At 49.4% G+C, this 136,414-nt stretch overlaps 12 protein-coding genes and 1 non-coding gene across 14 annotated transcripts in view; 4 read left to right on the top strand and 9 right to left on the bottom strand.

Moving 5' to 3' along the window:
* The window catches only part of khsrp (KH-type splicing regulatory protein), a 6,270-nt gene extending 778 nt beyond the window's left edge, over nt 1-5,492 (bottom strand). The window contains exons 1-17 of the mRNA XM_068750620.1: nt 5,403-5,492; nt 4,593-4,695; nt 4,463-4,516; nt 4,344-4,380; nt 4,209-4,261; nt 4,042-4,113; nt 3,900-3,957; nt 3,494-3,641; nt 3,311-3,409; nt 3,129-3,228; nt 2,296-2,403; nt 2,003-2,127; nt 1,602-1,898; nt 1,435-1,523; nt 1,241-1,329; nt 919-1,125; nt 1-773 (exon numbers count right to left, since the gene is read on the bottom strand). The exon at nt 1-773 is cut by the window's left edge and continues 778 nt beyond it. Of these exons, the coding sequence (XP_068606721.1) occupies nt 568-773; nt 919-1,125; nt 1,241-1,329; nt 1,435-1,523; nt 1,602-1,898; nt 2,003-2,127; nt 2,296-2,403; nt 3,129-3,228; nt 3,311-3,409; nt 3,494-3,641; nt 3,900-3,957; nt 4,042-4,113; nt 4,209-4,261; nt 4,344-4,380; nt 4,463-4,516; nt 4,593-4,695; nt 5,403-5,492 (1,935 nt within the window). The 3' untranslated portion in view covers nt 1-567. The remainder of the gene's footprint in view (nt 774-918; nt 1,126-1,240; nt 1,330-1,434; nt 1,524-1,601; nt 1,899-2,002; nt 2,128-2,295; nt 2,404-3,128; nt 3,229-3,310; nt 3,410-3,493; nt 3,642-3,899; nt 3,958-4,041; nt 4,114-4,208; nt 4,262-4,343; nt 4,381-4,462; nt 4,517-4,592; nt 4,696-5,402) is intronic.
* Nucleotides 5,493-6,340: 848 nt separating this feature from the next.
* On the bottom strand, nt 6,341-12,141 carry LOC137906439 (mitochondrial adenyl nucleotide antiporter SLC25A24-A-like). Its single transcript, XM_068750702.1, has 10 exons — nt 11,947-12,141; nt 10,821-10,944; nt 10,581-10,668; nt 10,093-10,204; nt 9,723-9,881; nt 9,486-9,638; nt 7,192-7,305; nt 6,924-7,091; nt 6,702-6,849; nt 6,341-6,552 (listed from the first exon to the last, which is right to left on the bottom strand). Exons 1-10 carry the CDS (start codon nt 12,139-12,141, stop codon nt 6,341-6,343), a joined length of 1,473 nt encoding a protein of 490 aa, XP_068606803.1.
* A 3,734-nt stretch (nt 12,142-15,875) lies between these two features.
* Nucleotides 15,876-17,007, top strand: si:ch211-196h16.12 (regulator of G-protein signaling 5). Its single transcript, XM_068750502.1, has 5 exons — nt 15,876-15,919; nt 16,242-16,310; nt 16,397-16,449; nt 16,633-16,787; nt 16,858-17,007. The coding sequence occupies exons 1-5, from the start codon at nt 15,876-15,878 to the stop codon at nt 17,005-17,007; spliced, it is 471 nt and encodes a 156-aa protein (XP_068606603.1).
* A 3,098-nt stretch (nt 17,008-20,105) lies between these two features.
* On the bottom strand, nt 20,106-23,836 carry mri1 (methylthioribose-1-phosphate isomerase 1). Its single transcript, XM_068750500.1, has 6 exons — nt 23,703-23,836; nt 23,007-23,228; nt 22,541-22,710; nt 22,279-22,455; nt 21,977-22,201; nt 20,106-20,239 (listed from the first exon to the last, which is right to left on the bottom strand). The coding sequence occupies exons 1-6, from the start codon at nt 23,834-23,836 to the stop codon at nt 20,106-20,108; spliced, it is 1,062 nt and encodes a 353-aa protein (XP_068606601.1).
* Nucleotides 23,837-25,718: 1,882 nt separating this feature from the next.
* On the bottom strand, nt 25,719-33,115 carry cc2d1a (coiled-coil and C2 domain containing 1A). Its single transcript, XM_068750499.1, has 29 exons — nt 33,088-33,115; nt 32,420-32,520; nt 32,186-32,327; nt 32,001-32,104; nt 31,621-31,857; nt 31,257-31,533; nt 30,976-31,106; nt 30,819-30,891; nt 30,508-30,609; nt 30,280-30,407; nt 29,933-30,005; nt 29,747-29,856; nt 29,545-29,650; nt 29,389-29,465; nt 29,211-29,306; nt 28,831-28,953; nt 28,662-28,720; nt 27,952-28,068; nt 27,489-27,562; nt 27,346-27,404; nt 27,109-27,260; nt 26,940-27,030; nt 26,694-26,858; nt 26,537-26,605; nt 26,326-26,436; nt 26,129-26,252; nt 25,960-26,036; nt 25,839-25,886; nt 25,719-25,760 (listed from the first exon to the last, which is right to left on the bottom strand). Exons 2-29 carry the CDS (start codon nt 32,474-32,476, stop codon nt 25,728-25,730), a joined length of 3,015 nt encoding a protein of 1,004 aa, XP_068606600.1. The 5' UTR covers nt 32,477-32,520; nt 33,088-33,115; the 3' UTR covers nt 25,719-25,727.
* Nucleotides 33,116-37,081: 3,966 nt separating this feature from the next.
* Nucleotides 37,082-37,654, bottom strand: nanos3 (nanos homolog 3). Its single transcript, XM_068750931.1, has one exon. The coding sequence runs from the start codon at nt 37,652-37,654 to the stop codon at nt 37,082-37,084; it is 573 nt and encodes a 190-aa protein (XP_068607032.1).
* Nucleotides 37,655-38,592: 938 nt separating this feature from the next.
* On the bottom strand, nt 38,593-42,104 carry si:ch211-286b5.4 (afadin- and alpha-actinin-binding protein). The gene is made up of 11 exons (XM_068750930.1): nt 42,055-42,104; nt 40,531-40,662; nt 40,394-40,481; nt 40,203-40,326; nt 40,043-40,121; nt 39,834-39,963; nt 39,330-39,486; nt 39,149-39,252; nt 38,914-39,075; nt 38,697-38,752; nt 38,593-38,629 (listed from the first exon to the last, which is right to left on the bottom strand). Exons 1-11 carry the CDS (start codon nt 42,102-42,104, stop codon nt 38,593-38,595), a joined length of 1,119 nt encoding a protein of 372 aa, XP_068607031.1.
* On the bottom strand, nt 41,695-44,189 carry si:ch211-286b5.5 (uncharacterized protein LOC100003596 homolog). Of its 2 annotated transcripts, none has more exons than XM_068750696.1 (3): nt 44,013-44,189; nt 43,629-43,755; nt 41,695-42,311 (listed from the first exon to the last, which is right to left on the bottom strand). In XM_068750696.1, the coding sequence occupies exons 1-2, from the start codon at nt 44,100-44,102 to the stop codon at nt 43,630-43,632; spliced, it is 216 nt and encodes a 71-aa protein (XP_068606797.1). In that variant the 5' UTR covers nt 44,103-44,189; the 3' UTR covers nt 41,695-42,311; nt 43,629. The 2 variants fall into 2 exon arrangements, with proteins under 2 accessions (XP_068606797.1, XP_068606798.1); XM_068750697.1 differs by having other exon boundaries at nt 41,695-42,308.
* Nucleotides 44,190-46,990: 2,801 nt separating this feature from the next.
* On the top strand, nt 46,991-49,051 carry ddt (D-dopachrome tautomerase). The gene is made up of 3 exons (XM_068751312.1): nt 46,991-47,250; nt 48,379-48,554; nt 48,861-49,051. The coding sequence occupies exons 1-3, from the start codon at nt 47,143-47,145 to the stop codon at nt 48,931-48,933; spliced, it is 357 nt and encodes a 118-aa protein (XP_068607413.1). The 5' UTR covers nt 46,991-47,142; the 3' UTR covers nt 48,934-49,051.
* A 475-nt stretch (nt 49,052-49,526) lies between these two features.
* trnar-ucu (transfer RNA arginine (anticodon UCU)) lies at nt 49,527-49,618 on the top strand. Its single transcript is given in 2 exon segments — nt 49,527-49,563; nt 49,583-49,618. It is a non-coding gene; the product is annotated as a tRNA-Arg (tRNA).
* Nucleotides 49,619-57,602: 7,984 nt separating this feature from the next.
* LOC137906640 (microtubule-associated tumor suppressor 1 homolog A-like) lies at nt 57,603-70,747 on the bottom strand. Its single transcript, XM_068750928.1, has 14 exons — nt 70,522-70,747; nt 67,351-67,392; nt 66,073-66,188; nt 65,581-65,760; nt 65,425-65,547; nt 63,158-63,224; nt 60,381-60,504; nt 60,007-60,097; nt 59,792-59,897; nt 59,627-59,700; nt 59,368-59,466; nt 58,969-59,085; nt 58,766-58,863; nt 57,603-58,488 (listed from the first exon to the last, which is right to left on the bottom strand). Exons 1-14 carry the CDS (start codon nt 70,745-70,747, stop codon nt 58,275-58,277), a joined length of 1,677 nt encoding a protein of 558 aa, XP_068607029.1. The 3' UTR covers nt 57,603-58,274.
* An 11,294-nt stretch (nt 70,748-82,041) lies between these two features.
* sclt1 (sodium channel and clathrin linker 1) lies at nt 82,042-87,534 on the bottom strand. The gene is made up of 18 exons (XM_068751260.1): nt 87,466-87,534; nt 87,230-87,285; nt 86,429-86,564; nt 86,200-86,322; nt 85,964-86,029; nt 85,440-85,510; nt 84,966-85,056; nt 84,710-84,801; nt 84,443-84,620; nt 84,256-84,354; nt 83,841-83,912; nt 83,687-83,761; nt 83,328-83,470; nt 83,063-83,255; nt 82,700-82,896; nt 82,529-82,607; nt 82,289-82,384; nt 82,042-82,193 (listed from the first exon to the last, which is right to left on the bottom strand). The coding sequence occupies exons 1-18, from the start codon at nt 87,532-87,534 to the stop codon at nt 82,134-82,136; spliced, it is 1,896 nt and encodes a 631-aa protein (XP_068607361.1). The 3' UTR covers nt 82,042-82,133.
* A 940-nt stretch (nt 87,535-88,474) lies between these two features.
* c17h4orf33 (chromosome 17 C4orf33 homolog) lies at nt 88,475-91,856 on the top strand. Its single transcript, XM_068751263.1, has 6 exons — nt 88,475-88,497; nt 88,998-89,200; nt 90,737-90,797; nt 90,862-90,913; nt 90,996-91,195; nt 91,416-91,856. Exons 2-6 carry the CDS (start codon nt 89,020-89,022, stop codon nt 91,510-91,512), a joined length of 591 nt encoding a protein of 196 aa, XP_068607364.1. The 5' UTR covers nt 88,475-88,497; nt 88,998-89,019; the 3' UTR covers nt 91,513-91,856.
* The last annotated feature ends 44,558 nt before the right edge of the window (nt 91,857-136,414 follow it).

Here is a 136,414-nt window from a genome sequence, read left to right as displayed (position 1 = left end):
TCCGAATAAAGTCCAATGAAGGACGGATGACCAGCTGCTCTGGGTTGTTTCAGATGATCAATCGCACAGTTGCAAAGTGAATAAAATGTTTGCCTTTACAGCCGTGATAACAGGAATCAAATGATTTGCATCCTCTATGCAGGCTGCTCCCGTCAGTGAGGTGAGCTAACGTTAGCATGTAGGCTGAAATGAGCTGTTCACAGGGAGATACGACTGAATGCAGATGGTGCAGTAATGACAGTAATACAAGTGGCAGCTCATCATCAATCCTGGGGGGGGCAATCACCGGTGCTTCCCCTGAGGCACGGGGCAGCGACCCCTCCAGGCTGGAGGAGGTCGGAAGGGTTGAGGGAGACTAGTAGGGAAGGGTGTTTTGTGTGGCATGTAAAATTTCCTAAATATAAAAAAAAAAAACACACAAAAAAACCCCCATCTAAATAAATAATGCAAGAATTTGAGATGAATGTATTTTACAACTGAAAAAAAATCTATTTGACATTACGGAGAGTAAAGTACCAAAAAGGTGGTGGCTGTGGTTCAGACGAGAACGGTACCCGACCCTGCTGGTCAGGGGTAGTCCACCTGCTGCTGTCCCTGCTGCGGGGCAGCCCCCTGTCCAGGCACCTGCCCCCCCTGTCCATAATAGGCAGCTTGCTGTCTGTAGTACTCAGCCCAGGCTGCACTGTAGTCCTGCTGGCCTCCTGCCGGAGCTCCTGCTGCTGCTGTGGAAGCCGGTACTCCTGGCGCAGGAGCGGCTCCTCCAGCTGGCTGGGCTGCAAAAAAACCACACAATCGCTGTGTTTGAAATGCAAGCACCATCAGGTACACACACAGAACACACCCGACACCAGCACGACTCCAGAATACTCGAGTGTATCCTCCATTCGTGGAGGATGCGGTTTAAAGCGACCCACTCACTCATGCCCATCTTCTTGTAGTACTCCTCCCAGGCTTTAGTGTAGTCTGGCTGGCCCTCAGAGGTCTGGGCTGCCTGGTTCTGTTCTCCTGGCGCTGCTGCAGGGGCTCCTTGATTTTGGGCTGGCATGGCGCCCCCTGGCTGCTGACCGCAGTACTGTCCGTAGTAGGCGGCCCATGCAGCATTTGGGTCTGCTGCTGCTGCCTTACCTGATCAGGTGAGGAAAAAGATCTTTTCTGACATTGTATATCACAACATAATCAACATCTGAGGGAAGTTCAGAAGCCAAAATCATCTGGAAGGGAGTGCGCAACATTCACTCACTGGGGTCATGTGGGCCTGGAGCCTGCCATTGCTGATAGGTATTGCCCCACCCCTGAGAGCAGTACTGGGCGCCGCCAGGTGCGCCCCCACTGCAGGGAACAGGGGCAGTTAATCACACACTGACCATTCAAGTCATCTTCCACAGATCAACTTCCAACATTCCTGCATTGAGGTTGTTTGTGTGCTGTACTTACTGAGGAGACCCCCCAGGAGGTCCTGCATTGTAAGGGCTGTTATAGGGACCCATTGGATCAGGACCGCCATCCATAGGACACAGTGGAGCCTGGGGAACACCACGAATCATTTTAGACAGCGGTTGTAAACGGCTTCGGGGTTGGGTGGCGTTAACCCCCGACTGTACCTCGATCTTCTCCTCTATCAGCTGCTTCGCGTGGTCAATCTGTTCTGGGGAGCCTCGGATGGTGAACAGTTTGAAGTTTGGGTCACCGTTTGGTGGAGGCTGGCGTGATATCTCCACAAACGCTCCGGTCTGCTGGTTGATGGACTTGACATTCTCTCCTCCTCTACCAATGACCAGACCGCATTTGTGAGCAGGAATAGAGAAGGTCATTTCTCCTCCTGGAGGACCCCAGCTGCCCTGGGCTCTTCCCCGTCCTCGCCCCCCAGGTGGCATCCCACCACCGTGACCTGGGGGGCCCTGAGAAGATAACACACCACAAGTTCGATTTAACTGTTGGACAGCAAAGCCAGAAAATCATGATCAACCCTGGAAAAAAAATAAAAAATAAAAAGGCCACGCACCCCCTGCCCAACCTCCTCCCGGACACGGATGTTCTGGAGCAGGTCAGTGATGATTGAAGCAGCATGCTGACACTGATCTGGGGGGCCCATAATGTGGGCCATTTTGTCAGGACCTGTACCATCGTCTGTGAGCGACAACAAAAGGAGGGACAGGATCAACTACAGCTAATTAATCTGGATCCGCAATTCACAAAAACAATCCGACATGGAAGCAAGAAAATCAATTAAACTGCAACTTTCCTACCAGCGAAAGACAAAGTAGTTTCATCTCAGGTGAGTGACCGACAGCTCACCTGGCTTGAACTGTATCTTCACTCCAGCATCGCTCTGGATCTTCTTGATCATCTCTCCATTTCGGCCAATCACAACCCCGACAGACTGGCGAGGCACAGCTATCTGTAGAACAATAAAAAAACACACCACCGCTTTAAATACAGGCGGTCGTCACGTAATGAGTTACGTTCCCAAGACCCCGGCGTTAAACTGAAGCCCTATTGGTCGACATTTTGAGTGGTCAAAAAAACAAAAACAAATTGTATTCGTAGACCTGTGCATTGGTCGCTCGTCATGCGCGCACAAACACACACACACGGGAACCTCTGTTGCCAAACAGAATTCGTTCAATAATACTATTCAAAACCCGATTCTCCTACGGCAGGTCGACTCAAACCGACTCCGCCTTCGTTCTCATGTTTTCGCTTCGCCTCCACTCGCGTGTTCGAACTCCGAAAATCTCTTCGACTTCTGAGGCAATTTAAAATCCAGTTTTTTGGTCGAACCCCGAGTCGTTCGACGACCGAGGTTCCACCGTAGAACCTCGGTCCGTATCGTGTTGGCTATGCCAAACGATCTGTTTCTTATTTTTTCCTGTCAACCCTTGCGCGGACGACACTGAGCCACTCCACACCCAATATCTGATAGTTGATTTATTTATTTTTCTTGATTTCTGAGGGGGAGAAATATTTATTGTTTTTTTTTGGGGGGGGGGGGGGGCAAAGACCGCAGGGGTGGAGCGCCAAAAATAACCGCCACAGCAGATATTTAAAATACATTCTTACATCAATGCCTCCGCCGCCGCCGCCGCCGCCGCCCCCGCCGCCTCCTCCTCCTCCTCCTCCTCCTCCTCCTCCTCCTCCGCCCATCCTCGGTCCTCCATAGTCATTCCGATCTCCGAAGCCTGCATGCTCCCGCTCCCGAAGAATCTCATTCACCATGTCTTTCGCTTGCTGTAATAAGAAGCACCCGTTTGAATGATGAAACCAAAACTCACTCTGAAGGATTCGTCCTCATCACACTGAGAAACGCTACCTGCACTTTGTAGGGGTCTCCAATGATGCGCAAAGGTTTATCAATGTTTGGTGGCTGGGATCCGTCTTGAATAAGAATCATCTTAACTCCAGCCCGCTCCTAATAGTGCACAGGAGAAGGTTGTTAGACACACACACACACACACACACACACACACACACACACACACCTTTTACTTCTCACCTGCAGCTGTTTGATGGTCTCTCCTCCTTTGCCAATGATGAGGCCGGCTTTGCCTGCAGGGATGATCATCTCCTGCATCGACCCCGTCTGCTCATTGGTTGTTTCATGGCCCCTTGACACAATGTCATCAATAAACGCCTTGGCTCTCCTGGAAGACAGTTGAGAAGAAATGCATACGAAAGGCCCGATCAGAAGACGAAGGTGGAGTCCAGTGGATGACATTCTTCATTAGTGTTGAGCATCTGCAGAGGCTTGCTTTGGGGTCCTCCTGTGAATTTACCCAGCGTGGCTCTTGTCATACCAGAATCAAAGCTTTAACCATAAGGACATTCCATTTTGGTATTGTGTGCTCAGCTTAGCGAAGAGTCTCCATTAAAATGTCACAAACATGTGGCGGCCGACTTACTGAATGGCATCGGGTGGACCGGTCAGAGAAACGTTTCTTTCTGAAAGTCCAGTGCTGTCTGTGAATTAAGGTAAACATATGCACCGGTCTAAGAGAAACTCTTTTGTTGACTGAGGAAAAATAGGGCTAGCAAATAACTCACCGTGTGCAATCTGAACCTTGCAGCCAGAATCCTGCTGTATTTTGTTTATCTGCTCACCTCCTCGCCCAATGACTGCAGGGAACAAAGCCAAGACGTTTCGGCAGTGCAAACGGAAGTAACACGGGCATCGTGTCCCAGGAATCGGAAACATCTGTGCATGTACTCACTCAGACCAACCATGCTGTCAGGTACCCTGAACTCTACTAAAATTGTGGAGGACCTAGCACAACAAAACAAAGGTTATCTAAAAAGCATCTCCTCTCTGTTGTAATCACGAGCATAAAAAAGCCTCAATAACAAACCTTTGTTGGGACAGAGCAGCCAGCTGAGCTTCAATAGCTGTAAGAGAAGAAAGTAGAGGTCAGAGGTCGGAAGCAGCTGAGCACCAGTCAAAGAGGATCAATATGCAGACTCAACGTACACAATGCGGAATCTATTTCACTCTGTGATGCTACCTTCTTGGCATCTGGTTCATCTAGAAAAGATAAAATAGTGAGTACTGTAATATCCATTAACAAATATCATTAGTCCCCTTGGAGCTGATCTTTAACCTGCTTCTTCCAGGGATCTCTTCTGTGCTGAGAACGGGTAGCTCTCAGTACCTTTGTTATTGCTCACTGAGGGAACGCCATCTCCACCGATCTTTGCTGCAATCTACAAAGACATATTGGACAGCATCGGCAAAACATGGAAATTATTAGCATCAAAAGTAAATGCCCTTCCTAAAGCTCAGTTTAGTCGTGGGGAGCCCAACACTCAATTAATTTGGTTATCTTGGCCTGGAGACTATAAAATCAAAACAGAGGACCTTTGTTAATGCGAGGTGCATCATGGGTAAAGCAGAGTATTTTCTGATACCAATGGTCGAAAAGTCACAATATCGGTTTCTATTGATCTAAAGTTCACGTCCATCATGCATTCAATCGTCGAACGTTAGCCACTAATTTCCAACAAACATCGTTAATTGTTTAGCTTTATGAAAAATACCGGATCCTGATATTATCTCTGCCAGGTTTGTGAGCCACATTCAAGTTCACACTTCCAATGATAAACGCACCGCCAAGCAGTGACAAACGAGGGGAAGCTACCTGAAGTAGCTTATCCACGTAAATAAGCGTAGAGTCCTCGCTACAGACAGGGCCTCACACTTACGGGCTGCTTCACATCGCTACCGGAACTAAATCCATCGAGGAATCATTTCATAATGTCCTCCAACCCCCGTGCTAGACAAACAAACATCGCTGCTACTCGCGCCTGTTTTGTTCGTTCGAGCTCAAGCTAACGGTACTGGCGGTTCAGCTAGCTGCAGCGGCTAACTAGCTCTCCAGCTACCGCCTCTTGAAGTCGAGCTCTTGCGTTACCTCTCTGGCTCGTTGAACGGCATCAGCAAACGCGTCTTTTTTCACTGCTGGGCCGACTCCATTGGTCGACATGGCGCCGTAATCGGACATGCTGCTCGCTCGGGGAAACAGACACAGGGAGAAGGCTGGATTGCTGTGGCCGGGAGGAGCTGCGCAGAAGCGGGAAGGCTAGACGGGACCGTACGGGAGAAACCAACGTGCTCGAAGCTATCTGCTAGCCGGCAAAGTTCCCTGCTTAAAACGACCAATCAACGAACCTCCGACCAGGCCTCCTTCTTAGTTATAGCATGCTCTTCAGCGTTAGCGCCTATTGGCAGAATGAAAACAGCGCCCCCTCCTGGACTGGAGGGAGATAGCTAGATAGAATTATCAACACAATTTAACCAAGCTACCTGATCACTGAGTGTCTGTGTTAATTGTTTCTTAGATGAAACAGATGATGGTGGGATATTGATTGATGTTAGATATGGACAATGTGTTTTACCTCATTTTTGTTATTACTAAATTACTAAACGTTTTGTTATTACTATACTAAAGTACTATAATCAAGTTAGCCAAGTGTAAGTCAAGAACAGCGTTGATAAGAACAAACTGGTGTTAAAGAGCACCATGCCTTTATTTATTTATTTATACATTTATTTATACATTTGAAAATAAACACTAACACATCAAAAATATGTACAAGAGGCTCATTTATTATCTTTCACACAACTGCCATGCACTGTGTTGCAGTTTATCATTGAACCTACAGAAGAGGCTACAGGTACAGGTGAGGTTCTCCACAGGGTGGGTTGTTGTTTTTGTCTTTCCCTTTCATGTTTTATTCTCTAGCCTACCATCACCATGCAGAAAACACACAACTCGTAAGTCGAGGATGTGAATTCAACTACATAACTTCATTCACTGCAAACACATTTCACCAGAAGCCATCAAATATTCTATGCTTTCTCTTTTCCTGCCGTCCAACCCTCAGGCTTCATTCCCAGGAGTATCTTCATGTATTCGTAGACCACGTAGGACACGCTCATAGCGGGGATGACTTTCAGCAGGTTGGATGAAATTCCCCCATAAAGTCCGGCCACCCCTTCCTGGGATAAGATGCTGTGAATCAAGGTCAGCATGGAGGGTTTAGGGGCTCCCTTTACCGAAACTGTGGGTTGATAGAAAGGCTAGCGTCAGGAACAGATTGTGTCATATTTGGGTGGTTTATTTGTACCAAAATGTTCAGCATTTTTCAGCCCGTTGACGACATTGTGTCCCACCAGCGATCTATACTGGCTGGACAGCAGCCATCCTGACCTTGAGCCTGCATTCGAGTGCGAACCATCACCAATGGGTAACTTGCCAACAGCCCACAAGTGCTGGAGGAGGCACCGCTTCCGACCAGCACTATGACCCCCGGGTCGGCCAAGCCTTTGTTCCTGTTCAGCCAGAAATTCTTCAGGGTCTGTTGAACAAAGGCAGGTAAGAGAAGGGCAACACGAAGGGACGATGGAGACTGTGTGATGTCATGTCTCTGACCTCATAGACGGCCAGGTCGATGCCAGCATAAGGAATAATGCTCAGCATGTTGGGTAAATAGCCCCTGTAGAAGGCTGCGATGCCCTCTCTCTGCAGGATCAGTTTGGTACAGTCTGCTAGTCCTGAGATCTGGCCCGTTTTCCTCAGGGTGAGGCGAGTTTTCAGCACCTGTGGAAGACAGGAACAGAAAAAGACAAGACATGAGTCCTTTTCCTGACCGTGCATCAGTCCTGTGGCTGTTCAGATGAGTTCATTACTCTGGTATTACCTCCATCGGGTAGATGACTGTCTGGGCTGTGGCTCCGGCCAAAGAGCCGGCCACAAACTTCTCATGAACTCTCAGGTTTCTTTGATCACTATTGCAATGCATCACTTTCTTGATCTATGCATAAACGACAGGAACAAGGCAGAATATTAGACCTGATGTCAAAGGTAACAGAGAGCTAGCTTAGCTTATCCTAACACAAGAGGCGAGGCTGCGGGTTTAGCCGGAGACTTTAGCTGGACCGCATCAGGTCTTACCTCACAGTTTCATGGATTTTCTTTGAATTAACACAGATTTAGTCTTTTTACTTAAACGGTTGGAAATTCATGGTTTTATCTTTTCTGAAACTAGAAAAGACCTCACACTACTACTGTACTTTCAGCTTGTCCCGTGAGGGGTCGCCACAGCAACCCAACCCTCTCCACTTCACCCTGTCCTTTGCATCGTCCTCCCCGACACCAGCCACTCTCATGTCCTCCCTCACTACGTCCATGTATCTTCTCCTGGGTCGTCCTCTAGCCCTGTCCTTTGCATTGTCCTCCCTCTCTACGTCCATGTCTCTTCTCCTGGGTCGACCTCTAGCCCTGTTCCCTGGCAGTTCCATCCCAACATCCTTCTACTCATATAGTCCCTGTCTCTCCTCTGGACATGTCCAAACCATCAAAGTCTGGTCTCTCTGACCTTGTCTCCAAAACGTCTAACCTACACTGTCCATCTTATTGTCTCATTTCTAATCCTGTCCAACCTGGTCACTCCCAAGGAGAACCTCAGCATCTTCATCTCCTCCACTTCTAGCTCCGCCTCCTGTCTTTTCCTCAGAGACACTGTCTCTGAGCCGTCCATCATGGCTGTCCTCACCACTGTCTCTAAGCCGTCCATCATGGCTGTCCTCACCACTGTCTCTGAGCCGTCCATCATGGCTGTCCTCACCACTGTCTCTAAGCCGTCCATCATGGCTGTCCTCACCACTGTCTCTAAGCCGTCCATCATGGCTGTCCTCACCACTGTCTCCAAGCCGTCCATCATGTCTGTCCTCACCACTGTCTCTGAGCCGTTCATCATGGCTGTCCTCACCACTGTCTCTAAGCCGTCCATCATGGCTGTCCTCACCACTGTCTCTGAGCCGTCCATCATGGCTGTCCTCACCACTGTCTCTAAGCCGTCCATCATGGCTGTCCTCACCACTGTCTCTAAGCCGTCCATCATGGCTGTCCTCACCACTGTCTCTGAGCCGTCCATCATGGCTGTCCTCACCACTGTCTCTAAGCCGTCCATCATGGCTGTCCTCACCACTGTCTCTAAGCCGTCCATCATGGCTGTCCTCACCACTGTCTCTGAGCCGTCCATCATGGCTGTCCTCACCACTGTCTCTAAGCCGTCCATCATGGCTGTCCTCACCACTGTCTCTGAGCCGTCCATCATGGCTGTCCTCACCACTGTCTCTGAGCCATCCATCATGGCTGTCCTCACCACTGTCTTGTAGACCTGTCCCTTCGTCCTATCACAGAGCACACCTGATACTTTCCTCCCCCCGTTCCAGCCTGCCTGCACACGATTCTTCACCTCCTTTCCACATTCTCTCCATCACTCTGCTCTGTTGACCCGAGGTACATGAAGTCCTCGACCTTCTTTACGTCTAGTCCTTGTAACTGGAAGCCGAGCGGTTGTGCGTTTTCATCATAATGTTGAGTGAGTGCTAGAAGTGTGTGTTTAAATAGTGACTGCAGGGATTGGAGCGCTCCCTAGTTCATGTAACCCTTCCTGCTGGTCCAGATTAAGTCTGCTGGAAAGACACGATCAGAACAGAGATGTCCTCCCCCAGGCCTCGTGGACAGCCTGTTCTACATGGGGCTACTGAGCACAAACATTAGAGAAGCGTAATGGGCGCTGTTATATTCTGCCCCCAAGCTTCTAACAATCTAGCAGACAGGATGGGGGTGGGGTGATTCTACAAATGTAATACGTCTGACTCTGTGATGCCTCAAAGGCCTACAGATGGGTGTTTGTTGTGTGACCTCCATGTGAAGAGGGTCACAGTGATTTTAGAAGTGACTCCCGCCACGACACAGTCTTCATGCCACGCTAATCTGAGTCGGCGTCAGGCCGGTTTATGTTGGCTGCGATCTGTCTGCAACAAGTGTTTTTATTCCCACTTCTTTAACATTTGACCGGGCTTTGCATCGGAAAGAAAACGGAACAAATATAAATCGAGAAAAGAGTAAGAATTTATATATTATTTAATAATTAATTACGTACAAATCAAACCACAAGAGAAAGAGCTCTGAGCTCTGCCCCACCTGATCGTAGGCTGTGAACTTGATGACAGTCTCTGGGGCAATTTTAAGAACGTTGACTCCGTTGCCCCTCCATAACGCCAGCAGCCCTCCTTCTTTCACCATGTGCTGGAGCGTCTTCCAGATGCCGCCTTGATATCCGCTGGAACCGTAGACCTGGACTCAAATGCACGGAATCAGTGGCACATGCAACATCATTGGCTTCGCACTGAGATGATGATGTCATAACCATCCACAGACCTGGCGGAAAACTTTGACGCGATCTATGGGGGCGGTTACGGTCCGAGCTGCACACCCCGCCACGGCTCCGGCCATCAGCTGTCGCCACACAAAACCAGACTTTCTCTCCTCTTCAGAAAACTCATCTGGGACCGTCAGCTGCTCACCGATATCCAGCATCTACCGGACCGCGAGGAGAGGAATGTGATGATGATGAGGAAGAGATGCACTGTCAGCCAGTCAGAGGACAATCACTCTTTTTTATTATTGAACATCATAAATGAGGAATCTATCGTCTTGTGTTTCCCTCTTTACTTAAGGACTAATGGTCTAAAGCTGAAGCTTCACTTCTCAGTGACTAAACCCAACAGTGTGGTTCTTTAGACATCACCAGGGATCGCTTCCAGTAGTGCGCCACATCCTCCAAGTTACTGAGAGGGTTAAACAGGAAGTAGTCCCGCCACTCGTTCCAGTCAATGGTCATGTTGCCGTCTTTGTCCATCCTGAGTAGCAAACATATGGAGAACATCAGAGGGCAACAGAAGCAGAAAGCAGAAAGATTCATGCGGTCTATCGGCACGTTTCAGATCAATAACCTCCAGACGAGCTGGAAGTGTCATGGTTATAACGTTGAGCGTGAAAAATAAGCTGAGGGTTTCATGTCTTCAAGTAATAATTCATCAAAAGATGTTTACATGCTGTATGTTAACTCCTTAATACGAGAGATGAATGGACGGTGGTTCATTGTCCTGAGTGAGAAATGTTCAAATGGTCATCGATCATTCGTTCTGTGTTTAACTGCTTTTTCTTTGCAGGTATAGGAACAACAACAGAAATAGTCCAGGCTCAGAACCCCCCCCTCCAGCAGTGTGAGCAGACCTTTGTAATATCTTGGCTGCATCCTGAAGGCTGATGTTCACCCCGATGGAACGCAGAGAGTGTTGGATCTCGGATGCGTCGACCTTTCCTGCAGAGCCACAGATTTGGGTTAAAACCGTCCGTGTGAAGGATTTCCTGTCTGATTAGCAGCACATGAACAGAAAAACTGCCTGACAGAGTTCCTGAGACTGCTGGGTGGGGGAATGAGCTCGACTGACTGCAGAGAGTGAAGCTACTGACCATCTTCGTTCTTGTCTACACTAGCAAACGCACTCTTCAGCTGTTTCTCGTTGGTGTGAAGATATTGCATAAACTCTTCAAAGTCCAGAATGCCATCCTGGTTCGTGTCACCGGCCTCCATGATCTGCAAATACAAGCAAACACGTCGGCTGTCATTAGACAGGCCCTGTTCAAATCAGGAGCATCAGGTTGTTGGGTTAAATAGGATGAACTCGACATAAGAGCATCAGAAATCTATGAACCACCACAAGACTGGCTTTTATTAACATTTTGTAAGACAGTCCTGAAAAGTGGCTCCAGACTAAATGGAAGACCGGCAGGAATTCCCAACACAACCGGGAAGACATGGCCAATGAGCGGAGGCCGAGGGATCCACGAGGGACAAGAGGTCAAGCGCTAGTGTGAGGTTGGCCTGGAGAGCGCCCCGGAGGAACTCACAGACTAACGGAGGAAGACGTCCTGCAGACCCAAGTGGCTGTTTATGGACAAAAATGACGAAAAAAGAAAACTTTGCGGAAGCCACTCGTCCTGCGGCACCACCCTTAAAACAGCTGGACAAACCCAGAACATCCAAGAGGTAAGTACAAGCAAATACTGCAATTATTTCATTTTATACTTAATCCTTAGCAACATAATACTAGAATATATTTCTTTATTAAGTCAACAGTAAATTCCTTCCTAAAAAGCAAAAATTTTCCAACAATCAAAATGACAGGGAGCCAATTTTCAATCCTAAGAGTGGACTGCCCCGGAACCTTCTGTAGGCGCTCCGGTGGCCCGGGGGACTCTTTTGGCCAGAACGCCTACTGAGGCAGCAGTGGTAAGTAAGGTAAGTACATACGTCAACATCTTTATTAATATACTTTGATATTAGGTCTTCACGATTTCAATGAAACAATTTAATAATTGTTAAAGCGCCTGCGTGTTTATTTTCTAATACATCCAAGTCTATGTAATGGCCCCCGCCCCTTCAAGGTAAGGGTTCTATGAGGGTTCAACCTTGTAGAGACCAGATCCTGTTATCTTAAACGTACACACTCAGACCGGGTTCCGGCCCAGATCCCTCCACATTCCTCTGATTCATGGTTAGAGAAGGGAACCTCATACAACAGGTGTCCCGTCTTACCCTCTCAATGGAGTCTCTGGAAAGCCCCCGTCCTGCCAGCCACTCCCTCAGTTCATTGCTGTCGATGCATCCATCTTTGTTGAGGTCCAACTGGTCAAACAGCTGGGCCCAGCGCTTCTCCGTATCCTGGTCCGCATCGGCAGCTCTGCTGTCCTGGCAGTGAGTCACAGGGAACCAGGGCCAGGGGGGTCCCATGACTGGAGCCAATCAGAGTCAGCTGATGGGATGCAGGGGTGTCAGATCAACCACTGCCACCAGTCCTTAATCAGCGTTGAACTGTTCTGGTCCAGGTTCTGGACCTGAAGTAGGGTTACATTTCATTTACTCACACTATTACTGCTATAATTACTGCAAGGCTCACGCTGAGGTGGGCGGAGCAACAGATGAGTCATAAGTGTTGGAAACCTGCCCTGAATAGAAGGTTATATTTATGCCAGGTTTTGGAGAAGGTGCAATTGCACCTTTCCCTCCATGAGTACGGTAATGCATATGGATCTATAGTTATTATAAAAACTGGCTCATCTGGTTGGGTCAACGCTCAGGGAAGGGAGGGACATCCCTTCCTTCGCAGGAAACCCTTAGTGTCTGGGAACTGCATTAACTTGTGGAAAAAGAGTATGCGTGACCTTTAAATCTTTGCAGTCTGACTACAACAGGTCTTGGTTTCTCTGCCTTGGATTTTCCTACCTATGTGCCCCCTGTGGTGCGGTCATGATGAAAATGCTGACTCATGTTATGGAGTGCAGGTAGCCTTCGACGTGCAGCAGTGAACATAACTCATAGTAGCATATCTCCTCTCTGTGGCCTTCCCATGTCTCTTTCTGAAGAACACGTTCACAGCATGCATCGTAAACTATCATGGCTACCAGTTGAGGAAAGACTTGCCATAAGCACAGTCACGTTCTTCAGCAGCAGCCATTATTCTGGTAAACCTGAGTTTTTACGTAGGCAAGTTATCAAATGTCGTGACGTTCAGTCGTTGTACTGGAACAGCAGGAGACGGCCGACTGTTACCGCATCCAAAATCTAACGCGCTAAAAAAGACAGTTATGTATCGTGTTATCGCTCAGTGGAGCCGCTGCCCTCTGCACATCCGTCAATCCTTCAACAAATCCTCATTCAAATACAATTTAAGAAAGTATTACTTAACAGCTGATCAGTAGTCCGTAATGATCATTTAAATGTTGTCCTGTTTGGGAGATGCTTTTTGACGTGCGTATGAATGTAATATTATTGAAGTAGACTGATATGATGTTCTGTGTATATGTAGATGGATATGTAGTGTGTGTATGTAGATGGATATGTAGTGTGTGTATGTAGATGGATATGTAGTGTGTGTATGTAGATGGATATGTAGTGTGTGTATGTAGATGGGTATGTAGTGTGTCTATGTAGATGGATATGTAGTGTGTGTATGTAGATGGATATGTAGTGTGTGTATGTAGATGGATATGTAGTGTGTGTATGTAGATGGATATGTAGTGTGTGTATGTAGATGGGTATGTAGTGTGTGTATGTAGATGGATATGTAGTGTGTGTATGTAGATGGGTATGTAGTGTGTGTATGTAGATGGATATGTAGTGTGTGTATGTAGATGGATATGTAGTGTGTGTATGTAGATGGATATGTAGTGTGTGTATGTAGATGGATATGTAGTGTGTGTATGTAGATGGGTATGTAGTGTGTGTATGTAGATGGATATGTAGTGTGTGTATGTAGATGGATATGTAGTGTGTGTATGTAGATGGATATGTAGTGTGTGTATGTAGATGGATATGTAGTGTGTGTATGTAGATGGGTATGTAGTGTGTGTATGTAGATGGATATGTAGTGTGTGTATGTAGATGGTTATGTAGTGTGTGTATGTAGATGGGTATGTAGTGTGTGTATGTAGATGGGTATGTAGTGTGTGTATGTAGATGGATATGTAGTGTGTGTATGTAGATGGATATGTAGTGTGTGTATGTAGATGGGTATGTAGTGTGTGTATGTAGATGGGTATGTAGTGTGTGTATGTAGATGGATATGTAGTGTGTGTATGTAGATGGATATGTAGTGTGTGTATGTAGATGGATATGTAGTGTGTGTATGTAGATGGATATGTAGTGTGTGTATGTAGATGGATATGTAGTGTGTGTATGTAGATGGATATGTAGTGTGTGTATGTAGATGGTTATGTAGTGTGTGTATGTAGATGGATATGTAGTGTGTGTATGTAGATGGATATGTAGTGTGTGTATGTAGATGGATATGTAGTGTGTGTATGTAGATGGGTATGTAGTGTGTGTATGTAGATGGTTATGTAGTGTGTGTATGTAGATGGATATGTAGTGTGTGTATGTAGATGGATATGTAGTGTGTGTATGTAGATGGATATGTAGTGTGTGTATGTAGATGGGTATGTAGTGTGTGTATGTAGATGGTTATGTAGTGTGTGTATGTAGATGTATTTGTAGTGTGGATATGTATTGTGTATATTTACGGTATAACGTGTTTATGATGAATGTAATCTCGGACCCCAGGAAGACTATCTGGTGTCACGGTATCAGCTAATGGGGATCCCTTTCAAAGAACGAAATAAAACACGGACCGGTCTGTGTTCTGCTCAAGTGTTCGTTCACACGCAGCATCCAAACACGCTAAACACACGCTACGTTTTGTTTCCTATGAACTGAATGTTCCTGCTCCAAAATGACCCGTCATTACAAATGAATGGATCCAACTGTCGTCAGTGTTCAACAGTATGTAGTAAACTGTGTCCATGATTATTAGTGACGGCTCAAGCACATCCACGCACACACACGCACACACACACGCACACACACACGCACACACATTGGAGTTCCCCATTCAAGTTTATGCTGCCTTGTTTTGTATATCCTGTTGACAGAGCTGCTTCTCATCAACGCCGCCTCCCTTAAAGACATTTTCAGGAAATGTTGGGAATGTTACCAGGAACAGAGGATTACATTCTGGGGCCAGTTGTTCAAAGGTAATCCGATTGGCTTTTGGATAATGGATTTGATCAAATCTTTAAAATGGATTGTTCAAAAGTGAAAGAAGGATTCTGAAACCGGATTGGATCATGTAATCCAATCCTAGTTTTAATCTGGATCAAACCTTCCGTTTGTGTTATTCAAACCTTTTCAGTAGGATCTGGATAACTTTGATCCCCAAAACCAGGATTATTCTGATCCCATCAGGGGGTAGGATGTCACACACGAGTCCCAGATTAAATACGTGACCACCTCCGGAAGGTCGTACTTTCACCTGTTTCTTTTTGACTGTCATCAGGATAGAAATGACTGAACAGAGTTCCCATAAAACTGTTGGAGGGTAATAAATTCAGTAAATAAAATAACTCGCTGTTTTCTCAGAGCAAATGTGAATATCTTGGTCCGTCTTTCAGGAGGGGCTGAAAAATGCAGATTTTAATTACAGGTGATTAAAGGGGACGCTCTCCCCTGTGGGGTCAGTCACTCCTCATGTTTCCACAGGTAACAAAAGGTAACCTATTTCTGATTGCAGCAGGTGTTTTATTGTCCATCCTCTTTAAACTCATCTCTCCATCAGCGGCTCTCTGACTCCAGAGGCGAGTGATCCTCCCTCCACCTGCTCCTCCCTCATCACCTCATTCTCCTGGGTCAATGGTCCAATCACACACACACACACACACACACACACACTGGAGTCCCCCCATTAGGTTTGTGCTGACTTGACAGAGCTACATCTCATGCCTGCTTCAGCTGTCCACACCTCCATTCAGCGCTCCCCTCACCCGCTGCTGCTCTGGGAGCAGACTGATAGAGCAGACAGCAGACAGGCTTTATAAGATCAGCTGGCAGAGGTCTGGACGGACCCGTCTGCAGCAGTCGACCAATCAGTCGGTTCATTTTCCTCTGGAGGTTTCCCGAAACTCCTCAGCTCAATGTGCAAGGGGCTCTCCTCGCTGCCCTCCTCCTGCCTGGAGAGGTAAGTATCCAACCAGGTTACCCTATTCTCTTCTTCATGTATTCCCTGATCACGGAGTTTGTGTCATGTTGACATGTGATTTTGTGTTTCAGGGCAAAGGGGATGCGCGTGAAGTTAAGCCATCTAGCGGAGACACATCAAAGGAACAAGCAAAGCTTCACGTTAATAATTAAAATCAATAATACCGATTCATCGATACGACACCGGTGTGACCCAGTAGAACTGAACTGAGCTGTTTCCAACCAGGTTACCCTATTCTCTTCTTCATGTATTCCCTGATCACGGAGTTTGTGTCATGTTGACATGTGATTTTGTGTTTCAGGGCAAAGGGGATGCGCGTGAAGTTAAGCCATCTAGCGGAGACACATCAAAGGAACAAGCAAAGCTTCAAGTTAATAATTAAAATCAATAATACTGATTCATCGATACGACACCGGTGTGACCCAGTAGAACTGAACTGAGCTGTTCTCTCCTCAGGGCTCAGGATGGAAAAAGCTTTCAGGACCTGGAAGCTTTGCTGAACAACAAAAGTAAGAATTGAATCCGTATCTGTTCATGTGAGAGTCAACCCACCCCGATGTCTGGATGCAGACGGGAGCGATGAGCCGATAGAGCAGGTCCAGTCTGCTGGTACAGGATGTGATTCCCAGACATGTTCAGGACACTGCAGTGCAGCTGTTTTCCACAGCTGTCTCACTCGCTGTCTCTTACAGGTGGTCTGCAGGCGTTTCATGGGTTCCTGCTTTCAGAGTTCAGCTGTGAGAACCTGAGGTTCTGGCTTGCCTGTGAGGACTACAGGGTTTCCCCCTCAAAGACTAGAGCCTGCAGCATCTATGAACGCTTCATCCACCCTGATGCCCCGCAGGAGGTGGGTGGAGACCGTGTCACGCAGCATAGATCTGTGCAGGGCTATTAATAGCAATCCGTTTCCCCTTCAGGTGAATCTGGATGCAGAGACCCGGGAGGAGCTGCTGAGTGAGATGGACTTCGACCGGGCACAGCAGAGGATCTACAGTCTGATGGCCAAGGACTCCTTCCCCCGGTTCCTGCGCTCCTGCCTCTGCATGGAGGCCGCCGGGGCTTTCTAAACCCTCCCTGGTTCTGCTTGTACTTCACCAGAGAACACGTGCTTACCTGCTCATCTCTGTGCATGATGCGTGTTCATCGTCATATAAATAGTTATAAAGCTCACATAGCAGCTCTGGACTACATGTGGTAATAAGGACTTAAATAAATAAATAGGAAACAGCAGAGGGGTTATTCTTCGGTGAATTGTGGGTTCCGTCCCCCTGGCGCCCCCTACAGGAGAACCAGTGAAAGGCCGGTATAACGCAGTGAGGTTGAGACACACGCAAACAACTCCAGTTTCACTGTGGTTTTATTCTTCACTGCTTTCATTTGAAAGAGAACTCTTGCACTTCAAAGTATTATATTCGTACATATCAATATTTTAGAATTCCAGTTTGAAACTATTTCCACGTTACAAAATAAACCCAGATCAAGTGAGCATCGACAACAATAACATACGTGCACTTAGAGGCCCTCTGAAAACCACCCCATGGAAATGGTGACACAAGCTCCTGCTGTAGTTAGTTAAATTAATGAGAACAACACTGACATTTTGGTATCCGATTATTTGGCATACGTTGGGGGAACTATTTTTCTATCCCTAACCCTAACCCTTTTTGCTTAAAAGCTTTGCCAAAAACAGCATAATGTAGAAACAAATCAGTTCCACCCAACACACCTTCCCACATGTAGGGTACTCTGGGGAACTAAAAGCACTGCCCAAACGATTTTATACCGAGGGACCGAGATACAAAGTGTGACGTGGAGAATGTGTCCAGATCTTTTCCTGCAGTCTGCTCTGCCCGTTGAGTCCTCGTGCTCGAGTCCATGTCGGCAGACCTAGAGGTAGTATGCATGGTTGAAGAGGCCTCCCCATGTGGTGCACTACTGACCTAGTCACACGGAATCACAGTGTCGTGAAATAAAACAGGCCGCAGCCAAACGGCTATAAAGACGACGTCCAGACAAACAAAACCTCTTTAAAGATGTACAATGAAATCATACATGGCAGATCTGACAACAACAAAGTGGACTCAAACGTCCAACTGTACAAAAGAAAAATAAATTACAAATACACAATCGTCTTTTCAACTTGCGGCAGCATCTTTGAGAGAAGAGGTTCGATGGGTGGAAGAAGTGAGCTGCTATTCTAGGAGGACAAGGACAGACTGGAACCCCGCTAGCATTATCTCTGGGGTTTCCATCGGACCCACCAGCGGTCCTTTAGAGAAGTCTGTGTGTGTTTACGAACAGCTCATGTGAATGAAGGGGGGTGGGGGGGGGGGGTCAGTTAAGCTGTCAGAGAGACACTCAAACACAAACGTGCGTGAGGATGCTAACACGATGCTAACACGGACAGGCGCTCAGGTTCGAGCCGCAGACTGGGCGAGGCAACACCAAATCAAACGGCTGCATTCTCTACGCCAGTCTGACTACAAAGCCTGGGGGGTTGCCGTCTCCGACCACCATCGCTCAGCTATACCTGCAAGGCAGTGAGCGTTTTCATTTTGTCAATCAGAGAACATTAAAGCTGACCTAAATCTGGAGGGGCGACAGCCCAAAACCCCGTCTGCAGTGATCGTACGAAGAAAACAGCAAAGAGTTACAGGAAGTTATTAGTCGGAGTAAATAAAGAATATTAGCTAAAGATTCTAGTCATTTAATCACTAGAGGAATAAGATTGTGTTAGTTCCTTCTCCCTCTTCAGGTCAAAGGTCAAACCAGTTCACAAGTTTTAAAGCTCCACCAGTATCTATGAAGCATTTTAGTGCTGAGGACTGATTTAACCCTTTTTGTTCTCGGACGCCGTTTCAGAACCTTAAAGGGCAAGTTCACCCTAAAATAAAGAGGTGAAGTGATCTGCTGCTCGCCAGTAACTCAACACAGGAGGCGCTTTGACCTGCAGCTCCTGAGCTCAGCAGACTTTTATTGAGCTGTGTGACGTGAAGAGAACAAACGGCCGCATGTTCTACAAACCTGCAGTCACACCTTTCTACCGGTCAAACCGGCTGGACGCGTCAGCAAACGGCTGATTGTTCACACACCATGAAGTCGCAGCCGGTTCAACAGAGCTGAGGCACGCGGCGCCGACAGGAAGGAAGCGCTTTATTCTTTCAACTTTGCATCCTACACTCAGTTTTCCTCGCACAAACACAAGTCTTAAAAGATGCAAGCAGATGAAAAACCTTCATTTCGGGGTAAACTATGCCTTTAATGGTTACAGAGTAGAGACCAGACAGACAGACCCCCCCCCCCGGAGTCCCGGCAAAAGCCACACAAAGAAGGTTTTCCTGTCCTGTGCAGTACAGAGTGTATTTATAGCGTGGATTAGCATGTTACATTAATAGATAAGTACATTATGAGCGTACAGGTGTGGGATGGATACAGCATGAGCTAATAACGAGACGCTAACAAGGACCGACAGCCACGGCCTGTCATAGGCTTCAGCTGCCCCCCCCCCATTCCATCGGCTCAAAATTTTGCCGACAGTCGGTAATTTTTCACGAAAACAATTTTCATTGTGAAAATCCAGTAGATATAAATTTGGATCCCCCCTTTCTACACAGAATCAAAGAAATTAAATGTTAATATAACATTTCTGATGTCGGCGTTAATTTTAAATAACCGCATGTTTGGTTAAAATAGCCGTACCTTTAACTAGCAGGGTTAGTTTTCTACATATGTACACACTACCAGCAAGGACGAGGATATTTACACGTGGCTAGCAGCGCTTTAAACCAGGAAATGCTGCAGAGACTAAACACGACCTTCGTAACGACACAATCGTTTTTGCCAGATAGAATTTATGGGGTTACGTCCAGCTGAGGACGATTCATCGATGGAAGCCATTGAGAGGGAAAAACAGAGGCGACGGCAGAATGAATGAGAACCTGGATGGAACCCGGGGGGGGGGGGGGGGGGGGGGGACGGACACACACACACAACATGACAGTAAGACACGAGAGACACACGCGTGCCGGTCGGCGGCGCCCAACAGAGTGCGCTTACCAAAGTGAAATGAAAGCACATTGTGAGCGGTGATGTGTTCAGTAGGAGACGAGCGTCTCGGTGACATTAAGGTGCAGCGCCGCACCCCGACCACTGGGGGGGGGGGGCTCTAGAGGGCAGTGAGGCGCCCGGTGAGGGCCGCCTGGAGCTCGGACGGGAGGAAGACCCCCAGCTCTGTGATGATGCCTCCTGTGATGAGCTGGTGGGGAGTCACGTCAAACGCCGGGTTCCACACCTCGATACCTGCAGCGGCGGAGACAAGACGCTCGATGATGTCATCAACGCTGCGACAGAAACAAGACGCTCGATGATGTCATCAACGCTGCGGCAGAGAGAAGACGCTCGATGATGTCATCAACGCTGCGACAGAAACAAGACGCTCGATGATGTCATCAACGCTGCGACAGAAACAAGACGCTCGATGATGTCATCAACGCTGCGGCAGAGAGAAGACGCTCGATGATGTCATCAACGCTGCGACAGAAACAAGACGCTCGATGATGTCATCAACGCTGCGGCAGAGACAAGACGCTCGATGATGTCATCAACGCTGCGACAGAAACACGACGCTCGATGATGTCATCAACGCTGCGGCAGAGACAAGACGCTCGATGATGTCATCAACGCTGCGGCAGAGACATGACGCTCGATGATGTCATCAACGCTGCGACAGAAACATGACGCTCGATGATGTCATCAACGCTGCGACAGAGACAAGACGCTCGATGATGTCATCAACGCTGCGACAGAAATATGACGCTCGATGATGTCATCAACGCTGCGACAGAGACAAGACGCTCGATGATGTCATCAACGCTGCGGCAGAGACAAGACGCTCGATGATGTCATCAACGCTGCGACAGAAACATGACGCTCGATGATGTCATCAACGCTGCGACAGAGACAAGACGCTCGATGATGTCATCAACGCTGCGGCAGAGACAAGACGCTCGATGATGTCATCAACGCTGCGACAGAGACAAGACGCTCGATGATGTCATCAACGCTGCGACAGAGACAAGACGCTCGATGATGTCATCAACGCTGCGGCAGAGACAAGACGCTCGATGATGTCACCAACGCTGCGACAGAAACATGACGCTCGATGATGTCATCAACGCTGCGGCAGAGACAAGACGCTCGATGATGTCATCAACGCTGCGACAGAAACATGACGCTCGATGATGTCATCAACGCTCGATGATGTCATCAACGCTGCGACAGAGACAAGACGCTCGATGATGTCATCAACGCTGCGGCAGAGACAAGACGCTCGATGATGTCATCAACGCTGCGACAGAAACATGACGCTCGATGATGTCATCAACGCTGCGGCAGAGACAAGACGCTCGATGATGTCATCAACGCTGCGACGGAGACAAGACGCTCGATGATGTCATCAACGCTGCGGCAGAGACAAGACGCTCGATGATGTCATCAACGCTGCGACAGAAACATGACGCTCGATGATGTCATCAACGCTGCGGCAGAGACAAGACGCTCGATGATGTCATCAACGCTGCGACGGAGACAAGACGCTCGATGATGTCATCAACGCTGCGGCAGAGACAAGACGCTCGATGATGTCATCAACGCTGCGGCAGAAACATGACGCTCGATGATGTCATCGACGCTGCGGCAGAGACCCGTAGAGCGCCGCTGGAGCAAACATCTGGCCTGGGACCGGTCCTAACTCGGTCCAAAACCCAAACCAGCAGACAAAGCTCTGCAGAACCGGACTAGAACCCGGGGGCAGCCCCCGCTTCACGCCTTCCCTTGAACCGTGTGGTACCGGCTCAACAGGTTCAAGCACCCGATAGCTTTCCGTCTTGCCCTCCGGCGCCAGGCATGCGTGGAATGTCCCGCACCCTACCGCAGGCCGCCATCTTTAAACAGCCCGGCTACCACAGAACCACGGTTCCGTTGCCGCAGCCCCTGGAGGCTGTTCCCCGTCGGACCGCCATCTTTGAACCGTCTCACCTGGCGCTGCGATGGGGACTCCGTTTATCTTGGTGAGTTCCTCCGGGGGGCGCACCTCGATGACGATGTCCCGACCGCTCTCCAGGCTCAGGTCGCACGACGTACTGGGCGCAGCCACGTAGAAAGGAATCCCATGATGCTTTGCAGCGATGGCCAGCTGGTAGGTGCCCACCTTGTTGGCTGTGTCGCCATTGGCAACCACCCGGTCGGCACCCACCACCACGGCTGAGGGGAAGAAGAGGAGGGCAAGGTGAAGGCCTGACGAGGGAAGGACAGGAAGTGGAGCGCACGCCAACGCGCACCTGTGATGCTCATCTCCCTCATGGCGAGGGCGGCCATGCTGTCGGCGATGAGCGTGGCGGGGATGCCCTCGGCCACCGCCTCGTACGCCGTCAGCCGGGAGCCCTGGTTGTACGGCCTCGTCTCCGTGCAGTAAACGCGCTTCAGCCGGCCCAGCCCGTGGAGGCTTCGCACCACACCTGCACGCGTTCATCATCATCATCATCATCATCGTTAGAGCGCCACGGCGTTTAGCACCCCCCCCGCCCCGCGGCTGCTGCTCACCGAGCGCCGTCCCGTACCCGGCGGTGGCCAGCGAGCCCGTGTTGCAGTGCGTGAGGATGGTCACCGCGTCCCTGGGGACACCAGACAGGATGTGCTGGGCGCCATAGTTACCGATCTTCCTGTTATCATTGACGTCACGCTCAAGCATGTCTTCGATCCAGGTGATGACGCTGCGGGGGGGGGGGGGGGGGGGGGGCACAGCAGTGAGGAGTCCTACTCTCTCATTCATCAACTTTGTTTTCTGTTGCATCACAACAGAAGGGGGCGGGGCCTGACAGACATTAACCCTATGATGACTGATAAACTACAGATCCGACCCGCCGCTACGGACGCCCTGCCTGCGGCGCTATGTGTGTGTGTGTGTGTGTTAGCAACCTGCGGCTAATGTTTGAAATGAACCGTTGGATCAGAGTTTAGCTCCTGTTCACCAGATGCTAAGCTAACGCTAACCCCCCCCCCCCCCCACCTTTCTCTGAGCGGCTCAGAGTTCTTCTCCATGCTCTCGTTCTCGGCGAACTCCATCAGCTCGCGGGCGGCGCGGCCCATGTTGACAGCGGTGGGCCGGGCCGAGGTCAGGTGACACAGAGACTCCCTGATGAAGGTCACGGGGTCATCGCCCCCGGTGCCCGCTCGCAGCTCCACGGCCAGGCTGAGGCAGCCGACGATGGCGATGGCCGGGGCGCCCCCGCACCTGGGGAGGACAAGTTAGTCACACCTGGTCCTCCTCTGCATGCAAACATGGGCTGGAGGGGGCTATTAACCCCCCCCCCAGCGGAGGAGTCAGGGGGGGGACCCCCCCACCGACAACCCTGTAGCTGAACTGAACACCTCCGTGTCAGGGGGGCAAGCGGGGGGGCGGGGGGGGGGGGGGGGGGGGGGGGGTTAGGGTTAGGGGGGGCGATGTGCAAGAACCAGGATGCGAACAAAAAACAGTAAAAGTCATTAATAATGTATCGATAATCTCCCACAGATGGGGGGGGGGGGGGCTGCGCGCAGATTCAATGTGAGCACTACAAATAAAAGATGGGGGGGGGCGCTGCAGGTGAACCCACAACAATAATACAGGCCGACAACCGGAGACGCGACACAAAGGACCGGAGACAGACGCGTGCACGACGGGAGCGACGCGCGCTGCACCCGGCGCGGGGGGGGGGTGCTCCCTACCTTCATGGACTTGATGGCCGCGTACGCGTCGTGCACGGAGCGGATCTCCTCGTAAACGGTCTGGTGCGGCAGCAGCAGCTGGTTGAGGATCTGCAGAGACCCGGCCCGGTAACGGATCGCTTCCAGCGTCATGACCGAACAGCGAGGCGGGCTGGGGGGGCGAGGAGCACCGAAGCACCGGGTGCGCGCGCACACGTTCGCTTTCTCCGCGACTCAGTGCGCGCTGAAGTGACCGCGGCCTGGCTGTCGGAAGTCCCGGGAACCGTCAAAGAAAAACAGAAAGTGTAGAGGGAGGTGGGAAGGAGCAGGAGGAGCAGGAGGAGGAGGAGCAGCAGCAGGAGGAGGAGCAGCAGCAGGAGGTCTGCTGTGCTGTATGGGAGGATGAAGAGGGACGAGGAATGAGAGGACTGGAAACGTTCTCTGACACGGAACCACGTGTCCACCGACCAGGAAGCGCTCGCCTCCGTGGCCACGCCCACTAAGCAGCTGTACCCTCCCCCTTCTCCCTTTGTCAGGAGATACTTCATTAACATAAAGGAGAGACCCGGACCCCCCCCCCCCTATTATAAAAACAGACATTTCACCGTAAAATTCTTCCGCTCGTCACGTGACGTGACCTCTCATAGCTGATTGGAGGATTCATTGATCCGATCAGCCCATCACTCTCACCCGGGTCCGGATCCACTCAGAACCTCAGTGGGTTCTTCCTCTCATCAGGCAGTTTCTGCTCCTTGGACAAATCTACTGAAGTAAAACACGCCCCCCTCTCTGTTCGCCCCGCCCCCCTGCTCTGTATTCATGAAGCCCATTCACTGGTTTTTGGGTCATCCAGACCCACAAAGGTGCTGGGGTCAGATCCTGCCCAAAGGCGGCTGGGATAGGCTCCTCCCCTTATCAGGTGACAGAAGAAGAACACAAACTCCCTGCTGTTACACAACTTTATTCAGAATAAAAGCTTCCAACATTCCCCACACAAAATAAAATGCGCTTTATGTCCTGAACGTGAATACATTAATACTTTTCCCGTAAATGATTGAATGATCGGCACCATAGATTCATCATCAAATGTATTTAGCATAGCTAATCCCAAAAGAAACCAACAGAACCAAAGGTTCTCCTTAAACAGCGAGGAGGATAGAACCCGGCACCAGCAGGTCCTGCTCATTCAGCTACCACGCCCAATGCTGATGAGCTTGTTGCCATGACAACAGGACAGCCACAGAGGCCAAAAGGTTGCTTGAGCAGTGGGGTGATGTGGCAGGAGTGTGTGTGTGTGTGTGTGTGTGTGGGGGGGGGGGGGGTGATATGGGACTAAAGGGGTGCGCTCTAGTCCTGATTGTTCACGCCATCGCTCTGCACCACGGCCGACCCCACAAGGAAAGGTCACATGGATCCAGCAGGAAGCGCTTGGGACAGAAAACGCTCTCTGCAGGGGGGGGGGGGGGCATTATGGTGGGGGGGCTAACGCAAAAATCAAGGCAGACTTTAAACTACCAGATCAGATGGAACAGGATGATCTGCTAATGGATGGGAGACCAGACACAAATCTGCTCCCACTGCGTGAGGAAGAGGAGCGCTTCATTACTTCAGGTCACCGCGTCCCTCCCGAGTCGTCTGACCGGAGCGGAGGGACGAGGACAAGCGAGGATGAAGACGAGGACAATGAGGAAGCAGCAGCAGCCCGTTGTCGAGGTAATCTCCTCACACATTCAGAGCCCCAAAGGCGACGCTACGTCTGATCTGCCCGTCTCCTTGGTGACCACAAACACTAATCCCTCATTATGGGATGTAGGCTTTTTTTATGGCCATATCACAGCGCTCCAAACGGGGCAGATTACTGTAATCTGGGAACGCTGAAGCAGACAGATTAGATTAAGATCATCAAGGGTTCAAATCCCACTGCAGTGACACATTTCTTTGGTCGTCTACGGACACCCAAATGCTCTCTGATCTGGTGTCAGAATGATGTCACATCGGTTTTACCGTTGCCGTGGCGTGGGGGGGGGGGGGGGGGCGTCGCCTCTCATTGCGTGCGCTTCCTCCTCAGCGACTCCAGCTGGAGCAGAGATCAGAACACGTTAGCGTCAGAGGAAGCTAAACGCCTTACCGACGGACAGACGGCGGCGAGCCTCACCTCGGTCTCCACCATCTTCAGCCGACCCAGCGCATCCTTGGCGCCGTCCTGAACGAGGACAGAGTCGGCGTGTAAACGAAGGGGGAGGAGCCAGCGCCCCCCCAGACCGTCCTGAACTCACCCTGTTGCCTTGGCCGGAGTGCTTCTTCACGCCGTCCGCCAGGCCTTGGGCTAAGCGCCGCAGCACGTTCTCGTACTCTGGGGGCAGCGAGGGTTTCATTCATGCTTGAGACGCCCACGCGGAGACGTGCACGTGTGCTGTTGCACGTGTGCGGTTCTGTGTGACGTACCCGTCAGACCAGCAGCGCCTCGCTCCAGCTGCGCTTTCTGCCACTGCAGCCTGTGCGTGAGCTCCTTGTGCTGATGGACGAGCTCAGGGGGGGGGTCCCGTCTCGCCTTGTGATACTCTGCAATCTGAGAGACAACAGCGCGAGACGTCAGGACACGTCCGGGCCCGGGACGACGCCGTGGCTTCATCAGCACGCACCTTCCTCTCCAGCTGCTCCCTGTCGTAGTTGAGGAGGCTGAAGCTGTGGAGCTTGTGCTGAGGGGGGGGGGCGCTGGCGTCATGTCTGGGTTTGGACCGAGGAGACGGAGCCTGGTTGAGACACACAGAGATGATGTCTCAGGGCGTCCTCACTCAAGCAGGACGCACCGGCGGTGGGCGTTAAGGGAAGACCAGTAAAACCTTTACTCACGCGTTCCCTCTGTCTCTGAGGGGGGGGGCCGCTGGCGTCATGTCTGGGTTTGGACCGAGGAGATGGAGCCTGGTTCAGACACACACACATAACGATCACATCTCATCCTCAGACTCAGCATGCGTTTGGTTCTGATCGGCCCAGCAGCTGCACTCACTCGGTCCTTCTGTCTCTCTGGGGGGGCCGGGGGGGACAGGGGGGACACGGGGTCGAGGACCAGCCACTTCTCCGTCGTCGGCTGGACCTCCACTCCCGACAGAGGCTCTCTGATCTTCACCCTCACCTCTAACTTTCCGCCGGTGGCTTTCCGTCCGTCCATGACCTGTGAGGCAGGTCAGCATCAGACGCCGGTTCTGTTCTGGGCGAGTGTTTGGGTCAGAGGTCGGGCGTTCTGGGCGCTTACCTCGATGATCTCTCTGATGTCACAGTGGCTGTCTAAGGCCTCCAGCTTCAGCTGAGCAGTGCCCACCGGTCTGTCCGTCTTAAACAGGCCTCTGTAGATACAGCGGAGTCAGACCGTCGCCATGGAGACCGACGGGCAGCCGCTGCCCTGAAGCCTCGCGCCGCCTTACCCCTTGTGGATGATCTCGAACTTGAGGCCTTTGGACTGGACGACCCGTTTGAAGCCTCTGTGGCCGCGGCTGATGCTGAGCCTGAACTTCTCTTTGAACTCTGGGCTGCTGCTGTTCTTCACGGTGCTGGTTTTGTCCCGCTGGGCCTCGTCCTGCACACGGAAACAGGAACGCATTCGACGCCATCTTTACCTCAGCAGAGAGCGAGTTCTGCTCGCAGGGGAGAGACATTCTTACCGTATTAGGAAAAGGAAACTCAAACTTCACGCTGGCATCCAGGTCGTCAGGTGACACACCTGAAAGCAAAGAGGGGGGGGGGGGGGGGTAAACATACATGTAGCATGTTACAACCTGTCCCTTAAGACGCAGAGCGTCGGTACCTGAGGGAGGGGGCAGGTTGATGCCTCTGACGATGTAAAGAATCATCTCATTCGGTGCCAGGCTGGAGTTCACCCTGCAGAGGAGGTAGAGGGATGACGCGGCTAGCCGGCCCGGACCGCGTCTGGTCGTCTGCATGCATTTATAATCCTACAGCCTTCCTCTCCTGACCCACCGATGATCTGTATTCTCACGTCAGAACATCAGCGACTCTCCAGAACAAAATAAGAACCTCTCACACAGCTCAGATTCCACCGCTAACGCAAGCGACCCCATCAGTCACGTGACTTCTCTTCCGATAAAAAGCAGCAGCATTCTGTGTTTAACACGGAAACTCACCGATTTAAAGGTAAAATAAACAGACAATAACAGGATTAAAGACGACCCTTTCTACTGCACCCAACCACCGGCCAAAGGCAGCAGTGAATAACGAAATATAACATCATGTCAGGGTTTGTTGCTGACTTCACGGTGCTGAACGTCCTCTCCTCCGTGCGGCGCCGGGGGACCGGCTGGCCCTTGGCGTGGGCGTTCTTCAGGAGCTCTATGTTCTTCATGCACTCGTCAGCCATCTTATCAAACCTGGGGACAGACAGATTACAATCAGGAAGACTGCCTTCCCCTTATGGGTGCTAATGACGCCAGGGGATCAATAGCATTCATAAAGGAAATGCTAATACTCCAGGGGAGTCTGGTTGCCTTGGTGATTTTTATCCCTTCTTGGTTTCTCTGTTTTCTGCTCCAACAAAGCGGTCTCCCAGTCTCTCAGAACGGGACACAAGTGTCTCGGATGAGAATCGTCTTCCATCACTGAACAAGTCCGGTTGCTTCTGCTTTTCTCCTTTTCTGCTACTTGCAGTTTGTTCACTTTTCCCATTCATTACAGATATATTTTGTTGGTGAGGATCAGTATCACTGCCTGGTTGTTTAGTTTTACTACACACATCTGTGGATCCATTCCTGCTGCTGCTTTGTGTGGTGCGTTCTGTATTCCTATGCTTTTTTAACTTGGTGTATTTTACATTTATCCTACAGCAGAGCACTGTCGTTTGCATTTGATTATTGCCGTTACATTGTGTTACATGTTGCATGATTCCTAGTCTGTGAACCGTCATTGACGGCTATAAAATGATTCTGGTCGTTGGTTCAGATGCCTCAAAATGAAGGTCGCTTACCTCAGAGCCTCGGCCACACTGCCCAGGAGGACAAACTCCTGAGAGCAGCCCAGACATTTCTGTGGACACACAATAGAAGGCGGTAAATAAACCCACGATGAAGCCTTTAAAGCAGCCATCAGTCCGAGGCGTTTAATGCCAGCTGGAACAGCAGAGAACAGGTGAGAACCTCATGCTGCTTTCGCAGGAGATCCATCAGGCTGTGGTACTGCTCACTGGAGCGGGGGGAGACGGGGGAGGCACGGGAGCGAGCCAGGGAGTAGTCCTCCTCACCGACTGGGGTGCTGGGCATCTGTCAGGGGGGACACAAACACACACCAGTGTGAGGAGAAAGGACCGGCGGAAGAGCGTCCACCTGAAAGGTGGAGCATCCGTTCCTCTGCTGGGTCGACAGAAAGACCAACAGAACCAGGACGGAGAGCGTGGGTCCGGGGACGGGTCCGGATCAGACAGGAAGACACACACACACACGCCTCATGTTTGGCTCCTCCTCTGACAGCAGGTCCACCATGTGAACCTTCTTGAACACCCTTACTTGAACATTATTACCTTTCTGATGTCGACAGGGAGGCCGGACTTGGCAGCAGTGATCATGGGGTCCAGTCCCTTTGCGTGCCGGAGGTGTTGCGCTGCAGCAGTCATGTCCTACACACGTCAGCACACGGATCAGTCACAAAGTCACAACACGAAACGGCAAGCGCCAAAACCACAGAGCTCTGCAGCTCACCTTCATCTGTTTGGAGCGCAGCGCTGCACGCATAAAAGCCTGTCGCCGTAGCAACAGGAAGTCAATTTGCTGCTGAGCTACGAGCAGAAATATTAGAAAAGGGGGAAGTTAAACAAAGTCGCTGATGGAATATTGCGTGCGGCTGCTTCGACACACCTTTAGGGCCCAGTTTTAAAGTTGCAGAGCCACCGGGGGCCGGAGGGGCCGGAGGGGCCGGAGGCTTAGGTTTCTGGGATGGTGGATTTCTTGAAATGAGTTGCTGCTTTAGAAATAAACAAACCTGTTTATTAGTCACAACAACAACAACAACAACAACAACAACACACGTTACTAACGGAGCCCATATCAAGGCTTTTACCTTGTCACCATCATCTCCATCTGCGTCCTGATTGGCTATCTGCAGAGCCGTTTCCAGGACATGCATGAAGCTCTGCTGACCGTCCCCGGAGCCCTGGAGTGGGGGGCAGCCTGGAGGGGCAACGCACACAGCTGACTGAATGTTCAGCACAAAGCACGCATGCTGGAGCAGAGCAAAGGACGCTACCTGGTGGCGCCGGGAGGTCCGACAAGGTCACCGGCCGTCCGGCTTTATGAGCTCTGATAGAATCCTGGTATTGCTGCCAAGAAAAGAAGCAAAGTTTGCGTCTGAAAGGACAAATGACGCCTCAGACATTCTGGAATTATTCACACAAAAACAACAACAATGAAAAAGAATCACAAAATCCTGCCGACCACAACGTGCGTCAACAACGAGACACCCACAACCTGTTTGTGGTCATGACTGCGCTGCTGGGATTTGATTGGTGCTTCCCCAAACTGAGGTGAGTCACACACACTCGGAGATACGACGCCAGACAGCGACCTCTTGGAGGAAGTGACTTCTCAGATCACCTTGACGATGCGCTGGTGCATGCGAGCCTTGCGCTCGTCTCCTTTGCTTTTGGCTCCCTCTGCTGCAGACTTGTAGATGTCCATCCTCTGCTGAAGGGCCTCCGCCAGGGAGGTGGGGGCAGGAAGGTCTGTCAGGACGCGCGCGCGCGCACACACACACACACACACAGTTTATCAGTTCCCCTGTGCTGACTAATCAGAAGGAAGCATCATTTACTACGCTCTTACCTGTAGGAGTCACCTGAGTGGGTGCAGGAGGAGCAGCAGAATTAAGGGACGACTGAGGAGGAGGAGGAGGAGGAGGTGCAGAGTGTTCCGTGACTATGTCTCCTGCAGAAAAGGAGCCGACGGTAGAAATGGGTTTTCATTAGAAACAATCAGGATTCAGTTTTTTGTCACGCGCACTGATATCCATGCCAATCAATAAATTGGGCTGGGGGGGCATGGATGGATGCTCCCCATCCTATATTTACTCCTCAACAATTCTGTGCCAGGAGGTGGAGGGAAATAAATGACCCCCCTAAACGGGGACTACCAACCCGGAGGAGGAGGCAGCAGGCTCAGGTCTACTGGTTCTCCTCTGTGCAGCGCCTCCACCAGAACATCCAGCTTCTGCAAACGTGGAGTTCATCTCTCGTGAGGAGCGACTCCCAGAACGAGCGCCCCGACGCCGTGAGGCGGCAGTAATTCCGTTACCTTGGCAGTCACATAGAGCCGCTTGGCCCGGTCCACGTCGCCACCCTGTTTGGCCCCCACAGCGGCCATCTTGTACTCCCTCTGTCTGGACAGCACCGCCTGTTCCAGGCCGGCATGGGGGGACGGCAAATCTGGGTTTGTGTGGGACACAAAGATAAAGACACGCCGGTGAGCGGCCGTCCGTCTGCCGGTTGTTGTCCAATATAAACATAAAAACAACAAACACCCTTGTTGTTATTTATGTCCTCCCAGAGGACAAGTGTGCTCGCCAGTCTGTTCACCTGAGCCTCCTGCGTCACGCTGGCCGGGGGACAGGGGGGACACGACCGGTGTCTCCGGGCTGATGGCAGCGGCAGGCTTCTGGGGCGGGGTCAGATGAAGTGGTCTCGTGTCCCTTAAAGGCTTCTGATTGGTGGGGGGAGGGGGCATCGTGTGCTCCCCGACGGGTTCGGGCTGGGCAGCGACGTTGGCCTTTCCTCCGAGGACGACGGGCGGCGGCACCTCCTCGCTGTTGACCGGTTTTCCTTTCCTGACCGAGGCCAACATGGACTGCAGCGTCTGGAGTTCATGAAGAAGACAATCGCAGAAGGTCTTCATCATCACAGGAGATAACGGCAGATGAGAGACTGCTTCAGAGCTCTTTACCTTTAGCCCACGCTCATACCGCCTCACTTTGCTGGACTCCCCCGCTGCCTTGGAGTTGGAAATGGCTGTTTGATACATGTCGATACGCTCCAGTAGGGAGGACTCCATCCCAGCAGGAGCAGCAGGAGCAGCAGGAGCAGCGGCGCGGGACGGGACGCTCACTCTGGGAGCTGACGGCGTTGACATGGGATCAGGAGTTCGCTCCTCGTCGTCTGCTAGAACTTCTTGCAGTTCTGCCTGGAACAGAGTGATTTTAACAGTTTAGGGGAAACCCAGATTATATATATCTAATCTGCAGCTCCTCCTTTACACAGGGATGAAGACTGGAGCAGGTTGTTCTACGTCATCGATTAATCAGAATCAAAAATGATGCAACTTACCAGCAGATCTTCATCATCCAACTCATCGTCCCCGATGTCCTCGTCGTCCAGGTCTTTCATACAGCTAGCTGCCATGCGCTCTATTTCAGCCATGGCAACAGGAGCTGAACGGGAACAATAATCCAGATTAAACGGGGACAGGGAAATGAGATCTTTGCTGCTCGATGTCTCTGCCCACGTCTCACCTTTGCCTCCACCTTTCTGCCCCCGTGACCTCCCGTTTCCTCCACCATCGCTAACCAAACTGAGCAGCTCTGCCTCCAGGTCTTCATCATTTCCGTCATCGTTCATCACGCCATCTGGGGACAGGTCGAGGAGCAGCCCCATCTGGGACAAGGCGGAACAGAGACAGACAGGGACCTGCTGGATCACACCTTGTTGACACATTAGCAGGAGTTTCATGCATCACTGGGTGTTACCTGTTTGGCTCGGGCTGCCCCATGACCCCGGTGGGGGGGGTTCCGACTGTGACTCATGGGCTCTTACTGCCTACACGTTCGAGCGGATAACCGGACAGGAGCTGCCGCCGGCGGACATAAACAGACGTCCCCCGGTTAGCTTAGCAAACACAACAAACAGTGAATGTCTCTCCGGTTAGCCTAGCAAACACAACAAACAGTGAAAGTCTCTCCGGTTAGCTTAGCAAACACAACAAACAGTGAATGTCTCTCCGGTTAGCTTAGCAAACACAACAAACAGTGAATGTCTCTCCGGTTAGCCTAGCAAACACAACAAACAGTGAATGTCTCTCCGGCTAGCTTAACAAACACAACAAACAGTGAATGTCTCTCCGGTTAGCCTAGCAAACACAACAAACAGTGAAAGTCTCTCCGGTTAGCCTAGCAAACACAACAAACAGTGAATGTCTCTCCGGCTAGCTTAACAAACACAACAAACAGTGAATGTCTCTCCGGTTAGCTTAGCAAACACAACAAACAGTGAAAGTCTCTCCGGTTAGCTTAACAAACACAACAAAGAGTTAATTTTTACTAAACATTTAAACCGAGAGTTTCAAAATCCGCGTTCGAACGAATCTGGGCGATTCGTCGAGTTAGAAAAGATACGAGAGAAGAAGTGTTTATAATACCGAGCTGTGAATCTACTTCCTACATGTCGTTTCCCATGGCAACGCTTTACGGCTGGACGAAAAGCGGCCATTACTACCGTAAAACAGTGACGCCGCCAAGTCGTTAGAAAACACCGGTAAGTAAGAAATGCTACACTTATTTTATCTGTATTAATGTAAGACCATCCTCATTGAGGGTTTGTATTTTCATTGGTTAAATAAATAATAATAATAACAATAATAATAATAATAAGGGCGTTTTAAAACGTCACTATTATTATTATTAATGCGGTTTTGAGATTCGAAAGTATTTCTTTGGCTATATTATATATGATATAATAATATTTTTGAACCTCTGAAGCGTTCGAGCGGGATCTGGTGGGCGTGGCCACCGACGGAACTTCGACTGGAAAGAATAAATTCTGGTTTAGTTTTCTGAAACGTTTCAGTTTTACGGTTAACCACGATTTACGTTTGACTGTATTTTACTCGCGTATTCCGGAAGTAAATCTGCGGTCGGGTTCTACTGTACGTCAGGTTTAACTGATATTAGCTAGTTGCTGTTACCTGCAACGCGATGCTAACGTTACAAATGCTAATAGCTTCTGCTCTTCTGACGTTGCTGCATCTTTCATGAGGTTCTCAGGAAGAGGACATGTCCAAAGCTAAGGCGAAGAGCACCAGGAGTGGTAGAGGAGACGCTTTCTGTGCCAAATGTCTCTCAGAAGTAATACATGTTTAACTGAGCTGCCGTTTCTGTGTGAAGACAGAGGACGTCCACCTCTGCCTACGCTGAGGACACTCGGTTCCTGGAAGAAGAAACATCAAAGTGATGAAGGGTCCCAAACCGCCGATGCTCACAAGGTGACTTTACGTTCACATCCTATCAAACCGGACCGTCGACAGCTCATTGGATTTCATTTCATTCCAGGGCGCTGAAACGAGTAACACAGCGCCACCATGCCTCCAGCCACCGCTGCAGGACGCGGCCGTGACCGCAGTCCAGCCATCCGGCGTCACCGGGACAGATCCTGGGACAGATCCTGGGACAGAAGGCGAAGACGCGGGAGCAGCCGGTCCCTTCAGAAACGCTTCAGAGTTCAGTGATTCTCAGCTGAAAGGCTCGACCGCAGACGAGCAGGAAGTGCCTGCGGAGGACTCGAACGGCGCCGCACCTCAGACATGGGCTGAACGCGGGCCGAAGGAGAACCCTCAGAGCAGTTCTGATGCAGAGCCAGACCAATGCAGCAAGAAGTTCATGGCTGAAGGCCCAGAGGAGGCGGCGATGGGCTTACCCGCCAGAAAGAAGCCGCGCATGGGAGAGTCTGATCTGGCCGAGGAGGGGCGCCGTCTCCAGACACGAGAACAGGAACGTGGTCCAGATGGACCGGAGAGCGCTGAGAAGCGGACCTGCAATGACCCTGCTGACCTCGAAGGCGTCCCCCGGACGTCACCGCCATTACCGTTTTCACCTTTCACCCCAGCAGACAGCGTCCCTGAGCCCGGTGACGAGGGACCGGAGGACAGGTCAGAATAACGTCCTCAGGAATCCAGAACGTGTTTTTAAGCTGTACTGCTCAGATACGTGTGGCTGAAATACTCACAACGAGAGGAATCACAGAAAGATGTATTGTAATCTGATTACTTTCTGCTGCAGGGCATTACGTGAAGTCCGTGCTGCTGTCGACGCCTCAGAAGGAGTCGGAGCCGTAAGTGATCCAGGCTGCCAGGCGGAAGGAGGCGGGGCACCAGAAGTAACAGAGGAGGAGCCTCCAGGGGGGCAGGGGGAGGAGTCTGATGATCCCAGGGATGCTGACCAGCCCCAAGCAGGAGCTTCTTCCATGGACACAGGAGGAGGTGGCGCTGTGGAGCCATGTGAGCCTGCAGTGCCACCTAGTGGCTCTGATAGGAACGGCAGCGTGAGTAGTTTAGTGACATCACATTTATCAGCGTCTGAGCGTCTGTTTCTCAAGCCATGTTGCTCTTTGCCCAGTCTGGTTCTGAGGACAAGTCTGGGGTGTCTCCCGGTTCTGAGGACAAGTCTGGGGTGTCTCCCGGTTCTCTGGACATCGTGCACCATCAGATCCTGGACCCCGTGGCCTCGTCTGGATCTGGATCCCTGGATTATGTGTCAGACTCTCAGCTGAACACCATCGCTCTGCTGTGAGTGGAGAAGGGGTTAAAGCCCAGGAGGCCCTGGGGGGGGGGGGGCTCCTGGTGATTCACCCCGACCCGGATGACTGAGAAGCTGCACAGACCAATCAGATGGCTGTTTACTCCCTCGTGTTCGTCCCCTGCTCCCCCCTCACTAGCAACGAGAGGATCATGGACTTTATTGATTTGAATGATCAGATGTATTTATCTTCATGAAATCATTAATGCGGCCAGCAGAGGGCAGAGGATCATATCTGCTTTGTGTTCTCTTTCTGTGTAACCAGCGAGGAAGAGGAGGAAGGGGAGGAAGTCCTCGCTCTGCCAGCCTGTGAAGATGCTACCGACCTGATCTGTGGCCTCATCGGAGAACTGTCCTCATTAAAGTCAGTCCATCACCCCCTCCTCTATGACTGTACACGTTTGTCTTGTCCCCTGGGGGGGGGTTGCCACAGCAACCCAACCTTCTCCACTTCACCCTGTCCTTTGCATCGTCCTCCCTCACTACGTCCATGTCTCTTCTCCTGGATCGTCCTCCCTCACTACGTCCATGTCTCTTCTTCTGGGTCGTCCTCTAGTCCTGTCCTTTGCATCGTCCTCCCCAGCACCAGCCACTCTCATGTCCCCCCTCACTACGTCCATGTCTCTTCTTCTGGGTCGTCCTCTAGTCCTGTCCTTTGCATCGTCCTCCCCAACACCGGCCACTCTGTCCCCCCTCACTACGTCCATGTCTCTTCTCCTGGGTCGTCTTCTAGTCCTGTTCCCTGGCAGTTCCATCCTCAGCATCCTTCTACCGATATAGTCCCCGTCTCTCCTCTGGACATGTCCAAACTCTTTCTCCTTCCTGTGTTTCTCAGCTTCAAGTTAAACTTTTATGACCTGTGATGTGATTGGTCACTTTCATCCTCTCACCTTGCTCTGCGCCCTGATTGGCTGGAGTGTTATTGGCCATGTCTTCTGTGGGTCCCTCTGACGGGAGCAACCTGCAGCTCCGCGTTGACTTCCTGGGGGCGTCAGGAGGGGCGTGGCCACAGCCACGGCGGCGTCGCTTCGTCTCTTCATCTCTTCTGATTATCCTGAACTCGAATCTTTGACGTTCCGTTTTTCCTGGTTGCGTTCCAGCCGGAAGGTGATGGCGGCACGCCGAGACCTGGAGAACCTGCACCGCCGGAGGAGAACCTCCGTGAGCGGCGCTCCCTCCGGGCTCATCTGAGTCCCGTCCGATGGTTTGAGGTGGAGGAATGAAGGCGGAGCTTAAACGTTCCACTGGAGTCGTGTTCGCTCCGTATCAGTGATGAGGTTCATGTTCTGAAATAAAGCCGTTGTGTTTGCAGAGTGTGGGCAGTGAGTCAGAGAACACACACACACACACGCACACGTCCTTTACACACAAGGTCTTATTAATGTCACACAGGAATATGAATATTTAGGGACGGCACACATTTTCATTACAGCTGAAAAGCCACATGCATATTATGGAAATAAAAATCATGCCTCTCGGTGTTAAAATGCTGCCACGGTCACGTGACGTCGACGCGCTGCGCTAAAATGACCGTCCAATGGACGGGACATCTGAACTGGGCACGGTTTAAAACAGCTTCTCTTCCAAACAGAACTGGAAGTCGTTATTTAAATGAGTCCACAAACCCAAAGGGACGCGGTCCGGCGGCCAGAAGAGAAACACAGCAAACCCAAAGCATGCAGAGAAACACGCAAACAGAACACGCGTGGAAAGAAAAGGTCAAAGAAACACACAAACAAAACACGCGTGGAAAACAAAAGGTCAAAGAAACACAAAACACGCGTGGAAAACAAACACGTCACACTATTATATGATCAGGAGTTCTGGTCGGGTTCTGCGCGCTCAGCGGCTGGACTGCGTGTACACGGAGCTGTACGCGCAGTCCACTTTGGGACAGAACCGTTTGGTGTGGGCTTTGGGACCCGTGGCCCCGCAGATGGGACACACGTACTTCCGCAGGAAGGGACACAGGACGTCCCCGGTCGGGGTCTTCAGCCAGTGGGACCCGTAGACCAACTCGGACTCACCGTTGTGTTTGCAGAAACTGCAGCACACGGGTTCGGGCGGCGGGGGCGCGCACAGCGTGCCCGGGGCTTTAAAACGGGCCATCTTCTGATGCCCCTTCGGTCCTGGGGCGGTCGCCCGGCCTCGACCCAGCTTCGAGCCCTCAGGTGGACGCGGACGCGCCCACGCAGCCGCAGGGTAACCTGGCGCACAGCCACTGGAGCGCACCGCGTCACTGTGCACGGGCACCGCTTCCCGTTCACACTCCCTCTGATCGGAACCAGAACACGGAGCTTTGGGGGTGAGCGGCGGGGGCCCGGGGGCGCTGTTCGTGCGGAGGATCTCCTGGATGGTGTCCGACAGGCCGATGTAGTCTCTCCAGGGCTGGAAACTTCTGTAATACGACTCCATGAAGCGGCCGATCAGAGTCCCGAACCATGCCGGTCCCGTTAACGGAAAAAAGTTCGGTCTGCGGCGCACAGAGAGACGAGAACAGAAACACCGCGCGGCGCGCGCACCGACGGCTGATTGGCAATTGAGTACGCGCGATGAGAGACGGGAGCGGGCGGCCAGGAGCCAATCACGTAGGCGCATGCACAGCACGCGCGAAACACCTGACCCCTCCAATCAACGCACCTGACCTCTCCAATCAACGCACACCAGCTCTCCAATCAGGGCGGAGTGACGTCACACCGGCGCCGGGGGGGTCGCCAGACTAACAGGCAGAAGCCTTTAGTGTAAGGAGAGTTCTGATGTCCAGCAATAACATGATCAATAGTGTTATTAACAGCTTATTACTCTGCTCATCTGGACTCGGGCTTTGAACTCAGACGGTAAAAATCACCTTTCATGCTTTCTGAAGAGCTAAAAGGAGGAACAAAGCACGGAGGAATAAAATGTATTCACTTTATTGATAAAGTTTAGGAGGGTGCCCTGTCCAATCACCACCTGTCCTCATAATGGCCGCTGAAGGTCGGCGTCTGAGGCGGGCGCATCGCTCCGTCTGGGCCGTCCCACGCCTCCGACGGGCCGTCCCACGCCTCCGACCGGTCACCCTCACTGGTTCTGATGCAGCAGAGGGACGAAGACGGCACCAATAAAGCAGCAGGTAGAGCAACGGACAGGCCAGAGTGGACAAACTACACATCGTCTAAATCAATCCGGGCTCCACGGAGCCATGCGTGAGGGGGGGGGGGGGGGCGCGCGACCCGTCGGACCTGCTGAGGTTGAGGGCGGAGTACAGCTCAGGTGTGCTGGGGGTCTGAACGGTTCCCTGAGGGGTTCCAGGAAGCGAAGACGGGGTGGTGGGGGCACCGGGCCCAGAACTGGATGAACCTGCGGCCACATGTTCAGAGCTTGTAGCAGAGTCCTTGAACGCTGCTCCACCTGGAGGTCATACTCACAGAGAGCCGGGCCCCCCCTCCGGCTGCTGGGCTCTCCTTCAGCCGGAGACCCCCTCAGGTACTGCTCCTTCAGGAGGGAGGCCTTCTGGCGCTCAAACTCGCAGCGCTGCGGACACACGAGCGATCATTAGCGCTGAACCGAGCCAACCGGAGGCCGGTGCCTGGCGACACACACACACACACACACACACACACACACACACACACACACACCAGAACAGTGTGTGTGTGAGCGCCAGCCGTTCGGGGGCCGGCAGGTCGTCCCACCTCACGGCTGAGACGGATGGCAGCGTCGGTAAACGACTCTCTCTCCCTTTCGAAGGTCCTCCTCTGGTGGTCGAGCTGCGCCCAGCGGCCCCGAAGACGCTCCCACTCGTCCAAAAAGTAGGAGTCATCCAGTTCAGACGGGACAGGCGAGGCGACGCTGTCCTGCAGAGACACGCCGAGGACGGGAGTCCCGACACCGGTGGGAACGCGAGCGTCTGCGCGGTCAGCGTCGTACCTGCAGCAGCTGCTGCTGCAACCGGACCAGCTGCTGACTCTCCTTCAGGTCCGTCTCCAGTCGGGCCACGAGCTCATCATGGTCGGTACCGGCGCCGGCGTGACCTGTGGGTCAGAGGCTCGGTCTGGTGACCCACAGCTGGAGACCAAGCTAGCAGGGACAGCGTGGAACAGTACCCCACCTGGGTCCTCAGACAGGACCTCATCCAGCCGGTTCTGGACCCGCCTCCAGCTCTGAACCACTCCTCCCGTCACGTGATCACCCAGCGCCGCCTCAGCTTGTTCCAGCACGTCGCCTTCAGCGCCGGCCTCGTCCCCGTCCCCGTCCCCCACCAGCGTCTTCAGAGGTGAGACCGGCCGTTACTCTGGATCCAACGCTCATTCTGAAGAATTACCTTTAATCGCCGTCAGCTGGAGCGACATGAAGTCTGTGACACTTTTGATTCTCACTGGTCTAAACTAAAGAAGGTCTGACGCCACTTCAGAGGCGCGGCTTCGTGAACCTCGTTTCAGGAAGAGGACAACAAGTGTGAAAACCTAGACGAATGGCTGCCTCTGATCGGGCTCCAGAACCGGCTGGCCCAGCTGAGGAAGAGGAATCCACAGGAGATAGCAGGCGCTCGTCTCAGGCCTAGCGCCGTAACCAACGGTAACTCAAACCCGGTCTGAAGAAGCAAGGCCCTCACCCTCCTCACGTGCTCCATGTCGACTCTGAGTGCATGGAGCAAAGTGGTCAGGCTGTGGCGAAGCTTCATCGCCTCCCTTAGCTCCGCCTCCCTGCGCTCCAGCATCAGACGCAAGGCAGCCTCTTCCTGTCTGCAGGGTGGAGGGAGTGAGGATTAGGAAGCGGGGGGGGGGGGGGGTGAACGGTCAGCTCGGTAAACACCCGGCCTACTTTGAGGTGGACCTGATGGGTCTGGTCGGCTGCTGTCTTCTGCCCTGACCTCCGGGGGCAACGTTCAGCACCTCTATGGCTGGACGGGGAAACGCCAGACGATGAACCCGGAGCAGTTCCTGCTGCGAGCTCTGACCCGAGTCTCACCTGGGGCCCTCACCTGGGGCCCTCTCTCTCTGCCGGTCCGTCAGCAGCATCAGACGCTCCTTCAGCCTGCCAACGAGCTGCTCCAGCCTCCTCAACTCTGCCTCCTGGTGGTTGCTCCTCAGCTGCAGGTGTGAACACTGGAAAGGGGGAGCTGGTGATTTAGGAGGTGCAGCGGGATGAACGTTTTGGGACCCAGAGACTCACTTTGGTCCGTTCGGATCTCAGCGCGTCCTGAAGCCTCGCCACGTGTTCACCCATCTGCTTCAGCTGTTCCTGCAGGGTACAGGCGCCCCCCCAGGATCACAGCGACCAGCCTCTTTCATTCTATTCATGTTACTCACCCTGAGAGGGTCCTCTGGGTCTCTGTCAGGGGGCTCACCCGGGGGGTCGGGAAGCGGCTCTCCCGGAGACAAACCTCTGCTACCCGGGCGCTCCAGGCGTCCTGCCCCCCTCCGACCGAACCTGGAAGCCATCTGGAAGCACAAACGCACACCTTAGTGGCGTTAGCCGCAGAGGGGCGGAGTCACTTCTAACGACAAGCATCAGCGAGCTGACTGTTTTCATCAGGTGTGCTCACCTGAGCTGGGCGGCTTCCGCTTTTATGTCCAGGTGGAGCCACTTCTTCTAATTAACGGCCCGGACCAGAACCAGCAGGCCGGGCTTGATCCAAGCTGCACACGGTCCACTTTGACTGTAGTTTTTATACATGCTTGATAAACGACCTGCCGCCTCGATATAATTAACGGATGTGTCTGACGGGAGGGGCACGTGATCATCAATCGAGTAGATCTGAGTACCGATTTTAGTGTTCTTCAAAAACAGCATGGACTATTTCCATCCCAAATTAGGATGCTTCCAGGACCGTATCCAGTCTGGTATGATGTGAACTCATCCAGGTGAGCCTGTCTGCAGGTAGGCGGTTCAGCAGCAGACAAACATCCAGATCAATGTAAAACTGGAAAGACAATCAGAGACTGCAGACCCCGCCTCCAATAGACTATTGGATCTTGTGGGTCAGTAAACAGGGCTTCCAGATCAGAGGGGCCAAACCTGCTCTAGCTTGCTGCTCCGGAACGTACTACAAGACTCCTTCTGGACTCTTTTTCCCATCATGCCATTCGTGTCCCTCCCTCTTAAAGTGGCAGTTTACAGCACAGGCACAATTCCAGATGTAAAAATAATTCTAGAATCTGGATCCAGATCCGGATCAGCGCCATTCTCGGGGAGGACCGAGCCAAGGACAGAACCTTGCTTGTGTAAAACTTTCAAGTCAATTGGGTTACTAGTTTTTGAGTTATGCGCTCGGACAGACAGAAACAAACAAACAGACAGACAGACAAACAAACGCACCCAATTGCAATACCCTCGCCTCCTCTTCGGCGAGGGTAACAACCTTTCATGATTACCGTACTGCCAGGTGTAACCCCCCCCCCCCCCACCCCTGACAAACTTCATTAATAATGGACACAGAGGTGAACATCGACATCTCAAACAGCAGATTGTGTGAAAAAGGGAATTTATTTCAGAAAACGTGCTCACATTTAATAAAGATACAGGCTGAGAGCAGTTTGATTGATCCCAGGGAGGAGAAAGATTAATCCAAGTCATTGATGAACGCGTGTGTGCGTGAAGCGATACCCATTCAGACTGAACATCCAAAGCACTGACCGTTTGATTACAAGACAGGAAGAAAGGTGAACAGAAGCAGCCTGATCGGGCCGTTGCGTATATACAGAAGATGTGATGTCACATCCTGTGGACTGAAAGGGTTAAAGTCTGCACCATGTTGGACCTCCTTCACCATTATCACAAACACTTTAAGACACATCACAAAAAAACGGTGTTTGATTCACACCAAACAGGACCTGTGCAGCAACCAATAGCGGCTGAAGTCCCCCCGCCGGAGCGACGCCATTGGTCAGTGAATTTAGAGTAAACCGAGAGCGGCTTCGTGTGCAGGTTGGTTCGGCCTGAACGTAACAGATGGAGCCATGATAAGAGAGTCCCCTCCCCCAAACCCATCGGACCCGTTACACCGTCCGGGGGGGGGGCAGCTGGCTCGGTCCACGGCAGGGGGCAGACGCCGAGACGCCTTCATGGACAGGGCCCGCCTTTCTCTCTGCTGGCGGCAGAAGAACACGCGAGAAACACTCAAACCAATAAACAGACAGATCACGTTAACAGGTAACAGGAGAAACACAGGTGTGTTTAATTACTGCGGCCGCGTTCCAGTCAGAGTCGGGAGAAACACAGGTGCGTTTAATTACTGCGGCCGCATCCCAGTCAGAGTCGGGAGAAACACAGGTGTGTTTAATTACTGCGGCCGCGTTCCAGTCAGAGTCGGGAGAAACACAGGTGTGTTTAATTACTGCGGCCGCGTTCCAGTCAGAGTCGGGAGAAACACAGGTGTGTTTAATTACTGCGGCCGCGTTCCAGTCAGAGTCGGGAGAAACACAGGTGTGTTTAATTACTGCGGCCGCATTCCATTCAGAGTCGGGAGAAACACGGGTGTGTTTAATTACTGCGGCCGCGTTCCAGTCAGAGTCAGGAGAAACACAGGTGCGTTTAATTACTGCGGCCGCATCCCAGTCAGAGTCGGGAGAAACACAGGTGTGTTTAATTACTGCGGCCGCGTTCCAGTCAGAGTCGGGAGAAACACAGGTGTGTTTAATTACTGCGGCCGCGTTCCAGTCAGAGTCGGGAGAAACACAGGTGTGTTTAATTACTGCGGCCGCGTTCCAGTCAGAGTCGGGAGAAACACAGGTGTGTTTAATTACTGCGGCCGCATTCCATTCAGAGTCGGGAGAAACACGGGTGTGTTTAATTACTGCGGCCGCGTTCCAGTCAGAGTCGGGAGAAACACAGGTGTGTTTAATTACTGCGGCCGCATCCCAGTCAGACGGGAGAAACACGGGTGTGTTTAATTACTGCGGCCGCGTTCCAGTCAGAGTCGGGAGAAACACAGGTGTGTTTAATTACTGCGGCCGCGTTCCATTCAGAGTCGGGAGAAACACAGGTGTGTTTAATTACTGCGGCTGCATTCCATTCAGAGTCGGGAGAAACACAGGTGTGTTTAATTACTGCGGCCGCATTCCATTCAGAGTTGGGAGAAACACAGGTGTGTTTAATTACTGCGGCCGCATTCCATTCGGAGTCGGGAGAAACACGGGTGTGTTTAATTACTGCGGCCGCGTTCCAGTCAGAGTCGGGAGAAACACAGGTGTGTTTAATTACTGCGGCCGCGTTCCAGTCAGAGTCGGGAGAAACACAGGTGTGTTTAATTACTGCTGGCTGCGTTCCATTCAGCATCAGGGCCCTGAACGGTTATTGATAACGCCTGTTATTCTACTACGGCGAGATCATGTGCCTACTATGGAGAAGGCCACTTTCACAGTGCGTTAGAGGCTGTCCCCCCCATGTGAGGAACAGGCAGGCCCACCTCAGAACAGGGAGCAGGACTTCGGGGGCCTGAAGGGGTTGTCGCTGGACGGGACCCCGACCAGCAGCGGGTCCTTGGAGGCGTTCTGCAGGCAGAAGTTCCGGAGATCGGCAGCGGCCTGGGACACCTGTGGACCGGAAACGATGACGTCACTCGTAAACACAAACAGCGTGTCACGCGGCCCTGTTGCTGTCCGGTCCTTTCTAGTTCACTTCACGGAGCTTAAGTGGAACGAACTTTACAAACGCGTCGCCGTTAATCGGTAACGGAAGCAGAAACGCGCGTCGGCCGCGGAGCGAACTCGTTCGGTTGTCGTTCACTGCGTGAAAGTTTGCGCGTCGTCTCCACGACAGTCTTCCGTGTTTGCGCGGCGGCGGCTCGTACCTTGACCCTCCGGATACCGGCCTCGAACCGGAGCTGCTTCACGGCCCGCTGCGCGATGATGACGTTGCTGCTCGCGTTGTTGTTGGACATGGCGACGGGACGTCAGGAGAACGGGTCAGCCGCAGCTCCTCTGAGGCCGCAGCCCGACTGGCGAATGTTGGTCACTCTCCGACCCGCCCCTTCACCCCAGGGGCGGGCTCTATTGGGCGACACACATGTCAGTCAAACGACCAAGCCACGCCCTCGGCTTGTGCAAACTCACCAGTATGAGTTTACCGAGGCCGAATTTGGATTCCTACTACGGCGAAGGCGACCCCACTGTGCTTCTGGTTGGTTGATTGGGTTGAACTTGCGGGCTAACGATTGGCTTGTCCTGGCAGTCTTACCCTAACTCAACCAATCAGAGGCAGAGTAACGCTGCTCAATCCTTCTCCATAGTAGGATTACATCTCTTTCCATTGAAAGGAGGGCAAGAAAAGATGACGTGACCTTCAACCGGAGGGTCAAAATAATTTGTGCAGTATTTTTATCCATTTGAACTCATCTAAATGTTTGGTTTTGCTCATTTTCTATACTTGTTAGTGCTTAAAGGAGACATATTACACCCTTCCTCCACAAGTTATCGCAGTTCTCAGGCACTTATATGAAATATCTGAGCCAGCCTTTGGTCAAAATAGCAAACAGATGCTGCAGGACAGCGTCCCTCATTTCTGTCTCAAACAGATGCTGCAGGACAGCGTCCCTCATTTCTGTCTCAAACAGATGCTGCAGGACAGCGTCCCTCATTTCTGTCTCAAACAGATGCTGCAGGACAGCGTCCCTCATTTCTGTCTCAAGCCGCTCTGCCAGAAACACTCTAAACCCGGAAGCAAAAGTATGTTCATAGCGAGCACGCACACATGCACGCACACATGCTCGCTACCATGGTAACCCGTCTGCCGACATTTTTAGCACAAAATAAAACATTTTTGCGAATTTTCGCCAGAACATTACCACAAAAAATTTACTTTTGCATTTTTGATGCCAGGTGTACCCCCCCCCCCCAGCAAAAATGAAAGCAATGCCAACATTTCTCTAACTTTATACCTAATGTCCGCCTGAACTCCATTCAATGCTTCGTAACGCTTTTTAAGATCTTAATTGTCTAATTTCATTTCATTTCATTTCATTTTCTCACCGCTTATTCCGCTATCGGGTCGCGGGCCAAGCTGGAGCCAATCCCAGCAGCCAATGGGCGAGAGGCAGGGGACACCCTGGACAAGCCGCCAGTTCATCGCAGGGCAACACAGAGACAGACAACCAGCCACACACACACTCACACCTACGGGCAATTTAGTGTAACCAATCAGCCTAGGCTGGATGTCTTTGGAGGTGGGAGGAAGCCGGAGAACCCGGTGAGAACCCACGCGGACACGGGGAGAACATGCAAACTCCTCACAGAATGGCCACAAGCCGGGGACGAACCTGCGACCATCTCGCTGTGAGGCAACAGTGCTTACCACTGCGCCACCGAGCCAGCCCTTGTCTAACTTCATGTAGTGACTTAATGAATGATTCTTTATTTAACAGGGACAGCGCACATTAATAAGCATTTCTGTAAATGTGCCAGAATTAGCCAAAAGGCTATTTTACATCTGTTGTCCCTGGACAGAGATTCCAAGCCCCCAAAATATATACACATATGAAATAAAAGTAATAAAAATACAGATATAAAATAACCACATAAATAAAAACTATATCAAATAAAACAATGTCAAGTACCAGTGAAACATAATGTATATTAATGCAGCGCAGACACCCTCGATCTCATTACTTTCTACAACAAAGCAGTCTAAACTATGACGTTCACAAGTTACCAGCTTTTATACTCGATAGTCGCTGGAAAAGGTTCATTCTGTCTTCGTGGTCTTCACTGTTTTTAACGTTCTTTTATTCAGACCGAAGGATTGTTTAGCTGCTTGACTAGTTCCAATAAATTAGCAGTGTTTACTCTTGGACCTGTTCCGTCAGATATTACATCTCACATTCTCTTCACACATAACAATGTGTACTTGTGTAATTCCTCAAATATAATTATGTTTTTCATGAACCGACTAAACCACACCACAAAAGGTAATACAATTACATTTTTTAGTTACATCATGGAACCCTTTAAGTCCCAAGTTTACTTTTACAAATGATGTTTGAGATCAGAATGAGCATTTCCTTTGTGAATGCTAATGATCCCTGCAGTCATGACCCACCGTTCTGGGCCCGGTGGGTCAGGGTTCTGATGACCCCTAACTTGCGCTGCAGTGGTATTTGATGGTATTTTGTTCAATGTGGCTGAACACATCTTGCTCCCATTGGCGTTCCTCTGACACCAAGCTGCTTTAACTGCAGGTCAAGGTTTCATTATCAAGGGGTTATTTATGTAGTCAACAAATAAGCAAAGTCCCGACACAAACGCAGTTAACCATTTTCTGGAGGCAAATATCCCTGGAGTCAGATTGGCCGCTGAGATAAACTAGTAATAGTTTCGGTTAACCTAAGCCAGTGGTTCTCAAATGGTGGGGCGCGGTGCGATGTCAGGGGGGGCGCCTGTGTCCGCGGAGAAAATGTTTTTTTTGCCTTACGAGAGTAAAGTGTAATTGCACATCCACTCCAGTAGTTGGCAGTGGCGCCCTGATTGTCAGAGTCGCGCAGGGAGGATTAGCAGAAGAAGAGCGGTTGTAAACAATATACAGTGGGGGAAGAAGAAAGACTCGACTTCCTCATTTTCTGTTGCAGACTAAAAAAATGGTAATAAAGTTATTATTTGTTGTAAGTTGACATATATTTCTTTCTTTTTTATATTTCTTTGTATGTTAATAAGGATACAATAGTGTTTTTTTTTTTTCGGGGGGGGCGTGAAATGTTTTTTTCTTCCTAGGGGGGGCGCGACAGAAAATAATTGAGAAGCACTGACCTAAGCTAACCTGGTATAGCCTCAACCAGCCCACGACCTCCCAAGGAGAGGATCAGACGGAATTATCAAATAGTTACAAAGGGGCGTGGTTCCGCCCCGAGAGGCGGAGACAGCGAGACCCACGTGACACGAATAGCGGCCCTATCCTGGCTGGAGTTCCGCTCGGACACGTTTGACGGTAAAATGCCTTTCGTGGAGATCCAGACTAATTTACCGTCCAGCGCGGTGTCGGAGGACTTCATGAAGGCGCTGAGCGCGTGCGTCGCCGCGGCGCTGGGGAAACCTGAGCAGGTAGGCTCCTCCAAAAGCGCGTCCATGCGGGTCAGAGTCCAGCTGGGTCAGCTGATGTCCCTCTGCAGGGTCAGAGTCCAGCTGGGTCAGCTGATGTCCCTCTGTTGGGAATGATCCAGTGTTCCAGCTGAGGCAGGAGCCCCGGAGAACAGCTGACAGCTGTCTGTCCCATGTGACAGCTGTCTGTCCCATCCTGAGCTGCTCAGACAGGAACCACCAGACTGGAGCCAGCTCAAATAGTAAAACTAGACTAACATCAGTTAGTCGGGGTCTTGTTCGCGAGTGAGGGAAGAATGGAGCGAGAGATCGACAGACGGATCGGTGCAGCGTCTGCAGTGATGCGGACTCTGCACAGATCCATCATGGTGAAGAGAGCGCTGAGCCGAAAGGCAAAGCTCTCGATTTACTGGTCGATCTTCGTTCTCCTACCCTCACCTATGGTCACGAGCTTTGGATAGTGACCGAAAGAACAAGGTCGCAGGTACAAGCGGCTGAAATGAGCTTCCTCCGTAGGGTGGCTGGGCTCTCCCTTAGAGATAGGGTGAGAAGCTCAGTCATCCGGGAGGAGCTCGGAGTAGAGCCGCTGCTCCTCCGCGTTGAGAGGAGCCAGATGAGGAGGCTCGGGCATCTATTCAGGATGCCTCCTGAACGCCTCCCTGGTGAGGTGTTCAGGGCACGTCCCACCGGGAGGAGACCACGGGGAAGACCCAGGACACGCTGTAGAGACTATGTCTCTCGGCTGGCCTGGGAACGCCTCGGGATCCCCCCGGAAGAGCTAGAGGAAGTGGCCGGGGAGAGGGAAGTCTGGGTTTCCCTGCTTAGGCTGCTGGCCCCGCGACCCGGCCCCGGATAAGCGGAAGACAATGGATGGATGGATGGATGGACTAACATCAGCTGCGTGTGTTTCCTCTCAGTCTATAGACACACCTGCCTCAGGTGTGTCTCCCGGGATGCTGGGTCATAGTTCTAGTTGCTAACCCTACCTAGCAGTACCGGTGCGGCGCCGGTTCCAGGGTGGATCCATTAATGCTCTGATACCAAAGCGCTGAAAGGTCCAGCCTCCGTCTCCGGGTCTCCGGGTCTCCGGGACGCATTGGTTCTGATCTGAGTTCTGTGCTGGTCTTTCAGAGGATGCACCTGGTGGTGAATACCGGGCTGCAGATGCTGACGGGCGGCTCCTGCTCGCCGTGTGTGATTGTGAGTGTCGGCGCTATCGGTGTAACTGACAGCGCCGACCAGAACAAGCAGCACAGCGCCAAGATCTTTGACTTCCTGACCAAAGAACTGGGTCTGAGCAAAGACAGGTGAGCTCCAGCTGATCTCTGCTTGCTAGCGGGTTTAAAGGTGATCCGGTTGAAACTACTTCCTGTCAGTGGGGAGCGCGTCCCCTCGTAAGGCCGACCCTGCCTCCGCGGTGGTTCTGATGGAGTGTCGGCCCGTCCAGTGACGAGCAGGAGAACCCCACACACCTGTCGGCTCAGGGTTCTGATCCACATGCTGCGTCGTTGTGTGTGTATTGTGTTTGCTAGTTAGGACACGCTTCAGCGGCGGTCCTGAACCCAGAGACGGAACCTGTCTCACCTGATCGACAGCTCTGCTCTCGTCCTCAGGATTGCCATTCGGTTCCTTTCGGTGCAGCCGCACCAGGTCGGGAAGCAGGGAACCGTCCTGAGCTTCTTGTGAAGGACGTTCTGCCTTCAAACGTCTCCGAGAGGAACCAGAAGACAAGATCCAAGCGGTTTGGTGAAGCTGGGAAACCGTTTCTGTCTCCTGAGGCTAATAAAGAGGAGACACGACATTCCTCCTGTGTGGATGTGTTTGAATGAAGTAGTGCTCTCATTCCTGTTCAGAAAATATCTGGCAGCAAATTTATTTTATCAAAAGGTTTGAAAAGAGTGAACAGACACACGCACGCACACACGCACACACAGCACCCGTCTCCAGCTCGATGAAGAACATCGAGAAGGAGAAGGAGCCAGAAGGAGAAGAAGATGATGAAGAAGAAGATGATGCATTTTATAAGGAGAGTTCGGTTTAGTTTGTCAAAAGTTACAAAAAGTTCTAAACTCCTCATAAACCACCGTTAAATTAAAGAATATATAACAAGCAGCTGCGATGGAGAGAAGGAGGAGCTGGCCCACCGGGAGGGCGCACGGCGGCCCACCGGGACTGAGGAGGACGCACGGCGGCTCACCGTGGAGGTTCTCCGGTCGAACAGCTCCCGTGGAAGATGATGTGAACAATCATATCTACTGTACGCTATCGGATCAACAGGTGGCTCCGTGGCGCAATGGATAGCGCATTGGACTTCTAGGCAATCATCTGCGGAGTGATTCAAAGGTTGTGGGTTCGAGTCCCACCGGAGTCGTCTTTTGAAAACCTTACGTATTTTTGTTAGAAAGCGCCGGTTCGTGAAACCGTGTGGAGTTTGCGTGTTCCCACCGCGTTCGCGCGGTTATCCGTGTTTTCTCGTTTCCTTCCACCTCCCAAAACACGTCATTTAGTATTTAGGCGAAGTGATTCCTCCAAATTGTCCGTAACGTTACATCGATGAATTATGTACGAAGGACTTTCAACTGTTGGACTGAATTGTACTGTAGTACATACTACTGTTTGACTGTACTTGTACTGTAGTACATACTACTGTTTGACTGTACTTGTACTGTAATACATGCTACTGTTTGACTGTACTTGTACTGTAGTACATACTACTGTTTGACTGTACTTGTACTGTAATACATGCTACTGTTTGGCTGTACTTGTACTGCTCCAACATACTATCTAATAAAATATTCATCATCATCATTCGTTGTTTCAGCATCTTGCTTTCATCGTCTCGCTAGTTTAAACTTTAAAGAATAAGTCATTCTTATCGACTCACGTCAACCCAGAGCTCAGAGTTGAGTGTCCCCATTATTTAATTGCACCTGAATGCAACAGTCCTGTGATAGGGCGACCCTCGTCACGTGACTTGACTGTGATTGGACAATGGAAGAAGCTCTTCCGTCAACACAAGTAAAGCAGCCTGTTGATTGGCCTGAATTTGAAGCGAGTCTGACATTTTGTTTCCAGTATCAGAGTTCATCTTGCGAGTTCTTCTCCATTCAAACAGCGAGAATGCAAGAACATGGATTTTACCCTTCACGGAGACTTCCTGCTAGCACGCTGCACGTGATATTTGAATAAAGAAGCGTCATGATGCGAAACAATAACTTAGGCTAATAATATATTACATATTGAGACCTCTTAGCTGATATTACCTACCTAACTATAAATATAATGCAGCGCCAACTTCTTCTACTTGTGTTATTTCATTATTATAACCAGCCGATAAAAAACACATATCTTGTTCTCCTAAACTTTTATGTCATGGTGTTGAATCATTCGGTAACATTTGTGAAACTGTTTTTTTTAAAAAAAAAACAAATAAATCCACAAAGCCACACGAGGTCTTCTGGCTGTTCTGTTTCTAAACCTCACCCCTGGTGAAAATAAAATAATTTAAACACAACATTCAAATTACTGTTTTGTGTCTCTGCAAAATGTATTGATTATCCATAAGAACACATGCAAAACAAAACAAGGTACATTCCTTTCACCGCAGTCTGTTTATACTAGCTTCCCATTCTGTCTTATGGTTTAAGGCAGTGGTTCTTACCCGGGGTTCGGTGAGCCGGTCTCTGTAAATGAGGTCAGATTTAACACAACAGCGACCGGCTTGTACAGAACTATTCCGCAGTCCAAAAGTGACTGATCCAATGAAGGTTGGGATCCGGACCTTGCTGAATCATCCTCATTCACTCATCTTAACAAACATCTGTGTGCTGAAGGAGTGATGCCGGAGTCCTCAGGCGCACTGGAGCAGGGGAGTCGCTCGGGACTAGATATGAAGGTGTGCGCCACCTAGAGACGTCCTGCTCATCCTGTTTGCGTGACGGACGCGCATGCACTCCACAGTTCTCTTGTTCCTTTTCTGCCGTACGTCGCAATACGACATAATAAACTGGTGCTATGAAGAGCCAAAATGTCTGCCGACTGAAAGTACAGCATATTTAAGTATTTTATGAGTTAAAAATATCAGACTCAACCAGTTGAGATGTACAGTTCAGGTTTTTATTTTTGGCATCTGTCCATAAAGAAACACTCCTGTCTGGTTCACAGTTTTTTTTATATCTTCTGACCGTGGAGAGAGATGAACGTCAGCTGCAGGGCTCATTTAAATGTCCATCCATCCATTCCAACCGCTTTGCCTATCTCAGCAGTCAATGGGCGAGAGGCGGGGTACACCCCGGACAAGCCGCCAGTTCATCGGAGATGGACAATCAGCCACACACACACACACACACACACACACTCTACGGGGGATTTAGTGCAACAATCCGCCTAACGTCACAGGTCGGATTCGAACCCGGATTTGATGGCAATAACCTTAATTTATACGGATTCAAACCCGTGACCTTGTTGCTGAGAGGCAACAGCGCTTCTCACTGCTCATCAGGCCGCGTCCCATTTAAATGAAAGCGTGGATGGCGCGTGGTTGGGTACCAACATGGGTCCCAATGAAGTCAGGTGATTAATGAAACACAGACTCCCAAGATGCACTGCAATTCTTACCTAAACGCATCACGCAATCAAAGTGTCCCTGTCAGTTCCCAGTTTAGCTAAGACAACGTGTGGACAACAGCTCGCAGAATTGTCTGTGCCCAAATATGAAAGACATTATAAGTCCTGCCTTATTTTGTTTCCTGCTTCTGTATGAGTTTTGTTCACAAAACGCCCCAAAGAAGAAATATTTTTATTTTATTTTTTATTCTCCCTATTCTGCTAAATATTTTCTTGATTTTATGACTTTATAAGAGACAGTAAATGTCAATTGTCTTGTAAAATTGTATTTTTTTTAAAGTCATGTTGAGAAAAGTATTTTAAAGTACAGCTGAAGAAAATCTCAACTTCAAAGCGGTTTCCATGGCAACCCATCATAAACACTGCTTTAATGCTTTGATGTCTTTCAACTTACCCAGTATATATAGTGCCGGACATTCAGCAGACAACAGACTCAGCAGACAGCAGATTACTTCAGCTAACACAGTCTCATCGAGTAAAAACTTTGTCAGTAAAACCTCTGAACAAATGACTTCCCAAAACGATCTGACGACGGAAAACAACAATACCTTTGTGAGTTTTCTTCACTTCCTATTTACATTTAAATGTTTTTGGCTTTTACTTACTGTACATGTCAGTTTTAATGTCATTTTAAGGCAGTTTTTTGTTTTCTTTCCTCCACTGAGGCGGTGGGGAGGGGGGGGGGGATGTATTCACCGGCGTTTGTCCATCCGTCCGGCTGGACAAACGCCGGCTGGACGGATCTTGACAAAGTTTTCAGCAAATGTTGGGAATGTTACCAGGAAAATATTAGTACATTTTGGTGATGATCCCGAAGAGATCCTGGATACTGGCTCACTTTGAAAATTTCGGTAGCATTGCAGTCAATGGAGCTTCAGAATTTGTTCCTCAATTCCTCCGAGTGCTTTTCTAGTTTGTTCATAATTTGTATTCACTTTCATAGATCAATGCACAACATACTGTTTTAAAATGGCCTTTGCAAACTGTGGCAAAATAAATATTGTTAGCTCCGCACACCAATCGATTTGAGTTACTTTTTACATTATTTCTTACTCAATATTATTACAGACAGAGAGAGACACACACAGAGAGCCTGTATGCATGAAATTAATGGAGACATTACATGTATGCCGGCCCAAACAATTAACATTTTTCTGTTAATTGTATGGAAAATAGGCATTTGTTTCAATGGTAAAAACCGTACTTTATATGGTAAAATATAGAATGAAATGCCAACCCCGCTCTGAGGCCGTGTGGTCATGGGGGGTACCCGGAGTTAGTGGCAATGGCTGCCTGCAGAGGCAGACAAAGGACCACACAAATGACTTAACTACATGTGTCTAAACGGAAACAAATAGTAGACAGTCATATAATTATCATGCTATTGCTGTGCTGGAATTGACTATATCCACTCCACAGGCTCCTAATCTTGCCATGTTGGGCGCCTTCGACACCCGGCCCCAATCTGTAAAGATAGGACAGGTGCTGAACTCAAAATCCAACACCTACCAGTTGAAAGCGTTCCTGGGAAAGGGTGGATATGGAACAGTCGCGCAGTGCACCAGGGGGAGCGACAGTAAGGCGGTTGCAATTAAAATGACTCCCCTAAAAGAGTACCTGCGTGATGAGTTAAAGGAGGAAGAGGTAGGTGATGAAAGTGGGGCTCATCAACGGACGGTTGCAGTCTAACCTGCATGAGTCCAGTTGCAGTAATGCATGATTATCTATCCCCAGGTCCTGCAGAAATTGAAATCTCTGGACCCAGAAAAGTGCAATATTGTTAAATGGTACGGCTCATTTATCAGTAAGGGGCACTACTGCCTGGAGTTTGAGAAGCTGGACAAAAGCCTGCACCAGGTGATGGAAGAGAGAAGTTTCTTTCCGCTCCACATCTCTGAAATTCGACCCATCATCCAGCAGGTATTGTTTTTGCACAGAAAGAGTTTAGAAGAGTTTTTTTTTGTACCAGTGGACTTGTGTAAAGTTATATGTTTAATAACTTTCCAGATCGCCAATGCACTCGCTCATTTGAGCTCTTTGGGGATCATCCATGGGGACCTGAAATCAAAAAATTTGATGGTCGTTAATCACACACAGAAGCCGTATAAAATCAAAGTAATTGATTTTGGCTTGGCCTGTGACTCGTCTGCCACCACGCGGCCCACACATATTCAGACCCTGTGCTACAGGTGAGAAATTGGACGCATCTGAAAGTTCTCCTGCAAGCTGGGGAAATGGAAGAACTAGGATTTTTTTAAAGAACTTGTTTTTCCTTTCAGGGCTCCGGAAGTCATGCTGCGCACTCACTTCACAGAGGCCATTGACATCTGGTCTCTGGGCTGCACAGCTGTCGAGTTGTACATTGGACAAAGATTGTATCCATGTACCAATCAGAAAGATTTGGTAAAACATCCTTTATATTTTTATAAGTTTGAGCCGTCTGCATTGTTTTTGTGCGACAGCCATGACACCCAGTCCAAATTGTGTTGCTTTCTTTTTAAGATGAAGCACATTGTGGAACGACTGGGTCAGCCGCCGGACCACGTGCTCAATGCTGGCGTGAAAACAAGTGTTTTCTTCAGGAGAAACGCCACCACCGGGGCCTGGGAACTGATGGTAACGCCACTACTGTCTATTTCGCTGCTGCAACATTGATGTCTGCCTGCTTGTCCGACTGTACTGTGAATTTCACTAACAATGCTGTCTATTCAGAAACCTAAAGCCAAGACACCCAGGTCAGCGACTGCGACATCCCTGGATGATCTCCTGCAAGTAGGTTCCTTTTTGTCAACTGTTCATGTGAAAGCAAATCAAAGGTCAACTTGTTTGTGATGCATGTAAGAGAGCCCTAACTCTCCAACAACTGAAGAGGGAGGCCCCTGACGTTTACGGTCGTTTTCTAATGCAGATTCCGTCCAGGCATCTACCTCCACTTGCAGGGGCAAACAATGTGCGGCGTTTCGAGGATTTGGTCAAAATAATGCTGCATCTGGACCCCGCGAAGCGCCCAACACCTGATCAGCTCCTGCATGATCCATTCGTTCAAGGAGAACATGAATTAAACTTGTCCCTCCCCAGCTCACGGTAAGATGATGCACCAATTTTGTTTTATTGCTTTCATGATGGTGTTCTCCATTAATGTCAGCGCCATCATGAGTTGTAGATCTCCAGTACAGCTTTCCATGTAACCTCAATTGATAACCTTTTGCACTTAATATCTGCAGCGGACCTCTCTCCCCCAAATTATGGGACCGAAGTCCAACTTCGAACGAAAAGAAGCGAAAGAGGGAGGACAATGAAGAGGAGACGCCTCTGAAGAAAACACTCGCATCTCTCGTGCCCTGGTAAGATCACCTTCTGCTAAGATCATCAACTCGATTGACTTTTAATTTTCATGTTTGCCGTATAAAGATACCAAGAACAATCGATAACCTTTTTCACTTTTTCATCTGCAGTAGACCTCTCTGCCCCAGATTATGGACCCCAAGTCCTACGCATGTAAAGAAGCGAAAGAGGGAGGACAATGAAGAGGAGGAGAAGCCTCAAAAGAAAACACTCGCATCTCTCGTGCCCTGGTAAGATCACCTTCTGCTAAGATCATCAACACGATTGACTTTTAATTTTCATGTTTGCCGTATAAAGATACCAAGAACAATCGATAACCTTTTTCACTTTTTCATCTGCAGTAGACCTCTCTGCCCCAGATTATGGACCCCAAGTCCTACGCATGTAAAGAAGCGAAAGAGGGAGGACAATGAAGAGGAGGAGAAGCCTCAAAAGAAAACACTCGCATCTTTCGTGCCCTGGTAAGATCACCTTCTGCTAAGATCATCAACTCGATTGACTTTTAATTTTCATGTATGCCGTATAAAGATACCAAGAACAATCAATAATCTTTTTCACTTTTTCATCTGCAGTAGACCTCTCTGCCCCAGATTATGGGCCCCAAGTCCTACGCATGTAAAGAAGCGAAAGAGGGAGGACAATGAAGAGGAGGAGACGCCTCTGAAGAAAACACTCGCATCTCTCGTGCCCTGGTAAGATCACCTTCTGCTAAGATCATCAACTCGATTGACTTTTAATTTTCATGTATGCCGTATAAAGATACCAAGAACAATCAATAATCTTTTTCACTTTTTCATCTGCAGTAGACCTCTCCGCCCCAGATTATGGGACCCAAGTCCAACTTCGAACGAAAAGAAGCGAAAGAGGGAGGACAATGAAGAGGAGGAGACGCCTCTGAAGAAAACACTCGGATCTCTCGTGCCCTGGTAAGATCACCTTCTGTTAAGATCATCAACACGATTGATTTTTAATTTTCATGTATGCCATATAAAGATACCAAGAACAATCGATAACCTTTTTCACTTTTTCATCTGCAGTAGACCTCTCTGCCCCAGATTATGGGACCCAAGTCCTACGCATGTAAAGAAGCGAAAGAGGGAGGACAATGAAGAGGAGATGCCTCAAAAGAAAACACTCGCATCTCTCGTGCCCTGGTAAGATCACCTTCTGTTAAGATCATCAACACGATTAACTTTTAATTTTCATGTTTGCCGTATAAAGATACCAAGAACAATCAATAACCTTTTTCACTTTTTCATCTGCAGTAGACCTCTCTGCCCCAGATTATGGGCCCAAAGTCCTACGCATGTAAAGAAGCGAAAGAGGGAGGACAATGAAGAGGAGGAGACACCTCAAAAGAAAACACTCGCATCTCTCGTGCCTTGGTAAGATCACCTTCTGCTAAGATCATCAACACGATTGACTTTTAATTTTCATGTTTGCCGTATAAAGATACCAAGAACAATCAATAATCTTTTTCACTTTTTCATCTGCAGTAGACCTCTCTGCCCCAGATTATGGGCCCAAAGTCCTACGTATGTAAAGAAGCGAAAGAGGGAGGACAATGAAGAGGAGATGCCTCAAAAGAAAACACTCGCATCTCTCGTGCCCTGGTAAGATCACCTTCTGTTAAGATCATCAACACGATTGACTTTTAATTTTCATGTATGCCATATAAAGATACCAAGAACAATCGATAAGCTTTTTCACTTTTTCATCTGCAGTAGACCTCTCCGCCCCAGATTATGGGACCCAAGTCCAACTTCGAACGAAAAGAAGCGAAAGAGGGAGGACAAGGAAGAGGAGGAGACGCCTCAAAAGAAAACACTCTGATCTCTCGTGCCCTGGTAAACTCACGTAAATCACGCACATCATTCAGTAAAGCGTAAAAGGGGATTTGTAGAATCTAGACGCTGTTAGACGAGTTACTTCTGCAAGGAGGTTACGCTTTTGAAGGTGTTTGTTTGTTTGTCTGTTAGCAGGATTACTTAAAATGTACAGTTGATACGTAATATTCCTCCTCAACCTGACACACACGGTCCAGGCTTGGGGTCCTGTGACCACCCAACCAATAGTGATACTGAGCGTGGTGGTGTGAGGTGTAGCAGGTGGTTAGTTCAAGTCCCGCATGTGAAAAACAGCAGCTGCTGCGTTTATTCTTTTGTTCCTTCTCAGGTGTGATTCAAGTTGAACTTCAAAGAACCAACTCACAACAGATGGCAGGATGGCGTGACACACATCCTCCAACCATCCTGACCCCAAGAAAGCAGCAGGCCACATCATTGGTGCTCCCTTCAGCCAATAGGACATGAGCAGGAGAGAAGCGGGCTAAAAAATCTGCATTTATTTTCATTTTAATTAAAACAATATTGCTTATATTTTCTGTCATCTTGTCTTTATTCTGGGTCTGAAATAATGAAAAACAAGGTAGAATTGGGCCCTCTGGGTGTAGGTGATGCTTTCAGGGCAAAGGTCAAACACACAAACAATCCTTGTTAAATACGCCGCACATTTAGCATCCAAGGAGGGTTTACATTCCACAGAGTAATCTGGTTCAGGTTGAGGTTGTGAGGAGATATGCATCGGATCAAAGGTTCAGAGCCACAGATGAGCAGAGGTTTAAAAAGAAGATTAAACAACTCATCCGATCCACCAGGACTTACCCGTCATTCCCAGAATTCACCAATCCCAAACAGCTCGGGTTCATTTTACACAAAAGAGACAAAGCCAGGATTCTCTCATCCATCCCTTTCAAACCAGCAGGAAAGAAGAACATGATGGTCAGAACGCAAACTGTACAACCCCCCCCCCCCCCATCATAACGGAGGGAAGGCGCTCTGGGGTGTTCCTGTTATCCGCTCTTCATCATAAAAAGCACAAATTAAAAGCAGTCTTTTCAGAGACTGAGAGCCACAGATTCCACCATCAGATGCTGCAATAAAGATTTAATCCAGCCGTACACGCTCATCAGTAACGTCCAGCAGCGTGTTTGTGGATTGTCTGTCAGGCCTCAACAGGTGATGAGGAGGACCCGGAGGATGGAGGAGATGCTGGGGCTATCTGGGGGACAAGGGGGCAGCCGTTGGGAATGCGGCGGAGTTCCGCGGAGAGCTGAGGGGGGAGGTCGGCGAGGGGCGGAGCGGACTCCCCAGCAGGTCGCCGTTGTGCAGCTTCCACAGCAGCTCCTCGTTCTCCATGGAGAGACGCTTGTTGACGGTGGACTCCTTCTGCAGCGTCTGCTGGAGAATGGCCTGCTCAGAGGACAGCTGCCTGCAGGGGGAGACAGAGAGCTCTAGAGGCGCCAGGTATACTTCTCAATAAATCATGTCTGCTGCCCAACATCATGGATTTCATGTTTTCATTTAGATTGCTTGTCATGTGAGGAGCAGGTTATTCCTGATTAATATACATCTCAGCAAAATCTTCCGTTTTACAGCTCATGAGATGAAGAATGTCTGGATGAGAGATGGACTAGGCGACCTCCTGGACCCTAAATCCAGTCTAGGCGTCCCCAGATGGGACCCGAGGCAGCAGAGGGAGGACGCACCTGGAGAGAGCAGCATGCTTGTCCATCCTGGCCTTGTAGTCCTCGTTCTCCTGCTGGACTTTGTTCAGACACTCCTCCAGTTTTACATTTGCCTCCATCTATAACACACAGACACACTGGTGTGACTGGTTTGGATTCTGCCGGACCAGAACATCAGCCTCACAGTGGGCCGTGGACAGTGTCACGTAATGAGCGACGCCCACCAGCTTGTCCATGTCCGACAGCTTCTTCTCCTTCTGGTGCAGCTGGTTGGTCTTGATTTCCAGCACCACCTTCAGACTCTCCAGTTCTTGTTCCAGATACACAGTGTGTGAGTCTTTCTACACGAACACAAAGAGACGGGCATGTAGATAAACACAAATGAGAGCCCCTGCTAGACGCTAAGTATTATGCAAAACCAAGCCCATAGAAAGTATTTTTAGGAGCTTTTTGAATACTGCTCAGGAGATTTGTCTTTGTCACTGTGTTCATAAAGTTCATTTAAATTTAAACAGGTCCGTTTACTGTACACATGCAGAAGGACACTGGGTCGGCTGGGTCGGGTCCTTCCTGGACTTCACCTATAAATGAAATGAAAGCTTTCCTCAGGATGTCACCTTTACCAGATTCTTGTCACTGAGTATGCGCCTCCTCCTCTCCTCCTCCATCTTGAGCTTCTCACTAAGCGACTCCTTCTCTGCTGACACCTCAGCTACTTTCTCCTGGAGAAGAAACAAAGAGGAAAAGTCACGATCGAGCTTTGGGCAGACGTGATGTAAACGACATGATCAGAGGTGGATCAGACTCATTCACACCTGCGACAGGTGATTACATTACTGTACAGAATCTACTACGGTGGAGTAATAATAAGAACCTTCTTACCGACAGCAATGTTTCCGTGTCCTTCAGGGCTTTCTCCAGACCCTCCATGTCCGTCTGCTGCAGCCTCTTCATCTCTGACATGAGACAGACACACAGATGAACAACATTGAGTCCGTCTGTGGGTCAGCTGGTAGCCGTCTGCAGGGGTGGGGGTACGGAACCGACCTTGCATGGACGTCTCGTACTGCAGCTTCAGAGACGCCATCATGTGGCTGTGACTCACTTCCTGTTTCTTTCTCTCTGCTTCCTGTCTCCTCCTCAGCTCCTCCACCTGGAGGCCGCAGACGCACAACAACTAGACTGAGGCCAACGACGACCAACGAAAGCAGCAGGTGCGTGTGTGTGTGTGTGTGCGCGTGCGCGTGTGCGTGTGCTCTGACCTGCTGTTCCATTAAAGTGCGACATTTGTCGGCCTCTTCCTGGTACATCTGGTGGACTTTGTCCCACTCTGTTTGGTAAAAGCTCCTCAACCTGACACACACAGGAACACAGTTACACACACACACACACACACACACTGGCGGGCGCTCTGTAGAGTGTGTCCCCAGCAGAACCTTCTAACCGGGTCACACCTGAGCCCATAACGCGAGGTGGACCGGCCAACCCCTCCACTAACAGCTGGCATTGAGAGCACAACCCCCGCCCCGCCGCCCACCTGACCTGCCTGAGGTCTTTACGCGGACTCACAGGTGACATCATAAAGTCTTCACATCAATAAACGCCAGCCACACTTTCACAGAGATGGCCGCCACACCTGTCTTCATGCCGCAGCAGCTCCTCCTTGTGCTGCTCCTCCAGCTTCTTCAGGGCCTCCTCCAAGCTGCTGCGCACCTCCTTCTTCTCCTTCTGCAGATCTTTGCAGCGCTGGGACGACGTGTCTGAAGGAGATGAAAACAAGAGGAGACTTTACTGCCAGTCTGTCACCTGACAGGAAGTGAGGCGTGTGAATGATGCTGCTCCCTCTAACTGTTTCAGGGTGGGACACGAGGAATCGCTGGCCCGTTTGGTGCCAGCAGGGTTTCAGCCCGTGATGATATAATATATAATATACATTAAATCCCACATGAACAACAAAGACAGGAGATCTCCCTGTTCATGATCTATTATAAAGGGTTAGAACCTCTTCCCTGCTGCGACTGCAACTTTCTCCACACTCACATAGTTCAGATTCTGAACCGCTGAGTCATCATTCAGTGGGTTATATAATGCAGCAGCAGAACGTAGTATCGCAGTAACACACAAACAGGGATCCTCGTTCTGTGTGTGCGTGTGGTCATAGCAGGGGTTTGTGCATTGCTGACATTCCTCAGTTCTGTATGTAAAGTTATGGGTCAAAGGTCAAACAGGCAGTAAAGATTATGTGTGTGTTGGGGGGGGGGGGGGGGGGGGATCCTGCTGTTGTTAAGAATGTCTAAGTTTTTAATGAGTGACTGTGTGTGTGAGGATTTCACTGGTTCCGCTGGCGTGAGGTCCGGGTAATGCAGTCTGGACTTCAGACGTGCCTTAAGGACATCAACTCCTGGATGACCGAGAACTTCCTGTTATTAAATCTAAATAAAACTGAGGTTCTGGTTCTTGGGCCAAAGCATCTCAGAAATGTTTGTTCTAGTGTTGTAGTTGAACTAGATGGCGTCTCAGTGTCCACCAGCACCACTGCCAAGAATCTGGGGGTAATCTTTGATCAGGACCTGTCCTTTCAGTCCCAGATAAAGCATATTTCAAGGACTGCGTTCTTTCACCTTCGCAATATTTCAAAGGTCAGGCACCTACTAACCCGAAAACATGCAGAAAAGATAGTCCATGCTTTTGTGACTTCCAGACTGGACTACTGCAACTCCTTACTGTCCGGCTTCCCAAAAGGTCTATTAAACATCTCCAGCTGATCCAGAATGCAGCAGCTCGTGTTCTGATCCAGAACGCAGCAGCTCGGGTTCTGACGGGGACCAGACTGAGAGAACACATTTCCCCTGCTCTGGCGTCTCTGCATTGGCTTCCTGTTAGAGAAGGAATTGAATATAAAATCCTTCTACTTACTTTTAAAGCCCTCACTGGCCAGGCCCCTCCTTACCTTACAGAGATGATTATCCCGTATTGCCCCACTAGGACCCTGCGGTCCCAACATGCTGGCCTGCTCGTGGTTCCAAAAATGTCCAAGAGCAGACAGGGGGGCGGAGCTTTCAGTTATCGAGCTCCTTTATTGTGGAATCAGCTCCCTGATTGGTTCGTGAGACAGACACCATCTCTATGTTCAAGAGTAGATTAAAGACTTTCCTTTTTAACAAAGCTTATAGTTAATCGATACAATAATCAATATGCTGTCATAGGCCAGCACTGGTGGCTTAACCTCCTATGACACACTGAGCTCCTCCCCCTTTATCTGGTTATTCATGTTATAAATATATGTGAGTAATCTCTCTCTCTTCCCTGTAGTCTTGTGCTCTCTCTCCCTCTGTTTGTCCCTCTTTCTCTTTCAGGTCCTTTTCTCCGTGGTGCTGCAGAACCTGGACCTGTGTCCCTCAACACTGATGTCCACATCGCTAGCATTAGCATTTATAGCTTTATATATTAGCTCTTTAGTCAGTGGTTTGTTTTTGTCTGCTCCTGTGCTCTCTGTCTGTCTCTCTGTCTCTCTCTTTGTTCTTGTCTCTCCCGCCTTCTCAACCCAACCGGTCAGACAGATGGCGCCCACTATGGGTTCTGTTCAAAGTTTCTGCCTGTTAAAGGGAAGTTTTTCCTTGCCTCCGTCTCCAAAGTTCTTGCTCTTGTGGGTCAACTTGGGTTTGTCTTTCCCTGCAGGTCTCTCCCTGTAAAGTGCCTTGCGATAACTTTCTGTTATGATCTGGCGCTATAGAAGTAAAAATGAATACAATTGAATTCAATATAGCCGTTGACTCTCTGCTAAACAGCTGAGCCTTTCGGTCATGTGACAGAACATGTCCACTGGTGTGACAACACTATCCTGCAACACTGAGGACATGGGACAAAAATAAGGCCCAGATTAAAGCAGTATTGAATTAAAGCTAACAAAGACTGAGGTGGGTTCTGGCCATGGTCTTTCTGACACCATAACCAGGTTCAAACAAAACCCTCACAGCATGCTTCGGTGAAGCAGTGTACCAAACACTGGAGTGAAACGCGACGACTGCTGCAGGCTGTCGCTAGACACAGAAAAAACCCAAAACACAGAAGAACTGAGCCGAAGACAGACCAGGTCACCCGGTGGAGGCGCTACAGAGGGGTGACAGCGCTCTGTGTGTGTGTGTTGTAAAATGTTCGTGCAAGGAGAACAGATACTTGTTTTCGGTAACACGTCTTTATTGCCTCTTACTCCCGTGCGTGGCTTTACAACACAAGACCATTAACTAGAACCCGAGCATGCGCAGTACGAACCTACGGCAACTGATGCAGGACATACATCACAATAAACGTGCGATCATTATATTGCAAGATCTACATCCTCTTCCTTTAGCTTGTGCCTCTAGGAACAAAATAAAGTGCATGATCTACATGTGTGTGTGTGAGAATCCTCACCCAGTTCATCTCGGAGGGTTGCAAAGGTCAGCGACAGAACCTCCTTCTGTTTCAAGACCTCGTCACGCTAGAGAGAAGACACAAGTTTACAGATAAACACACCTTCCGGTACACACCACCAGGTATACACCATCAGGTACACACAATCCAGTACACACCATCGAGTATACACCATCCAGTATACACCAGCCAATTTACACCATCCAGTACACACCATCAGGTACACACCATCTAGTATACACCATCCGGTACACACCATTGAGGATACACCATCAGGTATACACCATCCAGTACACACCATCAGGTACACACCATCTAGTATACACCATCCGGTACACACCATCAGGTATACACCATCCAGTACACACCATCGAGTATACACAATCCAGTACACACCATCCAGTGTACACCATCTGGTACAGAGTGGATCGTCCAGTGACCAGTAGATCATCGGTTTGAATCCTGGCTCTGACTGTCCACGTGTCGAAATGTCCTTGAACCCCAACTTGCTCCCAGTGGGCCGAGCAGCGCCCCCCGCAGGGCAGCAGTCGCCCGCTGGAGTGTGAATGTGTGTGTGAATGGGTGAATGTGAGGTCAAATTGTAAAGTGCTTTGGGCACGGAGAAGTTGGAAAAGCACTACAGTATATAAGTACAGTCCATTTACCAATTACCACCCCCCAGTCAGCACCCCCCCTCCAGGACACACACACACACACACACACACACACACAGCCCAGTGCTACCCTTTCACTACTGACAACACAAACCAGAGCACCGACAGTTAAAGTGAGCCCATATTTACACGTCTACAAAAGTCAACACACACCTTGTGTTTCGTCTTGATGCTGTGAGTGGGGGCCATCCTGGTGTTCGTATAGGCTTTGCTGGTCGAGGAGCCCATGTTCCATAGACCCAACACTCTCTCACACACACACACACGCACACAACAGACACACAACAGACACACACAACAGACACACAACCTCCCTTAGAAATGCTCCATTCGGACTTCAGTCTGGTTCCTCCTGTGATCACAACCGGCAGACAAACACTCTCTCTCTCTCTGCACCTCCTCCTGCTCTCACTCTCTCGCCACCTCCACTCCTCCCACACTACCTGTTCACCACAGGGCTCCCTGACCTCCCCCCCCCTCCAGGGTTTCTGCTCCTCCTGCTCGGCTGCTATGGAATGGAGGAATGCCTGTAATTCCAGCCTCTTCGTATTGTCTCTGCTTTGGACGATAAACTGGTGTGTCTGCATTGAAGTCGTGTCTGTCTGCTGATGGGTTCTACTGGTCCCAGTCTAATCAGGGCTCAACACTGAACACACGTTTGTCTTTAGGAACCGGGTTCTGTCTCCACGCAGATACAGCATGGAGGACGAGCGTCCCACTTTAACTTCACCAACAAAACAAAGACAAGCTGAACTTTGAAGCGTCCCGGCGCTGGAGACGCCGCTGGAGACGCTGCTGGAGACGCCGCTGAAGACGCTGCTGGAGACGCTGCTGGTACTGAAGTCCTATTATGGTGCCAGTATAAATGACACAGTCAGGCTTTTAATAGCCCCACCCCGCCCCATCTCGCCCCATCCCGCCCCGTCCCGCCGCTGGGTATCTTGGATTCAGGACAGATTAGATAGCACCGGTATTCATGATACACACATTATCACACATCCACACAACAAAGTGCTTCAGTGCTGCAGCTGCTGCATTCCTTCCTTCCTCCTTCACCCCCCCCCCCCACACACACACTTTACAGCATACCATCCTTGGAATCAATAACAAAGTCAGGGGTGGGGCGGGAGTGTTTCCAGCTTTACCTGTGAGCCTGCCATGACACACACACGCACACACACACACACCTACTGTAGCCAGGTGTCACACAGCAGCAGGTTGTTTCCATGGCAGCGGGTGTTGATGTTGTTGATGGGTGTGGTTTCAGAAAAGCTAAACGGCCATTAGCAGCTGCTGCTGGTTTAATTACAGGCTGCGGCTGCTTTGCTCAAGGGAAAGGGTGGAGCACAGGTAAGTGATCATTTCCCCTCATTGCAGCGGAACAGGTTCAGACCCGTCAGGTTACTCACCTGTCCCATGCAGGACAGGCCTCATGGACATCAGTGTGTCCTCGCTCTGATTGATCAATTGATTGGAGCATGAACATGAAACCACCCTCATCACCACCAGCAGCAGAAATATTCATCCTGTGATATTAGATTTGTAACCCAGTTTTAAAACACTGAGGTTGTGGGCCGGTTCTGGATGCAGTACCTCGTTGAAGAGATGCTGGATGACTGTGGCGAGAGCCTCCACCCTCCTATTCGCCTGGATCAGCAGCCTCCTCAGCTGGTGGATTACCTGGTTCTTCTTCTCCACCTGTTCTTTGCACTGGTTCTGTTTGGGTTTCACCGTCGGGTCGGCCGCCACAGTCCCAGCTGCACCAGTCTTGGATGGGCTCCGTAGGCGGGACCCTGTTCTGGGGCTGGCCCGTGAACCTGTCCTTGCTTTGAAGCCGACACTAGCGGCGCCGGTGGTGCCTGAGCTGCCACTGGCAGGCCCTGGGAGGACTGGTATCACCCCTGCATGAGCCTTCACCACGTCTGGTACCTGTCGATGGTAAAAAACCTTAACAATAAAAGACAACAACTAAACACACAAAAGCAGTCCTTTAGGAAATAGAGAACCAAATGGACAGAAGCAGCAACACCCGTCATGTCTTATTCTTGCATTCTTTTATTTATTTGTTTACATTGGAGTTGTGTTCACATCTCCACGGTAACAAGAAAAGAAGTGTCAAGAATGTCATCACTATTAAATCCGACTTGTTCAAAAACGCCCGAGTGGAGGCATCTCCAGCCTCACCAGGACCACCACAGAAGAAGAATTAACTACAGAAATACTTCATTTTAAGATGCCTACCTGGCCAGGTGGAGGCTGCTGCTGGTTGTGGGCGGCTTCTCCGCCTGCTGCGCCCGGCGACCTGCTGGTGGCGTTTGTGGGTCTGGTTGGTGCCTCCCGAGGCTTACTTTTATCCACTGCAAGAAAACACCGACCTCTTAGTGTTTGGGTGGCAGGAACAACATTCAGCACACACACACACACACACACACACACACACACACACAATATCCCCTCAGCCCATCAACCGAGCAGGGAGAAGAGTCACAACACAACTACACAACTACAAACGACACGGAGCACACTCTCGTCGCTCTCATCTGAATGAGAATACGCTCTATCAGAGAAATGCATCATGGGCATGAGTGACTGGACTGAAGTGTTTAAGATAAAATAAAACTTTATTGATCCCTCAGTGTGGAAAGTTCAGCATCACAGCAGCTGAACAAAGACAATATAAAAAGCAGTTAAATAAAGAGAAGGGAAAGGGAAATTTAGAGAAACATTCATTAAAAAATAAAATAGTTATATTGTCCATTGTATATTCACTATATACAACTAAAATGCAGGGACAATATAAGCTTTAGGACAGAAGACTGGAGGTGAGAGAATCCGCTGTTGGGTGCTAAAAGCTCAAACTTCTGTTTGACTTGTTCTGAGTGTGATTTGAGACACAGAATCCTCAGATGAAGCCGAATCTTTAGGTTCAAAGCTAAATTATTGGGCCTGTTTGTCAGAGACTGGCTGATTTCCTCACAGATACTGCCCCCTACTGGAAGCCACTGACCATAACACCCGGATCCAGGTTTACCTGCAGGTGTGGAGGCCGGAGGATCTCCCTGACAGAAGCAATCAGTGTCATGACAACAGCTCACAGCCAAAGGTTGTTCACTAAACCGTTTGAATGTTCTGACGGACCAACCACCAACGCCAGCAGAACGGAACGCCTGATGGCCGAGTCAGCGTGGGACGCAGTGAGACATGTTTGACTCAGGATGTCTCAGAAGGAATTCCTAATTCATCCTCACACATCCCCATCCTAGTCGTTCATTGGTAGATTAAAAATCCCTGTCAGGACGACGCATCACGTGACTCATCATGTGACCGCTGGACCGTTAAAACCTGCCTCTAGCATCCGGAGAACATTCCGAGTGCCAGATCCAGAACACGACCCGGATCGAGATGAGACTCCAGCTTTCGTTTTTAAATACATCTCGTTACAGGCATTTGTCTCCGGCTGACATGTGTGATGGTCGATGTGACCGATGATGATGATGATGATGATGATGGTCTGTATACCTGGAGCCTGCCAAGCTGTCATGCAGAGCTGCTGAACCCAGACTGAGAGAAGAACAACACTGTTAGCATCACAAACGACAATTCCCGCCGGGTCATTAGAACCTCCAGCAGTGCAAACGTTGTTAGCTCAGATAAGTAGTTTATGCAATTTGTTGTTTTTTTTGGGGGGGGGGGGGCTTTAGGTCTAGTTTGTAAAACAGTAAATGTTCATCAATAAGTGGTTTGTGTTCAACCATAAGTTGCTTTCACATGTTGCTATAAAAAGAAGCTTCATGTGATGACACATGTTGTCTACATGACCTACTAACACGCAAACGGCATCATCTGGTCACCTAGCAACAAGCATCTGTGACATCATCCAGCCACAGGACAGATGAGAGACGTAAATGCAGCAGGAACTGGTTTCTATCTTTTATATTCACGCAATGCATTTTAAAAAGCTTCTCTGCACAGAGGATTCTGATCAATAGACCAATAGATAATCAATGCTTCAGGGCAAACGGCGGATGCTAAGCTACAAACATCAGCACTGGACTCTCTGAACCTTTCTGTCAGATACGCTTTACTGCCGGAAACCGACTCTGTGGATTGTTGCTTTTGGTCACAAAACTGAAAAGAGCTAGAAGTCAGGCAGCTGTGGACGGGGAAGACTTCAGTGGGTTCAGAAGTAAGGGATCCGATAATTACAGAGCAGCGGAACAATAATCGGCTCCTCGTTGAAACGGAGGTGAAGCAGTATTTGTGTTTATATGAGATTCCAGATCAGATGTGGATTAATCTGCATGTGACGGCCGTTGACCGCCAGAGAGAACATCGCTCAGGATTCACCCCAAATCTCTGAACATCCCGGCTGAGCCCGGGGAGAACGTTTTAATCCAGCCTCGTGAAGAATGCTGCACATCAGATTAATGCCGCCTCATCAGAGCCAGCCGTGACTAAAGCCTGATCTAACCTACATTTCGGGTCTGTGGAGCCGGACAAACGGTCTGCAGCCAAACACGTGCAGCTGGGATAGAAGCGGCCAGCAGGGAACATCTGGACTGAGAGGAACGTCTTCCTACCAGAAACCGAACGTGGAAGTCCAAAAATAGCAGCGTGTCCCGTTACTGTTAATGTGAGGATGGTCGCCCCCCAGTGAGGAACAGCAGATGGGCCCTCCTGGTTCTGTCCTGTGGCTGCTTCCTTCATGGTGGATAAACACCGTCCAGTCTATTTGTCACGCTACTGCTCAAACACGCCCCCCCCCCCCCCCCCCCCCCACCACCAACACCACCACACATGCTTTCAGTGTCCAGAAAGCCTCACGGCGGAAGAGAGACGGAGGCAACAATGGCTGCCTGCCCCCCCCCCCCCCCCGGAGCACAGGAAGAGGATGAGGAGGAGGCTGGAGCCAACCTGATCACTACGGCAACCACACCCAGACAGACGACATGAGGACTGGAAGCGTTTGAAGGTGCTGAGCAGGGTTTGATGTGTAAAGACATTATAAAAATCACTGTTTCTTTAAATGAATCACGAATGAGAAATGTTTTAATCTCAGACTGGGATTATCTCCTTTTATGGGTGTGGTGGCACCTCCCCCCCCCCGACTCCACCCGACCGATGTTTAAGTGGAGGAGGAGGAAGGCTGCTGGATAGAAGCAGGAGGGTGTACCAGCATGAAGGATGGACGGATGGACGGATGGACGGACGGACAGATGGATGGATGATTGCTGTAAGGATCGATCACATTGTGGTGATGAATGACAGTAGGAGATGGAAGACGGGACACATCCAGACCTGCGTGGAAAACCACAGTGTTCTTCCGGCATCCTGGTGGCAGCTGAAGGCTCCGGAAAAGTCCTTTGGCTGTCAGCTTCACGTGGAAGTTGGACAGAGACAGTCTGGGAGACCATAACATTGTTTGTTTGTAATCCAGCACTCTGATTTTAGAAGGATGGTTCCAGTTTGGAATGTTGGAACTGGTTCCCAAAGACTCCTGGGAAACACTGGCACACTGAAAATGTTTGAGATGCACAACAGTTAAAACTAAAAAGGATTTTCTTCTTCAATGACAGAAGAAGATGAGAATCATTCTACAGGATTCCACAAAGAAAGATCAGAAAACAGGATAAAAAATCAAAAAGGAGCGTTCACAGGAGGAAGAACAATCTGCTAGCTGTTAGCTGCCCTTCAGCGGCTCAGCGGAATACAGAGTGAAGGAGAGACTTCGGGAGTCCAGAGAGGAGGAGGAGAAGAGGAGGTAAAAATAGCTTCCTGCTCCATCGTCCCAGGTGGCGGCGAATCATCCAGCCGTAAAGATGGAGAGATGAGAATGAGAGGAAGTCCTCATCTCTGTGAGGGAGGATTTCTCTCCTCTGATTGGTCGTCCTCCTCCGCTGAAGCAAAAGGCAGGCTGACCCACTGACGCACACACACACACACACACACACAAAGTGAGGGAGGGATGCTGCTGCAGGGGAGGAGGAGGGAGGTGGTGTGAGGCATTCCATTAAACTCCTTATTGCTCTCTCTCTCTCTCTCTCTCTCTCTCTCTCTTTCTCATCAGAGTCACATGATCTACGGGACTGAACCAATGACCTGAGAGGGTGGGAGGAGCCTCCATCTTATCCTGCTGGTCGGTGCGTTTTAGCCTGGTCAGGAAATACACAATCTTTTACTGCTTATTTAATTTTACACAACATTAAATACACGACTCCCTTTCAGCTTCAGAAACTCCTTGAACCGGTAACCCCCCCCCCCCCCCGCTGCAGCATTCACAACAGTTAGCATGTCTGTAGCTCCACCGGTGCTAACATCCTCACAGCATTACAAACATAAAGGGGAATCTTTCCACGGAACATAGCCACGATGATGATGATGATGATGCATCATCATCATCGTGGTCAGAATAAAAGCACAGGAGCTCAACAGAACCTGCAGAAGGCTGCAGACAGCTGCTCTGAGGGGGGAGACAGAGTCAGGCGCCGGGCCCCCACCAGACACACCACATGGGGTGAGGCTGTAACCACAGGCCCACACTGCAGCGAGCATCAGCTGCTTCTACTGGTCCAGGGGTTCCTGTTGGGCCGTGATGCAGACTGACCTGAGATCAGAACGGAGCTGAAACAGCATCTCCCTGGTCCTTTGAAGCCTCGCTTCATCTGACCCCCCCCCCCCCCACACACACACCTGTGCTGTGTAGGCGGCTCAGTCTGGCTGAGCTGCTTCTTTGGAGGGGACACGGGGACGCCTGCTTCGCTGGGGGGCTGGCCGTCGCTGTCTTCGCTGGGGGCTGACTGGCGCTCGTTGTTTTTCCTCTGTTGTGGTTGGAGACAGTCGAGGTCTTGATACCTGACGAAAGGATGAAGAGGAAGTCAAACCCCACCTCTATCGCTCTATCCATCCATCCATCCATGCATGCATCACCTGCAGGGGGGCTCTTGGCCTGCAGTGACAGCGCCCTGTGCCTCGTTGGGGGTTTTGGAGCAGCAGTGAACCCGCTGGGAGCACTGGGAGCACTGGGAACACTGGGAACACTGGGAACACTGGGAACACTGGGAACACTGGGAGCACTGGCGCTGGTTACGAGGGGCTTTGGCTGACTGTGTTTACCCACAGGGGGGGTGCTTTTGATGGGGTGTTCGGCCGGCTGGGTTCCTGTTTGAGGTGCTGGAGAATCTGAAGGAAAGATTCAACAGGAGATTCTGTACGATGACATCATCACAGCATCGCTATGGAAACCAGATGTTTTTGAGTATTGGAGTCCATTTAATGAGGATCTGTGATCTCATAGTGAATAGAACCGGACTCGTAGAACAAACACCCTGCTGTTTGACCCGGCTGACCCCTGTGCCATCCCGCCACAACGTTTCTTTGGGGGGGGGAATGCACTCCTCACCTACCTTTGCGTGGGGCTCCGTTGTTCTCGTTACTCCCCAGCGATGAGGAGCTGAGGCTTGTGGGTATTCCTTTCGCAGCAGCTTTTGCTGCTGGGGTTGTGGACCGTGACGGCGGCTGCTGATTGGCTGTTGCCGGACCCTGGGCGGCCGCTGCTCGCTCTGTGGTGGTGCGAGGTCTGGGGATGCCTGGGGGAGAGAGGAACGATGAAGACTGGAGCTCCTCGTCACAGACCCGCTCGTATGAACCGTGTCCACCTGTGCAGGTCGGATGTAAATGTGTTATTATTATGGTATGGATTGTACCGTTTTATCCTAATGGAACCCGGACCAAACAGAAACGCCATCGCTCAGTGACGATGGCGTTCTACGGAGACCTCATTGGTCAGTGTGGGCGGTGGTTTTATGTGTTTTGATCTGCTGTCTGGAAGGTTCAGGCTCAGCTGTTGTTGTCATGGTGAGCAGTGAACGTCAATGTCCTGTCCAATCAGAGAGCAGCTGGGTGCACGTTCAGGACCTGCAGCCTGATCTCCAGCCGAGCCGGCGGGTCCCAGCAGGCCTCGTCAGACCGGCCCGGTTCTCTGGGAGTCGCACTTGCTGCATGTTTCCTCTAGTTTACAGCTCAAAACATTCACTCACGTGTTCTGACGCCCCCCCCCCCCCCCCCCCCCTCAGCTACATGTCCTGTCTGGTGAACATCTACAGATCCCCCGCCCATCAGGAAAACAAAACCCGACTTCCTGTTCACCTTTAACGACACAGAGGCGTACCTTCTCTCAATCTGGGGGATTCCTGGTGGGACATTCCTTCAGGGGTGCCAGTGAACAATGAAAAGCCTCGCTGCAGTCATGTGACCAGGCTGGGGCGTGGCTTCATTCAGCCGTCTCTGGACGTTGTTATGGGATTATGAACATTCAGCTCGTCCCCCTGAAGCCTCACACAAAGCCACGCTGTCTGTTTACACACAAACAGGAGCGTCATGTGACGTGCACCGGTACACACCCACTTCCTGCTGTGTAATGTATTGTTCCTTTAGTGATGTGTTGTGTGCGTCTTATTATGGGCTGCTCAGAACCTTGATGATCCAGAGAGGTTGCTGGTTGTTTTCCCCCTGAGTTCTGCCTCACAGGGAAGGAAACACAAAGACCTGTGAAAAAACTGCTTGTTATGAAGGTTTGTGTGTTCACTGCAATGACATTACCTCACATTAACACACACACACACACACACACACAAGCGCGCACACGTTAGCGCAGCAGGAAAGCGTGTCCCAGTCCGGAGCAGGAAACATCTGGCTTCATTTGGTTGCAGTTTGGATGAAGGGCTAACGGAAAGCAGCTGGATTCTCTTAGACGCTGTTAGGTAAGAGCTGGCGGCGGCACCATGCGGCCTCCTGCCTGCTGCAGATACATGGAAACTCAGCTGGGTGACGTCAGCCTGGTCGTTGCTGGATCCACACTTTAGCGTAATTCTCATTATAAGTGTACGGCCGGAGCGCTGGGCTGTTCTCCTCTCAGCAGGACGCCGGATTGAACCTCTCTATTGACATGACAAAGACATCTGGATTTTATTTACAACACCAGAGTTTGTAAACAGCCAATGTCATCCATCTTAATCCTTCGACAAGAACAAGATGATCCTTTTTTTTTCAACAGCCTCTAGGACATAAACGCTGACTCAACAAATGAGGACGCTTCATTAGGCATGCTGCACCAGCACGAACGGAAATCGGCTCGGAGAAACTGCCATCCCGTCAGTTTAACGTAAGAGGAAAAGACTCTGGGCTCAAACAAACGAACCCCGGAGTCCTTCGGTACGTAGGCTAGCAGTTAGCCGTCCCCTGTGATGATTGGACAATATTCATTTTGAGATCTTGAAATCAGACATCGGCGCTATGCTATCGGCGCTATGCTATCGGCGCTATGCTATCGGTGCGTATGCTATCGGTGCGTATGCTATCGGTGCGTATGCTATCGGTGCGTATGCTATCGGTGCGTATGCTATCGGTGCGTATGCTTCTTCTTCTTCAGATGCTTCACACCTAAACCTTTAAACGCTGCATCAGGAAACAGGGCAGACGTTGGTACGCTGCCGCGCCCACGGGCTGCGTTACGGCTGAGCAGCGCCAGCTCGACCCGCTGGGCGCTGTCCTCGTGCAAAAAACGCTGTCGGACATCCTCTACGTCTACATCTGGACGTGCTGGACAAACCTGGACAGGAAGAGATTTCTATCAAGGAGTCAAATATTAAAAGGATCAATTCAGACCCAGACTCAAAGGAGTCATTGATGGTGGTCTCAGAGGTCAAAGGGCGTCCGCTTGTTCCTGAGCGTCAGCACAGACAGGCAAGCTTTTGTGCTTCAGACCGCGACCTTTACCAGCAGAAAGAGCTGCTTTCAGACAGACATTTTATCCACACACAAACGCACAATATACACATCAGACATTTGTACTGTGATGCACAGAATGCACACACTCTGCAGTTCATCACCAGCGTGCACGTCATCCACAAGAACACACTGCAGGGAGCAGTGACCTGCAGTCATGACCTTTCACCCCAGTCAACAGCATTCACTCCGCAGGTACACACAGACACACAAAAGGACAGGAAACAGAACCGCACAAGGACAGAGCCCGAGACAAAAAGAAAATAGTTTCCATCTTTCCTTCAACGTCCCCTGAGGACAAACACAGAGGTGCAGAAAGATGGTCTGCTGCTATGCAACACAACCGACACACACCGACGTGACGACAACAGCAGCTACACACAGCCAGGACCAGCTGGTGTTGAATCACGCAGCGGCGCTGTGTGGATGCATCTAAACTCTGTTTCCTTCCCTTCGGTCGCACTCACGCTGCGCCGCGACACCCTGACAGGATAAGTTGTGTGTGGGAACATGCAGCATTTCAGGGTTCTGGTCATGCGGACTCACCCTGGGTCTGGGTCTGGGTCTGCCCCCGTGTGGAGCCATCACCCTGGGTCCACCCGGGCCCAGGGCTCCCGGGTCCTGGAGGTTGAGTCCCTGACCCTGGAGGTGGAGCCTTATCCCCCCCGGTGCCTCTTCCCCTCGCTCTCACCCTGGGGCCCAGCCTGGAGGAGACTTTCTGCAGGAAAAGCTGCCGGTTGGTGACAACGTCCCAGCGGAGGGGCCCCAGGTCGGAGCTGCGCACAGAGACCATGGTGTTAGCCATTCCCTGCTCCGAGTCCGAAATGCAGACTAGGAAGTGCAAGGAAGCAGTGTAGGAGGAGAGGGGAGGAGTGAAGGAAGGCTGCTGAGAAGGAGGCGGAGGAGAAGCAAAGAGAGGGTAGGAGGGACATTAGGGTGCGCTCTGCAACCACAGGAGGGGCGGAGAAGAGAGGGAAGGAGTTCCCGTTGTCTCGTACATTCCCGTACCGGACCAGGACTACTTTCTTTTCCTTCTCACTTCTCCCCACCCCCACAGCACACAGAGCGAGGAGGTGGGTGAGGAGCTGCCATCTGCCTCCGTCTTTCAAGAGGGAGGACGTCAACTCACAGAAAGTCCTGCCGGTCGTTCAGCTCGGCTGCTCGTGTTAATAAAGCAGTCAGGAAGTTGAAGCGAGGAAACGTGAGAACCCATCTAATCTCCTCCAGCGAGGAGGAGGCAGCAGGGATTACGACCCACACCAACACCAACTGAACGGTGTGCTGGCAGGGCAGCTGGACCGCCGCCGGCGCTGCTTCAGATTTAAAGGGTGTTAAAGTCCAACGATCAGAGAACAGTCAGGGTTCAAGCTGAAACAGTCAGAACGGCTGGTGTCAGGCTGTTCTTTGTTTGAATCAGTCACAGCCTGTGGCTTGTCTGCAGATTTTACACGTGTAAATGTTTCTATACGTGTGTGTGTGTGTGTGCGTGTGTGTGGTCTGAACACACTCCGGTGGATCAGACTCCCACCATGAGACGTCCCACAACCGGGAGCAGCCGATGACGACAGCTCGCCGCCCGAGTGCAACAACTTGTGCTCATGTCAAAAACCAAACGTTCCTTCTGCTCAGAAAACATCTTTCTCAGACTGTCATCACAGATCAGGCGGGTTTCCAGAGGGGACGTATCCCACCCGCAACACCGGACCTCCTTCGACTGAAGGCTTGGAAGCTCCATCCCAACATGGATGTGACCTTTGGAGCACTCTTGGAGGTGGTTTTGCTGGACACCTTCAGGCTCCTGGAGGAGGAGGAGACGACTTCCTCGGCATCAGCAGAGGAGAGAAGAGAAGATCATATGTGGGCAGTGAAGGCCCACAGAAGCAGGAGACTGTCGCTTTTGCCATCTCCATGGCAACAGTCTCATTGGGACATTAAGACTGAAGACAGAACCTCAACTTCTCAGCTACTGTAGCTCAGCGCCATCTAGAGGCTTCCCTCCGTCATTACGGTCAGCAGGAGGAACGGAGGCAGGAAGTGAACTAAACAAGTTCACTTCCTGCCTCCGTCTTTTATCCACGACGTGAGTCACATTTATGTGCATCGACTAAAGCGTGGATCCATCAGATCTCCTCTCTGCTGCTCTCTCGGATGAAACAGTTCATCCTTTCATTTATTCTGTTTTGCCAGAATTAAGGCTTCATGTGATTTATTTCACTTAAAGAAGTCCTCACAGACGTTCCCGGGACAGCAGGGTGACGTCCAGAGAGAGGCGTGACACGCAGGAATCAGTTGCCATGGAAATGATGAAGCAGCTCGAACAGAGGAAGAGGAGTTTATTCAGTAAAATCAGAAGGACATCTGTTGTCCGGTTAACACAGTCAGAAGAGACTAACACCAATAAGACAGACAGAACAAATGCACCAGGGGGCGCTGAGAAGAGGCTGATTTATCAAAAGATGGTTGAACAGTCCAGGAAATAAAGAAACAACGAGGAGCTCCATTTCATCCCATCTTCGTTAGGATGCTCTCCACGGACGCCTGTCCTGAGACCTGAAAGTCATGATCCAGGTAGAACGCCATGAACAGGGATCTCTGCTAACCCCCCCCCCCCCCCTCTGTGTGTACTCAGGTGTTACCTCCTGAATCTCCATGTCAAAGGAGAAGATGTTGATCTCCTCTAAAGCAGCCAAGGTGAGCTCCTCCACGTTGAGGGAGGCCCCGACAGCAGACTCCAGAGTCCTCCAGTGCTTCGGCTTCATGCAGGGGTTACACAGGTCCGCTATCACGGGCAGCTGGAGGAGAACAGGGACAGGAAGTCCGCCCCGGAGCAGAGGAGGACAGCACGTCCCGACCTACCCGCCGTCTCATGACGTCCACCTCGTTCCTCAGGCTTGGGACTGTGCTATTCCGGGGCAGACCCTTCTCCAGCTGCTCCAGGTATTGGCAGAATTTGCTGACCTGTGAGCCGACGTGATCCAGATCCAGCTGCACCAGATGGGTCTGGGACCAGAAGGAGAACCGTTGCAGAGCATGATCAAGCCGTGACAGAACATCAGGCGCACCTCACCTGGCGCCATCCCTTCTGCAAACCGCCCCATTCCTCCAGGGCGTCCCACAGAAGCTGGGTCAGCCTGAACGAAGCGCACAGTTCCTCCAGACTGTCGAACCGGGTCACCTCCAGCTTCACGCACCAGGAAGGAGGGAGGAGAGCGGCGAGGGTTAAACTACGACACCCCTCTGACCGGGTCTAACGTTCCACCGCACCTCGAGTCTCTTCTGGGAGGCGGTGCAGGCAGAGGCTCGAGTCCGCAGCTCCTCCACGGAGGTCTGGATCTCCTCCAGATCCTGACGCACCAGGGAGGAATCTGTGTCCATGTCCAGGATGTGTGGGTCCTACGTGGAGACAGCCGTCTGAGACGCGTTTGGATTCACGGTGTAGGATTCACGGTGTAGCTACCAGCGATTTAATCTTGACTGTCACGATGTCAGCGCTCAGCTGATCGGCGTCTCGGTGCAGCGAGCTGAGGAGGCGGTCCATCGTGGAGTCCCTCTGCAGCTCCGCCTCAGAGACGGCGTCCTGCAGGGAGCCGACGTAGGCCTGCATGGTGGTGAAGACCACCAGGTCCTCCGGAGGCGTGGGGACGGAGGAGGTGTTCATCAGGCTGTACAGCTGGCACACCTCCTCCTGCTCCTCCTCAAGCCCCACCATCTGGTGGTGGGGGGTATTACTGCAGGAACAGCTTCACCTGATGAACTGTCGATGTGAAATAGTCTCACCCTCTCCCGGATGTCGTCCAGGAAGCACAGCGAGTCGGATAACTCTGCTGTGGTGGAGGGGCGGAGCCTCAGCCGAAGCTCAGCCTCACAAGCCTCGGCCACGACGGCGTCCACGCCGGCCTTCGCCAGCCGGGGGAGCGTCTGGTTGATGACCTGCAGCGGAGAATGAACGGTTTGAAGCAGGCGGGCTCGGCGGGTCTGCGTGGCGCGCCCCCTGACCTCCAGACAGCGGCGGGGGGAGGACACCAGCTGCTCCTTGAGCCGTGATTTGTCCACAAGCAGCAAGCCCAAGCAGCTCCGCTGCTCGATGGCTGAGGCCTCCTGATGCTGCCGGCGGTGCAGCTGAAGAGCCCCGCCCAAAGAGGACACGCCTGGGAGACGAAGACGACAGCAGCCATCAGGAACCGTCCCAGCTGTACACCTCTTTGGATCAGCATCCTTCCGCCCCCGCACCCAGAGAGTTGTTTGTTTAACATTTCAACAACAACGTTGCCATGGCTTCACGTGAAGGTTCACATGAAGACACACAAGCGTTGACAGGAAGTGACACGACAAAAAGTGGAGACACGCCCTGACAGTTGGGAGGACAGGCGGCAACGGGACGGATCCGGACCGGAAGGAGCAACAACAGAACCTTTACGGCGATGGAATTACTGTGATCCAGTTGTCCCATCGCATCCGGATCCAGCCGCCGGTTCTCTTTGTAGAACAGACGGAAACGCTCCAGCGTGTGTGAATAGACCCGGGCCGAGTCGAAGGCGAACCGGATCGATTCCTGCAGGGAAAGACAAGTCAAGCCCATGTGTTCGGTACCGTGAAGACGGCTCCGGTACCAGACAGCAGCAGCTCCGGTACCAGACAGTACAGCTCCGGTACCAGTCAGTAGAAGCTAACCTTTATATTCTGAATGAGACTTTGAAGGCGACCGTCGTTGGACAAGACGGATTCCAAACAGGGACCATCCTCATATTTATTCTCTAATGTCTACAAGTAAAAACACACACACACACACACACACACACACACACACACAATATCACCTTATTGAAGTGACATTTCATAATATTTTAACATTTTAGACACATCAGCAAGGCAAAATAAAGATTCAGAACCAGGTTGCTCTAAATGCACGTGGACCCCGTCGGGGTCGCGTGTGCCCCCCGTGGGGGTCGTGTGCCCCCCCCGTGGGGGTCGTGTGCCCCCCCCGTCGGGGTCGTGTGGACCCCCCGTCGGGGTCGTGTGGCCCCCCCGTCGGGGTCGTGTGGCCCCCCCGTCGGGGTCGTGTGGCCCCCCCGTCGGGGTCGTGTGCCCCCCCATCGGGGACGCGTGACTGAGGCTGGATCAGGACCTTAGCGAGTCCAGGTTCTGTCATGTAACCAGCTTCAGGGTCTGATGCGAGCAGATTCACCGACATCACCGTGCTCTCAAACTGAGCGAGGATTTCTGCCATCATCTCCTGCAGGAAGAGACGGGAGCGTAAAGCAGAACCGAGTGGGTCAGAAACAAGTCCCAGCTCAGAGGACATGCAGAAGTGGACCTGGAAGTTCTCCTCAGAGGGTCTGTAGGTGAAGACATCAGCCTCCAGCAGCAGCTCGGTGACGAACAGCGGCCGGACACGAGGGAGGTCTGGCTTCACAAACAGAACATCCAGAACCTGAACTCCAGTCCGGGTCTCTGTGGTTTCACCACGAATCATTCTGCAGGGATGGCTGACCTTCTTCTGCAGGTCTTCCTCCGCCGGGTCGGCCGGACCTTCAGGCTGCTGGCTCTCAATGTTGGCGTGGCTTGACATCTGACGGATCTGATTCTGGATCAGAGCCAGCAGTTTCTCCACCGCAGACACCACCAGGCCGTGTAACGCATCCAGCACCAGGTAGTCCACCAGCCGGATGAAGCTGTGGAGGTCGGATCGGGTCAGGAGCAGAGATAGGGTTAAGGGTTATGGGCTACGGTTTGGGTCGTGTTTTGGGTTCGGCATTTAGGGTTGGTGGTTCTGGTAAGAGTTAGGGGTTAGTCAGGGAGGTTTGAGACGGACGACGGGTTGGATCGGGTCAGGTGTCTCGGTAAGCCCAGTGACATGCAGGCATCGGTCCTGTTTTCGCGGGTCATCAACGAACAGGAAGCGGCGTGTCGACCCACCGGCTGAGGCGGCCGCAGTGAAGAACCTTCTTGATCTGTGCAACGACCCTCCATCTCTCGTCTGTTCGGAGAACACGACCATCAGAACGTTCACTTTGCGCTCTACGCGTGTTCGCCCCGGTCCAGACCAACCTGAACCATCACATCTGGACTGTTCTGTCAAGTAGCTGCGACAGGCGGCGCCGGTGACTTGCTTCACCAGGTCCTGGAAGTTCTCCAGGTCAGCCCGCGCCTACCGGACAAAAGACACACAATGGTGCCCTGCTGGATCTGGACCTGGGACCCGACCCAAGTGCTCTGCTGGATCTGGACCTGGGACCCGACCCAGGTGCCCTGCTGGATCTGGACCTGGGACCCGACCCAGGTGCTCTGCTGGATCTGGACCTGGGACCCAACCCAGGCGCCCTGGATCTGGACCTGGGACCCGACCCAGGTGCCCTGGATCTGGACCTGGGACCCGACCCAGGTGCCCTGGATCTGGACCTGGGACCCGACCCAAGTGCTCTGCTGGATCTGGACCTGGGACCCGACCCAGGCGCCCTGGATCTGGACCTGGGACCCAACCCAGGTGCTCTGGATCTGGACCTGGGACCCAACCCAGGTGCCCTGCTGGATCTGGAACTGGGACCCGACCCAAGTGCTCTGCTGGATCTGGACCTGGGACCCGACCCAGGTGCCCTGGATCTGGACCTGGGACCCGACCCAAGTGGTCTGCTGGATCTGGACCTGGGACCCGACCCAGGTGCCCTGGATCTGGACCCGGGACCCGACCCAGGTGCTCTGCTGGATCTGGACCTGGGACCCGTCCCGCTACGCGTACCTGACTCAGCTGTCTGAGCTGAGCGTCCCGGTAGTCCTGCAGGGTGAAAGTGTGTTTGTCCTCCATGTGACACAAGCCGGTGTCGCCCATTTGGTAACACATCTTCCTGACGTCGACCAGCGCCGGACTGAGAGACTGCACGACACACACACACACACACACTGTGTGAGCACGACCACGGTGCGTGTGTGTGTGTGATTTCACACGCACGCGCACACACACACACACACACCTGACTGACGAGGAACAAACGGGTTCGCAGCGACTCTCTGGCCACGTGGAACTTCTTCTTGTGAACTCTGGTGCGCCACAAGTAGAAGGGTTTCCACACCCGGAAGACGACAAAGCTGGGGAAGAGACTGAGCTGAGCGCTGTCCTCATCCTGGGGGGGGGGCATCATGTCCTCACAACAGAGCAACAGGGAAGACACGACAAAAAAGGCATTCTGGATCAATGCTTGGAGGAACTGGGACGATGTGTTCTACTGGTGAACTGGTGTGTGTCTGTGTGTACTGGGACGTTCTACCTCAGGACTGGTTCTGCTGGTGGCCGGCGAGCAGAGAGCCCCCCCAGAGCCCCTGACCTGGGCCGGGGAGTCCAGAGGAGGCGGGCGAACAGCCGTTTGTTGCTCCCCTGATTTTTTAAGCGGACTTGTACCCCAGCCTGGGACGGACAGCCGCTCCAGGATCCTTCGGTGCTGGGCGGGGTCTTTCCGTCTCACGCGTGTCTTCATCGCAGCCTGGATGAGGGCGAGAAATTAAAATGTGCAAGGAAAGAATCTGCATCCTGTGTGATAACAGCAGGACGCACGGACGATGCTAAGCTAATAGCGCCTGAACGTCTCACCAGGGGGTCGTGAACAGAGACCCGCTGCCTCGGCCGGACTCTGGGGAGGACGGGGGGCTGGAGCGGCTGATCTGGGACAATTCAACTTCCTGCTTAAATCGCTGGACAGATTAAGACTGGTTGAAATCACCTGTGACACCTACCTGTGAACTCCCTGCTGGGGGGCGGAGGAGAGGACGTCGAGGCCATGGCAGGAGCCCCCACAGGCTGGGGGGGGGGGGGCGGCGGGGGACAGCGACGTCGGGAGAGGAGAAACCAGGTTGAATGATGAGCACACTGCATGACGATGACGATGGAGCCCTCTTCCTCGTCTCTCACCAGTGCAGTGAATAAAATGTCCCTTTGAGAGCCTCCATCTTTTCTTAAAGGGTTAAAGGTCACTCCACAGGTGCTACATTTAATTATGCAGTTACATTTTGGGCTGGGAGAAAAGCACACGTCTATTTAAAGGGGCAGATCCAGGATATCACCTGACTAACCCGTCAAACAACAACAAATAGGACATTAAATTCTGAAAAGTCGCAAAAAGAATCGTTAAAAGCAGAGATCAGCGTCGCTTTTACCGGCGCGCACGCACATAAACACACACGCAACACGCAGGAAACTCGAAGTACCGCATCCTCACCTTTCATTCAGCTTGTTTTTAAGAAAATAGATCTTTAACTATCCAACGCTGACTAACTGAGCGAGAAGAGCTCTGGTTTACGGTTACCTAGCAACAACAACTCACTCCCATCATGCAATGCGGCCAAACAAAGTCCCTTGCTTCATTCTTTATGGTTGGAACCGATGCACATATTTTACACACAGCATATAAAACAGCAGTTTAGTTCTTAATTGTAACAAACTTTATTTTGCATATTGTCCTTATAAATAGAATCAAAAGCCAGAAAACTGGAAGAACACGTTGCTATGGTTACTGCAGCAACATTCAGAGTCAGACTGACTCTGGATCAGCCAGCGCCGCCTTCCTTCGCTGAGACTCCAGGAAACTGAGCTGTGAAAGAAGAAGACCACATCAGAAACGCTCGGATCCGGTGACACCGCACCTCCAGCACGTCACGGGAGTCACCTGACCGCACCTGACCGCACCTGTTGAGTAGCGGCGGCCGCCATTTGTTCGGCTTGTGTGAGTCGCCTCTGCAGACGACGACTCTTCTCTTGATATTCTGAAAGCTGCCTCTCGTACTGCAAACATAAAGACGCGTCTTTGCAGCAGAGAAGAGGACGACACATATTCTCACATCGGCAGTGAAATGACTCCTCCCCCTTTCATTAGCATGATTTCATGTTTCTATGTTACACGCCGGCAGTAAAACAAACCCAACCAACCTCAGAGGCGTTTCTGTGGACCACCTCCAGCTGCACCTCTAACTCGTGTGAACGCTGCTTCTGCCGCCTCAGATCGGCCCTGAAGCAGACGCCACCAGAGATCAGCTTTCGCTCCAGGTGTCACATTCCTTCTTATTTTCATTGATTATTGCTCGTTTTGAATCGCCTTACGTGAGGCGTACGGCTTTCGTCTCAAACGACTGCATCAGGTTATTGGCCTCCTCCTTCCAGCGCCGGCTGCTCTTCCGCTCCGCTGTGAGGAGGCGCGTCAGCTCGGCGCTGGAGCTGTGGCCGTACCGCTCCAGTTCTTGCACCTGTGCCTCGAGCCCCTGCTCCTTCAGGCTGTGCTCCTGCTCCATCTGCAACACCTGGACAGCAGGGTGATGGATCCAAGTGAAATGCTATGCACACTGGCTCCGTGGTCATCCAACGGGCTGACGCACCAGGAGGCAGCCAAAGGGCATACGCAGCCTGGCGGTGAATGTCTGAAGAGGCTCTACTCTCCTATTCCATCACGTCTCCGGTGGGTACTACCTGCTGTTTAGCCTTCTTCTGGACCAGTAAGCTGGTCTTACGCAGCTCGTCCATCTCCTTGTGGAGCTGTTGGTTCTCCTGCTGCAGCTGGAGTCTTTCATCTCCGACACCGAGACAGTCGCTCCGGGCTGCGGCCAGAGATTCCTGCAGCCGCCGCGCTTCCAGCTGGCACCGGGACAGCTCCTCACTGTGGCTGCAGATGGACATACGTGTAACGGGCAGCAGATCGAGCCACACAGGGACAGTAACTCTCAGCCAGACTCACGCCGCCTCCATCTTTTTCAGCTTGCTCTGAGTACTTTCCAGCCTGCGGCTCAGGTCGTCCTTGACCGTCTCGGCTCCGAGACACCGCTGACGAAGAGCATCGATCTTCTTGAGCTCCGGCTCTGCTCGGTCCTCCTTATACACCTAAAAACACCGCAGGCAGCATTAAGCCAATCAATGCCTGAGCTGATCCACACAGGAGTCTGCTCCACGACCCCTGATGAAACGTCAACCAGGAGACGCAGCCATGCTCCTCTGAAGACATCTGTGACCATAGAGACGGGGAATGTCGTGTGTATAGTCTGCTAACGACTGTAGCAGCCTGGTGCTAGCTTAAGCAGCCGCTGACGTCACAGATACCTTCTGCAGCTCCTCCTCCACAGCTCTCCTCTCCCGCAGGGACCGCTCAATCTGAGCCGCTTTATCGGCACACTCCTGGAGAGAGGAGGAATGAATCAGAACAAAAGCTGAGGAGGAGAGAGCGACCGAAAGGCTTCGACCTGAATGCTCTGACCAGCTGCAGTGCAGACAGCTCCTCGGACATCCGCTGGATTTCAACGCCACACTGCTTGCGTGCCTTCTCAACCTGTTAGAAATATCACACAGGTCCCAAAGCGTCATTGACGACAGCAATAAATCACAGTAACACTTCGACATACGAGCGTTCCGGGATACGAGCAAGCCTTTCGCCTTGAGGTGCGAGTACGAATCCAGATGCTGGATGGCCGAGCGCTCCAAGCGCGCTTCACTCGTTCAGTATCTCACTGCATCTGTGGATATTCTTTATGCGAGCAGTCAGGAGGGCAGTGAGAAGAGACGCATGATGACGATGGAGACGAAGCAGGAAATGATCCATCAACATGGCCGCGGTGTCCGTAAGTGATGGGACACGCCAGTACGATACGTACGATCCTCAACGAGGTGCTCACCTGTCCTCTGGTGTGGACTGCTGCATCCTGGATTAACTTTCTGACGGTCTCCTTTGTCCTCTGCAGCTCGTCTGCCTTCTGTTTCTCTCTTAACAGAGCCTGAGGCCAGACAGCAAGATGAAAGGATGCGACCTCAGGCCACAGAAACGTAAAGAGGGGACAGAGAGGATAAGAAACGCGGGGTCACCTGGTCCTTCTGCAGCGTGGCCTCTTCGGCCACCTGGACGCTCTCTCTGACTTTGACCAGGGCCTCGTGTTTCGCCTGTTCCAGCGTCTTGCAGCGGTCCTGCAGCTCCCCCACCTTCTTCTCCCACACAGTTTGCTCTCCGTGAGCGGACTCTGCCTCCTGACTCGCCGCTTTCAGTCTGGCGTTGGAGAAAAAGGAGTGAGTTCCAGCAGCTGGGAGGACCTGCTGCATGTCACACCACTGTTCTTTCTACCCTTGGATAGTCACCTGGCCTCCTGATGGCTCAGGCCTGCCTGAAGCTGCTGCAGACGTCGCTCTGCTGCATCCTCTCGGCCGCGGGCCTTGGCCGCATCCCCCTCCTGCACAGAGACATGCATTCCCACCGTTTACTAACCATGCTGTCATAAAACAGCCAGAATAAAGACAGGGTCACGCTCGATGCCCACCGAATGGTAAGAAAACGGATCATCTGCTGTTACTCTGATGTGGGCTTTTCTTATAAACACGCTTCATCTTCTCTCACCCGTCTCGCCAGCTGGTCCTGCAGGGTCTGCACCAGTTTGGCCATCTCATCCACGTTGGCAGCGGCCATCCTGAGCTCGGCTTTGGCCTGCCTACCCCAGAAGAACACACAGAACGCATCTTTCCAATGACAGACAGTAAAAGGAGATGATGGCTACCTGATGTTTGTGAATGAAGCAAAGCAGCGAGCCTGATCTGTCCGGATCAATTACAAGGCTGCGATGAAGATGCTTACACGGCATGAAACAGGACAGCTCTGAATATCTCTATAATCTATCACGACAGATAGCTCTGTAGCAACGTTCTTCAGCTCTGATTTCCTGAACACAGAGCTGAACGGTTGGCGGAACACTGGGGGCTCCTTCAGCTTCATCACGGTATTTTTCACGGGTCAATAGTCATCAACAAACCGCCTCAGACATCAGGACGCAGTCACAGGGCTGAACTCAGTGCCTATCCACAGGTGCTTGGTTACCTGAGCTGGCTGCGCAGCTCCTCCGTGTCTGTGCTCTGCTCCGTCACCGTCTTCAGGAGCTGCTGGTTAGTCTGTGGAGAGGGGGTGGGGCAGATCTTCAAACCCAATCCAAACCTGTCTCTCCAAACTTTCTGTGCACCGTTACAACAAACCTCTGTCAGACATTGGTGGCAGCAGCATCGATCAGTCACAGACATGATTCAGAGATGCTAAAGCCCAACGCCGTCCCCCCTTATAAACGCATGACGTGGATATAGTGTTACTGTCCTCACAAGGACCAAAGGCTGTGCTGCCAAACATCCCGGGAAGGAAATAAAAGCTAAGGAAGTTAGCTTATTAGCAAGTATGCTCACACTGCAACATCCATCCAGAACCGCTCCGGCTCATCACCAGACTACGGTACCGAGTGAAGCAGTTAAACCACTCACTATAAGAGCAGGGTTCATTTCAGAGTGGTGTGCAGCACATCGATCCCGTACCTTAGGACGTAATGAGTTAACATGTTTTAATGAACTATCACTTACCGATTCTAGTCTCTGATTGGTCACTTCAAGTTTGTGTGTGTGCTGCTGGAAGTGAGTTAGCTGATCCTGTGACAGAAAAAACAGTCAAAAAACATTATTTAGTCGTTTACTCCTGCTGCCAAAAAGCAATAACAGAGTCCACAGGTCTGGAGGCCTCGTTTCTAAGAGGTTGGCTCCATCTGGTGGCGAAACTAGACCACTAATGAAGGGAGGCCCATTCACATAGAACACGGCACCTGGAGCTGCTGTCTCCGAGCGTTCAGGACTTTTCCTTCAGAGACGTTCTTCTCATAGAGCTGCCGGAGGCGCCCCAGCTCCTGGGCTTCTGCCTGCCATAGTTCCAAGGCATGGACCCGCTCCTGAACAAAACATTCACTGTCAGAAGCAATTATCCCATTCCAATGTAACCGTGGGCCCCGCCCACAGAGGACTTTAACATCTCAATTATTTAAAACAAATGCAGACCTGTTCAGACAGCTGGACCTGTTCGTGAAGGCTTCTCGTGAGCGCTTCCTCCTCCACAGTGCTGCCCCCCCCTCCGGAAGCCGCGGACAGAGCACTGAGCTGCCTCTCAACAGCCTCCCTCAGCTCCACATGCAGCCTGGCAGAGGTGGAGTTGGAAATGGGAGGGATAAAGAGGAATAAATGATCTTTTGATTTGATATACTATAACTTTAATCGCAGGCATTTCACCGTACGAAGCTCAGCCTTCGCCCCACTCACACATTCATTCCCTGTCGACACACATTTCCAATAATAAATAATATTAACTGGATTAATCCGTTCCTCAGCACCATTTACATGCGTACAGTTTATTAATATGTAACTACATGTATCTAAACTACAGAAAACACATTAAAGTGTAAATAGCATGAAAAACAAAAGCATAATAAAAGTAGATTGGATCCATGACTAAGAGCTAAGAGCAGTCCTTCTCCTATCGCAGGTCGACTCAAACTGAACCGACTCGGTTAGACTCCGTTCACATGTCTTCGGTTCGCCTCGGCTCCACTCGTGTGTTCGACCTCCGAAAATCAGTTTGACTTCGAGGCCTTTTAAACTCCAGCTTTTGGTTGAAAGCCGAGGCTCCGCTGTATGTCTGCACATTGCTTTGACCCGTTTGCCCTGCGATGCCCCTTCTATCGTACATATCTTTATACATTTCCTCATGAACATCTCTCCCAACATTAAAACGTTCTGAATGTTGCTCTTGTCGCGTCTACAGTGATTGTTCTCTGTATGTTGACAACAGTAGAATTTCTCCACCTTTCGTTCTCCTTGACAACTGCATTCATCTTCACTTTGACGTCTGCCATCTGTGCCTGTGGATTGACAGGAGATCAATTAGCGTTACCAATTAGTAAATTACAGCTTGACTTTTTAAAAGTGGGGCGATATTCATCAACAAATCCAGGCCACCTTTGAGGTTTTGGTTTTTAGATGCTTGCATTTTGCAGAAGATTCTATTCCTATATTTTCTGAACGGCATGCATGTGTTTCACCTCATAGTTGTGGAGCTGCTCAGTCATTTTATCCACATGCCGATCATACTCCGCTACCAGAGGAGCCATTATGCTGAAACACAGAAGAGCAACGTCGTCATTAGTGGAAAATAATGTTCAAACATATTTACTTTTTAGTGCACTTCAATCAACACGAGCTTGATAGTTTTAGTTTTATTACACCTGACCTTCTATCAGAGGTCGAGGCTGCAGGAGACCCTCTCCATCTTTCTTCTTCAACCTGATGAATATAAGAGGTGCAAATCAAATTCCCACAATTGAATGAAGCATCAAACACACACAAATATAAGTTGCTGAATGCATCAAGTAATGAGGTAAATCCTGGAAAGCTGATGCAGGTTTATTCCAGATCCTTCATACCTGACCGGATGTGGGCTGGGCCTGGTGTTTATTCGGATACATGCCGAGAGCTGGACTTAACTGTTGATTAAAAACAAAAACAAACACGGCGTCAGTAAATCCGGCACTGATGCTGTGAATGGAATAAAAGCAACAAGCAGTCATTCATACATCTCGAGCTGTCTTTAGCATCCGTACTAAAACGGATGAACTAAAACTCAATGTCAGCGGGAGTCTCTTTTGTTTTACCAGTAAAAACGTAAAACGACCACTAGCGCTACTTCGCAAATCAACATTACCATCCAAAAAGGTAAAATTCTACGGCTTCGGGACAAAATCCGCCATTATTCGGTGAAGCTCGCGTTAGCTGCGGAAGCTAATCAATCTCAGCTGAGCCTAGCTAACCGAGATAAACAAACACTCCATCCTAAATAGTTATCTTGAAACACGAAACACACCACAGAAAGAAAACACCGGTAAATTACAAAAATGCATTTTATATTTTAGTTCGACGAAAGTTATTTTTTTACTTTATCATTTGGTTCCGCCGTCGTATTTGAAGCAAACAAATAACAACCAATGGCGACGAAGGGTTGCAACACAGAATCGGTTCCGCCTCGAACACGGAAGTAGATTGGTTCCACTATGTGTTGCGTTGCGTCGGAGTTCAAGGTATCATATTATTACTTACAATTATTATTATTTACAAATGATTATAATCGTGTCTTTTAGTTTGAGTTTCACCGATATGTTTGCCTTTTATTATTTTGTCTTTCACAAAAGAGAGTCAAAAATATAACGAGGACCACAGCTCGTTACTTTTATAATGCAAATTAACTGCACTTTTTCCACATTTGAAATCAATTGTGTGAAACTACATCCTTGACACCAAGGACTTTGAGAGTAAGTTTCCATGAAATCAATATGATAGCAATATTGATAGGTTAATGAGTAACATAACCTGATAACAAACGGTATATAGACATGGAAAGAAAGCCGGAGCAGGTATTTTGGTCAGTGGCAGCTTTGACAACATGGGGTCAGCTCGTGGCATTCAGTTATTGGCACTTATGCACATTCTGCTGTGCTGCGTCTCTGTGTGAGTTTGTTACTCATGTCTACATGTTGTGACTGTGGCCTGATGATAATTCTGATCTTCTTTTCCCTGCTAGTCCTCTTGACAGGAAACCACAAATGGAGTTTTTGATCGAGAACACCTGGGACAGTAATCCTGTGAGCCATGATCCCATCAGGGTTGTCTTCTCTTCTTGGGCAGGAGGGATGAAGATGGAGGCGTTTGGGCCCTTCTTCAACGACCCTGCTGCTCCACCTGGTGCACCCAGCACTCCTTTCCCTGGACTTTGGGATTATGAAGGTGGGCTAGAAGTTTGTAGCGAGAGCTTTTAGCGATTTATTGACATTCCCATGATGAACATCTATTAATAAAATGACTCCATATGTTAATTATTACATTAATTGATGAGTAGGGTGGTCCTGTTTATGAGTAATAGCTTTCAATCGCCTTGATATGACATGATTTGTATACTATACACAAATTAATTTAGCAAAAAAACGACATGCTTTTCAGGAAGAGTTGCCTGTTAATTTTAGGAATTATCTTATAAAAATACTTGTAGTAATTTCGAGGCCTCATTGTAAAGCTTTTATGTTAAATCTCTGTGAAAACTGAAACGAATCTTCTTTTCGCTCACACTTCATATTGAAGATGAGCAGAACCAGTTCTAAGATCATTATAATTTTGCGATGAAAAGGTGTGTAATCCTCCCAGTGACACGCTGCAGACTATTCACGCAGACTTTACACAGTTCACAAACGTAATGTAGCCGTTATGCAATAAATTGCATATTTATAGTACGTGTTTTGCTTTTATTATATTAACCTTGTTATCCTGGTCATGATTTATGTGTATATTCTGAGATTAAAAATACTCCAATGAGATTGCAGAAATGAGGGGCGAGCTCTTTTTATGAGGCCATAATAGTGATTGCATTATCATTATTATGGTGACACAGCAATTAAACCAAGTGATGAGGTTGGGTAATAACACTCCTATCTAATTGACCTTAAGTAAGTTTGATATTCGTTTAATGAGCCCCACATATATGCCCTCATTAATGTTACTGATTAGATTGGAAATAAACCTCATCATAATCCAAGGTGGATAATGAGTGTGGGGTTAGGTTAGCAGGAGTCCTGCTCTTCCTGCCTTATTACCGCTGAGGAGGTTATGAAACCGTCCGTCCGTCCGTCCGTCCGTCCGTCCGTTAGCAAGATAACTCAAAAAGTTCCAGGCGGATCTTGATGAATGTTACCAGGAACAGAGGATCCAGAAGAAATCCCGGATTCTGGATCACTTTGACATTTTTGTTAACATTGCAGTCAATGGAGGTTCAAAATGTGTTCCTCAATATCTCGGTTAATTATTGAGCGATGTTTGTGTAATTTGTTACATTCATGTCGGGGGGAGGGGGGGGGGTCTCTATCTTAGCACCAAATTTCATCCGGATCTGATCCAAAATTACGTCAGGAAAAAATATTACATTATAACATTGAAAAGTATGGATTAAAAAATCAACTCTGATTCACTTTTACTTTTCATGGTTGGTGTATAAAGATACCAAGAACAATCGAGAACCTTTTGGTGCTGATCCAGATCGCCATGGTGATTTACACCATCCATCATGTGCACGATGTAAATCTAACTGTGAGGGGAATGAGCTGCTCAGCGGAGGTCTGCGCTCTCTGAGTGCTTTTCTAGTGTGAAAATAATTCTTACATAACACTGTTAAAGTTTAACTTAAAATAGCTAACTCAATGTGTTCCTCTTTAATGTTCTCTGGAATAAGTGCAGGTGATTACATTGATTGATCTTTCATTTCCTCCTCCTCAGTTGTTGAGTCGTTCTTCCTCGATAGCACAACTGAAAACTACCTGGAAGTGGAACTTTGTCCGTAAGTACAGAACCTGGCGTGTTTGAAGAAGACTCCATTACTCCCAACTGTCTTTTCATTCTAGACATGGGCAGCACCTGATCCTGCTGCTGTCCGGAGTGGGCCAAGCCTTCGTGGTACGCAGAATCCAAGGGACTCATGAAGGGGGCATCTTAGTATCGTATTCGCTCACATGTTTTCTTCCTATTATTTCTACAGCAACAACTGCCAATGATATTCAACGCCACGAAAACAGGGGACAGGTGGATGGGCGAGGCGTTCTTGCCGTGGTCGTACTTTCCTCCGAATATTAACAAGATGAACTCGTATGCCATCCACGGCTCAGGAGAGAAGCGCACATACGAGGCGCTCTACCCCGTTCCCAAGGATGAGCTCGCCGAAGGCCAGAAACCCAACTTGTAAGTAGTGGATGCCCACAAGTGTGAGGACAGGAGTTTGAGGTCATGTGTAGTTTTTGAAGAGACAATTTATGTTGTGTTTAAAAGGCAGAGGCACCGCAGCTTGCATTTCCCATAATGCAGCAGCTTTATGCCGTCACCTTTCAGCTCCCATGTACTGAGTAGTACACGGATCCTGCGTTTTCTGCATCATGTATGAAGTTCTTCATCTTTCTTTTAGCCACCTCCTTGAGTATTTCAAAGACTTCCGCCTGCAAAGCTTCATGGGAGAAGACTGGATCCAGCCGGAGTCGGACCTCTGGAGGGGGAAGCCCTGAGCGCTCCAAAACCAAATCACCCCCCCCCCCCCCAACACACTCACACACACACACACACACACACGCACATGGCAGAGCAATCAATACTCAATGATGGGAGGAGAAACATGTTCTTAGAGGTGTTGGCCATCTTTAAACGCCTTGGCAGTGATCTGCAGCGGTTCTGATGATGGTTCTGACTCTGTTGGAACCACAGCAGGATTCTGTGGTCCTTTAGGACGGGTGACTCTCCACCGATGCCCAGATACAGAGCTTTTCAACCGGGTCGATACTGTAAACAGAGTCCACTTCCAACCATTCCAGGACTTCTGTGGATTTGTTTTTGTAATTAAATATCTGGACAAACGCTCACAAACCTGTTCTGTCATGCTTTTAACAAATGTCACTGGGTCTGCTTTTGACGGCGTCTTCCAAACAGAACAAGCGTCCTTCTCTCTGACCGCTTTGGTTCCATCAAACTGGGCCTGGGGCATCATGGCACCTCAGTGTGTTCGCAGCACATACACATTATGGGGTTGGCACAAACAGCACAAGCAAACGGTGAGAACGGAGTCGCCTCCCTGCTCCTCCTCCCTGCTGTGACTTCCTGTTGTCGTGACATCACACCTGAACAGGTTACCGCTACGACACACCTGTTCCTCATCAGAATGCCGGGTCTAAAGAAGGGAGCACCAGAACCCATAACGCTGTCTGTTTGCTAAAGTAGAGTCCATTTAGAGAAATATTTTGAGCTTGAGAGGGATTTCAGCATTATAGTACTGTACAGATGTAATACTACATATACAGTATTATTTCTGGTATTACAGGTCCAGCCGGGTTATATAGCCCCCCCCCAGCATCGGGGGATCAGTGACCTTCATGTTTACGGCCTCTCATTATGTCACATCACTTATACGACTTGGCTCATAATGTTTAGGAGCTCGTCCTCTCGTGTCTAAGATCAACGACTGTTCCTCCTGCTCCCGGTGAGGAGATCACAGCCCCCTGATCCCCAGTGATCACCGGTGGCTCTCCTCTCCGTGACCTCCTCTCTGCTCCTCCTGCTCCCGGTGAGGAGATCGCAGCCCCCTGATCCCCAGTGATCACCGGTGGCTCTCCTCTCCATGACCTCCTCTCTGCTCCTCCTGCTCCCGGTGAGGAGATCCCAGCCCCCTGATCCCCAGTGATCACCGGTGGCTCTCCTCTCCGTGACCTCCTCTCTGCTCCTCCTGCTCCCGGTGAGGAGATCACAGCCCCCTGATCCCCAGTGATCACCGGTGGCTCTCCTCTCCGTGACCTCCTCCTGCTCCCGGTGAGGAGATCACAGCCCCCTGATCCCCAGTGATCACCGGTGGCTCTCCTCTCCGTGACCTCCTCTCTGCTCCTCCTGCTCCCGGTGAGGAGATCGCAGCCCCCTGATCCCCAGTGATCACCGGTGGCTCTCCTCTCCGTGACCTCCTCTCTGCTCCTCCTGCTCCCGGTGAGGAGATCGCAGCCCCCTGATCCCCAGTGATCACCGGTGGCTCTCCTCTCCGTGACCTCCTCTCTGCTCCTCCTGCTCCCGGTGAGGAGATCACAGCCCCCTGATCCCCAGTGATCACCGGTGGCTCTCCCCTCCGTGACCCCACATGCCTGCTCCTCTCTGCTCCTCATCCCGTTGCAGAGCCGGAGTGTTTATCGGAAGCCTCTCTCGGATCACCTGCAGGCAGGATGGCGTCTCCTGACCGGGAGGCGGCGGCGGAGGGGGCTGATTGATTTCCATGTTGGATGTGTTGTCCTTCGCTGTGGCAGCCATAAGCCCGTATTGAGCCCTATCACTTTTAATTGGCATCCTCGCCTTTGAAATGTGTGCAGTGATTAGTCCGGGAGAGTCCACTGCTTAACCCCCCCCTTACCATCGCCTGCGGTGCTTTGCCGCCGCACTGCACCCTGCAGACACACACACACACACACACATACACACAATCTGTCATCCAGCAGCGTGTCATTAAGCACGTTCACCTGGAATGACATCGACAGACATGTTAAGGCAAAAACTGGATCTTGTGAAAACACTGAGACGGAAGCGCCCGATCATGCAGACAGGATGTGTGTCCCCCATCAGCCTTAAAGCCGCTTCTTTAGTTTGGTGTGAGGAGCAGGTAGCTGTCTCCCCGAGAACACCAAAGCCCCAGCCGTCTCCAGAGCAGTCTTATCCCCCCCGAACCAGAGACCAGCCGGCTTTAGAACATTCAGCAGCAGCTTAAGGGTGATGCTGCATGTCAGAACGTTGCTGGCGTTCACCCCAGACCTCGTTCCTTTATTGCATTGCTCTCGGTTTAACAGACTCTCGGTTCTCATTTCTTCAAGTTTAAAGATTGTTTGAGGATATAAATGAGGACAAAGTTGTGATGAAAACGCGAGCGAGAAGGATAAAGGAGGATCTTGTATCGTGCGAGGAGCGAGAGAGCCAGTAATCACTGCCTGGCTTATGGGTGCTGTGATAGGAACCCAAATGAAAGATTCATTCTGGAGCTAATAATAAGAGACTGGTGCCGTCGGATGACGCGGCGTAATCGGACTTATCGCTGTGCAGAACACAACCCAGGCAGGATTCCAGCACTGCACAAACACAAGTTCACTTTGGTCAGTAATCATGTGGGACTTTATAGACTGCCTAATAACCAAAGTGTAATTTAGGCCTTTATGGTCAGCAATCCCACCCCCAATATATTCTCCACAACGACGGCCAGTCATAAAATAGGAAACACCAACGGAGGTTAAATTGAATAGGCGTGTAATAAAGCCCTGATGGGAACACGGCATCTCAACCAACTGACTTCTCATTAACTCCGTCTAATTACTGTCCAATAGGCCCACCAATGCTGAGAGGCTGCAGGGGTGAAGCGTCTGCAGAGCGGTGCTGGACCACAAACGCATCCTGACCTACATGCTCCTGCAGCGCGTGCGCGTTTAACCGTGTGCTAAGCTAGCACAGGTTCTAACTGGGATGACTGGCACCAGCACGGCATAGGCTGAAGCTGAGAGAGGCCGAGGATGAGCAGAAGAGAGGTGTGGATGCAACAGCGAAGAGGCACGGATGGAGAGAATGTGGGTGAGGGAAAAACCGAAGAAGGACAGAAGGAAAGAGAAGCGTCCGTAGAACAAACGTTTTCCATGTCAGCATGAAGACAAACTGTAAACACAAACAGGAAACAGAATCGCCGAGCAGATTCATGTTCATGAATCAATGCTAACACGCACGCACACACGCACGCACGCACGCACGCACGCACGCACGCACGCACGCACGCACGCACGCACACACGCACGCACACACGCACGCACGCACGCACACACGTACACACGCACACACACGCACACACGCACACACGCACACACACACACGCACGCACACACACACACACAGCTGCTCCTTGATGGAGGTCATGAGAATGAATTGGATTCATATGTTGTCGGTTCATAAACATGAGAAACAGACGATGTCGTTTGAGGGGAAGAAGGTAAATGAATCTTCCTCTGTTGTCAACACAGAGTATTAATCATCGCTATTTGCCTAATTGATTCCGTTACTCCCCACCTGCCTGCTGACGCTCATCCATCCGTGCGTTGTTTATCTTCATTTTCAGCAGGATGGATGAAAAGGGTCGTTATTGGAAGAGAAGCCATTTTTCCGTTCGTCCTTTCCACGCGGACCTCGTGCACGCCAGCTTTCTCACCAGGAACTGACCTGTTGATCCAGATGTTTTCTCCTTCTGGAGACGGAGACATGATCTCACTTTGTCCATGGAAGCAAATGGGCCGTGCTCCGCTTGAAGGTAATTTATATGCAGCTTGATGTTACTGGTTGTAAGCGGCAAGTTCACTGTCTTAATTGGGAAATAAATCACACTGTTGCCATAGCAACAGGGAATTGGTGATGATGAAATGAGAGTGCGATGAGAGTGTCTCGCATTGAGGTGGTGCTGGTGTGCTGGTTGTGTGTCTCTGTGTGTGTCAGCAAAGTTGATGCTAACAAAGGCTAAGTTACGCATCGTAACCTTTCCTCTGGAATGTTGTCCCAGTCGTGTAGCGCTGTCAACGGAGCTCTTCTGGGAAGACGATGTCCGCCGTTGTTGTTGTTGTTGTTGTTAAGCTCCAAGTTTCACTGAGCTTTCTCATCTTAGCTCCGCCCTCATTTTTAAACAACAAAGGTTCTTCGAGGGGAGCCGTGCCGTTTGGTTCCGACCTTCATTGAGGTTTACATTAAGGTGCGGTGCATGTATATAATGAGCACAAACACGATCAGCAGCTCCAGACCGCGTCACGGTTACGGGTCGCCCCAAGCATGTGGAGCGTGCCATTGATAAGCGTTGCCTCCTGGAGGATATGCATTTAAGCTGCTCGCTATGGCAAGTGGAACTATTTGATGGAGGCACGACAAAAACAGTTCCGTCGTATTTCACGGCAGGATTTGGGAACGTGGTCCGTCCCAAGGCTTCATGACGAGACCTGGGCTGAACTGACCAAGTGAAATTTTTACCATATTAATAAAAAAAAAAAACATTCTGCAGTCTGTGTCTGATATTTTATAGTGTGTGTGTGTGTGTGTGTGTGTGTACAGTCATACCTGGCTACCCCAGGCACATGTGGGAAGACATCGTTCCACCTGTCCTCCTTTTCTTCTCTGGGTTATGCCAATAGTTCAGAATCCCCATTGCCCCCCCCATTAACATCATCTTATTGACCTAGAATCGGCACAAATCGATGACCTGACAGTCCCTGAATGATCAGCGAGCAGCCCTTCATCTCCACTGACCCAAATACTTCTCCCACTATCATTTCATACATCCATCAATGCAAAGGAGACAACTTTACAAAGAAACTCTAATTACCCATAATTACTGTGACATTAGATTCATTTGAAGAATTAGCATATGCTGCTTTGAAGGCCATTAACTGGCAACTCTGTTCCACCTAGCAGGATACGAACTCACTGATTTGTAGGCAACTGCTTTGAGTTGCTCTAGATTGACACGCAGAAAATTGATTTCCTCTGAGAATGAGAACGATGACTTTGATCATTTTAACATCGAGTTCTATGCTAGCTACATTTCAGTCTGGCTCGTCGTAGCTGACAGAACCCAAGCGCTGTCCTCCTCTCTTTGACCACTGAGGCGTGTCTGTTGAACACGGGCGTCCTGTTTATAAACTGATTATATATATCCTGTATAATAATAATAAAAACACAGACTGATTCTGATGGCGGTGAAAAATAGTGAAGATGGTCAATCTCTGGACGCTGAGCCTCACAGCAGCATCTCGTGTCTTTATTTTTATTCCTGTCACGTATCTCGGGCAGCGATGACCTCGAAGTCTCTCTCTTCTGAGTGTACATCAGGCTCTGGCAGGAAACAGATCACCTGCTTATTATTAACACAGGTCTTTACACGATGCTGACAAGTTGGACACGTCGACAGGTGAACTTACGACTTTGCTGTCGAATATAATCTCGCTACAAGAAAGCGACACTTTAGCTGGAAAGAAGAAGAAAAAAGGAGAAACATCTCCCCAAGATGAATGCGGCCCAGCATCAGGGGGAGGCCGGGTCATAAATGAAGACATGATCCAGATGAAGGCTGAAGGAACGCTGCAGAGCACGACTCGCTCACCTTAGCCTGCTCGCAAGCTGTTCCTCACCCACACAACAAAGATGCTGCACAGGCGAACACAATCAGCATGTTGAAGACGAGACGTGCACTTCATTGTGTTGTGCTGAGGCCCTTTGCGCCTTCACAACTTCCACAGGTGACCTTATGAACACGTGAAGCACTTCTTGCTCTGCAGCTTGTAGCTGCTACACTAAGAACAGTCAGTACTTTCCGAGTCGGAAAAACTGACAAAGACGTGTTAGCAGAAGGTCAGTTATGTGGAATATTAATATTCAGGATTGGCTTTACAGCTTTGAGAGGATTAGAGGCAAGTTTCATCACATGGCAGCGGCGCGTCCTGAGGGTTGGCATCTTTGATATAAAGATGTGATCAGAATTTGATTGGCTCAGTGGACGCACAGAGGAGGGAGGGAGGGAGGGGGGGCGGGGGGGGGGGGGGGGGGTACAGGACAACATAAAGGCAGTTAAAAGGCAAAAAGAAAAAGCGTAAACAGTACGGAAAGAGGAAACAGAGGAAAGCAACAAAGCACAACTCATCTAAAACAAAGGAATAGAGGGCAAGTGTAAAGAGAAAGAGGCGAGCGTATAAGCCGAGGATAAACCGTTAAAGAGTAAAAGTGGAATTCAGCCGGGAAGAGATGCACGCGGGAACTGAACTGATTGAAGGGAGACGGAATGAACGGTTGATTTGATTTGATTCCTTTTAGAATTGCTGATATTTGCCATCCGACAACCAGCAAGCTGCTCTGTTGATCAGGAGCAGCGAGGTGATGAGCGACGAAGATAAAAGTTCTCCATTCTCACAGATAAGACAGAAATAGAATATTTCCCTGTTTCCTCCCCCTCTTCTTCTTCTCTTTCATCTTTTGAGCTCTCTCACTTTTCCTCCTCTTTCTGCTGATAAGCTTCCCATCGTGCAGCGAGTCAACTCAGAGAGCAAGCAGCAGCTGATAATGCTCGGAAATCTCCCGCAACCACAATTAACTAAAGCTCTGCCTCCCCACGGAAAACAAATCTGATGCATGCGTTTCCTCCCGTCCCTTCCTCCTCGCCCTGAGAAGCTTTGTGAATATGTGATCAGAGTGCTGACACGCATCTGCGTTTTAAACGCAGCAGCAGCCAGAGGAGAAGTCAGCTGACTGTCATCGCTGTCAGGGTTTCTGTGAGGAGGCCGACGTGGGCAGGAAGCCCCCAACCCAAACGTTGAACCTCCACAGCTGCTCGTCTCCAGCGTTACGGCCAGAGCCAGCTAATCGCTCATTTACTGCTGCAAATTAAAACACAGCCACCTAATGGGAGTACATGGAGGGAGGCGGAGTCTAACAGCATTGATGAGAAAATGAAAAGTGATTGTTTGTGAAGTGTGAATTAGAGGAAGGCAGACTGTGAAGGTGAGCGACTGACTCTCAGTGGATCAAATCCCATCCAAAACCTGTCGGACAAATTAGTGTGATGGGTGTCGCCCCTCCCAGTTGGTAGGCGGGGCAGAGGGCTTCCAGGTAGTAAATACAGTGCTGTCATAGCTCTGCAGAAGGCTGTGGATCAAGTCGCTCTGACTATCTTGGGGGTGTCGTTGATGAAATATCGATTAAGCTGCAGCATCTGAGTCAGTTTTTCACCGTGTTTTTTTTTTGTCAACGCTGATTTGTTTGTTGTGGGGGCAGGAATCTATCTCGCCTGGCATAGGACAACCCACTAGATTATGATGGTGATACAGATCATCATCTGGATCCTGATTGTTGTGTAAAACCTGACGCAGTTAGACATCTTCAGAGATCTATTTAAATAAAAAGCCAGTTAAGTGACACGCTTCTCCTCGGCTGTCTGCATAGAGCCGATCAAACCTGATCCCCGCCCAGCAGCAACGGCAGGTGTGTGTCTTTTGTCTTGTGGATACAGCCATCGCTGGCAGCCTGGTCCGGAGCGCTTCAAGCGTTAAAATCCTCCCCAACCCTTCCCTCGAGCCACAACTCTCAGCCCTGCGCGTTTCCCTCGTCACCCTCTGCTCCCTGTTCTCATTTCGGATGCACCCCTCACCTTGTGTCAGTCCTAAAAGTCAGGTGACATTGAATGATCTTTTGTTCATCTTTTGTTCTACCCTTCCTCCTCCGTATAACTAATGAGAGAAGAAGAGGGAGACGGATGGGGGAGAAGAAAGGAGAAGCAGGAGAGGAGGAAAACAGAGGGGTGATGAAATCTTCCCGTGGGAAGTGTGGAACTAGATCACCTCTGGTAATAAAATGACTTCAGAGAGAGAAAGGTTAACTGGCGCCTCGTATAAACGTTTTGTAAGAAGCTCAAGTGGAGAGTAAACATAACAGAACACTTAAAGGCACGCAGGCCCAGTCCAGCACACACACACACACACACACACACACCCTGTGATCCAGCAATTATGCTATGTACTCAGCCCTCCGAAACAGTAGGTGGCGCCATGGGTCAGTTTCAGTGGGAAGCTGACCTCTGTCATTCTGTTTGTTCATTAGAAACGTAAAGATGAGTGTGTCGGCGTGAACTAATTGCACGTGTTTGCACTCTCAGTGCCTACAGACTTCCTCTGGTGCACCACTGGATGAAAGTTGGTGCAGCGTTTCTATCCACAACTTCTTTCTCCCTCTGCTCTGCTCTCTTTCCTCCTCCCTCTGTTTACTCCCTTTGTGTTGTCTCTCTTCTCTCTCCATTCTCTCCACACCCCGCTCTCGCTCTCGCCCTCCACCTCCACCTCCTCCCTGTGGTCACCTCATCCCTCTCTCCTACTCCTTCTTTTGCCCCAAGGACATCTTCCCTCCTACACGGCCTCGCCTCATCCCTCTCTCTCGGTTTATTTATATCAACGAGCAAAAGTCATCCTTTCATCTTCCCCCAGACTCTGCTTGTGGAAGAGGACAGAAGAAGAAGAAGAGAAGAACACACAGGAACGCAGCTTCTCTACGTCCACAAATTCAACTGTAAGCAGTGGGAATATTATATAAACTCTGTTAGAGGAGATCATTCTCTGTGTTTTGGCAGGCTGGCAAAAAGATTGTTTCACTCCCAATACCCCAAATGCATATTAATGCTGAATTGGAGAAGTCAAACCTTTATTCCAGTATTTACACATTGGATTTGTGAACAAACCTTTCATAGCATCAGATTCACCTTGAGCTCTGCTCTGGCCTTGAATCCATCAACAACACACACAAAAAACTTTTAGTTTTGTGTTTTTTAGCAGAAGCTACTTTGTCAACTGAAAACTACACAAAAAAACCCATAATGTTTTGAATATATTGAATATTAGTACTGTTGGAAGTTTGTTTTTTGTGTTTTAAAATCAAACTGAAATTAAAGTGACTGCTCTGTAATTATAATGCACTTATAAAGCAATTACATGATTTATTAATGAGGCAACAAAATAGGAGTGGATAGAAATAAAGCGAAAGGAGGCTACAATTATTATGAATTACAGAATGGATTTACAGTCATATTGTATTTTTATGAAACAAGCAGAATAAGCTTTTAACTCAATGGGTGTTCGCTCTACAATAGGAAATGTCCCGGGGCCTTTTTGGTGTCATCAAGCACCCAGAGGGCTTCACAACATGAACGCTCACACTTCATACAAACACCCACTGGGGTTGACCTTTCTACTTACACTCCAGTGGGGCCACACTCATTCGTCTGCCCCCCCCCCCCCCCCCCCGTCAGAATTATTATAATTATATTATAAATGGGGCAAGCAAACAGTGAACACGATCCAGATCTGTCCACAGCCAACTAGAAATATCTGTCAAGTAGTCCTAATGTGATCCCATTTCCCACATCTCCTTACCCACTTCCACTCATGTGGGCATCGCATACTCCTTTTTTGCTTCGATCACCTTTGAAAGCCTCAGGTGACTACCAGGTGACTACCAGGTGACTACCAGGTGGGCCCCGGTCTCCTGCCTGACAACGCTTTGAAAAATGTAGACTGGAGGGCTGACATGTGGACCCTCTAACAGGTGAACCCTCTAACAGGTAGACTCTCTGAGAGGTGGAACCTCTAACAGGTGGACTCTGACAGGTGGAAACTCTAACAGGTGGAACCTCTGACAGGTAGACCCTTTGATATGTGGACCCTCTGGCAGGTAGACTCTCTGACAGGTGGACCCTCTAACAAGTATACTCTCTAACAGGTGGACCCTTTGACAGGTGGAACCTCTGACAGGTAGACTCTCTGACAGGTGGACCCTCTAACAAGTATACTCTCTAACAGGTGGACCCTTTGACAGGTATACTCTCTAACAGGTGGACCCTCTGGCAAGTGGACCCCCTAACAGGTATACTCTCTAACCGGTGGACCCTTTGACAGGTGGACCATTTTGCTACAACTGCTTTCAGGTAATTTACAAACGCGTCCCTCTAACAGAAGAATCTCTTTCCTTTGTTTGTCTGAACAAACAAACCATATAATTACAAGGTCCTGAGTGTAAGTTTGGTAAGTAACCACAAATAACCTTCTTGATTCACATCCAATCTTCTCTGTTTCCCCAGTTTCTCATTACTTTGCCTATCAAGCAACAGGAAACAAGGAGCAGAGACTCAGAAGTGACCTTCTGGTTCTGCCTGGTCGAATGCTGCACTTTAATCATCCCCCGATGAGACGTCTCCTTCACCCTCCTTAACTGCTTCCAATTAAGTGCCGTGTTAGCCTGTTTGCTAACGGTGCAAAGCATCGCTCTGCTTCAAACCGTTATTCTGTCAGCATCTTGACCAAGTCGGCCCCAAAGTGAGATTATTGCACCTTTATAATAAATAAATAACTGGACGTTCAACACAAATGTGTGTTTCTCAGGATGTTTCTAAAGGAGTTAAATCTATTTTGATCTGTTTTCTCCTTCCTGCTGATATGGATGAAGGCATCTTTAGCTGCACAGGGCTGATGGTGTAGTTCAGAGTGTGTCGGGTCACCTGCAGGTGTGTTTGAGAGACCTCCAATCAGGCCCTGCCTTTGTGGCTCAGGCAGTAAAAACCTGATTGTTCTGTTCTCGAATATAAAGCTCTGCTGGGACATCTTGGGAATCACTCAACCACGGACACACACGATGGAATAACAAGCTGCATTTGGAGCGTTACTGCATTCGGAACGGAATGAGCCGGAACACCTTTACGTTCCATTAAAGGGGAGGCGGCGAGGGAGGGGAAGCTGCCTGGACTCAACGAGCCGCATCAGGGGAACGCTGTAGAGCCGGATGAATGATGGAAAGAAAAGGATGATGATGTTCTGGTTAACTGCTGGGACTGTGAAATCCTCTTCATTTAGATATGTTTCTTCGCTTTGGTTTCTAGACAGGTTCTTTTCTTTCTTTCTAACCGGGGAGCGGGGGCGGGGGCAGCCTCACACATCACACGCATCATCTGTCAACAACATTTAATCCCTCTCTCTGCCTCCCTGTGTGTCTCACTTTGTATTCAATGGCTTTCATATTATCTCCCCACCATAAAAAGTAAAAAGCTCCATCACACCACGCGCTACCCGCACCCCGTGCTGCTGCCCCTCGCACCCAGAAAGCGCTGTGTGTGGAGAAGTCAAAGGCAGCAAACCGTTAACCGAGCGAAAACCGTTATGTCCACTCTGAAACAGGACGAACCCAAATAAAGACCACCTGTAAGATGAACACCTTTAAAACGCAGAATAACATAACAGTCAGCCTCATCATTAAAGTCTAAAAGGCTGCCGGCACAGAACCGCGTTCAGATTCGATATTCTGTCAAATGATGGAGAAAGAGAGATTTATTTAAAACGTGGCAGAGAATAAATGATTCAAATGTGTCAGTTTAGAAAAGAATTGAGAAGCGAGGAAGTGGAGGCACATTATTCAGAGACTTCAGAGTCTCCGGCATGGGAGTTCCACTTAGCAGGAACTCCTTTTTTCTTTCTCCTTCCTTCCTCCTCTCGCATCTCCTCCCACAGCTTGTCATTTGTTCCTTAATGCAATGCTCTACAAGTGAAATACACATATTCATCCCCCGCAACAAACAGTAGAGGAGGATAGAGGAACCGGCGTCATGTTGCTCCCAGGGTAGGACTCAAAAACAGGTGAAAATTTAAGAAGGTGAAATCCTCTGACTGATAGTGGCAAAACATGCAGGTCCAGACACTCAAGGGGGTTTGAAAGGTGAAAAGGGCTTGATTATATATATATAATACATATGTAATACTAATATATAATGGGCTAGAGAGAGTAGATGCTCCAGGGAACAGTCATCCTAGTTGCATTCGTGTGCATTACTTTCTACAGCCTCTAGGAGCAGCAGTGAGCCTCTGATTCGTTCCCTCTGTGGCCTCCAGGGACGTCACGTAGAAAGACAATCCATCTGCTCTTCTCGATGTTTCCAAGAAGGATAACCCAACATTAGGAGATACATGACAAGAGACAAAGAACAGCATCGTCAGTGGGGCTCGTCTCGTCCCGGACCCTGCTGTTCGGGAGGCCCACGCAGCGCAGGCTGGTACTCAAGCCGGGTCATAGTTTCCGAGGTTTGCTGCCTAACACACCGGTGTGGATGAAGCCAAGCATCAGTAACTCCTGAGGCCTGACCCGTTTTTCCTCTACGGTCGGGCCCACCTGAAGCATCCTTCTCGATGATGTTCCAGTCTGTCTTTAGAATGTGTTTAATCTGTACAGCGTCTTTGCTGCAGCGTGTAACGAGGGTTTAGGGTTAATGTATGCTTGCAGAGGGATGTTCTTCAGGATCCACCGAGGATGAAAACAGCCCACATAAAACATGGAACATGGATTGCAGCCATCCCCTGAAGGGCTGTGGACTCCTGGAGGGACTGGGTTCATGTCTGCTGGACCATAACATGGACCAGAGCAGTATTACATAGGACACTACAACAATGTCACATGCTTTATATCCTGCTACATGCTTTGAGCGTGTTCTAGTGATGTCGGCAAAAATCAATACTGCTCGAAGAGGTCCCTGAAAAACGTGAAAAGCGGCTGAACATGACGTCCTGCTGAACGAACACGTAGAGTGGCCTTTGATGAGTATTAATGCCAGACACAGAAATACACACATCAGGCAACACATTCAAGCAACCATCTGCAGGCACATGAGGCCAACTCGCCGTTATTCTAGAAGTCACAGCACCTTCCACGTAGGAGCTTTAATCAGGCATGGGAGACGTTGGCAAGTACGGCACCCGTGGAGCGAGCCAAGGTGATAACGAGATCTGTTAAAATAACAACAACATCAGAGAACCCTGCCACCTTCCAACGGCGCCGGTTCCACCTGCAAAGGAAAAACTGAGAGAATTAAAAGAGATTAAGGAATGACAAGCTCCCTCTAAAAAGGGAATGAGTCTCTCATGGCCTTTTGCAGAGCGACTCTGAGCTGTACTGCGAAACCATTCTGTCACCCTCCGATAAGGACGGAGAGAAGCAGCGGGACAGAGACAAAGAGACCAGGAAGGAAGAGACGCAATGTAATGAAAAGAGACGAGGGAGGTGTGGGAGAGACTGGAGACTGAGCAGGAGGAAGGGACCCGATTGGATGACTGGCATTTTTAAAAACGGTAAAACCATTTTTAAGGGAGGCCGACTGCAGAAAGGAAGCACGCAGCGCTAGATTAGCATCCTCTCCTGGTGTAATCCCTGACGTGCTACTGCTTCACCTCCACGCACACACCCACCCAGGACACACAAGGCACACACAATCTGATAGGAAGAAGTTGTCTAACCTTTCAGCATATTTTCTCATCTTATTAATATGCCTCATTGCCTCGAGGCAAGAAGGGAAAATGTCTCATTTAAATTTAGAGCGGCGATAAGATGGATGTGGGGCTCCGTTAAAGGTACCCCTCACTTCACAGGACGCACACACTCACACTTGTATGTACACACCCTGGCCGTTGCTCGACTCAGTGATTAAACGATTGGCTGTGAATCTCGATCTGAGCACGTTCTTGCCAGGCCTGACATTTCAGCTCCTTGCTACGCTCTAATCTTGTGTCTCTCACACGGCGCTGAGAGGCTGGTGGACAGTCTCGCTTCTTCTCGCTGTCCCCTCCTGCAGCAGCGGTTTGTCCGCAGTGGCCGCACCTTTTTTCAGTTTTCTTACCTCATCTGAACTTCCTGTACTTCACTTTTAAAAGCGGGAATGTTGCTCTTATTTAACGTGTACATTTCTGATAGGTAAATATTTGATAGCCTCCTACTTTACTATTCAAATCAAACGTTGACTCTCTCTCGGGTACTGTGCAGCTGTCCACGCGGGTTTCCAGGTCCGTGACACCTGAAGCAGGTAAAGCTTCACCTGCTTCACCTGCTCATTGACACCGCAGCTCAGACACATGCAGGGATGGGAGAAATCCTCTTATTTCTTTCACCTCTTATTCTTTTTCTTCTCATCCATACTTCAGTCTTCTCTCTTCTTCCTCCCACTTTTCCTCCACCTCCTCTTTCTCCTCTCCTTTTTTGTTGTATGTTCTATGAACTTTGGTGATTTATGAGCATGTGTGTGTGCGTTCCCGTGTGTGTACACTGCTTGCTGTAATAATGATGTGTACTACTTCACTTTTCCCTTCAGTCTATTAACAGCAGAGACACTCATTTATTTATAACGACACAAAAATGTTCTGTGCCGCTGAAAAGATGTTTGTGAGCTAAAAGAAATCACACAAAGAATCCACGTTTACCTCGAGGGAAGAGAAATTAAAATGGGTGTTTTAATCCCAAATACAAGTGTGTATTTTATTTTAATAGTGCTGCCACATTTAATATATACTTTGAATCACAGACATAAAATATTAATATTCCTGAATTATTGAGGCTTTATCTTGTCTTGATGCAGAGAATCTGGTTGCGGTGCTCCGAACAACAAAAGCTCGGTTTGTTTTGCAGGTCGAAATGATTTAAACTCCAGCAGCAGCAGTTTAACACCTGACATGATGACAGGTGTGTGACGAGTGGATCCGTCCTAACGGCTCGGCGGCGTTCTGAGAGTGACGCAGCTGTGAGGACGGACGGGATGCTCGGGATGCTCGGGATGCTGATGGAACCGGAGTGGTCCGGGGTGTCGCCTGGACCGGTCCAGAACACAGACACACCTGCTTTGTGTAAGGGTTTATGGCGTCTGTTCTGAAGAGGCCTGAGACGAAGACGAGGACACAAAGCTGTGCAGGAAAGGACGTATACAAGCAGAAGGCATGGTCAACTTTTGAGAACAGCTGAAAGGACATTTTGGTAAATTTGTCCCTGAAACCTCTTGAAATAGAGATATGGACGCAAACAACGATCGCATTATGATTGAGTTATCGTCATGGTTACGGTGAGGGATGAAAATACATGAAACTACCATCAACAATAGAAAATAATGAATACAAAATGAAGTGATTCAGGGGACATGGGGCAGTGCAGCTACAATTAAAGGTCAGCACAACAGACGTGCATGGAAACAATGAGGAAGAAAGAAGTGATGAAAAGCGTGCCCGTCTCCTCGGGTGAGCACGCCGTCTGCTGCTCTGCCTCACCTGGTTTGTTGTTCATGCAACGCATCCCTGCCACAGCCTTGAAACGGACCGTTGTGTTGGGTCTATTGTTAAACAAATAGATAAATGAGTTGCTTTAGCTGCTGGATGAAGTCCCGTCATGAAGCGTGTTTAGAACAGACGGGGCTTAGAACACCATTTACATTTGTTGTACCTTTATTAATCGCTCTTTTGTCTTTTTTTCATGCTTTTCATGCTGAATTACACGCAGCACCGTCGACCATCATCTGTGACACTAACAGTTTAACCGTTAGCATGTTAAAGACACATTTTTCGCATCGTACGGTGTCAAACCAGGTTAAAATGAAGTGTCTCCAAACTGAATGAATATTTATGCTTTTATTCCCAACCCTGGAGAGGCCAGCATTAAAAATCAATGGACTGAATAGATGTGAACGGCACCCACGGGGTCACAGGCCGACGCTGCATAAAGCTGCTGCTAGCTTTGCGGCTTCACTCTCATTCATTACACACTCACTTTCATACGATGGGTTTTAATGCTTGTTTTGTCCAACAGTTTTTCTATCAATCACTGATTTGCTCTTTGCCCTAAACTGAATCATTTATTGAACACTCATTCTCCCAGTATGCCAGTCAGTGACTCAGCCTTCAACTAGCAGCTCTCATCTCTCAGCCTTTGCTGCTCATGCTTTTTCCTTTATTCTCTCTCGACAAGGAATTCAGCCAGAACAAACGTAAGATCTCCAAATTCCATGGGTTTATGGGACGCTGATGGACAAGCAGGAGAAAGGAGGTGGAAATAATTCATCTCCTCTGTGATTAATTACAAATGAAGGGTGAAGGATGCTGTAAAGGTGAAAGCATGCATACGTTCGGGTGTCATGCGCGTGTTATTCCAATTTAATTCCACTCATCTATGAAGCAACAAATCTGACTGAAGCCCAACAGAATCCTTCCACCCCCCCCAACGGCTTGGATGAGAGAGTTTAACCAAAAGTCACTTCATGACAGAAACAAACAAAACTTTATTAAACCAACTAAACAAGTAGGTAAACGAGAGCGTGAGTGAGTAAATGAATGAGCAAGTAAACCGGCAAACAGAGTGAGAGGGGAGAGGCGTGCTAATCAACAGAGTGAATGAGCAGCTAACGACTAGCATCACACTGATTAAGTGACAAAGCACTTAAGCCTGAGAGCAGGAGAGGCGTTTTATATGCTAATGTGTGCGAGAGGGAAGTGAGAGGAGAGTGTGGTGCGAATGACACGAGAGGGCGGCCCGCGGTAACAAAAGGTGAAAGCCAGCCAGCGGGAGGAGAGAAAGAAGGGAGAATTACTGGAGTGTGCAGCGCTGGAGGGAAGGAGCGAGGGTGGAAGCCGCTGGTGATCAGAGGGAAGTGAAGGGGGGTCAAGCTGTGATGGCGAGCCCGCTGGTCAGGGCTGTGTGACCGGCCGGCACGGCGTGCGTCGGCCTCGCTGTGCACAGCTGTGTCAGTCGGCTTTAAGGCGGTGAATGGATTCCTACACACTTTATCTTTCTCCTGCTGGTTGGAGGCTCCTCTAACGGAGCTCCTGAAGGAATGGAAGAACGCTCGTACCAATTTAACCTCAGCTGCATAAAAAACAGTTAACTTAAGTACCGGGATCATTTTAGCTTTACCTATAAAAAAAGATCCCTGATTGATTGAAAGATTTCAGCCTGTACCTCGTGAAGAGCACACACACACACACCCTGGTAGGACATCACACTAATGATACAGAGCTAGCATCAGAAAACATTATCATGGGGTGGCTAAAGGGGTCGCTGCTGCAGCCGCTTCACATTGGGGTTCAGACCCGGTCCAGATCCAAGACCATCCACCACCCAGATCTGGTTCTGGTCCAACAAACATCCGCTCCGGCACCGTGCTTCCGGCTCTCTGAACAGTTTGTTGCATATTTCTGGCTGATGAAATGTGTGTTTCTCTGGAATTCATCTGTTTGTCTATTTATGTACGCTTGGTTATGCGGGGCTGTGTGTGTGGGGGTGTGTGTGTGTGCGTGCTCACGCATTTACTCTCTGATCTCTGTTATCATTTGGTGTTCTCTAATTCATTCTAAACTCTTTTATTCTATTACACACCAGAGTGATAGTACCCTGTGATATCCATTTTGTTTGCTTTGTTTCATTGATTTTCACGATGACAGGATGGACTCGCGTCTCGGCGGCTGTGCGGTCGCATTTAATCATCCACGCTTCCGCTTGCAGTGCCGAACACATTTGTTTTCTTCATCTTCAAGACTCCCCTGGTTTTCATTTTGTGGAGTCACTTAAAACTCGATTAGCGTTTGATCGATCCAGGTTTAGAATACCTACAGCTTAAAATGTACTTTACATGAGATTGTAATTAAAATCAATTTGTTTGATTAGCCTGAGGAGGGAGGAGGAGCCGGTGGGAAGTTCAGATACCGTAGAACTGAACCGCCCAACAGGTTCAGAACAGGAAGTGATGTAATTTGAGCTACAACGGTAGAAGTTGTTTATGTCTATGGCCGCGGGGGCTGAGGACACCAAAGCCCTGAGGAGGAGGGCTCGTCTGAAGCAGGGACATCACCTGCCTGTGGTTATTGTGCTGCTGCGTGTGGGCGGGAGCAGAAGACAGACAGCATCCCTTCTACCTCTTTGCTGCCGCCCTGCTCTCATTCCTCTTTCCTGTCCTCTTTCAGTCACTTCTTTTCTTCCCTCAGACCATCAACACAGACAGAAACACACACCCTGGTGGGAAATGACCAGAGACACACACCAGAAGAACCCGGTGTGAGCCCAGTCATGGATCACCGGTAATCCGCACAGTGGATACGCGCCACGTGTGTGTTTGTGCAGACAAATGTGTGTTTTGTGGATTGAATGTTGAACTTTTCGGTTTCAGTGATGGTTGTAAACACACACACACACACACGCACACGCACACCTACACACACACACACACACACACACACACACACACGCATACACACACACCCACGATGTAACAAACACAAACACACACCTACACGCGTGCGCACACACACGCACACACACACCTACACACGCGCGCACACACACACATCTACTTTACATTCAAATCTTACCTTGGCTGTGCTTGTGATTAAATTCCCTGTCTCAGAGGAGAGCAGATGCTATTGTTTCCTGCCTTTGGCTGCCATGAACGGAATGAGACTTGAGATCCCCATTTTGGCTCAACTGCCTTGCAGTTGCACTGCATCTATGAGACACGACATGTAGTGGAATGAAACTACAGGAAAATATATGGTTGCCATTACCCCAAGAGCTGCCAGGCTAACCTCTCTCATAGATCTCCCTGCAGAATCTCCTCTACGCGGCGTTCAGAGTTAAATCTTGCTCCCCCTGAGCCGACGTTTGTGTGTGCAGGCTCATAACCAGCTCGCTGCTCTTATATTCCAGCCACACTGACATATGCTCACGCACATGCAAGTTATTTGTCCTGGATTATGAATAAAACAATATTTTCCTCCCACAATATCCAGTCCTGCAGTGCTGAGGCCGGCCGACAGGGGGCACTGCAGCTCTTTGTCTTCTGTGTGAGGAGCTGTCTATGGTGCTGAACTGATCTCTGCTGCTGGAGGAGACGGGAGAGAACGGTGGTCCAAAAGGAGGGAATGTATACAAGAACGGGAGGGAAGAAGGGCCTGATGGGAAGTTTAGGAAGAGGATTAATGGTAAAGATGAAAGAAACATGAGACGGGAGTGGAAGGCTTGGAGGAAGAGGAGAGGAACCCTGGAAGGGTGACTACAGTGCACCGAGAGCGAAGGAGGAAAACAGCATGTAAAGAGAAACGAGGCGCGACATTATATTAATAGTTTAGAGAAGAAGACAGGGGGGAGAGATGCTAAAGAAAGAAGGGGAGCCGTTACGCTAAGATAGCCAGCCCAATAGAAAGAAGCTTCTGAAGAAGGAACCAGTGACTCCTATGAAAAGAGGTAGAATGGTTGAGGAGTGAGGATGACCCAACGCAAGGGAAGACAAAGGGAGGAAGGGGATAATGGGAAAACACAAAGGTGCTGATTAACAATGAGTCCCAAAATAACATAGAACCTGAACAGATCAGAAAGGCGTAGCTGCTGGCGGTGTGTGCGTGTGTGTGCTCACGTGGGGTGTGTGTTTCTTTGTTTGCTCACGCATCAATATGCTCATTTTCTGATGTGTATTTCTTTGTTTGTGTCTGTCGGCGTGACAGCAGTGTTTATTCACACTTGAAGTGAAGGAGCAGCGGGACAGATGGGGCTCAGAGGGGTGGAGGACAGCACAGGTGTCATGTCCGTCTGTGCGGAGCGTGCTGGTGAACTGTGTGTGTGCGTGTGTGTGTGTGCTAGCAGTACAGTATGTATGACACAGATAGCAGGATTTCTGCTCTACAGAAGCCGACTGCCGGTGACGGGGGAAGCCTGTCTTCCCTCCATGCCCCCCCCCCCCCCCCCCCCCCCCGGAGTGACTCTTTCTCTGCCACTCGCTCAACTTGAAGCTGATTGGCTGAGTGATGCTGCCAGAAAGTCTGAAAGCTGAACTTTTATGATAAATCTGGCTTTTCTGTGAATATTGATTATTTATTCCTGCGGATCCCGGCTGGTTGAGTTTGTCGGTCGATCGGGTATTGATCAGAATCAGTTTGCGTGGACAAACCTGCGTAATGTAGGGAATTTCCATATTAAATGGAATTCCACAACGTAATTACACGCCGACACCACTAGGAACGCACAACATTTAATTTGGTACAGGTTTGACCGATTTCCATGAACGTCTCATTTGTTGACGTCACACACAACACAGATAAACATGGGCTTAGGTTGGCTGGGGCAAAGTCCCGCCTTCAGGGGACAGAATGACGTGAGGACGAAGCAGGAAGCATCTTCATTCCAACCAAGCGCGGGCACGAGAGCTGTGTTGGAATCTCAGCGCTGATAAATCCGAACTAACTGTACTGATCTGTTAATTATATAAATGTCTTAATCTTAACCCACATTCTCCTCATTGATTACGCACCCACAACGGAGAACAAGAACCGGAAGAGGGTTTGGTAAAACCCTACAGTAAACAGGCACAAGCTGGTTTCAGCTTAGGGTCAGTTTTAAGCGTGAGCCGTGGCAAAGGAGCTTGTAAACTACTCCAACGAGATGGAATCCTGAACAAATAATAAAACCTAATTAAAATAACACCAATACAATTATAACTCACTAATGAGATGAAACACTCAGCTCTGGTAAGCCTTGTCTGACAACTCAGGGACTCGGTAACACGACACGTTGCCCAAGTGCATCTAATGAAAGCGTCTTTGTAACCTTAACAAAAAGTCTCATTTGGAGGAGGTGTGAAAAGTCTGTCGTCCTGCGGCTCTGCATGCAGCACGTGTTCTTAGTCTCAGCGCCACAAATGAACAAAAACCTTGTGCCACAAAATGAGGGCGACTCGGTGTGGCACACTCAGATTGTGATGTGAGGAATAAAAGACTCAAACGTCACTCACTCCTCCAGAAACCTGAGATCCTGAACAATGATCAGGCGACAGAGTCATGGTGGGAGCAGCTGAGGAGTTTCCACAGTGCGATGACCTTATTCTATTTAATGTAAGCTTTGGGTGGATCTTTACAGACGTCTTAGGTCTTATTCCTTTCCTGCCACGTTTACTCAAGCAGGCAGACGCTTTCTATTTCCTGCCTTGACTGTTATCTCGACTGTTGACTCTGAGGAAGCTTCTGTAGCAGAGGAGGAGATGAAAAGAAAAACTCCAGGAGCTGAACTGTCATTCGCATCAGACAGGAGGTGTAGTCCATTGGTAGGAGCTCCCTCTGTCCCGCTGACGGAGCTCACATCCTGCGTGGATCTCAGACTGGAGTTAGCTTTATTGTCGCTAGCATGTGGAGACGGTGCCGGAGGCACATGATGATGATGAGGAGCAACACATGACCTAGGATTCCGTTCTAACTTTCTGAAAGTAATTAAAACATGAGCCTGCTGCGCCGGAACAGCGAATTAGTTAATTAACTATAACCCAAAATACCGTCATCATTTGTTGTTCAGCAGCTTCTGTACCGTGACACACCTTCACAGGCCTGGGCCAATGGCCTAGATCGCCTGCTGTGATTGGTCCATATTTCACACATGACAGCATCCCAATAATTAAATAGGTATATTTTTAGTATTTTAAATGTCAGCTGCAATCGTAAAAGTTGAATTGAAAATATAAGTTTTTCCTGCCTCTTGATAAGGAAGGACTTTTTTTTTGGTGTAGAGATGTGGAACCTTCTACTAGTCACAAGTGTTTATTGTCTGTCAAAATGAGAAAGAGATGCTAAATTAGTTTGTAACAGGGTCAACAAGACAATTTCACCCTCAGGAACTCTCAGTAATTTCAGTTTTCAGTTTAGGGATAAAAGAGGATTGGAAAGTACATCCCAAATGGGATGAGACTTGAATTAAAAGTTGTGCAGCCTCTCATTTACATGCCAAAGAGCAGAGGTGCTGCTTACCAGACAGTGGGAGGATGAAAGCAGCAACTCAATCATCGTCACCTGTAGACCAGAGACCCGGGGAGAAGAGCGGTTTTATTTAGCTGGAGGCCAAATAGAAGCCGACCGGAGTTAACAGAAGAACATGAGCCGACCAATCCCAGAAACGGGAAGCTGCTGGAAGCAAAGGGCCTGAAGTGGAGAAAATTCAGTCAGCCGACTGCTTCACTTGTTTAAAATCCCCCCCCCCCCCCCCCACACGCAGATCAATCAATGCCTCCCTGAGTTACCCTGCTACAGAGTGGGAGAGTTAAAAGGGGCATATTGAAACAGATTTTTGTGCGTCTCTACGCTCCTTGCTTGTTTTCTGTATTTAAAAATCTCTAAATGGGAGTCGACTATAGACGATAGCTGTTATCTCCAGATAAGAGCTCCGAGGGAAGAATACGCTGCAGTGCTTTAAAAATGAAGAGAGCACAAAGGTTCAGCTGAGCAGGCTGTAACGCGGAGATGAAAACCATCTCTTCACCTTGAAGCAGACATTTAAACATTCCTGCCCACAGTTCTGGGCTTCATGCAAACAGTTCCAGTGATCAGGTGCGGCTTTAATGATAGGAACGCAGCACGTGGATCAGCCTGCACTCCTTCCATGATCAACTTCAACATTCTAAATCAAAGAGCAAGAAAATCCCACCTCAGACTCAAGTGTCGTCTGAACAACAGACTCACAACGTTGGTACATCCTCCAATAAAAGCTGCAGCGCTGCCGATGGCATTTTGGAGAGTCGGTGTTATTTTTACAAGACATTTGCACGTTGCCTCGATAGATGATTGCTTTCACAGAGAAACTTCAGAACCAGAGTGGAACTTTGTTCAACACGACTACTACAGAACACACTGTGTGCGTCTGTGTGTGTTCATACCAGCAGAGTGCTACTATGGGTTTCTAATCAGGCTCCGAGCTTCCCTTCAACAAGGTCATATCCAGTGCAGCCAGAAACAGGAAACCAATGCCTCCACGCCGCTGCTGCAGATCGCCGACGTCCCCCGATAAGTCGAGCCGGCCCCTTTCCTCTCTTTTATGCACATGAATGTACACATGGTGGAATGCAGATTGCAAGACAAGCCAATTTCTAGCTCTCCGCCATGCTGTTGTGGTTCGCCGTGACAGATAAATCGCAGTTGTGTCTTTGTGCGTCTGTGCACGCAGCGCTGACGGCACCTGTCAGTTGGCGCTGTCGTTCCTGAATGAGATTCACTATTTGATTTGATCGCTGAGGGGAAGCATACGGCCTGTATCGCCGCATCACACACGCAGAGGGAAAAGAAAGCTGCTATTCCTGCAATATGTCAGATCCTCTTGAACGCACACACGCCGGCAGCGGGCATAAAGACCCACACAGATCAATGTAGGTAGACACAAAGACATGCACATGTGCAGGAATATGTTCCATTATAGCAACGCTCCGCTGCAGTCTAAAGAGGATCACTCCAATGAGGAGAGAGATACGATAGCTAACAGCACAAAGTACGAACGAAAGTTAAGTGTGTGATGAGAGCAGGGAATGAGAGCGACAGACTCACACTGTGCCCTGCAGAGACTGTGTCTGGTCATAGGGCGGCAGTGAGGGTGGGCTACGCTAACCTAGCTAGTGGGAGCGCCAGTAATTGGAAGTGGAGTAATTGGAACAGCTCCGCTCCCCCCGGAATAATAAGACTTACAGAGAAAAGAGAGAGATGGAAAATTTGGGGGACTAAAGACTTCATCACGCATAAAGAAATATTAGATCAGGCGCAGCGGCCCAGAGGGGCTGAAGTGGACTTTGCCAACTTTAACCCTGATGTATCCTTAGAAAATAGCAACGCAGCTGAGATCCTGTCCCTCAGCTGCTGTAGGCGTAGCAGCACTGCCCCGCCACGGACCTCCTTGTTGTTTGTTGTGTGTGATCGGCTCATCTGACTCTGATTCAGCTCACAACTGGATGCATGCAATACAGCAATGCTACCAGCTAGCCGATGCAGAGCTAGCTCCATCAGCTGTTACTGCAGCGATGCTACCAGCTAGCCGATGCAGAGCTAGCTCCATCAGCTGTTACTGCAGCGATGCTACCAGCTAGCCGATGCAGAGCTAGCTCCATCAGCTGTTACTGCAACTGGTTGTGAGGATATGCCAATTGTGGTTTGTTATCCAGACAGCAGTAATGAAAGTCCCAGGAGACGGCTGGTAATGGCGCATTAAATGAGCGCTGTGATTGGCTGTCCTCTGTGGCCTTTAGTCTGACAGACCTTTTAAGCAGAGAACAAGAGGCCTAACCACAAAGATCAGTCAGCGGTGTCCGAAGATCAATGTCCGAACCTCACTGATGCCCTGTGGTCCAATCAGCATCGTCTGAGGATGACACCGTTGGACGCGAGTTTACTTCTGAGCCATGGTCACTGCGTGGAAACGTGCACTAACTTTTGTGTCGTCCACGGCGACACCTTTTCAAAGCATCCGACGGTCTGGATGCAGCATCTGAGGGACGTAGGCTGGATCCAAGCGCCATTTGAAGATGGATCTTCAAAGGTTTTAGCTCGAGTTGTGTTTTGATGCTCTGGAGAATGAGTTCAGGTAATTTGTACATGTGAGACCGAAATGGAAATGGAGACCCTGCCTTTTATCGTGAAACACCAGCATTACGTTGTTTTTAGCCTCTCTGTAATCTCGTCATGTAATTGTATGAAGTAAATTGTGCTCTCTACTTTCAACACCCCTCGGAGTCATTTCATCCTGGAAGCGGGCAGGCCTGCATCATCTCCAAAGGAATCAGGCGTGTTTAAAACATAAATAACTTACAATAAAATATTCAACGTTCATACATTCACATGAAGGAGGCAGCGGCGCTCTTGTCAGTTATTTGAACCCTCGCGTGCTCGTCTGTGCAGACCTTCAGAAGGAATGTTAATCATTCCGGTCTCAGCTGGGGTCCCAATTGATCCGGCTTTGATTGGCTTCGCTCTTTTGGGAACTCATGTTATACCATCATTTGGAACAGCTAATATATCCGGAGCGTCTGTGTGTTGAAAAACGGCATCCCAAAAAAAATAAGAAGAAAAGAGAAGGACAAATATGATCAAATTCTCCTTTCATTTCTTTCATTCATGTTTTCTGTCTCTCGGAGGAGGCAGAATAAATTCACCGCCATGTTAGCAACACATTTAGCTTTGCGTGTCGTAGCTTTAGCATTTATTCTGAACCGTGTTCCTGACAATATTAGCATGAACCCAACGCCAAGATGTGGACCAGCCGGTTCTTCCGCTGATGCTGGAGAGCTTGCACACATGCAGAGTCTGGATCAGAACCTTTGGGAGTTGCTGCCTGCAGCTGGAAGCCGTTGACCAATGACCATCTTTATTACTCTAATCTAAACCATCCGGTTTGGAGACGTGCATCGGTTTCTCACCGCAGCAGCCGGCTTTAAAGTTCTAACACATCACTGGGATCAAATCAAAACACACGATTTTCTGTCTCTTGTTGTCACAATGTCAGCTGCTTGGCCGAATTCACGGCTCGTCACAACAACCCATCTGCCATCCCAAAGGCGCTCCGTTAGCAGACCCCCGTTCTCTCGGTGGCCGTCTGTGTAACGGAGCCCAGATCGTTACCGTGTGTGCCATATCAAATTCCTGCCAACCCCCAATTAAGGTGCGATCAAGTATGCGTGGCCAGTTTTATCCTCGTGTTAGAAGCAGGGGTGTATAAACACCCCACATTTAATTTCGACTGGAATCTAAATGGCACCAAGTTGCCTTTGCTGTTGGAGCTAGTGTTGCCGGAACTGGCTGCATATTTGTGGTTAGAAGTCGAATGCTGCATTTATGACTACTGAGAACTTTCTGTTACGGAGACAGCAATTAGCTCGGAACTCTTCCGCGCCGCAGTGTCAGCGCAGGCGTATAATTGATTCCTAGTAATTGCAGGTGCTGTTGAGAGCGACTTGTGCATAAGATTAGCATGGTAAACACAAAGTCCCCACCAGGAAGTGAATCTCTGTTTGATAGACAGTCGGGGTTGAATTAGAACTTTAAGAAAATAAGGAGGTCTGTGCAGAGCGCCTTTAAACGCTGCAGTTAACTGACATTACTTTATTAAATACGTGCTTCCAGCATGCACACACATTCACCGAGCGCCACCCCTGGGACATAATTATTGCCATGTGTGAGCAGATGGAAAGTAGCCTATATTCTTAACATAGCTTAATTTTAATATTCAAGACAATCTCATTAAAGGAGGAAACCATCTCGGCTGAAAACAAGGGAGTTCTAATACTTTAAGAACGAGGTCGCGTCATAATGTGAACTTTTTTTAACATGTTCCGATGCGATTTATTTTCCGCCTCCTGCACAGAAACCTGCTGCAGCTGCGGCTGCTTCGGCCTCTCGTCTGTTCCTCGGACAGAAACGGACTCCTGCTTATCTCACAGAGAGCTCCTCGTCTGCTCCTGCATCCAGTACGGATCTCACAAAATCTGTCCAGAGTACAAAGAGGTCACCTGCTTCACAGACGAATATTTTAAAAGGACATTTTCCTGTAATTTTCCGACCCAGGGTACATCACCGTAATGCGTGCCCACTTAATTTGGAGGACTAGGAGTTCTCCTACCTTGTGCCGTCTTTGAAGCTCCAGCCGGGGATAATGAGCTCAATCTACTTAACAACTATTAAATCCATTTTTTGACAGCCTGGTAAAAATGTGAAAGATGCACTTTCATTGCCGGCTGATTCTTTCCCCGAGCTAAATAAGCACAGAATTTTGAAATGATTTTGAGACGTTGGGAACATGACTTCATACTAGGCTTTGAGTTGGTGTGTTACAGCGAGCCAGATTCATATTCTCCAAACGACTCTGCAGAAGTAACGTTATATTATGTCAGCGTACACCAGAACTGAACCAGGGATCTCTTTTCACTATCCTGAGACCCAGAGCACCGCTGGAGATATTAGGGTCTTCGTCAGGAACTATCCTGGTATAAATTCAGCTTATTCTACTGTGATGTCTTGGATGGGTTTTTGTGGAGCTTGTTTTCTGATCCTGGGATGAGGCTCCTGCAGAAAGCCCATCAGATGAAATGTGAAGTAAAAGATTGCTAGATGAGGAGGAATCGATGCTGCCTTCTGACAGGGTGTGGTATTACCTTCCTCTGAACACGCCCACTCCACCGTGCTGATTGGCTGGTCTGAATTCCTGGGCAGCCACATCTCCTCTGACCTCTCCTGGACACTCAACACCAGACACCTGGTGAAGAAGGCCCAGCAACGGCTCTTCTTCCTCAGGAAGCTGAAGCGGGCTGGACTCTCCTCTGTGCTGCTTGCAAACTTTTACCGGGCCACGATAGAGAGCATCCTGTGTCTCAGTGCGACCGTGTGGTACGGCAGCTGCACGGCGCAGGACAGGAAGGACCTATCCCGGGTGGTGAGGACAGCTCAGGGGGTCACTTGTGGGTCACCGTCTGCCTGATTTGGACTCTGTTTACACCTCCAGAGTCCAGAGGAGGGCCAGATGCATCGCCACAGACCCCACCCACCCGGGCCACAAACTGTTTGTCCCGCTCCCATCAGGGAAGCGGTTCAGGACAATAAGAAGCAGCACAGCGAGGCTCAGGAACAGCTTCTTCCCCCGGGCTGTGAAAGCAGTCGTTTCCTCGTAGGGATCTGGGACGCTTTATGCCGGCCCTGTTGCTGCTGCTGCTATTTTGCACCATTGCCTGTGATTCTCACTCTCTTTGTGTATATTGTTCCTCTAAATAGAGAGAATTTAGTTATTGATTTAATTATGTTATGATGTGTGCCTTAAGCCGTGGGCCTTCTCACAATTTTATTATGTTCGCAGAATGATAATAAAGTATCTTGAATCTTGATGTTGTGGAGTCCGTCATGAAGCTGCTGAGAAGCTGCGTGTTGGAAGGAGGAGGAATGACAGCGGCCAGTGCTGTTTCAGCCGTGTGCCATCTGAGCCAAGGCTAAAGGAGTTAAGCCTGGATGATAAATCTTTCTCCAATCTTTGGGATTAAAATCTGAAACAACTGGCTCACATTAGAAGAACAGGCACTGGTGTGTGTGTGCGTGTGTGTCCAGTGGGTGTTACTCATCCTGGCAGTGGGGGATGCAGCAGCTTGTATTTACTCCAGTATTCACCTCAATCAATGACAACCACATTAACCCTGCGACCTGCGAGTGACCGTCTGAAATAAAAGCAGTTCAATGTGAACGAACCAGCGAGTCTGCCTCTGAGCCAGAGCCAGGAGAAAGCTCCTGCTTTCCATGTCAGAAAGGTGAATTCACATTTTACCAAAGTTACATTTACCTTAGACTTTCAAAAAGTCCTTCAAGTCTTTCCAGTTTGGATTCCTTCATAAGTGGCAGAGACTAAAAATGATTGTACTGATTCACCAGGCGGGTTTAATGTGTGGCGAGTTTCTTTCCACCTTAAGATCTGTCCACTTGAGTGAAGGGAACCCGGAGTGGAGGTGTAGCAGAGCGAAAAGCTGTAGTCGGAAAGATGACATAATCCAAAGTGATATTGGTTGCTGTGCGATAGCTGGCTTCTCAGCCACAGGCTTAATCAATAGCTGCCTGGAAGGGAGGAGCAACACACACGCACGCACGCACACACACACACGCACACACACAGCGAGGCAGCTAATCAGAGAAACTTCCCAGCTGTCCTCTTTCTGGACTCGTGGACACAAAGCATCGTGGAACTCGACACCGTTTTAAAAAGCGTCTGCTGAACATTCAGCTTTTATCCCCCCAGGCTGTACAGAAACAGTCTGTCCTCATAACAAACGTGGAGATGCTGCAGCTCAGAGGTCAAGTTCGGGGAATTATTCCCATTGATGTGTCTTTGGTGTAAAATATAGAGTATATTCATATTTACATTACACAAATCTTCTCATTTTGTCCAAAACATCTTGAAAATTGCAGGCCTCCCCCTCGTGTGCTGGTGATGAAGAAGCACTCTCAGCTGACCCTACATGCAGCCTGACCTTCTCTTGTTGTCACGGCGATTTGATGCTGATGGTGCTTCCGTCAGTTGTTCACCAGACAGTCATGAAGAATGCAGACCTGTTTGACTCTCTGCAATTAACTAAATACTGCTGGATTGAACAAATCTGAATTCATGCCTGGAAAGTGCAGTTTGCTCATTTCTCACGCTGGTTGTAAAAACATCTTCAGGTGTGGATGGTCATTAAAGCCGAGTGGACCTGAAGGTGATTCGGCTCAGAAAGATTCCAAAGCATCCAAAACGTCACGGGATCATCTCTGGTAAGAAAATGTGCCGTTGCTGACTCAGCTGGTGTGAAGATGTACAAAAAACAAAGGAACCATGTTTTTCTGTCATTTAGAGGAGGAATGAAACGTGTTTGGACTTTCAGACAAAAGAAGCCATCTGAATCCGACCCTTCAGCGCTGGAAAACCTGAACAAATTTTTTTTATTTAAAGCCCCTTCAGGAACGGACTGAGAGGGAGGCGTCGTCGCAGGATCTCCATGTCCGTCTGTCACCCTCAGAGGAGAACACTCAGGAACTCCTGGTTTGGATTCTGGATCCCGTCTCAAGTCCTAAAGATAAAGATGCAGGCAGCAGCCGCCTTTTGAAGCGGTGCTTCTGCTAGTTAGTTAAATCATGAGAATTGTTTAAGGGAGGCAGCCCGCCACGGTGACCGTTTGGACAGCAGCTAATTTAACAAGCCGAGGCTCCAACAGAACATTTGTGTGTTCTGAGATGCAAAGCAGATGTTGCGTAAGGTCTGCTCTTTATGCGCTGCCTTTCAGAGCATTTATCTGGCTAATTAAGTGATCACACTGTGCCTAACGCATCTGCAGCTTGAGACAATTTAACTGGTGCAGGAAAATAAAATACATTACAATAGCATCAGAGTCCGCTGAGAGGCGGGACACCACCGCCAAAGCAAAGCAGGAAGTGTGAAGCAGATCTGTAGGAAGAGATGCAATTTACTTTCAGTCAGAACGAACCTTAAGAAGCGTCTCTCCCTAGAGTAAGCCTCAGTTTACATCACTGTAAGCTGAGGCTAAATGCTAATGCTAGGTGTGCCATCATCAGCGTGAAGATGCTGCAGAGCGACCCAATCGCTGTAGGCTGGCCCAGGATGAACCACGTCCTCCTCTCTTCTCCTGTTTTTGTTCTTGAAGGATATAACTTTTTTAAATTCACTTCGCCGAGCAGCTCCAATAAATCTGCCTTCCTCCGTCTCGTTCGTAAGGCCGCGACTGCACAACCTCGTCTTAAAACTGACAGATGCTACTAATTGGAATTCAGCCAGAGCCAGTGTTTGCCGTGCAATTAAGCAAAGCTGCATGTAGCAGAAGTTACCCTGCAGAAGCCGGCCAGCCGCGTGGGTTAAAGCGACGTTACGGGGCTTCTTCTTCAAAACCTTCGCTTCTCATTAAAAGAAGGCGGAGAGGAAGGAACCAGCAGATGGACTCTGGGTCACAATGAAGACCGCCAGCAGCCCAAAACCACCAGGCCCTTATGGATGCTCACTCTGAGAACCGTGGTCACATACACGCAGCTCGAGCAGCACATTCCAATAGATGCCCCCAGCGGGGTATTCATGACTTCAGGGATGGGTTAGGTTTGAATTCTCATGACTCAGACTCCACACAGAGGCGGAGCAGATAGTGGTAGAAAACCCCATCGTTGTGCTCCTCTTCGTCGTTCCCCTCTGGGCTCAGAAACAGGAGAATTCTCCACTTTTAAAAAGGATCTTGTTATCACAGCTGCAGCTCAGTAAAACAGCCGGACTCTTCTTCTCCATCGTCTTCAACAGGATTCACCCTCGCAGTGTAGGAAGTGAAGAAGTCCTGCTCCTACAGCTGTCATGTGTGGGAATGATTCCATCCTCCTGCCTGAGAGGACAGTTATTAAGACGAGGGACAAACAGCACAGGAAGTCTACTGAATCTATTCTTCTAGATTTCACAGGAACCTAAAGTACCATTCAACAGCAGTCAAGGATGTCCCTGTGATATCTGTAAAAAGTGTCCTCCTCTCGGTTCCTTCTTCCTAAAGATGCTATCTCTTTTCTTCCGCCTCTCCTTTAATCATCCTCATCCTCAAGTAGGCCAACCCTGGGCTCATTCATGGAGCTCTCGTTGATTCTTTCTGTTGTTTTTCTCTGAATTCCTCACCGCAACTAAACTTTTCTCAAGGTAAAGCCCACTGAGCTTCGTCAAACAGCCATCATGGTCGTCCACTGAAACCATCTCAGACCTTTCACAGCTAAGGTGGGTTTACGCCCTGAGCAGTGTCTCACAGGCCTGGTCTTAATCTGTGATGACTGCGCTGAGTAATCTGCTGACATCACATGTAGGATACACACGAAGTCCTGAGGTTGGATGATGTCGGTTCTTAAACCAATAGCTTGGCTCCATTCTCATTGTGTGAACTTTTTAAAAGCTCCAGCTGGAAAAGGTAGACGACTGTAACCCAGTTTAGATTTTTCCTCCTGAAATGCAAGTGGCGCTGTAATGTATTCCACAGTGGGTTTAGCGTGATTACTGAGATCAATCAGCGCCTCCAGCCGGACCGGTGATGTGATTTCACTCAGACGACCCAGTTCTTTTACAGATTTGGTTTATCTGTGACTGAGAATCATTCCTGGCTCTTTCAGCGTGTTGCTTTAACAAATGCTCCTGGAATGGCTTTAAAATCTATGGAGGTCATGATTAATGATTATATTCAGTCCAATTCTAGTTTTTAGTTCAGCTTTATCAAACAGAACCAGAGAATACGTCACAAAGTCCAGTCGTTATAATGTACAAGCATGCTTAATGAATTTACTTTGTTTTCCTTATTTATATGCTCTAAAGGTGTGTGTCACACACACACACACACACACACACACACACACACACACACACACACACACACACACACACACACACACACACACACACACACACACACACACACACACACACACACACACACACACACACACACACACACACACACACACACACACACACACACACACACACACACACACACACACACACACACACACACACACACACACACACACACACACACACACACACACACACACACACACACACACACACACACACACACACACACACACACACACACACACACACACACACACACACACACACACACACACACACACACACACACACACACGGTTCTGTTCCATCTCCTTGTTCTGCAGGTTCACAGCATGAACTGCAGCGTTTCTTCTGGCGGCTTGGGTCCTTCCCGCCCCGGTACCTCGGTGACAAGAACACAGTCACAAAAGCTGAATTTACAATTCACGCTTCCCAACGCTGCGTCTATTTGCATGAACCAGCAAGCGTCACAGTCGCTGTTCATTTAGGAGAAATAAGCTCAGTAAAGATCCTGCACGGTCTGGCCTTATTCTCTGAACATGCGAAGTAAAGCACATTATTATTTTACCCTTATACTTCCCTATCGTATAAAAGTTTTTAAAAACAAACTAGGATATCATTACAGCATGCGGACTATGAATTGTCTGAGCGGTTCTGTCTCACACTGACACCTAATTGCAAATTAACCTTGTGTTTCACTTGTGTAGAAACATAGAACGCCACCCTCCCTAAAAACACAAGCAGGTGACAGAAACGATGAGCAGTTCAGATTCACAGCACAAGTCCAAGCCGACTCGTGTGAGTCTGATCGTTTGCGTTGCGCTGCAGAAACGAGATTGAACGGACCGAATGGCTCAGGTACAAACGAAAAGCAACCATACCCTAAAGGGCTCTAAAGGGTTCTAAAGGGTCTGAACCCAAGAGAATGCGAGGGAACCCCAGCAACACGCTGAGGCGCAGGGCAGCACACAAGTTAAATACACAAGGGAAGGTAATGAGGGACAGGTGATTCCAATCAGGGCGGGGCAGCCTCACACACAGGGACAGGAAGTAAAGTGTCTGAAATGAGAGACAAGGGCCAAAATAAAAGAGGGACCACAAACAAGAGCTGACAACATACACGACCATGACGAGTCCTCCAACTGGAACAACAAAAAAAACATCATAAAATATGTAAAAGAATTAAATAGTTTTCCACATAAATTACGCAACACCATGAAACTGTAAATCCTTGGAATGACTGTGGAGTTCGTCCATTTTCCTGGTTTCTGGGCACGTTAAAGCACGAAAGGGGCTCAGGCTCTAATCCACAGCGTCTTCATGATCATTCAGACCATTTACAGATGACATTTGGGATGATAAAATCTGCTTTTGATTTAATGCCTCTTCACCTTTGCTGCTTTTGATAAAAGTGAATAAAGGAATGAAACATTTGCCGTCTTTTAAGATGGTAAACATTTGGAATGCAAACAATGGAATCTTTAGGTCGGACACCATCTGGTCTTATCACATTATCTAACGTTAATTTGATCAGTGAAACAATGATTGTTGTTGGAATATCTGTGACAACCTGCTTCAGGTATGGCAGCATCTTTGAGAAGGACGAGGGTCTTGGACAAACGATGAAAGAACTACACAGAACATTTGATGCTGACTTCATACGAGAGCGTAAGAGCATTCTAAGAGAATATCATCGATGCAAAGTAAAACCAGGCAGGAAGATAAACAGAGACCTCGCTTCAAAAAGTGGCAGGAAATGTCTGCGCATTCCTTCAGAAACATTAAATATCGCCTTTTAACTTTCAAATTCTCCGTGGTGGCATCAACTCACCCGCCCTGGATGAGAAGAAGAGCTTTGAAGGCGAGGAGGAGGAAGAGAAAAAGATAGCTTCCGAAAATAAGCCTTTCTCCCGAGACCAACAGAGTACATACAGTACAGGATATATATATGTATTTGTATATTGTAAACGGGTGTAATATTAGACAGCTTGTTTTTAAAGGAGGAACAACGGGAGTGAAGCCCAAGGCTTCTTCACTGGAGCTCGTCCACCTGCTCAACGGCCCATCACGCCTTCAGGGAATGACACTCAACATAAACGGCTCCTTAATGAACACGATTACCGTAAAGCCTGAAGCGCGAGCCGCTCGGCACCTCCGAGCAGTCATTCAGGCGTTTCTGAGATCATGGCAGACGTTTGTGTGTGGGCGGCGGCGTAGATCACCGACTCCCCGACTCCCCGATCCACTGCGTGTGAAACGGCTTCGTAGACGCCCACTGAAAGCTGACTCGGCTTTTCAACAAGCCCCTTGTTCACAGTCGGGGGTGGATCACAAACTTTAAATGATTCCTGGCGGGCAGCCTCTGGTCCAATAAAAAGGTGCCATGCTGTACTTCAAACAGACATCCGTTTTGTTCTGCAGGGTTAGACGGGTCATGGCGTTGAACTCTCCCGTCTCAGCAGTCTTTAGTCCTGCATCGCTTCCTGTGCTGTCGACCTGATGTAATGTAACCTGCCGCAGCCTTGAGCCACTTCATCGACTCAGCACTTCCTGCAGACAGAGAGAAGTGTCCTCTATTATTGTCCAAGTGCTAGACAGGTGGAAGCGGCTGCCCCTGAAGCCCTGGTTCTGGACAATCGAAGGGTCTTCCAGAGAAAGCACTTTGCTGTAAATGTGGCTTTAAAGTCCACTTTGAAGCCACCAGCAGCGCCCTCCACCATTTCTAAAATGTCTGCCACATGCAGTGTGAATCATTGAAGCATTTCAGCGGCAGACGAGGATTCTGCCACGTCTTTAATCTCCGAGGGCGTTTGATGTAGCGACAAGGTCCACCAATAGTTTTGAAGTCTGTCTGACACGCCATCAAAGCCGCCAACGCCCGTGTTGTTTTTTTTTTGCCTGTCCTTGGCATCATGTCGGTTTCAAAACAGAGGGAGACATGCAATTAAATATAAGCATGGGTATCCCACCGCTCGGAGAAAGACAATGACAAGAAGAGATTGAGCAGAGAGTTCAGGTGTCATCCAGAACCTCAGCAGAGAGGCATCACAAGCATCTCCTCTGTCACGAGCTGCAGAGGAAAGAAGGAATGGAGTGGTGGAGAGAGAGAGAGAGAGAGAGAGAGAGCTATTTACAGTTTACAGGCCTGCAGGAACGAAAAAGCATGTAGCATGGAGAGACGATGCAGCTTCCTACACAAGCGTTCCCTAATTTAACAGCAGCCATATTGTTCTCGTTCAGGTGGACGGCCCCTCCGCTCTGCTGCTCCACTTTTCATCTCTCTCACTTTATTTGAAGCAGAGATGCGTCCTTGGAATCAAAAAACAGAAAATGCATGTTGCTTGAGAGGAAAATTATTTCTCAGTATATTAACTATCTGGTCACTGTAACCATAGCAACAGGTGGCTGAATAAGAAGCCTGCTTTTGAAGCTGGCTGCTGGGTCTTGGAGGTATTGTGATGTTAATGAGTTATTACTGGATGCTAGACGAGTCAGCGCTGCATCAACCTTTAAATCTTTACATGTTACAACCCTGACTATTAATAAGTTGTGCTTTTACAGTAACAGAGTGAGGTGTCTCTACGAGGAGAAGATCCGTGTATGGTTAGCATCATGCATGATGACTGCTGGCATGTGAACAGACGTGGTGACTCATGCGATGTGGGCCACACACCATTAATCCTTTCTATTGATCTTTAACCAGTTTACAAGGAGAAAAGCCTGCAGTGGTTTGCTGTTAGCTATGCTAGTGCTAAGGCTAATGTACAGTATGGAACTTTAATGACTGCTCTTTGGCGCTAGCATCACCATGATGATGTCATCCGTGGTTTTCAGATGGATCAGGTGAGATGTGGTTGGTTGTTGTTTTAACACCATAAAACTAAAGGTATTTCCATTACTGCTCAACTCAAGCAAGCAAACGTGCAAAGACCCGCCTCCCCCACCTTTGTTTATTTTCCATCAACAACCAATGGCATCGGCTCTAACGGCTATGACCGATGGCGTCTCAGTGCCGGTGTCTATTGTGATCATTTCTCTTCACTGCATTGCGGTTGGTCTTGTCGCGCCCCTTCAGGAGACACATCTGAAATGCTTTTCAGAAGATTCCTTTAGAATCAAATATTCTGCTGGTTTCATCACGCTGCTTTCACACCGTCTCCTTCTCTGTTGCTAATCTAGATGGAAAGCTGACCTCATTTAAACCTTTGAAAACCACATCAATCATCTCAGAATTCTGCAGGTTATGGTGCCGTTTCATCAGCTGGAGTCAACATCCACATCTTTGTTCTGCTTTGAACCCACTGGCCATCCAGGGTCAGGATTAAAGTATGAACACAATTCATCATGAGGACCACTGATAAAAAGTGTGTGGAGCTGGAGGGCGAAACGATGCCATGCTTGTTCAAAGTGGAAGTGTGTTTAGATGCCTCCTAAATGTTCTCCAGTGGAGCACACAGCAGGATGCACAAACACCGGCCGGCCAATCCGCGGCAGCAGATATTTAGTAGTGCACGAATGGGGCTTCTTTCTGCTGAGCAGGGGAGGTGGTGCCCCCCCCCCCCGCCTCATTGATTTATCAAACAGCCTGCTCCTGGTAAAGCCCAGCTGTATCTGTCAACACACACACACACACACACACATGCATTCATGTTCTATACCCTTGTGATCACTCGCTGATCACATGGCTGCTGAGTGTGTGTGTGCGTGTGCGTGTGCGTGTGCGTGTGCGCGTGAGTAAACAGAGATACATCTTGGGCCTGCTTGCCGCTAGTATCTGCCAGGCGACAGCGCTGCGTGACGCCCACTCGGTTTGGGTGCTCTGAACCCGTCTCCACCCGCCCCACATCTCTGCAGGTAGCCCTAGTAGAGCTGAATTGAGGTGACCTGCAGGACTGCATTCTCTCTCCTCTCGCTGTGAAGCCGTTATTTATATATGTGTGTACATCGGCTGAGTTGTGAGAGCTGTTTGCAGCAGCAGATTCCCCGGCTCGCTCCCACCTACAGGGAATATTATCCCGTTAAATATGGAGGCCCATGGCAACAGTAACCTGCAGGAACATACTCTATTCCTCTTCCATATTTAGATGTTCATCCTAATCATGTTTTGAGGATGAGAGATCGCCAAGGTTGCTCAATTATACACTCATCCCTGCCATCCATTCGTTCTGCCACCTCTTTTTTCGATTTCTTCACCTCTTTACCGTCACACAGATTATGCTTTATCCCTCTATCCTCAGTAGAGATGCAAGAATCACACATTTAGCTTTGAACATGAAAGGCAAGGCAGACAAACAACAAGGAACACAGATCATTGCATGTGTCTCAGCGTGTTTGTGTGTTTGTATGGAGGCTTTTTTAAATTTAACATGCCATTTGGAATGTTTGCTTCTTTCATGCTTTGCTTTTGCACCTATGAGATCTAAAAAAAAGACACTTTTGATTGTGATTTTTTACAGTAAATCTGAAACATTAAATTTGTTCCCACTTAAAATATCCCAAAGTCTGAATCCAAACAAGAGCAGTACTTTTCAAACCTTACCTCGGTCACAGGGTAAGGTTTAATGCCAGTGAGTCGAGATGCAGCATGTATTCAGCTCAGGGCTCTCACACTCCAACAGATCCAACTGTAGATGAAGCACTGTGTGAATGTAATTCTAGGGTTAGAGGCATAATCCTCCAAATATAATTTTGACAGTTTTAGCACATGAAAGAGCAAAACAGCAGGGGGTAGCGGGAATAAAGCCCAGCATCAAATGACACTCAGTGGGCCGTCTCTTAAAATCAGCCGCCTGGCGGAGGAGAGGCAGATTTGTTGGGAGTGGAGGTGAAACGTCTCTTTGTGCATTCATAAAACCATACTTGAAAAAGCGTCGAGCCATGACTAGGAGACAAACCGTTTGGTCATGAACAGCTGATTAAATCAAACTACCTTCACATGTGCAGTCCCACGACTCTTTTTCTGTTACTAAAGTAATCGATTACTGCAGCCCTCCTCCAGTCCTGGAGTAACTCGGGAGAAAATTATCTGCTTTTTGGTGAAATGACTTCAGGAGAAAACTCAGCTACTAGCTGACTGCTGCTTAACCTGAGCAGATCTGTTTTTACAGAATGAATTCTGCACATCGTACATATTTATCTGAATCATAATGGTCATTGAAAGCTTTATTTAAACAGCTTCACATGCAACACGAGTACACCATGTGAGAATGACCTTAAACCCACCGCCACTTAAAGGGACATCGAAGGACACCAGCTGAAGTCAGAACTTGATTGACTACTGGTTTCAGTGCTCCGGTTAGCGATGTATCATTAGCGCCGTCTCCCATAGAAAGATTTAATGTCTCAGTTTCACCTGACTTTTAGAAATTGCTCTTATCTTCTGTAATGCATCAAAACACCTGAGCAGCGGTTGAGCAGAAGAGCAGGAGAACAAAAGGGGCAGAGATTTATCGGTGAGTCCTGCACGCCGTCGTCAGATGTAATGTATGGCGGCATTCAGACGGGAGCAGGTTTAGGTTTACACGTTGGCCCTGCATCCATCACAGCGACCGCCGTTCAGCTTTTAGCGTGCAGACAGGCCCGTCAGCACACACACTGTTTTTCTACTGCGTTTTAGAGTGAAGGCTAAAAATGAACGCTGCAAACAACCATCCATTAGACCAACAGAATGTCAACGGAGGCAACGCCGAGCTGAGACGTATGAAAGGCTGCAGCGTCTGTAGTTCCCCTGAGCTCACAGAGGATGAGGAGCATCTTCCTGCGAAGATCTCGATCTCGGCTAATTAGTTTAGCATGTTCCGTGAGCGCCATGTATTTATTTCAGCGCCGTGTCAGGTCCATTGTGCAGCGGCTCCACACTCTTCTCACATCACACCGAGGTCTGGTTAGACTTAGATCTGATTGTCCTCCAACGATCACAAACTGCAGCCGTTAGTCTCGCCTCCTCCAGAGATGATGGCGCTGTTGGGCTCGCAGCGCCGTGGAACGCACCAAGCAACAGCTAACTGTGCAGGAGTGCCAGCTGGCTAACTGCTTGTGTGGCTGCCCGAACTCAATTGAAACCCTCAAATATTGCCCCAATCAAATAACAACAGGAAGAGTGTCAGTCAACAGTAACAAAAGTCCCGCCCCCTGGAATGTAGTAATATTCCCCTGATATACTAAAGTAATCCTAAATTCATTTTTTCATATTTCTTCTTAGAAATTGGGATCGACCCAGTAAGAAACGTCTATAAATTATACCTGAACATAAATTAAATCTAATATCATTTTTGAGTTAGCAGCTAACGGGAGCCTCCTTGTCAAAACCAATCAGCTCCTCAATTATGAAAGTTATAAGAGCAAGTTCTAGGAACAAGTGGGACGTGGTGAAGATCAATTTAAAACATGGAAATATTAGAAAACCGATTTTGTGCAAGTAGAATAATGCGGTTTAGACTGGGTTTAACTCCCATCCTGACATGCGTCAAATGTGTGACACAAGCCTTTATGGATTGCAGAGGTGAGTGACAGTTGTAGCCCAATTGAAGCCCAATTATCCTGCAGCACTGCGGTGCATGAACTGCTTTGTCATCACCGTCGGGAGTTCTGATAACCCAACAGGAAACTGTCTCTGTCCATGTTCCGTGGCTCACAAACCCAGACAGGCAGGTTTTTACCCCGAGCACATTGCAATTAGTCCCTCCTCTCCAGCTCAAAGTGCGCTCACCAGTTGGGCGGAAAACTCCCCCCAACTTTTATAATATTTCAGTAAATGCCTTGAAATGATAAACTCACTAAGAGGTATCAAATTGCACTTCAGCAGCGGAATAAATGAACACCCCTCAACCCATTTGATTCACCTCCTCTTCGTCGGTTAGAATAATGCAGCCTGTAAAGCTGAATGTCCCGGAGCCCCTCAAACACTGGGTAACTCAGCCTGGAATAAATATCCATATGAAGTAGGATGCAATCAGTTTGATAAAATGAGAGGAGTCGGGAGCAGCTGCAGCGCGAGAGGAGAGAAATCTTTTACAACAAATCCATTGTACGAAATAAGATCTGCAGCCGGCGAGCCACAAACAGCTGGTTCACGTCCACAGGGAGGGGGGCAGCTTCTTGCATAAAGGCTTTGCAATGTTCATGTAAGCAGCGTCAAACTGCGCAATAAAGATGGAGGTAAGATGCTAAGAATCACGTCATTGGTCGGTGTGCTCCAATCACTAAATCAATTAATGACATAGCAGCTCTTTAAAAGCTGGTCTTGCTGTAAAAAAACTGATCCTGCCATTAATCAGTATTGAATTCCGTTTAAATCTAGATAGTTGATCAAACTCTGCTTTGGATTGACAAGAATTCCAATCATTCACCGACAGTGATCGATTGTTTTCCACAGTTTGTCACTTTAGCAGCTGATGCAGGATCACCGGTGATCCTTGAGCTAACATGCTAGCTCGCTAATGCAAGCAACACACATTCACATCTCAAACAGACAAACCAAACCAGATGTTTTCCTGCAGCGAGTCTGTTACCTCCAGCTAATTGGGAGGTTTCCTTCCGAGTTGGAGAACCTTTCACTGACTTCTGGATCCGACGGATTCCATCTCCTCACAAAGCCAACACTTTATCTTCAGCCACAAAGCGATCAGAGTTCTGGGGAAGAGGTTCCTGAACGGATCGCTCCAGAGCTGCAGGGTCAATTAGTCTGTGAAGAACAGTTGATAACAATCCCTTAAAAGAAGTTCTGAATCCAGATTAAGATCCGGATCCCCACCACAATAATGGCGGTAATTTCATCCCATTTCCTGAACACAGATTAGGTAACTGTTGTCTCAGCGTTCGGTGAACCGTCTGACTTCAGCAGCATTTATTTCAGCAGCTGCTCAGCCACTAGTGGGGAAACATTTACATTAAAATGCTTCCCAGCTCCGCTGGCTTTAACTGTCGTTTCCAGCTTCCAGCCCCACGAAGCCACGTTTAGGAGGAGGAGACAAGTTTCAGTAAATCTGAGCATGAGCAGCACTAAAGACACCAGGCTTTGTTTCAGGTGTTGCATGAAGCATGAGGTAAAACATGAACCGAGAATGAAACAGTCTCCTCGTACAATCAATTAGTGATAACATTCTGATACCATTAATACCGACAACGCCAGAACCACTGGAGCCTCCTCATCTCATCTCACCTGTATTAAAGCTAAAAGCATGTGGGCCTGGAAAAGAGAGCCGTAGATGGAGATGTTAGAGAGAACTCCATCAGACTAAAATATGAATGCCTCTTAAACCCTGTCATCAGTATTAGGATGCAGTCAGCTGTTTACCTGTCAGTGTCCCACTGTGTGATTCTGTCCTGATAAAGTCCTAAATAATGTATTTATCTTGAAAATAAACTCATGATGTAGAAGTCTCAAAATCCTGAAAGGCCCAGTGCATCAAATGTGATCCACTGGGCTTTAAAGGGTTAAAGGGTTTTGGTTTCTACTCAGAGACTTTATAAACTGAACTTCTAATTTCTACCAAACACCAACGAAGCTGGGGCTGAAGCCTGCCTTTGGGAACTATTCTTTTTTAAACATTGAATGGGGTCAAACTGACCCCCAGGACACCCGGAGGGTTAAAGATCAATCCTCTGCTGCTGATCAGAATCCTGCAGCGTTGAAGCGCTGCCCAGCGTCCTGAACTGATGCAGATGTGTTTGCCAGCTTGCTGTTTTAATGAAGAGAGTCATTTATCCCATCATTTATCTCATTATTATTTCTCTCGTTATTTTCACATCCAGCTATTCACCGTGGCTCGCTATTGGACTTGATTTGGGCTCTTAATTAACGTTCTCACGCTGGGGAACAAATGATTTGCTTGCTTGTGCAGTTTTTTCTCTCAGTCTCGGTTGACATTCAGGTGACATGTTTGTTTGCCTGCATTTTGCTGCCAGTAATAGGGCTCAGGTGTGCCACTGTGACTGACAGGTGGGAGACATGCCTCCTCAGACAGCCGTCCTGATGGGCTTCAGAATAAACGATGCTGTCCTAGAACGGGCGCTGTGAGCCCAGAGTGTTCATCTAATCGTTCAAACTGCAGCGTTGTTTGTGAACGTCCTCATTAAATCACAGCTAACGCTGCATGTGCTAAATGCACGTACTGTTGCAACAGCCACAGCGACGTCCTTTCTATTGCACGCTGGCTGATTATGGAATGAAGCCGAGCTCCGATGTTCATATCGAGATCAAGCATTCGGGCTGAACTAGCTGTCAGCTCCTGCAGAGGGTGTTCATCACTGCAGGGTTTGATCATGTGGAAACTTTAAGAACCTTCCTTGCTGGATCATGGCAGACAGTCTCTGCTCCTTTCAGCAGTCACTCTGCAGATCGCTGATCCCCATTGTCCCAAAAAACGCCCACGCCCTTTGAGTTCTTGAATTCATTTCCTTGTACACCTGCGCCAGACTTGAGCCAAGATAGTAAAGTAATAAATAAAGCTGAAGTTGTCTGACCTCAGATTAACTTCAACAAAATGATTCCCGTAATCATATAAATATGGTGCCGCCTTTTATATACAGTGTTCTATGCGTCGTTTCCTGTTAGCTTTGCTGGTCGGTTTGACACAAGTCTCTGATCTGGGTGGTTTTTTTAAGCATCCGTCCCTGCTGGCAACGTCTGAATGACGGATTCAGTGAAGCAGGCAGGCACGGGGAGGCAGCAGGTTTTTGGTTCTGTTTTAAGGAGTAAGCCTGCTTGATATGAAAATAGGTTCAAAGGTTCAATCAGCCACACAGAGCCGAAAGGTGAGTGATGCACCAGGTGGATCATTCTCACCTGCAGCCGAAACGAAGGTGCCCCCCCACGAAGACAGGAGCTCGGCACATCTAAACATCAGCTCTATGCTCCTGACATGCAGATAGGTTCATAAGAGAAGGTGAACTCTGTCAGAGAAGTAACTGATGACTTCACGGGCTTTATGGATCAGAACCAAAGCGGCAGATCATTGATAACCAGCAGAACCAACCTGTCTGGAAGGTACGCTAGACTCGGACGGGATCCGATCAGGACAGGTGCTTGTTGTTGAGTTCTCTCTCTCTCTCTCTATTGCAGCAGGGTGAGCGACCGGACCAGAAAAGTTCTGTTCGAAGACACCTGGGGATGCGAGAAGCAGCGATTGTGTGTGAGTTGCTTTACTTATGTTAAATAAAACCTTTTCCGTAAAAGTGATCACGGCTGTGACGCTGACAGAACCCACCAGGTCCAAGCAGGTACCACAAATACACGAAGTCTGAAGTCAACAGAGTAGCTGACAAATGTGCACGTAATAAACACCATAACACTCTAAGCCCGGCTGCAGGTCCAGCAGGACAGGCGGTCAGAATGAAGCGGGCTCATGGCGTGGTGGGCCGTTCTTCTCAGGGGTGGCTGTTAGCGGCTGTTTTACCTATTAGCGGCTGTTTTACCTGTTAGCTGCTGTTGTACCTGTTAGCTGCTGTTTTACCTGTTAGCAGCTGTTTTACCTGTTAGCGGCTGTTTTACCTGTTAGCTGCTGTTTTACCTGTTAGCTGCTGTTTTGCCTGTTAACGGCTGTTTTACCTGTTAGCTGCTGTTTTACCTGTTAGCAGCTGTTTTACCTGTTAGCAGCTGTTTTACCTGTTAGCGGCTGTTTTACCTATTAGCGGCTGTTTTACCTGTTAGCTGCTGTTGTACCTGTTAGCGGCTGTTTTACCTGTTAGCGGCTGTTTTACCTGTTAGCGGCTGTTTTACCTGTTAGCGGCTGTTTTACCTGTTAGCTGCTGTTTTACCTGTTAGCTGCTGTTTTACCTGTTAGCTGCTGTTTTACCTGTTAGCGGCTGTTTTACCTGTTAGCGGCTGTTTTACCTGTTAGCGGCTGTTTTACCTGTTAGCGGCTGTTTTACCTGTTAGCGGCTGTTTTACCTGTTAGCTGCTGTTTTACCTGTTAGCGGCTGTTTTACCTGTTAGCGGCTGTTTTACCTGTTAGCTGCTGTTTTACCTGTTAGCTGCTGTTTTACCTGTTAGCGGCTGTTTTACCTGTTAGCGGCTGTTTTACCTGTTAGCGGCTGTTTTACCTGTTAGCGGCTGTTTTACCTGTTAGCTGCTGTTTTACCTGTTAGCGGCTGTTTTACCTGTTAGCGGCTGTTTTACCTGTTAGCGGCTGTTTTACCTGTTAGCTGCTGTTTTACCTGTTAGCTGCTGTTTTGCCTGTTAGCGGCTGTTTTACCTGTTAGCCGCTGTTTTACCTGTTAGCAGCTGTTTTACCTGTATTTTCATGGTTTATTGTGAGTCTTGTTCCTTCTGATTGTGACTTTGCCCTTTAACTCACCCACCGTAAAGGTGCAAGGTGTTCATGGAGGCTTCTTCTGGCTTCAGCCTTCGACTAATTGGACTAAATAAATAAATACACTGTGGACTAATTTGATTCAATTGTGTCAGCGCCTGTCAACATGTCTGCCCTTCCATCGCTACCTGATTAAATTCATCTTGTTAGCCAGGTGTCTGTTTCTCCCCTCAGGTCAACGGACTGATGAAGCTAAAGGAAAAAGTGTTTTAAATGCAGTCAAATCCACAATTCTGTGCACGCACGGCGCTGCAGAAATGGAGGCAGTGGTCTTAGTTTTCTTTTGAGACCAAGATTATTCATAGAGTCCTTGTAGTTGTGAAGATATACTCAATTTATTTTGGATAAGTCATTTTGGATAGAAAATATAGGCCACATGCTGAACAGGTTAAGAAAGAAGCTCTCTCTCTCTCTCTCTCTCTCTCTCTCTCTCTCTCTCTCTCTCCCCATCAACATCCGTCATGCATAAATTGCTTCCAATTAACCGCCTCCCCGCCTCCTCATTACAGCAGTGAGCTCCATCATTAAGAAGAACGGTAATGACGGATGGCCCAGCCCCTCCCTCTTTGATATGCCTCAGGTAACCCCACCTTCTCTTTACCTGCCCTATTACGCGGCTGTGTTCCTTTGAACAGGCTTTATCTGTGCAGGCGCTGCCGTTCATAGCGGAACACTTTACCGGGCTCCTTTGTCAGGAAATAAAATGAAAAGATAATAAGCAAACACAAACTTACAACCTTTTCATTCCATTGTAATAAATGGTGAAAATGATGTGCGCTGTTTCTGTATTTGGGTAAAAATAACTACTAATGATGCTGCGTTCTGTAGTCGAGCTGATATTTTACTTTCTCACATTTAAAGTGTAATGAATGCCACTTCCAGTTCCTTCACACATAAAACATATACCGCCCCAAAACGGCAACTTCTCCCTGATAATGATGGAATGCAGAACGATTTTTAATTATTCTAAAACACGCACTATAAAAAGCAGTAACTGATATTTTTACAGTGTATGGAGCGAATGCAGACAGGCTGACAACGTTCTGATTGTGTTTCCTTTCTGGTGCAGATC

Source organism: Brachionichthys hirsutus, chromosome 17 (genome assembly GCF_040956055.1).
Source record: "Brachionichthys hirsutus isolate HB-005 chromosome 17, CSIRO-AGI_Bhir_v1, whole genome shotgun sequence".
NCBI classification, from domain to species: Eukaryota; Metazoa; Chordata; class Actinopteri; order Lophiiformes; family Brachionichthyidae; genus Brachionichthys; species Brachionichthys hirsutus.
Note: the sequence above shows the minus strand (reverse complement) of the source record. Positions and strands in the feature narration are given on the sequence as shown.

Coding starts and splice junctions, on each gene's coding strand:
- LOC137906439 (XM_068750702.1), bottom strand. CDS start 12,141: ATGGGACCCCCCTGGCCCTGGTTCCCTGTGACTCACTGCCAGGACAGC. Junction 10,945..11,946: donor CCAGAGACTCCATTGAGAGG/GTAAGACGGGAC, acceptor TTGTATTTGCAG/ATCATGGAGGCCGGTGACAC. Junction 6,850..6,923: donor TCGACCTGGCCGTCTATGAG/GTCAGAGACATG, acceptor TTTGTTCAACAG/ACCCTGAAGAATTTCTGGCT.
- si:ch211-196h16.12 (XM_068750502.1), top strand. CDS start 15,876: ATGTGCAAGGGGCTCTCCTCGCTGCCCTCCTCCTGCCTGGAGAG. Junction 16,311..16,396: donor AGGAACAAGCAAAGCTTCAA/GTTAATAATTAA, acceptor TTCTCTCCTCAG/GGCTCAGGATGGAAAAAGCT. Junction 16,788..16,857: donor ACCCTGATGCCCCGCAGGAG/GTGGGTGGAGAC, acceptor TTTCCCCTTCAG/GTGAATCTGGATGCAGAGAC.
- mri1 (XM_068750500.1), bottom strand. CDS start 23,836: ATGACGCTGGAAGCGATCCGTTACCGGGCCGGGTCTCTGCAGATCCTC. Junction 22,711..23,006: donor TCTGAGCCGCTCAGAGAAAG/GTGGGGGGGGGG, acceptor CCCCCCCCGCAG/CGTCATCACCTGGATCGAAG. Junction 22,202..22,278: donor GAGGGAGATGAGCATCACAG/GTGCGCGTTGGC, acceptor TCTTCCCCTCAG/CCGTGGTGGTGGGTGCCGAC.
- cc2d1a (XM_068750499.1), bottom strand. CDS start 32,476: ATGAGTCACAGTCGGAACCCCCCCCACCGGGGTCATGGGGCAGCCCGA. Junction 31,534..31,620: donor GGTATGAGCGTGGGCTAAAG/GTAAAGAGCTCT, acceptor CATGAACTCCAG/ACGCTGCAGTCCATGTTGGC. Junction 25,761..25,838: donor TGAAGATGGTGGAGACCGAG/GTGAGGCTCGCC, acceptor TCTCTGCTCCAG/CTGGAGTCGCTGAGGAGGAA.
- nanos3 (XM_068750931.1), bottom strand. CDS start 37,654: ATGGAGTCGTATTACAGAAGTTTCCAGCCCTGGAGAGACTACATCGGC.
- si:ch211-286b5.4 (XM_068750930.1), bottom strand. CDS start 42,104: ATGGCGTCGCTCCGGCGGGGGGACTTCAGCCGCTATTGGTTGCTGCAC. Junction 39,253..39,329: donor GGTCCTGTCTGAGGACCCAG/GTGGGGTACTGT, acceptor TCTGACCCACAG/GTCACGCCGGCGCCGGTACC. Junction 39,076..39,148: donor TGCAGCAGCAGCTGCTGCAG/GTACGACGCTGA, acceptor GTGTCTCTGCAG/GACAGCGTCGCCTCGCCTGT.
- si:ch211-286b5.5 (XM_068750696.1), bottom strand. CDS start 44,102: ATGTCCAACAACAACGCGAGCAGCAACGTCATCATCGCGCAGCGGGCC. Junction 43,756..44,012: donor CCGGTATCCGGAGGGTCAAG/GTACGAGCCGCC, acceptor TCCGGTCCACAG/GTGTCCCAGGCCGCTGCCGA.
- ddt (XM_068751312.1), top strand. CDS start 47,143: ATGCCTTTCGTGGAGATCCAGACTAATTTACCGTCCAGCGCGGTGTCG. Junction 47,251..48,378: donor CGCTGGGGAAACCTGAGCAG/GTAGGCTCCTCC, acceptor CTGGTCTTTCAG/AGGATGCACCTGGTGGTGAA. Junction 48,555..48,860: donor CTGGGTCTGAGCAAAGACAG/GTGAGCTCCAGC, acceptor TCTCGTCCTCAG/GATTGCCATTCGGTTCCTTT.
- LOC137906640 (XM_068750928.1), bottom strand. CDS start 70,747: ATGGATGGATGGATGGATAGAGCGATAGAGGTGGGGTTTGACTTCCTC. Junction 67,393..70,521: donor GAGCCGCCTACACAGCACAG/GTGTGTGTGTGG, acceptor TTCTTCTCTCAG/TCTGGGTTCAGCAGCTCTGC. Junction 59,701..59,791: donor GTACGAGACGTCCATGCAAG/GTCGGTTCCGTA, acceptor GTCTCATGTCAG/AGATGAAGAGGCTGCAGCAG.
- sclt1 (XM_068751260.1), bottom strand. CDS start 87,534: ATGGCTCCTCTGGTAGCGGAGTATGATCGGCATGTGGATAAAATGACT. Junction 86,565..87,229: donor GTTGTCAAGGAGAACGAAAG/GTGGAGAAATTC, acceptor CACCTCTGCCAG/GCTGCATGTGGAGCTGAGGG. Junction 84,802..84,965: donor AGGACCAGCTGGCGAGACGG/GTGAGAGAAGAT, acceptor GTCTCTGTGCAG/GAGGGGGATGCGGCCAAGGC.
- c17h4orf33 (XM_068751263.1), top strand. CDS start 89,020: ATGGAGTTTTTGATCGAGAACACCTGGGACAGTAATCCTGTGAGCCAT. Junction 89,201..90,736: donor TGGACTTTGGGATTATGAAG/GTGGGCTAGAAG, acceptor CCTCCTCCTCAG/TTGTTGAGTCGTTCTTCCTC. Junction 90,914..90,995: donor GAGTGGGCCAAGCCTTCGTG/GTACGCAGAATC, acceptor TTATTTCTACAG/CAACAACTGCCAATGATATT.